The sequence below is a fragment of the Schistocerca americana genome, chromosome 6 (genome assembly GCF_021461395.2).
Source record: "Schistocerca americana isolate TAMUIC-IGC-003095 chromosome 6, iqSchAmer2.1, whole genome shotgun sequence".
Classification (NCBI taxonomy): Eukaryota; Metazoa; Arthropoda; class Insecta; order Orthoptera; family Acrididae; genus Schistocerca; species Schistocerca americana.
The window spans coordinates 185,609,334-185,731,229 of record NC_060124.1 but is presented as its reverse complement, the minus strand read 5'-3'; the positions used below and the strand labels follow the sequence as shown (position 1 = coordinate 185,731,229).

The window sequence follows — 121,896 nt, the reverse complement described above, 5'->3', positions numbered from 1 at the left end:
CGGGTCAAGATGTATTTTTTGAAAGATTACCGGTAGTAACACCTATTTACGAAAGTGGAGGAAAGCAGGTAAGCAAGTAATTTCTAATTAGAGACCCATCTCACTCACTCCCATGTTTCCAAACTGAGTTCTGGTCAATATGACCAATTATTTGAATTATTTTAGCCTGCTATCATGCAACATTGTTCCAGATACATTACCTGTCATAAAATCTGGAAGTGTAATAACTTACAGACATCATGTATTGATGTTAAATGCCTGCATGTAAAGAGTACTGTCGAGCAAATAAGATGTAGAGTTCTGCTCACCACACTGCCATTATCTAACATGCCTATCAGATTGATAGAAGAATAAAATAAGTTCTACAGATGAAACTATGATTATTAATGTGAAATGTGATCTTTTCCTTCAAGAAATAGTCCTATTGCATTAAAAATATATCTTACGCTGTTTCCTGTCTTCGCCAGAGCCATCGCTGTCATTCACCTCCTTCAAAAGTGCTATCATTCTCAAACAATCTGATATAGTTATGCTACCTCAAGACTGTAGTACCTATCTTACTATGTTAAACCTTTAAAATAAAATTATACCTCTTAATGAGCAGATTATGACAGTACATTTAATTTGCTCAGTACTTATATGAAATAATGAAAATTAAATTTTATTTCCCCTGGGCTATTAGATAGGCAACTTGCAACTGGGACTGAATGCCACAAACTCAGTCAGTCATTTAGTAATATTGATGGTTTGTTCATATTCTCATGTGTTTCTTTGATACGTCAATTACATATGTGTGACAATAACAACTGGCTCGAAACTTCAGTTGAAGTAAGATTTATTTCAGCTGAGTTACGTAAACTAATTGACATTAAACTGTCTGATCTCAACTGGAGATGTGTCACAAATCACACACAGTCTATGAAACCTCGATAAGGACATATTTTGTGTAGCTGCTCATTTCACATTTAGAACTACAATGTGGCTGTTTGTCAACTGCAGGGAATACATTAATACTAAAACAAAGAAAAAACATTGTTATATTTTGTATATATTTTATATCCATATCAATATCAGTATAAAAGTATAACTAAACAATATGCAAAAAATTTGTCAATGAGGCACAAAATCACTGCACATCTGTGAGCAGTGCATCAGAGTATACACCAACACAAGAGTAAAAAGGAGAAGTCTTATGACTAGAATTTCACAACTTTTAAAACACTCTCTCTCTTTCTCTCTCTCTGTGCTGACCTACTTGGAAAAAATCACAGATTGTACATCACTTAGACACTTCTTAGGAAAAGAAGAGGAAAAACTAGTTCCTTCTCCATACTGTTATTGTACTGCTTACAATACCATAACTCTGCATCAATGAAATTATAAAGCAAAACATGTAAATTATGCAAAACTGATCTGCTTCCGAATGGGCTCGCTACGAATAAAGCCCAAAACCTGAAAGTTCTCTCTTTTTCAAGCAACTGTGATATGTTTTCAAAATAATTTGAAGTAACACTAAAAGGAATTTTAAAACGCCTGTCTTTTAAAATTGAGTTAATTACACAGTTCAGTACATTTTCTGGTACATGTATATTAGATGGAACACTTGAAGCCAGTGATCATCTCTGTGCTTGTGATGGAGTGTGTTTTGTCCCAATAGTTCGGTTGAATAGTGCATTCGATATTGCTATAACAGGCGAGAAAAGCTGCAGAGGATAATCACTGAAAAGAAAGCATACAATGGATTTTATTTTTTGTAAAAAATGTCATGTTATACAATAATCATATAAAAAAGAGAATTTTCTCAATGTGTTTATCATTCTGAAAACTTCATTAGCTAGAAATATAGTTAAATGCTTATTAGATCTTTTCTAAAGGATTGTGGCAAAACTATCATGTAAAGTATCAATTTTTTTCGCTAGTATGCATCATCTGACAAGTACAGTGAGACAGTTCAGTTGCAACTACTGACATTTATGTCCAATGAAACAGTGAATGTGTTAAATGGAATTAGTGTGAACAATTTATTCATTCAGAAAACTCTTCAAAACATCAACTGGTATCAGCCTTCTCTAGCCAGCATCAAATGAGTGCCAGAGCAAGCCAGTACCGGTTTATGTTTAGTGATTGTGTCAAATGAAAAAGTGTTCAGAAGATATGTTTGTGCCACCATTTTTATCCTCAGTATTTATGCTTAATTAGCTTTCACATTTATTCTGAAAGACTGAGAGACCACAAATGTGAATGTGTAGTCCATTAATTGTTGCTGGTGTTTTCATGTCTTTAACCACTAATTCTAGTTCTTAGCTCATATATCAGTCAGTGCATGGGGATCTTTTGGAAGTGGAGTGTGGTGGTTAGCAACGATAAATAGCAAGATGATGCAGAATGCACTGCATTTAAGACACAGAGGTGTATTCAAAGAACAACCAATCTTTTAATGAGTTCTTCCTTTGCACAGAAGTCCATAGATAAGTATAATTCGGTTAGGATTACTTGACAGTTGATATCTGTCACTTGCCATTATAATGTTGCCTCATCAGCTGCCGGCTATTGCTAGGTTATAGGCAACACACAAACACAGTGAATCACTTCACAAATCAGGGTTGCCACAAGTTTCCCCAAGTGAATTGCCCTGACATTTCCCTGATTAGAATTTTCTCCTGGCAAATTTTGAGATATCAAGGGTAAGCAAAGGTATAAGTAGACAAAAAAATTTAAGGACTTTCATATTTCTAAACATGTGGGCAAAAATCTTAAGTACTAATATCAACATCTTTTGTAATTAGCTGTTTCTAGATGGAGAAAGCAAGCGAAATGGTATACGTGTTTCATTAAGACAACTGATGTTATTTTATTTCAATAAAACGAAACACATCTGGTAACGAAAATATGCATTTCGTTGGAGCCACAAGACAGATTTAAAATACTTTCACTGATTTCAGAAATAACCTGAGAAAAATGTAGGCCACTTGAAAGAAGTGTATACGACACGGTAGAGTTGTGTAAGCCAAAACTATATGTGACCACCAATAAAATGTTGGTTCTACTATATTCGTTATTGTCAGATATTACTCACTGTGTTATATCTATTATTTTAGAGGTATCGTGTGGTTTTTCATTCAAGAAAATGTGAGTGCATAGAGTACAAATTGCCAACAACTGCCACAATTTTCTTCTTCTTATCATCCATACTTTCTAATATACAAGCTACTTTTGAAGTGCCAAAATGTACTAGAATAAATGTCTGTAAAATGCCGCAATGTACTATATACTTGTGGTGAGACATTTGCAATTCCTGAAATCCACAGCCCACGGCCTCAGGCCTGCTGAGGAGCACCACAGTCCTGGGTCCACGGATAAAACATGAAAATCAGCTGCATTATGCCATACACAAACAGAACGCCATTCGGGTAGATTGGTGAGACTAGATCTGACAGGTAGGGCTTGCACATTATAGGGAAACAATCGGGTTCAAATCGGAAGGCCTGATCTGTTAGAGATACCTGCAGAAATGGCCTGAGGGTTTGGCCCGTCATGGAAATCCACTTGTGTGGCTAGCTATTCACAAGCTACAGACACCATGTTGATGAAATGAGACCACGTTGGTCTATCTACGTAACAGATAACTTGTTCAAATACTCTGAGAATCAATAATAATGAGGATAGGTAGCAACTCACAGTAAAGATGATCGCTGAGCCACACATAGGCACGTAGAAAAGATAATCACACTTTCAGAACTAAATGTTTGGTTACAACCTTTGTTAGAAAGTGAGAACACACACACATTCACTCAGACACAACTCATGCACACATGACCGCCATCTCCAGCCACCGCAACTGCAGTCTCTGAGAATCGGATCCAAACAAACTACTCCTCAAGCCTCCCTGCCTCTTGTCGGCAGCTGCTAGATTAGCGACAAGAATTGGTGGCAGTGCTGACTGCAAGCAGAAGGGAATGGTAGGAGTGCAGCCTGAGAGAAATGGCAGGAATTAGAAATGCAGTAGTCATGAGGGAGTAGGGAAGCGGCGCATGTACTCAACTGTGCAGTCAGTGACAATGCATGACACCTCAGTAAACAAACCATTTCATCTACTGAAACAAAAACAAGATTTTCCAGTCCCCCCCCCCCTTCTTCAATTTTCTCCGATATCTCCCTGACATGTTTGAAATTCCCCGATATTCCCTGATTTCCAGAACTTATGGCAACCATGCAAATGCTCTTAATGTGAAACACAGAGCAATGCTGGAAGAAGCCACCACAAGGAACGTAGAAACAGCGGCCAACAATCTGTGCCACAACTAAAATCACAATCACTTTCTTCACAGCGATTGAAGCTAAACTCTACAAACAAACTAAAGACAAAAAAATTTCAGTTTCAGCATTAAAAGCAAACTGTAATTTCTCACTATCCTTGGTTACCTTTAACTATCCTCATACTGGCTACATGAGCATTACCAACGTAGCTGAACAAAAATAATCACAGTCTTTGCTTATAGAAATAAAAAAATTCCATGTTTTTGATGAGAGAGAAACCTACGACTTTTATAATGTTGGGTTTACACATCAATCACTGTGCCATGCCACTAAATTGTGAGATGATGTTATATATTACATTGGTGCACAAGTTCATAGCATTTGTGTTTTGCATATTGGTGTTCAGGCTGTAAGGGTTTATTTATAAACTGCCATTTTTTATCTATAGTTCGCTGTTGCCATTTGAGTTTACATATTATCATTTGGAGATAGTGAGTGGAGCTGTGGATGGTAGAAAATGAAGTTGGAAGTGAAGAAATCTGAACATTTCTGACATATTCTTCTTGTTTTAAGTTCAGCAGAGGGGTGAGAGCAGCAGAGGCACCAGAAATATTTGCACTGTGTATGGGGGCAAAGTAACTGGCCTGAGCACAGCAAGAAAATGGTTCTCTCATTTTAAGGAGGATAATTTTGACATTAGTGATCCTTCATATTCAGCAAGATGTTTGGGGTTTGATGAAGGCTACTTAAGTGCATTAATCCACAATGATTCACAACCAGGGTTGCCACAAGTTTCCCCAAGTGAAATTCCCTGATTTCCAGACATATTTTAGCATTTTTCCCTGACAAATTTTGAGACTTATTGATTGATTAATTGAGAGGGTTTATGGGGCCAAATGGCGAGACCATCAGACCTGCAATTCCTAAGTTACTCACAGAAGAAAGAGGGTCAGCTAAAAGTGATAGATCCAGTCAGGGATGTCAAACACACACAGCAAAAGGCATAAAAGGTTATACCAAATCTAAAAGCTGGAAAAAAGAGTGATCTTTCCATGGGGGAGTGGTCACGGTGTCCCAGACTGAGAAAACGTGAAGAGAGGCCCCAACCACAATCACCCTGCATCTGCTCAAGGAGTAAAGCAAAATATTATATCTGGAAATAACCACTTTCACAGAGGAAACTGAGGACCAGTTCAATCACCCATGAATTCTCTACTAATATTAAAATTAAGGAAGACTATACTTAGCACGAAGGGGATAATCTACCAATATGTGGGATATTGTCAGTCTGGCTCCACACAATGGGTGAGCCTGGTATGACCAATGTGTAGACGGCATAAAGCAGTGGGCTCTGCTAAGGGAAGCGGAAGGTGGAGCATCACAGCACAGAAGTCGACTCCTTTCGAGAGGAGTGAAGTAAGAGCACCAAAGCACAGCACTCTCCTTGATTGTGTGGAGTTTACTAGTGAGAGCAATGGTGCACCAGATGTCATTCCACTTTCAGGCAAAGAGAGATTTGACATACACTCAGGCTCATAAATTAAGGATACATGGCGAAACAATGCACTGGTGGGCGCTTTGTGGGTTTAAATCACCTCAGGGTATGACCATGCGGTGCGTTTGACCTGCGGTCGTCGCATGGTGGCGCTGGCAGCAGTCCGCATATGCAGAGGTCTGTTGATGCATGTCAGAGTACAGTGCAACGAGTAAGTGTGTAGACATTTACATATGTGCTAATAGTGACTGTGTATTGAAAATGGCTCAAAGAACACATATTGATGATGTTATGAGGGGTAGAATACTAGGGCGACTGGAGGCTGGTCAAACACAGCAGGTCGTAGCACGGGCCCTCCATGTGCCACAATGAGATTCCAGCAGACAGGAAACATGTCCAGGTGCTACAGTACAAGACATCCACAGTGTACAACACCACACGAAGACCGATATCTCACCATCAGTGCCCGCAGACGGCCACAGAGTATTGCAGGTATCCTTGCTCAGGACCTTACCGCAGCCAAAGGAACAGTTGTCTCCAGATGCACAGTCTATATATGACTAAACAGACATGGTTCATTTGCCCGGACACATGCAAGGTGCATTCCACTGACCTCTGGTCACAGGAGAGCCTGTAAAACCTGGTGTCAAGAACACAGTACATGGTCATTGGAACAGTGGTCCCAGGTTATGTTCACGCGGACGAGTTCAGGTATAGTCTGAACAGCGATTCTCGCTGGGTTTTCATTTGGCGTGAACCAGGAACCAGATACCAACCCATTAAGTCCTTCAAAGGGACCCATATGGAGGTCGTGGTTTAATGGTGTGGGGTGGGATTATGATTGGTGCACATACACCATGTCTTTGACAGAGGAACTTTCACAGGTCAGTTGTATCAGAGAGTCATTTTGAACCAGTATGTCTGCCTTTTCAGGGGTGCAGTGGGTCCCACCTTCCTCCTGATGGATAACAACACACGGCCCCACCGAGCTGCCATCAAGGAGGAGTACCTTGAAACAGAAGATCTCAGGTGAAAGGAGTGGCCTTCCTGTTCTCCAGACATACCAATCGAGCACGTCTGGGATGCTCTCAGTCGATGTATCGCTCCATGTCTTCAAACCCCTACGACACTTAAGGAGCTCCGACAGACACTGGTGAAAGAATGGGAGGCTATACCCCAGCAGCTGCTCGACCACCTGATCCAGAGTATGCCAACGTGTTGTGTGGCCTGTGTACATGTGCACGCAGATCATATCCCATACTGATGACGCGGTACGTGCATGCGCAGGAAAAGTGGTGTTGTGTAATACATGTGTTTCGGGACGGTTTTCTCAATTTATCACCGATACCGCAGACTTACAGATCTGTGTCGTGTCTGTTCCCTATGTGCCTATGCTATTAGCGCCAGTTTTGTGTAGTGCCACATTGTGTGGCACCACATTCTGCAACTATCCTTAATTTATGAGCATGAGTGTAGATCTGCTTATCTGCAGCTGGAGTCACGAAAGGGAATGGAGCGTGAGTATCAGCTTATCTAGCCAAACAGTCAGCCCGTTCATTCCCTGGGATACGCACATGACTTGGGACTCAGAGAAAGACAACTGAGCAGGCGGCACAGACAAAGAAGGAGAGAAGGTCATGAGCAGCAGAGATCAAAGGATGACAAGAGTAGCAAGACGCTCAATGAGTTGTTACATATTAAAACACTCGAGGGAGGCCTGAGTAACAAAATGGGTGCCCTGGTAACGGCTAGCAGCTCTGCTGTGAACACACTACATGATTCCGGCAATAAATGGTGTTCTAAGCCAGTATTAGGCATGAAAGTGTATCCAGATATATCTATCGTCTTAGAACCATCAGTGTAGAAGATGGTAGCAACCTGGAACTCTGCAAGGATGGAATGCACAAGATGCCGGAAGACCAAAGGGGTGACAGATACCTTAGGACTCTGGAATAGATCGGTCCTAATCTGTGGTCTAGGCACCACCCAAGGTGGGTTGTGAGAGGAAATACACGGGGCACATTTCAGTGAATGGAGATGGATATCCTGACATAGGGAAGTGAGACGCATTCCAACCGGCAATCCCACACATAGGCAGCGATCAGGAGAGAGACATCCCTCGCTTGCAAAGAGGACAGGGTATACGGAATGGTCAGGGAATCTGCGAATGGCGATTATGTAAGAAACTACGAGTTGGTTTCATCCTGTTTGTGGCAGGGGAATCCTCGCTTCTGTCAGAAGACTGTAAGCGGGACTAGTGCAAAAGGCACCAACAGCCAGACGCACCCCACAATGGTGAACAGGATCAAGTATTTTCAGAGAGGAAGGAGCAGCTGAGCCGTAAACCTGACTTCCATAACCTAGTCCGGACAAGACCAGATCACTGTAAAGATGGAGAAGGGTAGCATGGTCTGCACCCCAAGATGTGTGGGCCAGGAGGTGGAGAGCATTAAGCTTCCACATGCATGTAGTCTTCAGGCAGCGAATATGGGGCAGCCACGTCAACTTCCTTATATATAAAATTCTCAGGTCACAGTGTTAGTTGCCATACTCCTCCAAAACGACTTGATCGATTCTGATGAAATTTTACATGTATATTCGGTAGGTCTGAGAATTGGTCGTAATCTATTTTTCATACCCCTAAGTGATAAGGCAAGGCCCACACCATAATTTTTTGGACAGAACTTTTTATTTTAATTTTTTTTTATGATGTGACATTACAAAATACATGCAACGCTAAATTTTCACCCTTCTACCACCAACCCCTATTTTTTAATAGCGATTTTAGAAATTTAATAATTTTCAACCCCAGTCAATAACTGATCAAATATCACTTGATCAGTTATCCGCGCCAGGTCTTTCACTAATCGATAGATAGGTAATTGAAGAAAACGTACCAAAAGCAACGACTCGAATATCCCCTCTCTGAATCAATGTAACTAGACCGAGAAGTTTAACTAGGTAGCACGCGTCATTCGCCAAACTGACATTTAGGCCTAGTGCACACACATCCATTTTTATCGTATGGAAATATATTCAATATATTTAAGCCCTGACATAATCAGTATTATTAAATCACGTAGGCTGCGATGGGCGGGTCACGTAGCTCAAATGGATGAGGGCAGGGCAGCGCGCAGCGTACTGCTAGGGCACTTGGAGGAAAAACGTCCTGTGGGGAGACCGAGGCGTAGATGGGAGGACAATGTGAAGGCTGATTTGAGGAGCCTAGGTATTGAAGGTGAATGGAAGGAAATAGCCCACGACAGGGACAGATCGCGAAAATACGTTGCTGCAGTAATAGACACTCGAGTCCGGTATGGCCAGTGAGTGAGTGAGTGGAAATGTATCGTATGATCAGATTCTTTTAGTGGAAAAAAAGAAGTTCCTATGCTCTCCTTTCTTCCTCTGAAAGAATTTAATCGTACAATATTTTTACATACAATAAAAATCGATGCGTGTGTGCTTGGCCTTATTCATAATGCTGGCGAACACGTTTCGACACAAAATTGCCGCTGTGTTTGTATGCTCATGGACGAGCCGTATATCGCCTGCAATTGTTAAATCTATGCGATCTACTATAGAAACGCTAGAACTAATAGTGGCCAATACTGCCGGACTTATCCCTAAGCCTTTTATCATCCCCTACACAGTTTTCGGCCATTACCATTGTTCGTGTCACGAGCTCCCGCCAACAACGGCTGTTGTGTTACACGTATACATTATTCTTATAGACTAGAGATAATATATATGGAAAAACAACGTTTGCCTGGTCAGCTATAACATATAAAGATTTTCAGAGGAGGAACAACGTTCGCCGGGTATTGCTAGTTTCATAAAGAAAAAGGCCCAAGAAACGGGATTGTGCATTAACACCTAGGAGCTGGTCGCCTAAATACAGTTCTGGATCAGGGTGTACTATGAACTGATGACAAAAATGCATAACCCACATTTTGGAGGGAGAAAACTGGAAGCCATGGGAGACAGTCCACTCAGAGGTCCGTCGGGTGGCCCCTTGGAGCTGGCACTCAGCAGATGCTATCGAGTGGGAGCTGCACCAGATGCAAAAATTGTCAACATACAATGCTGGGGAACCTGAGGACCAACAGAGATTACAAGCCCACTGATGGCTATGAGGAAGAGTGTGACACTTAATACAGAACCCTTGAGATACCATTCCCCTGAATCCAAGGACTGCTGAGTGAAGTGCCACTGGGACCAGGAAGAGCCAGTGGGGGGGGAAAAAAAAAAAAAAAAAAAAAAAAAAAAAAAAAAAAAAAAAAAAAAAAAAAAAAAAAAATGGAAGGGGGCCGCGAAGGCCCCAATCATAGAGGACAACTAAAATGCGATGGTGCCAAGCCATGTGGTACTCCTTACGTAGGTCAAAGAAGACCTGACAAGGTGCCAGTTTTGAATCTGAGTAAATCTGCAGTTTTGAATCTGAGTAAATGGTCAGTTCGATATCGTCCCTCCCGGAAGCCACACTGATACAGGAACAAAAGGCCCTGAGAGTCAAGTACACAACATAATTGGAAGCTAGCCATCCACTCAAGCGATTTACAAAGTACGTTTGTCAGGCTAATTGGGCAGTAGCTGTTGAGAGATGTGGGTTCTTCCCAGGCTTAAGGATGGGGATAACTACACTGTCTTGCCACTGTGAGGGGTGGACACCCATGAGCCAAATGTAGTTGAAGACAGAGTAATACTGCCTCAGTGTAAGGTCCAAGTGCTGCATCATCTGGTTGTGGATGGAATCTGGGCCTGGGGCCGTGTCACGTGAAGAGGTAAGAACCTGCAAAAATTCCCATTCAGTGAAGGGTTCATTATAGGGTTCAGCCTGGTGAGGGTTGAAACAGGAGGTGGGTCTGTTCAACTCTGTGTTTCTGCTGGAGAAAGGTGGCAGGATAGGAAAAGGACGTCAATGCTGTTGCAAAGTGTGTCGCGAGGTGTTCTGCAAGGACCAATGGATCAGTAGACAGAGCACCTTGGAGGATAAGCCCCTGGACAGTTGACTGTCACTGGTGGCCCAGAAGACTACAGAGCTTGAACCAAACCTGCGATGAAGAGCCATATGTCCCCAGGGAGGAAACATACCACCCCCAGCATTCCTTTATACTCTGCTTAATAAGGTAATGTGACTCAGCACGAAGATGCTTAAAAGCGAGGAGGTCGGTCTGTGAATGGTGTCATTTAAATTGTTGCAGTGCCCGTCAGTGCTCCTGGACAGTGACTGCTATGTCCTTGGTCCACCACGGTACTGGTTGACGAGAAGGGGGACCTGTGGATAGGGGGACAGCAGTGCCAGCAGCATGAAGAATGGTGGCAGAAATACCCTGCATGACAGCGTCAATGCAGTTCTAGAGACGGGTATCAAAGTGCACAGAGCAGACGTATATAAAGGCCAGTTGGCCCTGCAGAATGCTCAAGGAGGCAGCCTGTCTGCCTGGCAGCGGCAGGGGAATAACAGAATCTCTGCAAAATGGTCACTCTCACAAAGATCATCACAGCGTGACCACTGTAGGCAAGTCACGAGCAAAAAAGAAAACCCAAAAAGGAGGAGGAAACCCAACCAACCAGAACCGCAACATGAAGCAAAGTCATGAGGATAGCCAGGCCGACACAACGACACACAAAAGAACGCCAAGAGAAGGAATGGAAGGGGCAAAGGGAAAGGAAGAAGGCCAGGGAAGGAGAAGGGAAAGCAGCACAGAAAAGGATAAGGCTGCAATAGCTCAGGGACCCATGTGCACCACACATGTACCCACCAAAGAGCTGTTGGCCCCCTGGTGGGACAAATTTTGAGATCTCAAGGGTAAGTAAAGACATAAGTTAGCAAAAAAAAATGTAAGGACTTCTGTATTTCTAAACATGTGAGCAAAAATCTAAAGTACTAACATCAACATCTTTTGCAATGAACTGTATTTAGACGGAGAAAGCAAGTAAAATGTTATATATGTTTCATTAAGACCACAGATGTTATTTTATTTCGATAAAACTAAACACATGTGATGACAAAAATATGTATTTCATTGGAATCGCAAGACAGATTTAAAATATCTTCACTGATTTCAGAAATAATTTCAGAAAAAAGTAGACCTCTTGAAAGAAGTGTATTAGGCAGTGATGAGTTGTGTAAACCAACACTATAGGCGACTGCCAATAAAACGTTGGTTCTACTATGTTTGTTATGGTCGGTTACTGCCCACTGTGTTATGACTATTATTTCACTGGTATTTTGTGGTTTTTCTTTCACAATATATGTGAGTACACAGTGTACAAACTGCCAGTGACTGCCACTTTTTCCTCCTCTTATCAACCATACTTTCTAATATATTAACTACTTTCAAAGTGCCAAAATGTATTAGAATAAATAAAATGTCTATAAAATGCTGCACTGTACATTGTCCTTGCAATGAGACAGTCGTAATTCCTACTGATATCTGTTGCCCATGGCCTCTGGCCTGCTGAGGAGCACTGCAGTCCTAAGTCCATGGATAAACCACGAAAATCTGCTGCATTACACCACACACAAACGGACTGGACCTGCAGGCAGATCGGTGAAACTAGATCCGATGGGCAGGGCCTGCACATTAGTGGGAAATGATGGGCTTCAGATTGGCAGGTTCAATCTGTTAGAGATACGTACATAAATGGCCTGCGGTTTTGGCCCGTCATGGAAGTCTATCAGTGTGGCCAGCTAACTACACATGTCTCAGACACCAAGTTGGCGAAATGAGACCACAGTGATCAATCCATGCAACAGATAACTTGCGTGAATACTCTCACCATAAAGATGGTCACTGAGCTGCAGACAGGCACATAGAAAAGACAATCACACTCTCACAACTAAATTTTTGGCCTTAGCCTTTGTCAGCTGATTTCCCTGACAAGTTTGAAATTCCCTGATTTCCAGAACTCATGGCAACACTGACAACAGTATACTTGAGAACTGGCAAATGTGATGAACTGTAATCATTCCAATATTGTGCGACATTTGCACATGATGGAAGGTTCACAAATTGGGTTTGTGGGTACAGCAAGCCCTAAGACAAAATAAAAAAAAAGTTCAGTGGGTGGCCATATGTGCATTTCTGCTTGCTCATCATCAACTGACTCGTGAATGATACCAACCATTCGTACCTTTATCATTACGGGTGATGGGAAATTGTATCTTTATGCTAATGTAAGGAAAAGAAAGGAACGGGTGAGCCCCAAAAAAAAGCAACAACTTCCCACATGAATATCTACACACATCCACAAAAGAAAATGTTATACATCTGGTGGGACAGCAACGGTGTGGAATACTACAAATTGCTCCCCCACGACATAACCATCACTGCTGACGTTGAGGAGATGTCTTGCACACGCAATCCAAGAACAATAACCTGGAAGATTACATGAAGTGATGGTACTCCACAATGATGCCTGCCCACATTCTGCTAGTCCGACAAGAAACACTAAACAGGAATTGGGTTGTAAAGACATTCCACATTCACCTTATATGCCTGATCTTGTGCCCTCCAATTTTCACCTTTACTGTTCACTAATGAACAACATTCAAGGAACTTTCTTTCTACATCAAAATGTGCTCCGCACATGGCTTGATGAGTCCTTCACCTCAAAATCATGTGATTTCTACAGGTTGGAATCGAAAAGTTACTGCAGCTCGCAGCATTGCCAGGCTGTTGTTAATGGTGAAGGCCAATATTTACTAGTAATTAAAGTCTATTATGTGCAACTGTTACATTTATTAAGCTTGTGGAAAAAGCTATGAACTTATGCACCAACCTAATATATACTGATGGTAAAAAAAATACAGCAAAACACAATTAATGTAGACATAAGAATTTCAGATATATATTTGTCTACATAAAATATTTATGTTATCAATATAATGGAAGGAAACATTCCACGTGGGAAAAATTATATATAAAAACAAAGATGAGGTGACTTACCGAACAAAAGCGCTGGCAGGTCGATAGACACACAAACAAACACAAACATACACACAAAATTCAAGCTTTCGCAACAAACTGTTGCCTCATCAGGAAAGAGGGAAGGAGAGGGGAAGACGAAAGGAAGTGGGTTTTAAGGGAGAGGGTAAGGAGTCATTCCAATCCCGGGAGCGGAAAGACTTACCTTAGGGGGAAAAAAGGACAGGTATACACTCGCACACATGCACATATCCATCCACACATACAGACACAAGCAGACATATTTAAAGACAAAGAGTTTGGGCAAACTCTTTGTCTTTAAATATGTCTGCTTGTGTCTGTATGTGTGGATGGATATGTGCATGTGTGCGAGTGTATACCTGTCCTTTTTTCCCCCTAAGGTAAGTCTTTCCGCTCCCGGGATTGGAATGACTCCTTACCCTCTCCCTTAAAACCCACTTCCTTTCGTCTTCCCCTCTCCTTCCCTCTTTCCTGATGAGGCAACAGTTTGTTGCGAAAGCTTGAATTTTGTGTGTATGTTTGTGTTTGTTTGTGTGTCTATCGACCTGCCAGCGCTTTTGTTCGGTAAGTCACCTCATCTTTGTTTTTATATAAAATATTTATGTGATTAACATTGCAAGATCACAGGTTAATGTAAGAGTGAGATAACCCATTGCAAATGTGAAATGCTGGTACATTAATAACTGGTGTGATCACCGCACTGCTGAATGCAAGAATCTAAACATACATGCATTGTTGTACAGGTCCAGATGTCAGTTTGTGAGATGGAGGTCCATGCCTGTTGCACTTGGTCGGTCAATACAGGGATGGTTAATGCTGTTTGTGGATGATGCTGGAGTTCCCTTCCAATGATTTGCTTGACTGGAGACAGATCTGGTGATCAAGAAGACCAAGGTAATGTGTCTGAAGTCAGCAGAGTATGTTGAGTTACAACAGTGGTACGTGGGCGAGCATTATCCGGTTGGAAAACACCTCCTGGAATGCTGTTCATGAATGGCAACTCAGCAGGTCGAATCACCAAACTGACATACACATTTGCAGTCAGGGTCCACGCGATAACCACAAGAGTGCTCCTGTTGTCTCACAAAATCGCACCCAGACCATAACTCCAGGTGTAGGTCCAGTGTGTCTAGCACACAGACAGGTTGGTTACAGGCCCTCAACTGGCATTGTGCTAACCGACACAGGGCCATCAGTGGCACTGAGGCAGAACCAGCTTTCATCAGAAAACACAACAAACCTCTACCCTGCCCTCCAATGAGCTCTCTTTTGACACCCCGGAAGTCACAAGTGGGGGTGGTTTGGAGTCAGTGGAACGTACACTACAGGGCTTCTGACCCGGAGATGTGCTTGAAGTAACTGATTTGTAAAAGTTCACTGAGGTGCTCAAATTTCTGCTGCTGGCGTAGTATGATAATGCTAGAGCTACACGCCAAACATGGTCTTCCCTCTCAGTAGTGCCACTTGGCTGTCCAGAACCTGGTCTTCCTGCCAATGTGCTTTCTCATAACCAACACTGCCAACAATCGTTTACAGTGGCTACATTCCTGCCAAGTCCCTGCAATACTGCAGAAGGAACATCCAGCCTTTCATAGCACTATTACACAATCTCTTTCAAACTGGGTGAGATGTTGATAAAGATGTCTTTGTTGCCTTAAAAGCATCCCTGACTAACATCAACTCGTGATGTCCGATCAACAAGGTAACTAATGCTCACAAGCATTACAGCACATACTTAAAGCAAATGTGATTTGCCTCCTCATAGTGGCACTACTAGTGTCGCTGTTACGCTGGCGTGAAATTTGAACGGACATCATCTTCCAGACACAGAAACATGTCTAGCAACTTTCATTTATGCCACACAAATCCTCCCCAGTGTTACGATTTTTTCCCCTCAATGTACGACTCTGTTAACCCAGTCGCAATGATGAATTGCTGCGTGCTATAATTTAGCTTCACACGATGTCATGTGAAGCTCTCTAATGCAGGCCTATCTCTATGATTATAATAACTGTATATGTTAAGCTGCTGACAGGCACAATTAAAAAACACTTTCATAATGCTTTCAGTCACGGGCTTTGTCAGCAGAAGAGATAACACACCATTCACACACACAAGCAAGCACACATCATGCATACACGAACACCGAAAATAGCATCTCAAGTCAGAATGCATTCTGGCCCGAGATGCGGAGATGGCAGTCAAGTGTGCATCAGGTGCACTTGCTTGTGTGTACGAATGGTGTGTGGTGCTCTTTTGCTGATGAAGGCTGTGGCCAAAAGCTTCAGGTAAGTGTCTTAATTGTGTGCTTCTGCAAATTGTTGAGTTACGGTAAGTAGCAACTTGTCTTTTCCTATGTTGTTGATATTCCTACCTGGCGTTTCCATTGTTTAATAATGGAATATGTGATGCTGAATCATGTGGAAGGATCCAGTAGTATTCGGTTAGTGTGTGTGTGTGTGTGTGTGTGTGTGTGTGTGTGTGTGTGTGGTGATGAAATACAGAGTAAAAGGGCCGGACACATGATTGGGACTCAAACACATCAAGAAAGAAAGCCAGACAAGGACCTGAAAGTGAAGTGAACTGCCCAACCGATGTGGCAGTTTGGCAACTGCAAGCGGTTCAAGTGTGATGTTGAGCACTCCACCTAGAGGAAACCAGCTCCAACACGTGAAGCATCTACTTTCAATTAATTTTAACCGGACTGAAGTCACTTATGTACAAATCAAATCATAGAACTTTAGAAGTATCTGTGAAAGGAAAAAATCAGGGAGGGAGCGGGGGTTGGTGGTTCTGCCACACTGAAAGTATGAAAGAAGACTTAAGGGCTATTCAACTCAAAAGGTGACTTTTGATCAGGAAACTACTGGGTAATAATAGCATCAGCAACTGCCAGTTAACTCAGTGAGCAATAAAACTGGAACATCAATACCAACCACTGTTGTATTGGTTTATAAATCCATATCATGAGCTCACGGATGATGAAGTTGAGAGAATTCATGGAAAAAGTGTCAAGTTTGATGATAGGATGGATGTAACTGCTTGTGTCAAAGACACTCTCCAAAAATTTGAAAGACAAGCTTTCAACTGGATTGCTTCAATGTTATTACTGAGACACACAAATCTCCAACAAACTGGTCTACTGTGTATAAACTGAATCTGAACCTCCTACACATAGATTCCCAACAAAATGCTATTTCAGGCAACAGCAGGAAGCGAGGCTACTGGAAACAAACAGAAAGGAAACAGAAACTATAATTAAATGATAAATGTAATGCGTCATACAGTTATGATCAGACACCAAGTAGTATAGTGCTGATTTGTAGTTACAAATTTGTTCAGCCATGTATTTTCCAGATTGACTTCAACATGCATGGCTTGGACTTCACAAATAAGAATAGAGAATAATTAAGTAAGAATGTTGATAATTATAGGCCTCAGTCATTGCTACTGGGTGTTTTCAAAAAGGTCATGCCTAACAGAGGGTTGGCCTATTTCTTCAAGCAAAACTTATTGCTCAATTTTCCATTTCAGTTTTAAAAACAAGTCAAGTTGATAAGACAATAAATTTCGTTTTGCATGAAATAATGGAATATTGTTTTATAACAAATGCAACAGTATATCACTAAATAACATTTTTATGTCATTGTATGAACAAAAAAATCTCATCACCAAGCAGAGGCAGGAGAAAACACACAAAACTCATGGAAATGGCCAAGCTTTCAGAGCCAGTGACTGCTCCTCTTGGCAGGAGAGTTGAAAGGAAGAGGGCTGAAGAAAGAGGACTGGCAACTTTTCCATAACTCACACCATTTCCTAAACCTCACCAGTCCTATTCCTTCATCCTCACTCCTTTCCTTTTGGCCAGGAGGAGGAGCCACTGGCTCCGAGAGCTTGCACATTTCTATAACAATTGATCAATATGTTTTCTCCTAGTGCCAGCTGGTGAGTAAATTTTTTAGCTGTTCAATTACATTATCAAAAATTGATCATTTTCTTTGATAAATAACATTATTGTATTAGAGAAAGTATTCATTTTCTTTCAGACTTCTGTGAGCTGCAAGAAACAGGTTTACAGTTTCTTACAACAGAATATGAGGTAGTATCTGACTTGTGCAGTGTACTATGAAGTGTTCTCCAAGGTTCCACTCCCAACTTCTTTCAAAAACATTAATCAATTCTAAGGAAACTTTGTGCTGCAAATCACAGTTTATATTTACTCTTTAATTCATAATAGCCAGAATGATGTTCAGTTTTTTTTACTAGTAGTGCTGCTGAATTTAAGACTATGATCATATGAAAGAGCCATTTTCCATAGTCCGAAATATTAAAAACTGTGATTTGGTTTGGCCACAGATGAAGGGGGGAGAGGTCTGTCATATCTGTATAACAAAAATATTGCAATCATTTTTGTCCAACTGAGCTTTGAGATTCCAGGGTCAATTTCAATACAAATGTTATGAAACTAATAGCAAAAGCAGTCAGAACATCCAAGTAGCTTCATTTACAGCCGTGTCACTCAAAACTTCCTTTACTAAACAGTGTACTAAATAATTTAAAACATATATGAACAACATTTATAAAGCTTTAGATCAAAAGATATGAAATTAATAACTGTTTTATATTTATGTTCTCACATAAGTATGGAAAATACAGAAAGGGGTAGGTAGCTGCTTTCAACAACCTATTATCTTGAGTGGTACCGTACAATGACATCAAGCTCCCATGTGAAACTCTTGCCACATTCTGAAACTCATGACTGCACAGATTTGGTAGTACTAGAAGCATACATGCTGTAGGTATGTTATGCTGGGCTGACAGATTTCCAGACCAGTTCTCATTTTACAGGGGCTTCCCTGCTATAAATGTGAATGCAATGCAACACTGAATAGCAGGCAATCCTTCCCCATGGTTAACAGCAGTGCTAGTAAATATCAGTACTTATGTATTCGAAGCTACTGATATGAAATAAACTAAAAAGAAAAACTGTTTGCAAAACCAGTTTTATTTATGGACTTAGACTTTGACATCAAATTTTTGGCTACCTGACAGAATGATCCATGTGACATTTGAGAATGAGGTGGAGGTGGTGGTGGTGGTGGTCATGACGATGATGATGATGATGAAAATAATAATAATCCCAACAGCGGTTGTCGAAAGATTATTCACTGTCTCCTTGAAAATATATTTCTCTAAGTTAAACAAGATGTTGGCAGGGTCTACTGAGGGCCAGTAATATTTTTTGAAGAAAATCAGATGCTGCAGTTACTTATACTTGGAATATAATGTGAATCACTTTCTCTTACACGGTAATATTAAACAATGGAAAATTCACTAAAAAATAGGAAAACTCCACTGGGCTATGAGAGAAGAAAAGCCATTAGGCAAAATCAAACAATGGAAAATATTACATATTATCTTGAAAATTTCTCGGATATTCGGCCGGATAGAGTCGTCCAAAAGCCGCGATATTTCGGCAAGCCGACTTCTTGCCATCTTCAGGCGTTCTTGGTGTCTGATTGATCTCTGATGGATGTTGACTTTATATAATCTCCACCCCTTTCCCGCAGCCTCCATCTGGGCGCTTCCGAGCGGTCTGCGGCCTGTGGTGGGCGAAGGGCAGCGCTGGCTGGTGGGGGAAGCACGGCACCCTGTGACAGATCATTGGCCGCAGTCCTTCTGTGGCTATGGCCGCTTGTGGAACTCTTGTGGAACTCTGCCGTCGTGGTGACAATGCTTTTTCTTCTTCTTCTTCTTCTTCTTCTTCTTCAGGTGTCCTGACAGGAGTGGATTTCCGTGTAGACTGCCGTTGTGTTTTAATCACACTCAAAGCTGGATCCCAGGCTTTGCTTAACTGGAAACTGCTGTCTTTATTTATTAGTTCATCATGCAGCCGGATCTTCACTGCCTCTTTGACGAGACAATCCCAGAAGGTGTTCGATTGCTGTAACACCTTTGTGCCATCGTAGTTCATGTCATGTCCATGTGAGATGTAGTGCTCTGCCACGATGGACTTGGTGGGCTGTGAGTTGTCTGTGTGGCGTTTATGTTCACTACATCTCTCCTGTACCGTCCGGATGGTCTGGCCTATAAACATTTTCCCACACTGGCAAGGGATGCTGTTAACTCCCAGTTTCCGGAGTCCTAAGTCATCCTTGACTGATCCTAATAATGTTTTCGTTTTGGATGGAGGGCAAACACGCACTTGACATTATATTTCCTGAGTATTCTGCCGATGTGTTCCCGACATGTGGCATGAGCGCTGTCGCAACCGGTTTGTCTTCGTCCTCGGAAGGCTGTGGTCTTGGCCTCTGCATTTTATCTGCCCCGACATGTGGCATGAGCGCTGTCGCAACCAGTTTGTCTTTGTCTTCGGAAGGCTGTGGTCTTGGCCTCTGCGTTTTATCTGCCGGTTACAACAACCGTTCATGCGGAACACGGCCTTCAAGTGCTGCAATTCAGCTGCTAGGCTATCACAGTCCGAGATTTCGCGTGCTCTGTGTACCAGTGCGCTTAGAACACCCTCTTGCTGTGAAGGAGGATGACAGCTGGAGGCATGCAGGTACAAATCTGTATGTGTCGACTTACGGTAGACGCTGTGTCCTAGTGTGCCATCTGGTCTTCTCTTTACGAACACATCCAGAAATGGAAGCTGGTTGTTTTCTTCTACCTCCATCACAAACTTTATATTCTGGTGCAGCGAATTCAGATGCAGCAGAAAGTCTTTGAGGCGTTGTCGTCCATGCGGCCAGATTATGAATGTATCGTCTACATATCGAATAAAGCAAGAGAGCTTGTAGGCTGCAAACTCAAGTGCTTCTTCAAACGCCTCCATAAACATATTGGCCACTACTGGTGATAGCGGACAGCCCATCGCTACTCCATCTGTTTGTTCGTAGTAGTTCCCATCGAACAGAAAGTATGTTGACATAAGTACGAATTCGAAAACTTTCGTTACTGTTGGTCTGAATTTATCTCCTATGAGTCTTAGGGAGTCTCTTAGAGGTACCCTAGTAAAGAGGGATACCACGTCAACACTCACCATGAGGTCTTCTTGGCCCAATCAGAAGTTCTGGAGCTGCTGGACGAAATGCGCGGAGTTTCTGATGTGGTGCTGACATCTGTCCACAAACGGACTGAGCATCGACGTCAGATGTTTAGCTAATTCATACGTTGGTGCTCCAATGTTGCTTACAATTTGGCAGAGAGGCAATCCATCCTTATGGACTTTAGGTAGTCCGTAAAGTCTAGGAGGTGCAGCTGCTCGTGGACCAAGTTTCTTCACCATCGTATTATCTTCGAAGGTTTGCTGAAGAAGCTCAATAGTCTTACTTTTCACTCTATTGGTAGGATCGTCTTCGATTCTCCGGTAGGTGTCGTCTTCTAATAGGTTGTACAATTTTTGCTTGTATACATTACAAAGTAGTAGGACCGTGCAATTTCCTTTATCTGCTGGGAGGACGACAGTCTCGGCATCTTCTCGGAGTCGCTTCAGTGCTTTCCTCTCTTCCTTGGAGATGTTTGGCTTCGGGGGAGCCGCCCTGGTGAGTAGACAAAATGTTTCCCCATCGTATTTCCTCTGCAGCGTCACGTGGAAGTGCGAGAGCAGCCTGTTCCACCGCGCTGCTGAATTGTTCTGTTGGTAATGTTGTTGGTGTTGGTGCGAAATTCAGCACCTTTTTAAGTACGGATAAGGTAGCATCATCAATTACTTTCCCTGTACAGTTAATGACAATTCTCTGTGGTACTCCTTGCGGTGGTTTGGCTGCAAGGCGTTCGTATTTTGCAGTTTGTCTGCAGGTGGCCGATTGCCAAGCACTGTTGGCTTGAGACCAACTAACTGCATCTACCCACTCCCATGAGTCAGGGGAGAGTGTCGAGGCAAGCTGCAAGTGGAGTGAGAAGAGTTCTCTAGAGGTCTCGTCGAGTCTGTGTCGAGTGTACCAGATCCTCTCCCTGACCAGGGCCAGTCTAGCTCTTCTAGTGATCCAGTTGGCGGCTGCGATTCTGATATGATGAGTGACCTTCGCAAAATATGGTACGATTCGGTCCTCTCGGCATCTTAGTAGAAAGACAAGGGAGGCCAAAATGCCTCAAGTTCACGATGGAGCTAGAAGAAAACAACCAGTTTCCATTTCTGAATGTACTCGCCAAGCGAAGACGAGATGGCACACTCGGACACAGCGTCTACCGTAAGTCGACACATACGGATTTGTACCTGCATGCCTCCAGCTGTCATGCTCCTTCACAGCAAGAGGGTGTTCTAAGCACACTGATGAACACAGCATGCAAAATCTCTGACTGTGACAACCAAGCAGCTGAATTGCAGCACTTGCAGGCCATGTTCTGCATGAACGGTTACAACAACCGGCAGGTAAAACGCGCCTTAAGACCGAAGAGGCCGAGACCACAGCCTTCCGAGGACAAAGACAAACCGGTTGCGACGGCGATCATACCATATGTCGGGAACACATCGGCAAAGATCGGCAGAATACTCAGGAAATATAATGTCAAGTGCGTGTTTCGCCCTCCATCCAAAATTAAAACATTATTAGGATCAATCGCAGATGACTTAGGACTCAAGAAACCAGGAGTTTACAGCATCCTTTTCCAGTGTGGGAAAATGTTTATAGGCCAGACCATCAGGACGGTACAAGAGTGATGTTGTGAACATAAATGCCACAAAGACAACGCACAGCCCACCAAGTCCGCCATAGCAGAGCACTGCATCTCACATGGACATGACATGAACTACGGTGGCATAAAGGTGTTACAGCAATCTAACACCTTCTGGGATTGTCTCCTCAAAGAGGCAGTGGAGATCCGGCTGCATGACGAACTAATAAATAAAGACAGCAGTTTCCAGTTAAGCAAAGTCTGGCATCCAGCTTTGAGTATGATTAAAACACGACGACAGTCGACATGGAAATCCACTCCTGTCAAGACACCTGAAGAAGAAGAAGAAGAAGAAGAAGAAGAAGCAGCATTGTCACCACGACGGCAGAGTTCCGCAAGCGGCCGTAGCCGCAGAAGGACTGCGGCACATGACCTGTCGTGGGGTGCCGTGCTTCCCGCACCACCGGCTGCGGACCGCTCGGAAGCGCCCTGACGGAGGCTGCAGGAAAGGGGTGGAGATTATATAAAGTCGGCATCCATCAGAGATCAATCAGACACTAAGAATGCCTGAAGATGGCAAGAAGACGGCTTGCCGAAATGTGGCGCCTTTTGGACGCCTCTACCCGGCTGAATACCAGAGAAATTTTCAAGATTTCTGTACACCGGGAAAACCTCAGATTACACATTACATATTATAATATTAGAAGTATCTAATAAGAGGCAACAACTCAATATGTACTTTAGTAAGAAGACCCCTCTCACAAGGAAAGTTCTTACTAAACATTACATTAACTGAAAGAGGACACAAGGAAAATGATTGTACGTGATCACGCTAACACACTTGTGTACAGAGAATGGCTGTAGTAGTAGATGTTCACCACAGAACATGGAAACAGCCTGTGACTGTAACTGATTTTGTTGGAGAAATGACAGTAGACAATGCTGATTTTTCTTAGTGACTGGTCATTCAGAACTGTAAAATCTCAGAATATGATGCACAACTATTAGGAGATTATTGTGAAAAAATGGGATTGATTTAGTCAACAATTTAGGTATGGCTTATTACAGAGCCCTTTTTACTACCTCATTACAATAAAAAATGAGAACATTAACTATAACTTACCAGACTCCAGTTACTGGCACTGCTTCATTGCCACTTATTATGAACATAGGAAATACCATAGAAAATATACAGCCGCTGAAACAGAAGCACTCAAATTACAAAACCGCCACTTATTATGTACTTTGGAAACACTGTAGAATATATAAAGCTGCTGAAACTGAAGTACTCTAATCACAAAACAAAACTGTGGAATAACTAAATTAGGGACACTTACCTGGAATCTGGAGTACACAATGAAAGCACTAACGTGTGTACTTGCGAGATACTTTACAATAAGAAGGCATAATTATTTTCTCTCGGTCATACAAATGATGGAAATACATCAACAGTGGACAAGAGCTGAAAGTCACTTCTTGGTATAACTCATTCCCAGGCTATGGTTTATGAAGGGAGACACAGGGTACCATTTATTGGAACAACTGTGTGCTTCATGCAAAAAAAAGGTGATTTCCTCTCTCCCCTCCCCCCCCCCCCCCTTTCAACTTCATTGTGGTTGCTAATGTGCAATAACCATCCTCCACTGAAGATTTCTTCTCCATTGCAACAATCAGAGCAAACAAAGCTATATAAATGCACATCCAGTTACTTTAAGTAACAAAATGCTGTATGGCCAGAGACTCTGCAATCCACTGAAAATTATAACTACTCAAGATAACCAGCTAAAATAATTTAAACTTAATTTTAACTTAACTATTCTGATGGACAAGCTGAAGAAAAGGAGGATAAGGGAGGTGGGGTTGTCTTTCTGTGCATATCTCAGAAAAGCCTTTAGCGTGCTAGAGAATCCCTGAGCCCAATACAATACACAAATGAATCTCTCTCTCTCTCTCTCTCTCTCTCTCTCTCTCTCTCTCCTCTGTGTGTGTGTGTGTGTGGGGGGGGGCGGGGGGGGGGGGGGCTAATCTGTATGGATGTTGTGGAAACTCCTCTGTAGCACAAAGTATGAAAGAATATGTTCCAACAGCCAAATTTCATGATGCTAAATATGAAAATGTTTGGTCACCGGAACAAATGTACCGCATCAGAACACTCTGAGACCATTTGAAATATTTGGCTGGCACAAGTAACAGGATATTACAATGCAAATACAGATACAACAACACTCATTTTATATTTAAAAAAAAGTATTATGGAAAGTTGTTCCACTATACTGCTTTAGCACACTTCCAACTTCTCTGAAAAATCTATCAACCGGTTACTATATGTTGCACAGACATTGCAACTGTATTGTTCTATCACTGATCTGCTTCATTGTGCTGCACTTATCTATACCCAGAATACCTGTGGTATTTACTTCCAGTTTTTTTCACAGACGTAGCTTTGTAAGTTAATTTTTTAGCCGAATATTACCTATATCTAACAGTACAAAGAAAAGATGGATTACTTCTCACTGTAAAGATGACATGTTGCAGACAGGCACAACGAAAAGACACTTATACATTAGCTTTTGGCCAAAGCCTTCTTCAGGAAAGGAACCACCGCCCTCTCCACACATACACATACCCACGCACGCAAGCACACCTCGCACATGAATGCCATGTCATGTGTGCATGAGGTGTGCTTGCTTAAGTGAATGAATGTGTGTTTCCTTTTCTGCTGAAAGCTAATGTGTAAGTGTCTTTCCATTGTGCCTGTCTGCAACTCAATCTGTCATCTTCACAGTGAGTAGCAATCACTTTCTCTTATACTGTTGATAATCCAAGTTGGAGTTTCTACTGTTTGATTTTACCTATATTCCAACAACAAAATGACACAAAGAGCTTTAGTATATCTTTTTACAAGTAACTATACCTGGGCTTTGTTTCTAAATATACCCTTCACTGATCACCAGACGCTCCAGGTATTTACATCTCTAAGGCCAACTCTCCAAAATAAAACTTAGCACACTGCATCTCATTATTTTACCATTTCCATTCAGATTTTGATTTGAACAACATACCATTGCCCATGTAGTTGAACAGAGCCCACCAGGGAGCTGCATATTTCATTTATGACCCATTAATATCTCATCTGGTTTACTAGTTCACTTAAGATCAAAGCTGCATTTGTATCAGATTTCTGAACTGAAATATGTACTTTATATTTTAAGCAATGGAAAATCCATGATGAATAATAACAATATTATGAAAAGGATAGTTGCTTCTTGCCATATAGCAGAGATACTGAGTACCCGTACCCACAGATAGGCAAACAAAAAGATTGTCCGCAAGTAAGTTTTTGGTCAAAGAGGCCTTCATCAGAAATACACACACACACACACACACACACACACACACACACACACGACCACTTACTTGCTAACAATCTTTTTGTTGTGCCTATCTGCGGGTATTCAGCATCTCTGCTATATGGTGAGTAGCAACTATCCTTTTCATAATATTATTATACTCATATTTTGTCACTACTTCAGTGGCAACATTCCACCCAAGAAACATGCCTTCCACTGAAATTCACTTCACAATGTTAGCAAAAACAGGGACACAGAAATGATAAATGAATAACAAACACAGTTTCGAAGTTGAAAGCAGTATTAACAATGCGTAAAAAGTAATTAAAAGAAAATATGGGTTTGATCTCAATGATCCTGTTGTAGTATCACCTCTCCTCTGATCTGACAGTTCAGTATGTCTATGTCAAATTATTAACTGTGGTAATTATGTAGCCCCACTGGCAGTGTATCATATCATAACTGTAATATACAGTTATTCTTTGGTATTTTCACATATGCATGCATGGAACAGAGTTGTGGTTTTATATCTTCTCAGTATGCACATGCTGTGATGAGACTTGTTATCGAGTGATCACAAGTCTTTTGCCATTATGTTAATTGCATGAAAATGAATTGCCAAGAGAAAGAAGTCAAATAAATGATAGTTTGTGAGACTCAAATCAAATTATATCAGCTACTTATTAATCAGTCATCAAGATTTCGTTACAATAGTACAGCTTAATGAGAATGCTGGATGCTGTTGACAGGCAATGAGAATGCTGGATGTTGCGGACAGGCCTGCTAGACAGTCACCCTATTTCAAGCCTCATGCTTCCAGCTTCACTATTTGGGCCCACACTGCGCAATGTGGAGTCCCTCTGGCAGTTGACTAATCTTTGCTCACAGGAGTTGCTACCTCACCTGGATCTTCTGTATAGACTTGTGGACTAAATCAGACTAATTCTGAGAATTTAACATCAAAATGAATTTAATAATCAAAATAACAAAAAATTATCATATGAAATAATTAGATTTTTTTAAATAGGATTTTCTTGGTCATCCCCTCATTTTCTCCCCTACGATCTTGCCTCTGAAAATGTTTTGTATTAGAGTATCATGTCTAATTAATACTTTCAGTAGTTCTCTCTTTTCTTCAATTTCCATTAGAGCCATCTCATAATTTTTTTTATTTATTTATTTTTTTTTATTTTATTTTTTTTTTTCCCTGCCAGTCCAGCTATTTTGTCGTAAATCTCCTCCAGAGCCACATTTCTGCAGCTTTGAGGTCAGATCTCTCCTTCGCTAGTGTCCAGATTTCCTATCCGTATGTCAGGACACTACACACAAATCTTTTCTTAGTGTGGAAACTGATGTGCTTTTCAATACAAGGTTCTTCTTATTGTGAAAGCACTCTTGGAAGGCATTGTTCTTCTTCCTCACACATCTACTGTCTTCCTCCATATTGCTATTGAGATGGTAAAATTCAGTTACTTCTTTGGGTTGTTTACTACCTTTTTACGTCAGTCTTACCTCCACCACCTTTCTTGTCTATAACCATCAATCTACATTATACTATGCAAGCCACCTAATGGTGTGAGGCGGAGGGTACTTTCAGTACCACTATCTGATCCCTTCAACCCTGTTCCATTATTGAATAGTGGATAGGAAGAATGTGTGTCGGTAAACCTCTGTATTGGCTCTAATTTCTTGAAGTTTCTAGTCTTGGTCAGTACACGAGATGTATGTGGGGGGAAGTAATATGTTGTCCAACTCCTCCTGAAAAGAACTGTCCCGAAATTTCAATAGTAAATGTCTCCATGATGCACAATGCCTCTCTTGTAACATCTGCCAGTGGAGTTTGTTAAGTATCTCCGTAACACTCTCTCATCAGCGAAACGATCCCGTGACGGAACGCACCACTCTTTGTTGGATCTTCTCTATCTCCTCTATCAGTCCTACCTGATGGGGATCCCAGATAGATTAACAATAATCAAGAATTGGGCGAACAAGCGCCTTATAAGCCACTTCTTTTGTGGATGAGTTACATTTCCTTAAGGTGCTTCCGATGAATCAGAGTCTGGTGTCTGCTTTTCCCACTATCTGTTTTATATGGTCATTCCACTTCAGGTCGCTGTGGATAGATACGCCCAGATATTTTACGGTAAACGCTGTCTCCAGCTGTTTGTCATCAATAGTGCAGCTATACAGTAGTGGATTTCTTTTCCTACATATGTACAATATGTTATATTTATTTACGTTTAGGGTCAACTGCCAGAGCCTGCACCATTCATCAATTCTCTGCAGGTCTTTCTGCAAATTCTTACTATCTTCTGGCATTGCCACTTTGGTATAGACAACTGCATCATCTGCCAATAGCTTAAAGAGCATCTGACGCTTTCTACTAGATCATTTATATATATTGTAATCAGCAACGGTCCTATCACACTTCCCTGTGGTACTCTGGATATTACCTTTGCATCTGCTCATTTGGTTCTGTTAAGAGCGATGTGTTGAGTTCTACCTGCAATAAAGCCTTGAATCTAATCACAGGTCTGCTCCGATACTCCGTAAGCTCGTTTTTTTTCATTACACGCCAATGCAGAACAGTGTCAAATGCCTTACTGAAATCAAGGAACACAGTATCAACCTTAGCGTCATTGTCCACTGCGCTGTGGATCTCATGGAGGAACAGAGAGAGCCGAGTTTCGCAGGATCTCTGTTTGCAGAATCCATATGATTTTTATAGAGGACATGTTCATTCTCCAAAAACGTCATAATTCTTGAGCGTAAAACATGTTCCATAATTCTACAACAGACTGACGTCAATGTCATAGATCTATAATCCTGTGGATCTCTCTTATGGCCTTTCTGAAAAATGGGAATGACATGCGCTTCTTTCCAGTCATTAGATACCTTTCGTTGCTCAAGCGATCTACGATAAATTACTGCTAGAAGGGGAGCAAGTTCTTTCGCATAATCTTTAAAGAATCTTATAGGCATCTCATTTGGTCCTGAAGCCTTTCCGTTACTAAGCAATTGTAGCTGCTTTACAATTCCACAATCGGTTATCACAGTATCTGTCATTTTGATGTTCGTACGATCAGTGAAATGAGGGACAGTGTTATAATCTTCTGCGGTTAAACAACTTCGGAAGACCGAATTCAGTATTTCAGCCTTCTCTCTATTATCTTCCGTTTCGGAGCCAGTGTGGTCACTGAGAGAATGGATTTTGTCTTCTTGGTATTTATTTTTAGTTTTTTTTAATCTCCTGATTTAAGAACTTAAGCATTCTGCTGCCTGGCACCCGAAACAACTGCAATATGAACAAACCATAGTGGTTCTTTGGAGAGCAACAATTCATTGGTGTCATGCAAGAAGAATGTAGGGTAATGGACTGAGATTGTGACAGAGCAGTCACAATAAACTAAGCATTAAATGTACAAGATGCAACTGCTATTTCCATATGGTATTAATGAGGCATCAGGTTGCTATAGCACTGACCATGACAAACATTTGGGTGGGGGGGAAAGAGAAATATCATAGAAATGGGAAGTCATTAACAATCAGATACCAATACTATGATTTTCAGTGACAGATGTCAACTTCATCATGTAAAAATACTGGAGTTGCCAACATAGCAGCAAACTGTTTGATCATCACAGTTTCCTGCTACTCAGGTAAAGCCTTAACATTAGCCAGGACCATAAAGGAAGACTTGACTAAAAGAATTGAAAAAATACAGTGTGTTTCATTTAACAGCTCAGAAGTTTCTCACTGAAAATTACTGAATGTAAACTTTCATACAAGTTTTCATCTTTTGCAATGTGTTCCAATGATTTCCATTCAAAGACGGAAAACTGAGTACTTTTAGAAAATATTACAATTTTGCTGAACTTCTGCTCTGGCTTTTTTCTTCCTTTTGTCATGCGTTATTTATTTCTTAGGATTAAAAAATAATTTGCAAATATTTTCGTTGTCGTCAATCTTTAGTATTTTTGTCTGTTTTGATGCTGTATATTACTACAGCATTATTACAAACGTATAGATATTCCTTTCTGTTGCATTAACAACAGATGCTTACAAACTAAAAGTCATAAAAAATACTTTTTGTTTCAGCAGTGACACTGAAATTAATCACATACACTTTTTCTACTGAGGAAAAGAATAACAGAAGAAATTTGGAAATTTGTGGTAAGGTCTTATGGGACCAAACTGCTGAGGTCATAGGTCCGTAAGCTTACATACTACTTAATCTAACTTAAACTAATTTACGCTAAGGACAACACATGCACCCATGCCCGATGGAGGACTTGTAACCTCCGAGGGGGAGGGAGCTGCGTGGACCATGACAAGACGCCTCAGACCGCACGGCGTAACAGAAGAAACTCACCTTACAATGAATGATGAGGGCAATGCAGTGAGTACTGCGAGAGGCAGACCAAAACCTACAAAGTATGGCCAGTTGTTTTCCATGAAATTCAAACGCTGGTGTAGCTCCCAGCCCATGTTTAACCACTTATATTCAAATGAATATAGAGAATATAGCATACACATGTGAATTAGGCTCAGCAGTTCATTGAGAAACATTATTGGTAATAAGCTCACGAGCATGCTCTGAAATTAAAGAAAAAATTTAAAAATCAGTTAGCTGAGAAAAATTTATACGAACAAATGAGTAAAGAAATAAGAAAATACAGATAAAATCTGAACCATGGCAGCCTCCTGCACTTCAGGCAGCAAGATATGAAGTTTGTTGTGAAAGTTAAGCAAATGTTCCTTTTGATTCTTTGAGGCAATGTGGCATATTTTAAAGTTAGCAGTATACAAGTTTGTCTTGCACTGGAATTGTTTGAAAAACAGCATCAGAGGCCAAATAATTCAGTATATAAGTAACAAGTTTTGCATGTAATGTCAGGAGATTGCTCAATTCCTATAAGTTACAAAAACAAGTAAAAACTGTACGATTTAACGCTTAACTATAAATGACACTGTATTTAATGCCATATCTTCCACACCACATTGAAAGATTCAACCAAGAACTGACAGAATTTTATCCATTCAGATAAATGCACTTCATAGTGCCTTGAGTGTATAAAGCAGCAGTATGGGATACAGATTATGTACCTAAGTAAGCAAGTTCATTTTTTTATAATTTGCATTTTTGGGTCAACCGAACTTACTGATACTGGACGTCAGCTTCATCCTATAACTTAATTACATAGTGGCATATTATGTCATATGCATGAACAGGAAGAGAACAATACATTGGCAATATTTTTTTCTTATTTTTTGGAATGTAGGTTGTGGTGATGGACTCAACTGTACTGTAGCCCAAAGTATAGATTAAGTTGAAAGGTTACACGTCAGGTGTGAGCTGGTAAAGCCAACGAATGTGAATACAAAATCTTCGTTGTGGTAAAATACTGATCTGTAGTGTACCCCAAAGCCTAGGTAAGTTTGAAAAGTAACAATCTGATTGCGAGTTGGTGAAGCAATATCTAAGGCTAAGTCAGTCCACATACTCAACGAACCGTTAAGATGGATCTGTTTAAAACATGCAACTAACTAAGTTTTGGGAGATTTCAGTATTAAGAAAAATTAATTTGGATTTCTCTTTACAATATGCTAAATTGTAGTACACCAGCTACATTATAAGGGCACTGCAATATATATATAACAAAAGGAAATAACAGAAAATCATAGTAACATCAAATTATTTCTTATGATAACCATAGCATATTAACTTGAAGGTAAATCAAATCTTACCTGAACAAGGAACAATGCCTGTACTAATATGCTGAATAATAGGTCTGCAATCAATTTGCTGACACTACTCAACATTTGTGGACGCCCTCTGGTATGTCTGTACGCAGAATCTGCAATATCCTTAAGAAAAAAAATATTACGAGAGTAACAAAAATTTTCAACTTAAGTGTTATTAGTTCTAATAATATGTGACTGTCTAAATGATTCAGAAACACACATTTCTGCACAATATTTAAGATATAGAGCACAGAAATATCAAAATTATTGTCCATTATTTAATTTAGCTTCCATTAGAGTCACCAGGACAGTGGAAAATTCAGAACTGAAACAGATGTCAGGCAAGGACATTCTGTATCACCAAAATTACTCTCAGAAATCCTAAAGAAAGTTTTCAGGTGTTTAAACTGAGAAAATTACAGGAAATTTGGACCATATCTGAACTAACTACATTTTGTGTATGACATTCTACTGTTTGTCTACAGTGTAGATAGTTCAACAACTGGGTGAAAGTAAACAAAAGAGTAAAAATTGCCTGGAGTGATTTTGGTAAACTAAATAATGTTTTCAAAACCAAGCTTCTGATATGACTTCTACAAAGGAAGGCTTATATTAGGGTGCATTGCCAGTTTTGTAATACAGAAGTGAGACCTGGACTTGTAATGCAAACATTATTCAAAAACTGACTACTGAGATTTTAGGTATTACTGGGAGGGACAGGAAAACGAATAAATGCTATGATGGAACAGATTGAAGCAGAAGACAGTTATGATTGAAATGAGGGTGAGAAATGTACCTTGGCAAATGAATGTTAGATGGACCATGGAAGTTCCTTACTGGGTGCAAGGAAAGATAGAGGCAATGACCTCATGATAAGAAGGTAGAAGACAGCAGAGAAAACTTGTAGAAGCAACATGGATGAGTATATCTGAAGATCTTAATATTAAGAAAAGTCTACAGCAGTGGATATCAAATGGTGGCCACTGCTGTTGAAGATGTTAAATCTTCAACAGCAGCAGCCACTATCTGATATCCATTGCTGTAGACTTTTCTTCGTATTAAGATCTTCAGACATGTAAGTCTGTACTGATTATTAATTCTGCTCGAGACGGAAGTCCCGAGTCCACACACTTAGAATTATTTTCTTATTCTCAGCTAAGTTATTTGCTGTAATCACTGCGCGTAGCATTAAAATAGTTTGCAAGACTGAGATTCGATCACAGCATTTTATCAGCAGCATGCTACCAATTAGGTGTGCACCACTTGAGCAAATCTCACAGACTGTCTCAAAGTGACGACTTGTCCAGGTCCAACACACAGTTCTAACTTTTTTAACTTGTTACAAACTATCATCACAGCTACACTTTACTTAGAGTAAAACCATTAGTTCTCATTAACTTTCATGAGCCAACTCACTCACTCCCCCCCCCCCCCCTCCAGGTGTTATAGTCAGGCCACTACAAAATGTCCCTCCTGACACTTTACGCCACATGGACTGCATTGTGTGTGGAGTGGACACATTAGCAATTCGTAAATGTAACCATAGTGATGGTGCCAGGTTTTCCACCCCTATCACTCAAGATGTGGTGTCATGCTCTCTTAGTGGCTGCAAAGCATCTGTCTTGTGTTCATCAATTGTTGTGGACCGTGTGTTACTGATTCAGTTCGTGTTAACAGTGCAATGTAAAGTGTCATTTTTTCAAACATATGTCATGTAAACTCTTCCTCTAACTGTAGGAAAGTAGGCGAGGGCACTACCTTAAAGAGTGAATCTCATAATCCTTGTACCTAATGCATGACATTATTTTGAGTAAGACAGGGGTAATGCAGGACTCTTATACCATTGTCGTAAGTCACTGAACTATGCTCCACCAAAAATTGGTATGACTTCTGTGAAGAAAATAATTAGGGAGAAGTGTGCTGGACATCAACAAGAGTCAACTGCTGCTCTTTCAACTACAGGGAAGAGCAGAGTGCATGCCACTAAAATAACAGAGCTGTATACGTTCAGTGACATTTTTATTAATATTACATGTGGAAAAAGTATCCAACGCGGAAGGCGCTGCTTCTCTCTCTATGAGACAGTGAGTTGTTTTTCAGAGGAAAAAAAAACCAGTCTTTCTGTTGTACTGAAGAAGATAGCGTTTTGATGGAAAAATTTTACTGGAGCAAGAGTTTCTGCTTGAACAAGAGGATAATGTTGCCTGAACATGACTTTTCTTTTAGGGTAGTATCAAAGTATACCTAATGAAACCATTAGGTTGGAAGAAATGTGGGTGAATGTTGGTCATTCCAGACTGAGTGTGTGGACTGGTCACACAGCACAAGGGACAATGAAAGCTCCAGTCAGTTCATTATTTTACATGCTGGAAAAAATGGTGGGTTTGTACCAAACAGTTACGCCAGTAAAACTTGGCACTACCACAAGGAGATTACGGCAATGAATGTTAAAAAATGGTTTGTAAACATTTTGCTTCTGAACACATGTAAGAACTCCACACAACATTGGACAATGTACCATATCACTTTAATCAGTTAAACAAGTCCCCTATACGCAACAGCAGGAAGAGCGACATAGTGGACTGGCTATAGAAGAACGGCATAGATTCATTTGGGGGGGGGGGGGGGGGGGGACATAACTGTTGGAAATTGGGAAAGAGTACACATGATGTAATACCATTTATGCATTTATGATATTGACACCATTGCAGAAGAAAATCATCAAGAGTCTTATACCTGCCCCCATATCACTGCCACTTCAAGGTAACAGAACTCATGTGGGCTCAGGTGAAGTTATATTTTGTGTACAGAAGTAAAAGTCTTAATTTAAAAGAAGTCGATTTCTTAGTGCGTGAGGCACTGGACAGTATTACTTCCACAAAATGGACCAATATTTAAAAGAAGTCGATTTCTTAGTGCGTGAGGCACTGGACAGTATTACTTCCACAAAATGGACCAATATTTCAAAACATATGTGGCACATCTTTGAAGAGGCACGGTAACAAGGAGCTGAACTCTTAAGAAGGCATGAAAGATGATTAGGAGAGATAGCAGCAGCAGTGCCAGCAGCAATGGTGAAGATAGTGACAGTGATGTAGGAGATGTGAATAATGACAACACTCTCTTTGAAGCCTGTGGAGTCTACCCTCTTCCCAAAAATGTTGTTCGGTTCATGTAGATTTACGTGTTTCCGCATCCAACTATTGTAGATGGATCACATAAATTTACATTTTTTATCCTATGCGCATTTTCTGAGACCTGCTGCTCATGCCAGCAACTATTTCAATTTAACAAAAGGCTACATATAAATTGGAAGGTTCAGTGCAGTGAACAACACTGTGAACTTATTTTAATCGTTCGTTTCACAGCCAACAATCAGTATCACGAAATTGTAAGTACTGTAGTTGTTTCCTTGTGTGGTATGGCACGAAAAAAGTTGACAGAAAGCAAGGTTCTTTCTGAACTATTTGCGAACAATTGCACTGATGTTCCAAGTGATTCAGATGATGTTACTGAGAGTAGTAGTGGAAGTAAAGAAGAAAACAACGTGGCTATCATCAACTAGAGTGAGATAATTATGAACTATTTAGATGATGAAGCTTCTGAAAGTGAAAGTTGGCTGAAGAGGGGCAAGATGTTATTTTAGAAACATTTAGGAAATTCCAGGAGTAAAAACCCTTCCCACTGAGATCAATAGCATTATAAGCACTGTGGAATTATTTTTAGGGGATTAATTGTTTGATCAGATGTCGACTCAATCAAATTCATAGTACAAACAAAACAAAAACTATTACAACGAATCTCTGAAGTCTCCTAAATTTACAAATATCACTGCTGTTGAACGGAAAAAATTTCTGGGCCTGATTATCTTGATAGTGCAAATAAAAAAAGATTTTTAAAGGACTGTTGGTCAACAGATCCTCTAAAAGAGAGACCGATGATTGGCAAGCTAATGAGCAGAAATCGATTTGAGCAGATATCAAAATTTCATTTCAAGGACAATTCCTTCTAAAGCAGTCAGAAAAACAGACTTTACAAAATCAAACCTGTGCTAAAGTACCTCCTAGATAACTTTCAGACCATATACAAAGCAGAACAGGAGCTTTCTCTTGATGAAGCAATGATACCATGGAGAGGGTGGCTTCGTTTCAGACAGATAATCCTGGAAAACTTATCTGATATGATTTGCTTGTTCCTATGGTTTGCAAAAGTATAAGAGGACATATCTCCAATCTAGAAATATATGCTAGGGAAGGAAAAATGCTGCAAGACACTATTCTCTCTGTACTTTCACCTCACTTTACCTTGTGGCACCATATTTATCAAGACAATTGTCACAATATTACAGCTATTGCCAAAACAATTCTAGAAAGGAAAACAAGAGTTTGTGTCTACACAAAGAAGTGTGTGTGTGTGTGTGTGTGTGTGTGTGTGTGTGTGTGTGTGTGTGTGTGTGTATTTGGTTCTTCTCGGAATTTTTCTATTTCCAAGTCAAGACAAGAGGATGATCAAGCAACTCTGCTAACTGACCCCTGTGGCACTTTGCCACTAGTTAGAGTAAGGCCACGTGTGTTGTTCATTTTGAGAGTGCAACTTGGTTGTTTCCCCCTGTAGAGTGAAGCCAGGGAAAGCTGAGGTGTGTCCAGTTGCACCAATGTGGAGCCCTCTGCTGGTGTTTTACGTTTAGGAGCCAAGGTAGTTGATGGTCTCTGCCTCGAACAAGTGGGCAGACTAATTGTATGGCTTGGAAAAAAGAGGATGGAAGGCATATTGCACTGTTGTTTCTGTTTGCACTGTTGTTTCTGTTAGAGATATGTGAACAAAGTATTTGTCCAATGTGTATAGTTGTGCACAGACTACATTGTGCTGGGAGCATTAGACCTCTGTGAAATGGTATTCTATGGTTATTGATTGGCAACGAGATCTTGTGCATAGCCCACATGTAAAATGTGTTCATGTGTTAATAAAAGTGACTGTTAATATAAATACAACACAGATACCGCAAATAGAGTGACTTGTAGGTTGCGAGAATCATGTAACTTGGAAACCTGCCGTTGAGGTGTATTTGCCTTTGGATCATCTGTGGAATGTCGTAAATGGTACACTGAAATCTACAGAATCAAGTTTTTTTGCTAAGGATCAGAAGGCGAAATCAAAACTAATCCTACTGATAGGTCCAGTAAATTACATTCACACAGAAAAGGCTATGTCTGCATAGGAGGTATGGGACAAACTTAAAAATGCATTTGAAGATGGAGGTTCAACCAGAAAAGTAGGATAACTTTGTGAGCTGATAACTACAAGATTGAACAAATGCAAAAACATGGATGAATAAGCGAATAAAATAATGTCATTCTCAAATTGTCTGAAGAATACTGGTTGGTTGGTTTTGGGGAGGGAACCAAACAGCATGGTCATCAGTCCCATCGGATTGGGGACGGATGGGGAAGGAAATCACCCATGCCCTTTCAAAGGAACCATCCCAGAATTTGCCTGAAGCCATTTTGGGAAATCACAGAAAACCTATATCAGGATGAGCGGACATGGTTTTGAACCGCGGTCCTCCCAAATGCGAGTCCAATGTGCTATCCACTATGCCACCTCACTCTGTGGGAAAATTGATTTAGAAATTGCAGAAGAATGGATTGGCGTTTTATTGTTGTCTGGACTACCAGAGACATATTCACCTACGATTCTGGGTTTGGAAAGTTTGGGAATACCCATTACAGTGAAGAATGTGAAGGTAACCATTCTAGAGGACATGAAAAATGAACCAGATTCTTATGATCCAAAGAAAAAACAGCATCAGGTTTATACTGTAAATACAAGAAGAAAAAAGCCAATAAAATGTTTCAGAGGCCAGAAGACTGGATATTTTTCATCACAGTGTAACGGAACATTGAGTTATCAGTGAAAAGAAGCATGTTAATTCTAGTATTCCTGAGAAGGAAACTACCCATAAATGTAAGGCACTTTCTGCTTTTTATTCTTTTAGTGCAGCAAGTGAGGATCATGCAAAATGGTTTCTAGATTATGTGCATATCATTAAAGCTCCATCAGTTTTGTATGATGTTCACTCAATGCCCGACATTGGAATTTCCACAGTCAATAGGTCTAAAGTGTGACCTCGCAGGAAAAGTTGATCTTAATTTACTAGTGAATGGGGAAAAACAAACTGTACTGCCCATGATGTACCTTATGTGAAGGAAATTGTAACTAATATCCTGTCAGTAAGTGTAATAGTAAAGAAGGGTAACAAAGTTATCTTCGATACAGAGGGAGCCAAGATAATCGACTCTTGGGGTGGCATTGTAGCTACTACAACTACTTCAGAGGTATTTACAAATTAAATACAGTTCAGGATATTGCTGAAACTGGAAATCAACCTGTTTATGCTGCAAAGATTTCTTGTGGTTTATGAGACTTGGACATTTGAAAAGAAAAAAGTATGGCCTTATTGTAGAAGAACGTGAAGTGTGTCTGCAAGGGAAGCAGGCCAGCCTGCCATTTAAATCAAGTCAAAGAAGATCTACAGAAGTCCTACAACTCATTCACACATATGTCTGTGGACCTATGGAGAATAAATCCATATGAGGTAGCTACTGTTTTGTGGCATACATAGATGATTTTTCTTCATACAGTCATGTTTACTTTATAAGTACCACGGATCAACTGAGTGATTATTTGCTGATTATTGCAAAACTGTTGAAAGACAGATGGGGAAGAGAATTAAAATTATTAAATCAGACAATGGATCAGAATATGTAAACAGTTAGTTTAAGGAACAGTTGAATGAAATGGGTACCAGGCTTCAGACTACCATTCGCTATAGGCCCTCTCAGAATGGTGTTGAAGAACGTGCCGAAAGAACTAGCGTAGAGAAGGCAAGAAGTATGCTGAGTGATGCTGACTGAGCTACCTAACAGTTTCTGAGCAGAGGCAGTGTCAACTGTGATGTATTTAATTACCACATTACCTATCAAAGCTGTGAGAAACACAAATCTTAAGAAGTATGGACTGGGAAAATACTGGACCTAAGGCACTTGAAAGTCTTTGTATGTGATGGCATGGTTCAGATTCCAAAACCATGAAGTAGTAAATGCAAAATCTCAAAAATATGTTTCTACTGGCTACTGTGAGGATTCAGATTTTGAGTGGTGGGGACAAGGAGGAGGCTGGGGCGGGGAGGGAAGAGGATAGCAGATTAGAGATGGGGGACGGTAAAGTGCTGGGAGCATATAGGGACGAGTATGTAATAAACAGTAGAGATGCACTATTTTTGGAGAATCCTAAACAAAATGTTATAATTGAATTTTATATTGTTTGTTTTAGGATGATGCAGTGTTTCTTTATTGTTGCACATTTAGCTTGTCCCCAACCTAAGCCCCCAATTTTCCGTGGTTGTCCCGTTTGTTACATTTCATTTTTGAAGCGAGACATTACTGTCATTTTTATTTTTGTTTGCATTTGTTGCCATGTGTATGTAGGGATGTCATGATTGCCATATTGTATGCGCTGGAACTAGCCATTTCCACCATACTGATGATGTCACGGGTCAAAGCAAACGGGTGGAATGTGACGCTTCTGTAATGCCAGTATTTTTGATATGATAGCTCTTGGCTTCTACACTTCCAAAAAAGGCTGTAGAATTTGTATAGGAATTATGCCCGATGCCAAACAGCACGTGATTCATTTTTCTTGCACTCAACCATGTTTCAGCAAATAGTGTGCTATTTTCAGAGGGTTTGTAACTCATTTGCCTGTCTTACAGAAATCCAGACATTATTTTGTGTCATATAGAACAACTCTTCATAATTTTTGCAATTTCTTTTTATCTGTAGCCTATATATAACTGCTGTATTTTGAAACAAAATAAATAATTACAAGAGTGTCAAAGTGGGGTATCAGATACCCCCGTCCCAAAACTGAAAATCTTGTTGTGGTAGCAAACTGGCTGCTTGCAAAGCCTAATGTTCACATCCATGCCATATTGAAAACTGCAAGGGTGGGTCACAATATGTAACTTTTACCAATAACTGGTTTTGATTGTAATAACCATCATACCAAGATTACACACCACACGAGGGCTAGTGTTCAGAGAAGCTTAGGAACCCATCACCAAAACTTGTTTCTCCCAGTAGAATGAAGCTTACGTATGATTTGGTCTGTTTTTGTTTTTTTTTTATTTATTTTCATATGAAGTACAATCACTGACATTCTAATAGGCTGCCAAAATTTCTTTCCTGGACTAGTAGTAAATATGGATATATATTTGAGAGTATGATTCTAAGCTGTTAAACTTACTGTTACATACTGGAGGGCATACTGATGAGAATTCATTTCATTTCTCATACATGAATTACTAATGGCACATAAAATTGTACAAATATTTTATGATGCTCACCTGAAACCACAAGCTATTTACAATCTTGCTTAGCAAGAAAAGAGGCAACACCCACATGGTGCTGAACGTCCAAGTGAGTATTGGATGTATCCATGACCAGACAGTATTTTCTGTGTCTGGTGAATGGCCGAAGAGTATGGACAAGAAGAATCTCAAAAAAGGCAGCACCCCACATTCAAAAAGAAATATACTGAATAAAAACACAACACCATTTAGTGCACAACACTGTAGTGCACGAGATAACACGGAAACTGTCCTGGAAATTAGAATGTTTTAGAAAGCAAACATAATAGTATTTGACTGCCAACAGTGTTGCATGTGGATAAATTAAATACAGTGCTTACTCTGGCTCTTTGGAAGACACTTTCGATGTTTCATCTTTTCTAGAGGAATCCCTTCTCCTGGGCGTAGCGTCCTTCTTGGGTGTACTCTGAGATGCCTTTTCTTTTATCTGCTTATCCAGAATAAATATTCCTACAGTGCCTTTTATGCTATCTATACACCCGCGGAAAACAGCGTACATTATGCCCTAAAAGAAGATGCGTCGTTAGAACAGTGTCACTCAACACTGCAAAGTAAGTTCCTGCAATCCAAGGCAACAAAGTACATCGGGCAGCAAGATTTTGCACCTTTGTAACACTTTTAACAGTTTCTGGGAGATGTGCAAGAAAACGGGGCCATTCATAAAGTATTCTGTTACTCGAACTCCTGTAATAACTAAAATGACTTACATAAAAATGTTCCATTTTGTATATTCCGCGAGTCACATTCAAACAAACTCAACTACAACATTCAGAAAATATCATTGCAATAACAAATCACGATCGATTCTCGATACGAAGCGCATGGCTACATGTCGGGGGAAGGGCTTGCTTTGTCATTATTCTTTAGTGGAGAAACCATTCTGGTTTTAAATGCTAAACGAGAAAATAAAGATCAGTTATGTTAATATTTCGTCGTCTCCATTAAATGATAATGAAACGATAGATCGACACAGAATCTGATGTCAGGGGAGGAGCAGCTGCCACAATAACCTTGTCCAGTTGTCTGGTTTGTGATGCATTATGGTTGTGTACGGTGTTTACATCGTATCGAAGTCTGGTGGTCTGATATTTAATCATGATCACAATGTACCAAAAATTGAGACAGAAAAAACGTTCAGTTATCCCTTGGATATTAAGCTTATATATGAAAATAAAAAGATAGTAGTTGTTTTTGGTCAGAGGGATGGTATAATGGGTAAGTTTTTAAGTGTCAACACAATGCAAGATTCTGGGTTGAACCACAGAGGAACTACCTGAGAGTTACCTTACGTTGAAATAACATTTTTGAAGGGGTATTTTTGTACTTGTCTTCAGTTCGAAGACTGGTTTGATTAGATCTGCATGCTAGTCTATCGTGTGCCAATCTCTTCACATTTACCGCTACCAGCATTCATTTGAATTTGCACGTTTAGTCTGGAACATTACTATACGAATTCTTTTTCATTGCATTATTTATTATAAATACGTCTGATTTCACTAACAATTACTCGCCCACGTTTATCACAAAGTCAAAAGTACCTCCCCAGACCAATTATTCTACTGCTTGTGGCGTCTGAGTAAACCACACATTAGTTTTAATTCCTTCTAGTTTGAATTGCTACATTAAACTATTATTATTGTTACTAAGTAAGCATCGTTCGTTGGCCATGCCCTGCCAGATTACGTCCTATCTTACCGACTATATATTAAAACCACTACTAAAACTAAGATATCAGGCAAAAAACTTTACGCAATACTGATTTTATAAACAGTGTTTGTAAACAAAACAAACAACTCTGTACATGTCTTTAATGTTTCTAGTTTGTGGTTACAAATGTGGTGATATGATGTTGACCAGTCAACAGTTCAACTTATAGGGAAGAATCCATTTACAGAATGTAGTGGCTGTTGCTTGAAGATATTATTCTTACAGCATAGGCATGATTCTAGCTCTGAACGTCCTAAGTGGCAACGTTTTAACATCCAGTGGTAGGTGGTCGAACATCTTCAGGACTGCTGTGGGGAAAACTGTCCAGTGTCTCACTTCATGTGACAACTTGGAATATCAATGGCAGCCATATCAGATGTGTCATAGTTGTGAATGTCTTGTCTTGCAGGAGCCTTGATTTTCTTTTACATAGGCAACAGAGTCGAATACATTCAGGCTAAATATTGTAATTGTTCTTAGCTGCTTGAAAGTGGATCTACAGTGGTCAAATTACATGCTTGAAGATATTATTCTTACAGCTTTCTTTTGTAGGAGCAATATGTTTTTACTTCCGGTAGTGTCTCCCCAATGATATGGCTGTGGAACAGTGCACCTTCCTGTTATCACATATTTGAGCTACCTGAGGAGATAAATTACTCAAGAGCGTAGAACACATATGTTCATTGTGTTCGGTCCACATCAGCTGTGATTGCCAGGAGTTTGACACCACTAACATTTGCTATGCGTCCACAGTCGACAACGCTGCATAATATTTTCTGGGTTGTATCTTCATTTAAGTTCATTTTGTTTGATTTGATCAACTTTTTGGCTACTTAAAAAGTGACTAAATAAATAAAAACAAATAGGCCTAAATAAATTCAAAATCCTTTAGTGTCTCTGCTGAATTTGTGTGTCCTTAGTTATTAATGGTGTATCATCTGCAAAGAGCAGGGTATGACCACCACAGCATTAGTCATTGACAAATATTAAAAAGAGCACAGGGCCAAGTATGGAGTCTGCAGCACACCGTCAAGTGCCATTTCATAAGACATCACTCCCTGGATGTGAGCACTTTGCTGCCTGTATTTTAGGTAAGATGACTTAGCCTCAAAAACCACACCCTTTATACCATAGGATTGTAATTTTTGCAACAGTGTCTTATGAGAAATGCAATAGAATGACTCATTTAGATCAAAAGAATTAGTGCCGTGCAGTTCTTTTCTTCAACTGCTTCCATTATTTTTGTTGTTACATCAAGCATTGTAGTAAATGTAGATTTCCCTCTTCTAAAATCCCTGTTGGTTATTCAGTGAGAGGTTGTTAGTCTTTGAAATGAAGCAACAGTTGGTTATTCATTGCAGTTTCAGCACACGATATGCCGCATATATCTATGCTAATACAGTGTTTAAAACCTTTCACAGTTTTCACTATGTCCTCTGGAAGCACTTTCTTCCTCCTGGTCAAGATACAACTATTACTAATGCTGATACTGCTTGTAATATCAATTTCCAAGTCTGGTACTTCAGCTACATTACTCCCAACAACACCAATAAAACCATCAGGGCTGCAAGCATTTAATAGGGCAGTAGGTCTTTTTCTGTGTTCGCCAACCAGTTCACAGGCCACTTTGCATGGGTTGCAGGCTTCAGAAATTGGCTTAATATTGTAACCCTTCTTGGCTGCTTCTACTTCCTTCCTGTAGAATCCTTTACCTTTCAGATAAGAGCAATGAATCATATCTTTGGCTCTGGCATCTGCTGCTGTTTTGTTGTTGTTGTTGTTGTGGTGGTCTTCAGTCCTGAGACTGGTTTGATGCAGCCCTCCATGCTACTCTATCCTGTGCAAGCTTCTTCATCTCCCAGTACGTACTGCAGCCTACATCCTTCTGAATCTGCTTACTGTATTCATCTCTTGGTCTCCCTCTACGATTTTTACCATCCACGCTGCCCTCCAATACTAAACTGGTGATCCCTTGATGCCTCAAAACATGTCCTACCAACCGATCCCTTCTTCTAGTCAAGTTGTGCCACAAACTCCTCTTCTCCCCAATTCTATTCAATACTTCATCATTAGTTATGTGATCTACCCATCTAATCTTCAGCATTGTTCTGTAGCACCACATTTCGAAAGCTTCTATTCTCTTCTTGTCCAAACTATTTATCGTCCATGTTTCACTTTCATACATGGCTACACTCCATACAAATACTTTCAGAAACGACTTCCTGACACTTAAACCTATACTTGATGTTAAAAAATTTCTCTTCTTCAGAAATGCTTTCCTTGGCATTGCCAGTCTACATTTTATATCCTCTCTACTTCGACCATCATCAGTTATTTTGCTCCCCAAATAGCAAAACTCCTTTACTACTTCAAGTCTCTCATTTCCTAATCTAATTCCCTCAGCATCACTGCTGTTTTAACTTGGTCATTTAACAGCAAAATAACACACATTGTGTTTGAACTTGTAAGTACACCATCCTTGTCTTTGCCCTTTTTTTTCTTCCATTTTGTAGTTTACTTAAGGGATTCTTTATTGTTACTGATGGGAAACAGTTGTCAAAATTTGTTTTCAGGAGCTGGAAAATATATGTGAAACAATCATTTGGTCCCAGTCCTACATCTTCAGACTGCAGTCAAATCCAACAAGGGCATACTCCACTGCCAATCGATTTGTCTGCTCATTTAGTGTGTGTACATTTGTCACCTGTGTATGACCAAACATTATTTAAAATGCCAAGACTCATGTTAGGATGATGGTTAAAATTTGCATCGAGCCATTGACATTTGAATACTCCATGGTTTCCCCAAATCAGTTAAGGCAATTGGTTCCTTTGAAAATGACATGGCTGATTTCTCTCCTCATCCTCACCAAAACAATACCTGTTATATTTCTAGTGACCTATTAGTCAAAGGTACATTAAACTATAACCCTTGTGTTTCCACTTTAATGTGTTATTGATTTGGATATACTGGATGTTAGAAGAATGTGCCAGGGAAGGAATAAGTAATTGGAGTGACTTTAAAAAATTAGCTTAGGAAATTAGTGTTCACTCTCAACTCAAAATATCATTTACATGTTCCCTCACCCAGTATAGAGAAATTAAAGTACAATATGGTCCCTATTTCTGAGCAGTTAGCAGATCTGGCTGCTATTTGAAGGAGCTGGTTAAATTTCCAATATTGCCCAGGATTTTTATTTGCTGGTAGGGCCTCAACTAGATGAACTCAGCCTTGTGAAGGTTAGTTGAGGAGGAACTTAAAATGAATAGTGATTTTGAGACTGAAAATCTGATAACAGTTGGGAGAGTGGTGTGATCAATATACTGATCCACCAGAATATTATGACCGCTGACTTGCCATTGATATAAACCCATCCAGTTGATCAGTTGATAGCAGAAATGATTGCTAGTGCCTCTCTCTCTCTCTCTCTCTCTCTCTCTCTCTCTCTCTCTCACTCTCACACACACACACACACACACACACATGGTACACAGTGTATGTAGTATCAGTGAGCATGCTGTCTGTGTGTAGAATGGGGAAGGTGCGCCATTCTATCTGAGCTTTGACCAAGGGCAGATTGTGATGGCCTGGAGCAAGAGCATTTTGGAAACTGCATGACCCGTTGGGTGTTCAAGGAGTGCCGTGGTGAGCATCTTCAACACATGGTGGTGAAACCACATCCATATGGCATGGGGTTATGTGGCCACCCATCATTACAGATGTTGGACATCATAGGCAGGGCAGACTGGTAAAGCAGGACAGGTGACGAGCTGTGGCAGAACTAACATCCGACTTTAATGCTGGGCAGAGTACAAGTGTGTATGAACACACAGTGCACCGAAGACTCCTAATGATGTGCCTAAGGAGTCGACGACCCATGCATGTGCCAATGTTAACAACACGACATTGGCTACTACGACTGAAATAGGCACATGACCATTGGCGCTCGATGCTGGTACAATGTTGCATGATCTCATGAATCCCGATACCTTGTTCATCATACCGATGGGAGGGCACAAATCCATTGTCTTCCAGGGGAAGAGCTCCTTAACACCTGTACTGTGGGCCAGAGACGAGCTGGCAGTGTCTCCATTATGCTATGGGAAACATTCCTGTGTGCATCCATGGGTCCAGTGTTCATGAAGACACCATGATGGCCAAGGAGTATCATATCCTGGTTGCAGACCGCATACACTGCTTCATGACGATCATGTTTCCCAACAGCAGTGGCATTTTTCAACAACATAATACACTACATCACAAGGCTAGGAGTGTGATGGGAGTCGTTCGAGGAACACAGTGGTGAGTTCCAGTTGATGTGATGGCCCTCCAACTCTCCAGATTTGAACCTGATTCAACACATCTGAGATGTGATTGAACATGGCTTCAGAGCTCATTACCCCCCTCCCCAGAATTTATGGCCATTAGGTGAGCTGCGTGTGCAAATGTGGTGCCAACTCCCTCCAGCGACCTACCAAGGCCCATTGCTTCCATGCCATGACATGTTGCTACTGTTATCCTTGCCAGAGATGGGCATACTAGCTATTAGGTAGGTGGTCATAATGCTCTGGCTGATCAGTGTATATGCTCCTCCATACCAGCTTCAGTGATGCTGTTTTCTGAAGATGGCCATGGCTTCTGGTTAGTAAAATTTGATCCTTATGGCCTAATCACAGAACTTTAATACTATTTGGTATTTTGTGTAGCCTGTTCAAGATATTTGTCCAAGTAAATCGTACGAGGCCTCAGAAACTATCAGGCATTGTAAGTGTCAATACATCACTAGTGTTAACATATACAGTAGTCAATACAGTAGTGATAATAAATATAGAACTAACTTACAATGTCATACTTGGTCAGGTTATTGTTCTTGACACATATGACTTGGTACCCATGATCGTTCCCATTTAAATACACCCAATCTGTGTAGTAGTAGTAGTAGTAGTAGTAGTAGTGTCAGTGTCAAGGCTCCTGTTTTGGCCACTACCTCACTTTGGCCACTTTGATGCAGTTAGTGAATTTTGAAGCTTCTTTTGAATATCAGCCAATCTTGCAATAACTTATTATGGACAACATGAAATGTGCTATTCAATTAGATGTAGAAGCATTCCTTTATTATTGTTCAGAATCATGATTTTGTGAAAATATCTGTGTTGAAGTTGTTTCACCGAGTTTTTCTTTAAGCAACACATAATTTGTTTTTAATATTCTACACATTTAAATAAAACATCAGAACAAACTGTTGGAAGGTAAGGTTAAGTATTATAGTTTCATTTCTTACAAGTTCAGTATGGTACAACCCAACAACATATTATTAAACTTCTGTGGCCATTAACAAACCCATCTTTAGTCATGGTTCCCTGTTACGCCCATGCTTTTGGCCATAAGTAGAGATGTGTGTGTCCTGTAGTGGCCACTTTTAAAAATATGACACAACATCTATAATACAGTTTTGGTCTTCATTTCTAACTAGACTGATTTTATTTAAGTAGGCATATTTAAACAGTTTCCAGTATTTTTTTTATACAGAGATAGACCTAATTATTAGTCTTGTCTGAGCACCTCATATTAATTGATCTATCCTTGTAACTTAGTGAAATTTGTTACATGAATTAGCCGGCTGCGGTGGTCTCGCGGTTCTAGGCGCTCAGTCCGGAGCCACGCGACTGCTACGGTCGCAGGTTCGAATCCTGCCTCGGGCATGGATGTGTGTGATGTCCTTAGGTTAGTTAGGTTTAAGTAGTTCTAAGTTCTAGGGGACTGATGACCACAGATGTTAAGTCACATAGTGCTCAGAGCCATTTTTGTTACATGAATTTTGAAAATATAACACTTTTTAACCCAAAGTTTTGGAGTCAACCAAAAAATAAGAGATTTCAGTATCCTCTCAGTGGAGTTAAAAATGCGCTGGAGGCTATTCTTGGGGGAATGAAAGTTGTTACTGCAAGCAAATTGTATAATGCTCCAAGAACATTAAGGAATAAAATTTCTGGTCTGTCTCCACTACTGGGCACTGTGGCACATATTCTGTCTTGAGAGGGAGGGGGAGAAAAAATATTGATGGGCTTGGTTGTGGACTGTCCAACATGATGCTGCCAATTTGTGAGGACAATCTCTATTGATCTTTGCAAAAACTTATTGAAAAGGCAGATTTATGAAATTCTAATGCTGCATTGCAAACAATCAAACTGGAGAAAAGTGCTATCGTGGCTTTATTAAGAGCGAGAAAGTTTTTTTCACTAAAATATGCTGGATGTTAATGGGGCTAGAGGTTCCATTACAGGGAAGAAAAATATGAAATTGGTTCCAGGAAGTATCTGAAGCTCTTAATGATTAAGGATATGTTAAACAACCCTAACAGAGATATAGCTTTGCCACAGCCTCTGGGACATCTCCAGAATGAAATTTTCACTCTGCAGCAGAATATTTACTGATATGAAACTTCCTGGCACATTAAAACTGTGTGCTAGACTTAGACTTGAAGTTGAGACCTTTGCCTGTCGCTGGCAAGTTCTCCACCGATTGAGCTACCCGAGCATGACTCGTGATCATCCTCACAGCTTTACTTCTGCTAATACCTTCTATCCTACTATTCATACCAGCGCACATTCTGCTGCAAAGAGAATACTTCATTCTGGGAACACTGGCAGAGTTTCTAATATTGATAAAACATCTTTTTCCTTTCCCCTAAAGGGGAATTAGTCATAGGTTGTTTCTAGGCCAGTCATTACAATACATTTTGTTTAACTGTTTTCTATTCCACTCAATTGCTGCAACTTTTACCTGCTGTATGCCTGTTTGTTTTGTTATGTTCTTGTATAAAGAACAAATTACTTTCTAAAAAAATGATTCTATAATTATTTGAAGCCTGTTTTTACATGCTTGTAACATACAGCCTTTGAAACAATAGTTGATTTCTTTTTAAGATATTCTTATACTTTTTTCCTATAGCAAACATATAACCTGTTTTGAATTGTCCTTAAGAAGGCCATAAGTCGTGCCTAGATGCTAGTAGTAGTAGTGGTGGTGGTGATGGTGGTGGTGGTGGTGGTGGTGGAGTAGTGGATAACTTTTATGTAGCTATCAAATGTCATTTAAGGGAGAAAAAGCAATTCATATTGACAAAATCAAGCAATGTAAACAAAGGAAACTCCAGGTAGGAATATCGACAGTGTAGGAAAAGATAGATTGCTACTTACCGTAAAGAGGACATGTTACATGGGAGATGGGCGCAATTAAAAGACACTTACTTATTGCATGAGGCGTGCTTGCTTGTGTGTGTGAATGGTGTTTGTTTCTCTTTTGCTGATGAAGGCTGCGACCAAAACTTTTGTGTAAGTGTCTTTTAATTGTGCCTGTCTGCAACTTAACGTGTTTTCTTTACAGTAAGTAGCACTCTATCTTTTCCTATAATTCGTATAGTCAGATATTTGCATACATACAGATGGAACAGATAGTCAGCTGTAGCCTTATATCGTGGGCAGGGCCGGTTTAAGGCACAAGTGACATGAGCCACAGCTTGGGATGCAAAACTGAAAGGATTGTCAGAGGCGCCACAGGTGTAAGAATTCTGTATGTGACATTCCAAATTAGTAGTGGCTGCTTCAGGTGCCAAAGTGAGTGGAGCACCAGGGGCACCCACGTGGGATGTTTATAAAAAGTGCATATCACTGCAAATGGTGAAATCTGACACAGGTGAAAGAGTGTGAAACAAAAGAGGGTTGGGGTGGGCTCGAAAGTCACTTCTGTGGAAAAATGTTCTAGTACTCTTCCTGATAGTAGGAAACCATGGAAAACCTAAATCAGGATAACTAGTTGTCTCGGAGACTCCTCTCTCCTGAAAATATGACTAGTCTGCTTAAAATGGCTCAACCTCATTCATTTTACTCCTAGTATACAATACAGGTCAGCTGATCCTATTGAGAATAGATGTTGGCTTTGTTCCTTAATATGACATATTATGTCATATGTGTGCAGACAGAACACTGACATTATTTCTTTTGTGTCTATATCACTTTTTGTAATGTAGGTTGTGATGACACACTGCCCTGTTGTGTAGCCTGGGGTATAGATTAGATTGAAAGATGAGAGTTTCATAAATTCTTGCAAAGAAATTATCTAATAACATAAAAAGCTGGTGCTACATTGATAATTCATTTCTCAATACCAGTTGCTGAGTGCATTATGGTACACACACTGTCAGTTGACATCAGGATCCCATGATGATGTTTGCTTTCCATTTTATGTATCCTAACTTCTTATTTGCTTACATGAAAACTGTGCGTATATCCCTTCATAATTACTGGAGATGAGCTCAGAACAAGGATAAGATATCTAGTTGTATAAGTTGCAGAGCTTTGATGTAGGGCTCTGAAAGTGTAAGAAAAAAAGAAGTTTGTTGTGAAATGGAAGAGGTGCTTTATTATTTTAACTAATGTTACATATTTTTGCCAAACCCTTACACTGTGTCATTAAGTAAACCCTCTTTGTATAGAGCTTAACAGGTAGCCTTATTTTTTAACTGTGTCTGAAAGAGCTTATTTTATTAAAATATTCTTAATCTCATTAGGCAGTTTATTGTACAATTTGAAATATTGTTAGAAAATGTTTTGAGTGTTATATTTATTCTTTTATAGTAAATATAAGTTCAGTCTAGATCTTGTTCTATGGTCATGAACAGAGCTATTTATGCAATAGTTATCAAAGATGTTAGATGTGCTTAACTGATTGGCAGATTTACTTGCTTGATGTAGTTAAAATGCTCAGTGATTTGAACAGGTATTTACAATGAACTCAAGTACTATTTTTAGATAGTATATGGCTATTTTCTTTAGTTGGAAAACTGTTTGTATATTTTGTACACATGTTCCCCAGGAAAGAATTTCATATCTAAGATTTGAGTGTTTGTACAAATGTTATGTACTTACAAGGCACTGACTGTTACTCGCTGGTGACAGGACTCCAAGGGGATAACATACAGATGACACAGTAAATAATAAAGGTATAATTCGGAGTACTCGTAAACTAGCTCTACAATAAGTTCTGGGAGCCATGCTGCAAATTATCCTCAATGCATTTTTTTTGCAATTTAAAAATACTGGTAAAAAGTTTTGTTGGCTCCTTAGTATACTGCTGTGTGTTTTATGACTTACAGCATTATAAATTACTTTGAGCACAGTAATAGTAAAAAAGTGGCATAGGTTCCTCAGAGCAAATATACACTTCCTTATTTATTATACTAGATTTTCTATAATGTTTATCATGAAGACAGTTGGAAATCCTTTATTATCACAAGGAAAAATTGACAGCATTTTAGTCTGGTTCTATTAACATGCGTTGATGTCATGTAATATGTACATCATCATCTTTTCTTGACTGATGAGGAGGGAATTTGCATTACAGATTTCACCAGCTATTAGTTCTACTTCATATTTTAATATCTCTACTGTTCTTGTTATTACATAGGCCATGAGAACATTAGAAAAAACTACTGCACTTACATTGTTGCTTCATGTTAAACAAATTCTACATTGGAATATCAACAATAAAAAGAATAGATTTGCTACTCACTAGAAAGATGACATGTTGACTTGCAGACAGGCATAATGAAGAGACTATTACACACTGAGCTTTCAGCCAAAGCCTTTTTCAGAAAAGAAAGAAACACAAACACACATTTACACATGCAGGCACATTTGGCCACTACCTTCGGCCTCTCTGGCCAGACTACAGCTGTTGTGTCCAGAGTGGGGCAGGGAAAGGGGAGGAATAGCAGGGTATTTGTAGCAGGAGAGAAGAGTGCCATCTGGTGGAGCATGCCAGGGGCAAAGGTGGTAGGACAGTGTTGCCAGGTGCAGCATCAGGAGGCTATGTGTGATGGAGGAAGTGGGGGTGGGGGACAGGGCGCAGAAAAGGAGAGGAGCAGAGAGGGGAAAAGACTGTTGGTGCATTGTCAGTGAGCATTTCACAATGAGGGCAAGACGATATGAACTGGGAGGAGATTATAGGACAGAGGGGAGTTGAGACTGTTGAGTGAAAGGTATTCGGACAGTAGGTTATCATAGGTTAAGGCTGGGATAATTTCGGGAGCAGGAAATTTACAATACCATGAAGATATTGTCAGTGAACCTGAACCAGTCAAGAGTTCGAGGTTTTCGGAGGCTAGGAATGGGCCATAAACAGGTTGCCGTAGGATGGTGCCATGCAGATGCCTGTGGCTATGCTGTGGATTCATTTGTATACCTTCCCTTCGAAGGAGAAGTAGTTGTGTGTTAAGGTAAAATTAGTAAGATGTATGAGGAATGAGGTTTGTAGTCTGAAGGACACTGGGAGAGGTAGTGTTTAGTTGCAGCAAGACTGTGGCCATAAGGGATGTTAGCATATAGGGATGCTGCATCAACAGTGGGGAGTAGGGATTCAGGAAGTAAAGAAGCAGGCATGTGGGCTGGAAGAAAAGCCGTTACGCAAACAAACAGTGATATAATTATGAAAAGGAAAGATGGCTACTTGCCATAAAGATGACACATTGAGCTGCAGACCAGCATGACAAAAATACTGCTACACATGTTCCATCAGTTGTACAGAAACTCCCTAATATAAATAGTAAATACAATTTGAACTTGTACTTAGATTCATGTAGAATACCAGCATGCGTGGATAGTCACCCAGACTATATACCACTAAGTTCAACACGAAAAATTCTAGTAAACAGTGGAAAAGCCCTCTGGATTAATAACAATATGAATTAGGATAGGTTGCTACTCAACACACAGATGAGACATTGAGGGGCGGACAGGCTCATTTAAAAGCAGACTAAGCTATCATACAAAGTCCTACATCAGATTTAGAAAAAAATCTGGGAAGAGACTTCATCTGATAGCTTAGTCTACTTTCAATGGGAGTATGTGCTTTTTCTAAATCTGGCAAAGGAAGTTGTCCAATAGCTTAGTTTACTTTTAAATATGCTTGTTTGTTGCTCAGTGCTTCATTTATGTGGTGAGGCATGAAGTATTCTAATTCATGTTGTCAAAACATTCTGTAAATCATGTAAGATTTCACTTATTCAACCTGATTTTCTGTACCTTTGTAGAACTGCAGTTTGTTGTATAATGTTTCACATGATACTGTATCGAAAGCTTTTGATAAATCAAAATGTCTTCTCCGAACCACTGATCTGGTTTCCGTATGCATAACACACTGTGCAAACAAAGGCAAAGCAACTTAAATTGTATCTTAACCCAGCATTAGTTGTGATTAATTATCACTTAAGTCTGAGTGTATTTAAAGGTATTTTTCAATTGAACTGTCCAGTGTAGATTGTGTCACTTCTGACACAGGCCTGCAACTGTCACAACTTGAGAAGCCAGCTTCCTAATTGACTAGAATAACTATTCTATAATTTCTGTTAAAAAGAATATCACAGCCCAATCAATCCAAAGAGCAAGAAATACACTTAGCAGGCTTAAACAGTTTCACTAGCCTATCAATAGCATGACCTGAGTATCCCTGGGAGAGGAACTAGGTATGATATTAATGCTCTCAGGATTAATGTAATTCTCCAGACAAGCAAGGGTGAAGTTTCCCATACCATGTTAGAACATTTTGCCCAAATCATCACCATCATCGTCAACAACTACTATGATCCAGCCATCTACAGTAGTGAACATTCTCTGAGAGGAGCAATTGTGGCTTGAGTTCTTCCAGTGATAAAATCTAAAGCAGTCCTTAAAGGCAATGTCTGGTATCATTCTTACCCTATACCTCTACTATATTATAAAAATCTGTTACACTACTTCTAATGCGGTAATTTTACAATGCTTCCCAAGCAGAGTTCGGAGTTCAATTGCTCTTCATAACCCTTTGCAATTTGTAGTCATTCACTTGTCTCCTGACAAAGCTGAAACAACAGAATCATTTTGAATGTGAAAACGTTTACTTGTATTTTATTGTCAGGTGGAGGTAAGAGTCTGCTACTGTTCCTTCTTTCAATTTTGACATGAATACAGATATTGCGATAAGTAAATACAAAATACTCAACTACAAGTGCTCAACAATGGAAAGACTACTGAACTCAATGTGATCTCTGTATAATTCTACATATAGGACAAGAAGCAATGTATTCCATTGTAGCAGCACTTTATTGTAGGTTGCTGGAACAGAAAAGCATCAAAAAAGTTTAGAAAATGGTGCAAGTCATTCTTGTTTCCAGGAAGAGTTCTGAGACAAATGCACATGTCTGGAGACCTAATTCACTTAATTCACTGGCAATGTATTTTAGAACACATTTTATGCTCATGTATTATGACACAGACCAAAACCTCCTGTGCAGAAACCAATTCCACAAACATCAATTTTGTGAAACTGTGATCTCTCGATTTGTCCGTGAGATCTAGAAGAGAGTAGATTTGGGCACCTGAGTTGATGCTATGTTCCTTGACTTTCAAACTATGTTTAATAAATTTATACTTTGCCATCTTATGAATCAAACACGAACTCGACTAGCTTTTTGTGATTGGGTTGAGGGCTACTTGGCTGATAGAACTCTGTGTCATCTTAACAAATTGAAATAGTGAGGTATGAAAGTGAGGGAGTGTTATAGGGTTGCTACTCTTCAAGATATTTATAAATCATCTGGTGGGTATCTGTCAGTATATGAGCTTGTTTTATATGCCAGATTGTAATAAAATGCAGGAAACTTTCAAAGGATCAAAGTTTGGTACACAATTTGTTAGCTATAAGTATAAATAAATGGTCATTATTGCACACAAATAATCAGAGACCCCCTCCCCCCAATTGTTTGATTAAATGGTCTGTGATCAGTGACTGGATATACAGGGTGATTCAAAAATGCATGTAAATATTTCAAGGGTGTATTTGTGAGGTAAATATAAGACAAAAATGTTCTATACAATTTTTTCCATACTTGGCTTATTACAGAGTTATGAACAAAACAGGATAATACATTCAATACAACGTAAGGTATTTAATTCCCAGAGTTCACAGTTTAATTACAGTGCATTTGGACTAACAACGCAAACTGATAAATAAACGTGACGTAACAAACTGAAACAATTCCTCGCGAACACTGTATTAATTTAGGTCCTGTTGATTGAACTACAGCAATGCACAATAACTAAGGAAAATTGAAGCATTTTACAGACTGTACTGTACTGTACTGTATTTGCACAAATCTTAATGCAATGCATGTTCAAAATGCTGTCCCTGAACTTGCAGACAGACCCGTGCTCGTCGCATCAATGATCTCTGCACATTACACAGTCCGTTCAACTCTCCACGAATAATTTCACAACCACCTTCAATTCTTTGTTGTAGCACTTCTCTGTTCGGTACTGCAGAAGAATACACCAATGTCTTTAGTCGGCCCCATAAATAAAAGTCTAAAGGGTTCAGGTCAGGTGATCTGGCCAAGCAATTGGTCCTCCGCGACCTATCCATCGATGTGGATACGCAGAATTGAGGTACGCCCTTACGTTGCGGCTGTAATGGGCGGGAGCACCATCGTGCATAAACCACATGGTGGCTCGTGTTGCAAGAGGGACATCCTGTAACAATCCAGGCAATTCTCCCTCCAAAAATTCGCAGTACGCGTGCCCATTCAGCCTTGGAGGCAGAACATGAGGTCCGAGTAAGTAATTCCCCACAATACCACACCAAATGTTTATGGAGAATTGATGTTGATATCCACGCACAATTCTCGCGCCAGGATTCTCGACAGCCCACTGGTGCATATTATGCGAATTGATTACACCCGCACGAGTAAACATGGCCTCATCTGTAAATAATATCCGCCGAATGAACATTGGATCATTCAAATGACGCTCTTGTAACCACTGGCAGAATTGCTGACGGCGAGGATAGTCTTCAGGTGTCAATTCGTGCACTTTTTGCAGGTGAAATGGATGCAACTGTTGTCTCCGAAGCAGCCGCCATACAGTAGATTGTGGAAGTCGTACAGCTGCACTAATTTGTCTCGTACTGATAGATGGATCTTGGTCTACCAGGTCCAAAACATGTTCCTCGACGTTCACTGCATGCTCAAGTGGTCGACCTGAATGTGGCCCAGGACGAATGCCATACTCCCGCATACGTCTGTCCACAGATACAAACGTCTGATGACTTGGTAACCGTCTTCCTGGAAACAGCTCACTGTACCTTCGTCTTGCTGCAAGTGCATTTCCATCTGCTGCACCATACACAAGGTGCATATCAGCATACTCACTGTTTGAGTACATCATGTGCACGAAACCTTTAGCCTTCCGACGATGAATGAACGACAGGACGTACTTTTCCGTTACCAACAACATCAGCGCCATCTTCCGTACAGTAGGAGTAAACATCACGTGCAAACAAAAACAAACACTATTCATGCAGTTTCGAATCAACTGTTGGGAGATACGTATGTGAATTACGTACCAGAATATGGCATCCTGCTGCTTGCACTGCCGTCGTTTTGATACGGACATGACTTTCGTATTTAACGATAACTCTGGAATTAAACGTTTATGGAAAAACATTTATAGAACATTTTTGTCTTATATTTACCTCACAAATACACCCTTAAAATATTTACATGCATTTTTGAATCACCCTGTATAAAGAACCATAAAATATGCAGCAGTATTGATCTGGTCCAACCTATTGTGGAACAACACATTAAAGTAGTCATAGGAAAAGCAGACACCAAACAAATTCATTGGAAGCATCTTAAGGAAATTTTATTCACCCAATGAAGTGGTAAGTTGCATAATCCTCATTCAACTGATTCTTGAGCATTGCCTGTCAGTGTGGACACTTACCAGTAAATGTTGCAGCACATCACTGTGAATTTTCAACATTTTGGCTTCATATGGGGAGGAGAAACACTGACAAAGACTCACCAGTTTGTGGTGAATCTGATTTATACATTTCATTATGCTACATTTTGATGATTTCCCATTTATATTACCATGAAAGGACAGAAGAAAACACAGTTGAAATCTGTCCTTTCTTTTAGCTGATGACAGCCTGTTTTAAAATTTTGCAGGATACAAAGTAAATGTTTAGAGTTCATTGTATTGCAATTGGCTGGCTCATCTTTTTTTAGGACTAAATGTAGTACTTAGCCACTTCTCTTTCCACTTCCCTTCCGATTTTTATCTAGTGTTTGAAAATCTTAAATAACCCATGTTTCAACAGTTTATTATGGACACTACTGACCCAACCGTGTAACCCCCACAAAACCTTTCCTCCTCCTCCTCCTCCTCCTCATACACCACCACCACCACCACCACCACCACCACCACCACTGTTATTCGGAATGTTTGCTCTGTTGTTGTGGGACTTAAGAGTGGTATTTGTCAGGGTGACAAGTTTTTACTTCATTTTTTTTATTCCATTACACATTTCTTTTGCTGCCGTCCTTGTTTGAAAACAGACATTTTTTACTGGCACTAGTAGTCCAGGTTTTGCAAGTTTTATTTAACAAATAAATAAATATATCTTTCCTTATTTCAAACTGTTTGATGATTATGGGAAAAGTTGGTAAATATTTGTAACTTTTAAAACCACCATTAATCACCTGGGAAAAATTGTAGGTTTCTGTGTGGAAAGGAAATGTCAGCTGTGATCCATATAGTTCCAAGGGATAAATATTTATTCATAAATAATAAAAGGAAATTCTTGTTGAAATTTCTCATTTGCTGTATTTCAGACACAACATTTATTACATTTTTGTTATTTTTTTCCAGTTGGACATGTCTTAATCTCAGTGAATGGGATACCAGTCACAGGGAGACAACTGGATGATGGTAGAGATGTATTTGAGGTTTTAGAAAATGAAGAGAATTTTCCTCTTAACTTGAGATTTGGAAGATCTAAAATGACAACCAATGAAAAAATTTTCTTGGCCAGCATGTTCTATCCACTCTTTGCAATTGCAAGTCAGTTAAGTCCGGAGCCAAGAAGTTCTGGAATTGAAGTACTGGAAGCAGATACCTTTAAACTCCACTGTTTTCAGACACTTACAGGTGCAGTAACTTTGCACCTCACATAGTATCTGAGCATATAGTTCATGAAGCTGACAATTTTTTTTTCTTTTATAGGAGTAAAATTCATGGTGGTAGCAGAACCTCAACAACAAGGGATGGAGGTCCTGCTAAAGAAAATTTATGAACTGTATTCAGACTATGCACTGAAAAACCCATTTTACTCATTAGAGATGCCAATAAGATGTGAACTATTTGATACTCATCTCCAAAGTTTACTTGATACTATAGAAAAACAAGGAGTAAGTAATGTGTAGTTGGTAATACAGGAAGGAACATTTGAAAAATTGTTTCAGTTTGTTTGTATTATAAATATAAAGCTTACAAGAAATCTGTGATATATGACTAAAATGATTGTTCAATTCGCTATTGAAATGTAGTTGATAAGGAAAAAAAATAATTTTCATGCTGGTTCAGAAAAAAGAACAGCTTGTTATATTTCTGATTTCTGTATCTCTGATCCCCAAGATTTTATCTGATTCTGGTTTATCATTGATTTTTATGGTGCCTTTCTTGTCATCATTGTAAGACACATTTCTGTTGTTCTGTCTTTGTTTCTTCAACATTTGAAAAATCGAAAAAAAAAGTGATAGTGTTGCTGAAATCTTGGACTGAAGTAAGTCACATAATAGCACAGTTTGGGAGTAGTTCACATTTCTTTGATGTATTTGCAAAGCTTAATTGTGGATGCTGCAGGAACTATGAAGAGGGAAGCAAACAATGTCTTATGCTTTACTTAAATGACAACACAATTAGTCTTCTGTACTTTTAATTGCTCAGTCCCTCAACTAACACAGTGAATAGCTACATAATTGGATAGATAAAAAATCTTCCCACGAAGTGGCAGCAGAACACATACATAAAAGACTGATGTGATTGGCAATCTTTTGAGCCAGAGGCTCCTTCTTGAGGCAGAAGGGTTGAAAAGGAAGGAAGAAGAATGAAGGAAAAGGACTGGAGTGGTCTAAGAAAAGGGGTAGATTTTGGGAAAGTCACCCAGAACCACGCGTTAGGGCAGACTTACCATACAGGATGAGAAGGAAAGGCTGATTACGAAGCAAGCTGGGAGATTTTTACTTCCCCTCATGTTTTGCCATCTGCCTCCTTAAAATTCAGTTTTTCAATTTCAAGTAATTACCATTAACATACGTAAATATTATCTGCATTTCCATAGAAGAGAAAGGTTGGTCCTCAGTTTTAAAGAATATAACATCAGATCTAATTTTGTGCTTAGTTTTATGTGTGTAATTGATTTTCTATTTTATTTTGACTATTCCTACTTAGTATCTTTTGTTATAGGTTGAAATCAGTAATTTTTTGTAACTTAAATTCTATTGTTGACGTATAAACAAATATAAATTCTGTACTCATTATAAACATTTGGAAGACGAAATACTAGTAATCTTAAAGTATCTGTTTGGCTGTAGTTGGAAACATGTTAGCAAAGCCAGCCCTTAATTAATTCCAAACTAATTAACAGTTTGTCCAAAGTATTGTTTGTGTACTTATATTTATTAATTTCATGATTTAAACAAATAATATGGCTTAACCCTTGCAGTAGAAGAAACTGTTAAAAAGAACCAGTTTTTCAATGTTTTCAGTTAATTTAATGAGTTAAGTTTTTAATTATAATTTCTGTAAATTAAACTTCGAACAATGTGTAATTTCAGTACCTATTATTGTGATGATATATAAGGGCCCAAATTTTAGTCATGAGACAGTTAGTCTGTGGCTGAGTTTCAGTCGAGAAGCCTGTGTTGGTTAGAACATCATCAACAATGCTTCAACTTTTCTGTAAGTGCTACGCAATTAGACCGTGTGTAAAAACAATGACAGTGTCTGCTCCGTAGGTACCTTTCTAATCTTCAAGAACTGTGAACTTTGTTGCTAGGTTTTTACTGCTTGTAGACATTCAATAGTAAACTGTTTTAGCAGTATGTGGAGGTTTGTCTGCACACTATTAATGAGGCTTCGAAAGTTAAACAATAGTGCACTGGCCTGATAACTGTATATTATCAGGAGGTTGTGAACAGTGAAATTAAAGTACTGTGAAATGCAACTGTGCACCTGTCGGCTACATGATTTACAGTAGTCAGTGTTGGAATCCACAACCCATTTTTCAGCCAGTGTAGCAACGCAGTACGTCGACACTGAGGACATCAAACAAATGAAAGAAACAAAGAAGGTGAGCCACTACAAGTAGTTAACTTTACTACTGCATTATCAAATAATTTGTATCATATTGACAGTAAATATTGATACATGGGACACATCAACTGAACAAAAGTGTCACATGCATCTTAAAAAAGTACTTGCGTGGTTGTATATTGTCTATTTTCAGATTTTTAAATGCCAAGTCACACCGTAGTTAGAGGTCCACTTTAAACTGTCTTCCTCTGATTGGGAATTAACTACATGTGGTGTTCCTCAAGGTTCCATCTTGGGTCCATTGCTTTTTCTTGTGTACATTAATGACCTCTCGTTTGGTACATTGCCAGATGCTAAGTTTGCTTTGTTTGCAGAACATTGCAATAAATAGCCGGTCAAGTACAGGTTTAGAAATGGCTGCTAATAAGATTTTCACTGACATTAATAAATGATTTAAATTTGATTCTGTGTCATTAAACTTTGAAAAGACCCACCACATGCAGATCACAACCTGTAATAATTTCCGCCCAGCATGTGTATAACATATGAAGGCATGCAGATAAAAGAGGTTGACAGAGTTAAACTTCTGTGATTATAACTCTATAATAAATTCAGTGGGGAAGGGCATACCACAGAAGTACTGAAGCGCTTAAACAAGTCTGTACACTCAATGCGAATGTTGTCAAATGTAAGAGATATAAATATAACAAAACTTTGCATACTTTCATTCTATTATGTCATATGGAATCATATTTTGGGGTAACTTGCCAAACCAAGCAAAAGTATGTAATAAAATGTAAATGGATAGATAAAAAATCTACTCAACCAGTGGCAGCAGGAGCACACACACACATGCAAAGGTTTAACTTTTACAGGCTTTCAGAGCCAGTGGCTCCTCCTCCTGGCAGAAGAGTTGAAGGTAAGGAAGAGGGGTGAAGGAAACGGACTGGAAAGCCTTAAGAAAATGGGTACAGTTCAGAGACGTCACCCAGAACCCCAGGTTAGGGGAGACTTAACAGATGGGATGAGAAGGAAAGACTTCTCATCCCATCTGGTAAGTTTCTCCTGATCCAGGGTTCTGGGTGACTTTCCTGACCCGGATCCAGATTTTTTATCTATACGTTTACATTAAATTGTCAATAATTGATTATTTTCATAGCTAAAGCATGTTATAAGGCTCATTTTTGGTGTAAATTCAAGAACATCATGTAGAAACCTGTTCAAGGAACTGATTATTGTAACTGCTTCTTCTCAGTATATTTGTTCCTTAATGAAATTTGTTGCTTGTGGCTGTATGTGTGGATGGATATGTGCGTGTGTGCGAGTGTATACCTGTCCTTTTTTCCCCCAAAGGTAAGTCTTTCCGCTCCCGGGATTGGAATGACTCCTTACCCTCTCCCTTAAAACCCACTTCCTTTAGTCTTCCCCTCTCCTTCCCTCTTTCCTGATGAGGCAACAGTTTGTTGCGAAAGCTTGAATTTTGTGTGTATGTTTGTGTTTGTTTGTGTGTCTATCGACCTGCCAGCGCTTTCGTTCGGTAAGTCACCTCATCTTTGTTTTTATATATAATTTTTCCCACGTGGAATGTTTCCTTCTATTATATCACTATAAGATGTATTTGTTTACAGGTGATGCCTTCAAAGGTGAAGTATTTGTGGGTGAGGATGTAGTTGATCATGGTGACCAGAAAGGAGGTTGTAGGATTCCAAATGGACTCCAAACCTATACCCTCCTTCCTGGTCACCATGACCAACTACATCCTCACCCACTATTCTTTCTCGTTTGAAGGCATCACCTAAGAACAAATCCGGAGTATGGCAGTGAGCACTTGCATGGCGCCATTTTGTACCAAACTATTCATGGGCCATCTAGAGGATTCTTCCTTGTTGTTGTTGTAGTTGTTGCCGTCTTCAGTCCTGAGACTGGTTTGATGCAGCCCTCCATGCTAATCTATCCTGTGCAAGCTACTTCATCTCCCAGTACCTACTGCAACCTACATCCTTCTGTATCTGTTTAGTGTATTTATCTCTTGGGCTCCCTCTATGATTTTTACCCTCGACGCTGCCCTCCAATACTAAATTGTTGATCCCTTGATGCCCCAGAACATGTCCTACCAACCGATCCCTTCTTCTGGTCAAGTTGTGCCACAAATTCCTCTTCTCCCCATTTCTATTCAGTACTTCATCATTAGTTATGTGATCTACCCATCTAATCTTCAGCATTCTTCTGTAGCACCACATTTCGAAAGCTTCTATTCTCTTCTTGTCCAAACTATTTATCGTCCATGTTTCACTTCCATACATGGCTACACTCCATACAGATACTTTCACAAACGACTTCCTGACACTTAGATCTATACTCGATGTTAACAAATTTCTCTTCTTCAGAAACGCTTTCCTTGCCATTGCCAGTCTACATTTTATATCCTCTCTACTTCAACCATCATCAGTTATTTTGCTCCCCAAATAGCAAAACTCCTTTACTACTTTAAGTGTCTCATTTCCTAACCTAATTCCCTCAGCATCACCCGACTTAATTCGAATACATTCCATTATCCTCATTTTGCTTTTGTTGATGTTCATCTTATATCCTCCTTTCAAGACACTATCCATTCCATTCAATTGCTCTTCCAAGTCCTTTGCCGTCTCTGACAGAATTAGAATGTCATCGGCGAACCTCAAAGTTTTTATTTCTTCTCCATGGATTTTAATACCTACTCCGAATTTTTCTTTTGTTTCCTTCACTGCTTGCTGCACTTCCCAACCAAACAGAATCCCAAACACCTCACCTTCTTCGGATTCATTGTTGATATCTTTCGGATTTGGGGTGGGGACACCCAATTCACATTCCTCCAGGACCTCAGCACTTTCACCCCATTCACTTTACCTTCAACAAGCCACCTTCCTCGATGACAATGAAGATGGCTCATCAGTACCTCCATCCATATCAAACCTACCAACCACCAGCAATATCTCCACTTTGACAGCTGCAACCTGTGAAGTTCTACGAAGTACCTTCCATGTAGCCTTGTCACATGTGGTTATTGCATCAGTAGTGATGAGCTGTCCCTCTTGGAATATACCAAGGGTCTCACTGAGGCCTTCACAGACCTAAATTACACTCCCAACCTAATACAGAAACAGATCCTGTGCCTTATCTTTTCACTCACCCATTATCTCCCAAAGTCCCACTGTTCTACCACAAAGGAGCATTCGCCTCATGACTCAGTACCACCCAGAATTGGTGCAGTTGAATCACATTCTCTGCCATGGTTTCAATTACTTCTTGTCATATCCTGAAATGAGGACTGTACTACCCACTATCTTTCCCACCCCTCCCACAGTAGTATTCTGCCACCCACTGAACCTACAGAATATCCTCATCCATCCTTACTCCACCTTTGCTCCCACCCCAACCCATGCCTCATGGTTCATATCCGTGTAATACACCAGCTACTTCAGTCCAATCAAAAACATCACCTATCCCATTGAAGGCAGGGCTATGTGCAATAGCAGTCAGGATAACCACTGTGCTACATTCTGCATTGGCATGACAACCAACATCCTCATTAATGGCCACCGACAAACTGTCCCCAAGAACCAGTTGGACCACCCAGTTGCTGAGCATGCTACCCAAACACCATTCTTCACTTTAATGATCACATCACAGCATGTACAATCTGGACCCTTCCTACCAACATCAGCTTTTCTGAACTATACAGCTGAGAACTCTACCTATAATATATCCTACATTCCTGTAACCCCCCTCTCCCCAACCTTTATCAGTCACCGTCCTTCACCCACCTATCCCCTTCCTTGTTCCCACTCCAGCACTACACAACCAATGCACCCACGGCCTTTTTACTTGTCTTCTTTTCTGCTCCCTTCCACTCCCTCTCCCCACCCTCCGTCTAACCTCCCAACTGCACCTAGTTGCCCTACCCTCTCCCCACAAAGTCCGCCTGCATCTCTGTATGTTCCCACAAGCAGCACTTTACCATCTCCCACCCCGGCCTCCCCCTTCCCCCATTGCTTCTTCCATCATGAACAGTTGCCTGCAGTCTGGCCTCGGTGGCCAGAGAGAGTATAATCGTGTGTGTGTGTGTGTGTGTGTGTGTGTGTGTGTGTGTGTAGCAATATATTCGTTTCATAATGTTGTGTTTAGGGAGGGCATTCTCATGTTACTGAAGTTATTTGTAATGTTTGGTTTGAGGTATTCTGTGGCAGCACGTACTGAGGCTGACAACCTCATCTTTACAGTGACCGAAAATTCTTATTATAAAGTTACGCAACACTTCCCACATCTGTTACCAATGTATCATTTACTCTTAAAGCTATTTACTCCTCCCCATCTCTGATTCTACCAGTATTTTCCTTCACGATGTCCTATGTTGTTGTTGTTGTTGTTGTTGTTGTCGTTGTTGTTATCTTCTGTCTTGAGACTGGTTTGATGCAGGTCTCCATGCTACTCTATCCTGTGCAAGCTTCTTCATCTCCCAGTACTTACTGCAACCTACATCCTTCTGAATCTGCTTAGTGTATTCATCTCTTGGTCTCCCTTTACGATTTTTACCCTCCACGCTGCCCTCCAATGCTAAATTTGTGATCCCTTGATACCTTAGAACATGTCCTACCAACCGGTCCCTTCTTCTTGTCAAGTTTTGCCAAAAACTCCTCAATTCTATTCAATACCTCCTCATTAGTTATGTGATCTACCCATCTAATTTTCAGCATTCCTCTGTAGCACCACATTTTGAAAGCTTCTATTCTCTTCTTGTCCAAACTATTTATCATCCATGTTTCATTTCCATACATGGCTACACTCCATACAAATACTTTCAGAAACGACTTCCTCACGCTTAAATCTATACCTGATGTCAACAAATTTCTCTTCTTCAGAAACGCTTTCCTTGCCATTGCCAGTCTACATTTTATATCCTCTCTACTTCGACCATCATCAGTTATTTTGCTCCCCAAATAGCAAAACTCCTTTACTACTTTAAGTGTCTCATTTCCTAATCTAATTCCCTCAGCACCACCCGACTTAATTTGACTACATTCCATTATCCTCGTTTTGCTTTAGTTGATGTTCATCTTATATCCTCCTTTCAAGACACTATCCATTCCGTTCAACAGCTATTCCAAGTCCTTTGCTGTCTCTGACAGAATTACAATGTCATCGGCGAACCTCAACGTTTTTATTTCTTCTCCATGGACTTTAGTAACTACTCCGAATTTTTCTTTTGTTTCCTTTACTGCTTGCTTAATATGCAGATTGAATAACATCGGGGATAGGCTACAACCCTGTCTCACTCCCTTCCCAACCACTGCTTCCCTTTCATGCCCCTCGACTCTTATAACTACCATCTGGTTTCTGTACAAATTGTAAATAGCCTTTCGCTCCCTGTATTTTACCCCTGCCACCTTTAGAATTTGAAAGAGTGTATTCCAGTCAACATTGTCAAAAGTTTTCTCTAAGTCTACAAATGCCAGAAATGTACGTTTGCCTTTTCTTAATCTATTTTTTAAGATAAGTCACAGGGTCAGTATTGCCTCACGTGTTCCAACATTTCTGCGGAATCTAAACTGATCTTCGCCGAGGTCGGTTTCTACCAGTTTTTCCATTTGTCTGTAAAGAATTCGTGTTAGTATTTTGCAGCTGTGACTTATTAAAGTGATAGTTCAGTAATTTACACATCTGTTAACACCTGCTTTCTTTGGGATTGGAATTATTACATTCTTCTTGAAGACTGAGGGTATTTCACCTGTCTCATACATCTTGCTCACCAGATGGTAGAGTTTTGTCAGGACTGGCTCTCCCAAGGCCATCAGTAGTTCTAATGGAATGTTGTCTACTCCTGGGGCCTTGTTTCGACTCAGGTCTTTTAGTGCTCTGTCAAACTCTTCACGCAGTATCGTATCTCCCATTTCATCTTCATCTACATCCTCTTCCATTTCCATAATATTGTCCTCATGAACATCGCCCCTGTATAGACCCTCTATATACTCCTTCCACCTTTCTGCTTTCCCTTCTTTGCTTAGAACTGGGTGTCCATCAAAGCTCTTGATATTCATGCAAGTAGTTCTCCTTTCTCCAAAGGTCTCTTTGATTTTCCTGTAGGCAGTATCTATCTTACCCCTAGTGAGATAAGCCTCTACATCCTTACATTTGTGCTCTAGCCATCCCTGCTTAGCCATTTTACACTTCCTCTCGATCTCATTTTTGAGACGTTTGTATTCCTTTTTGCCTGCTTCATTTACTGTGTTTTTATATTTTCTCCTTTCATCAATTAAATTCAATATTTCTTCTGTTACCCAAGGATTTCTACTAGCCCTCGTCTTTTTACCTACTTGATCCTCTGCTGCCTTCACTACTTAATCCCTCAGAGCTACCCATTCTTCTTCTACCGTATTTCCTTCCCCCATTCTTGTCAATTGTTCCCTTATGCTCTCCCTGAAACTCTGCACAACCTCTGGTTTAGTCATTTTATCCAGGTCCCATCTCCTTTAATTCCCACCTTTTTGCAGTTTCTTCAGAAGTTCATAACCAATAGATTGTGGTCAGAGTCCACATCTGCCCCTGGAAATGTCTTACAATTTAAAACCTGGTTCCTAAATCTCTGTCTTACCATTATATAATGTGTATGACACCTTCTTGTATCTCAAGGATTCTTCCATGTATACAACCTTCTTTTATGATTCTTGAACCAAGTGTTAGCTATGATTAAGTTGTGTTCTGCGCAAAATTCTACCAGGCGGCTTCCTCTTTCATTTCTCTCCCCCAATCCGTATTCACCCACTATGTTTCCTTCTCTCCCTTTTCCTACTCTCGAATTCCAGTCACCCATGACTATTAAATTTTCGTCTCCCTTCACTACCTGAATAATTTCTTTCATCTCATCATACATTTAATCAATTTCTTCATCATCTGCGGAGCTAGTTGGCATATAAATTTGTACTACTGTAGTAGGCATGGGCTTCGTGTCTATCTTGGCCACAATAATGCGTTTACTATGCTGTTGGTAGTAGCTTACCTGCACTCCTATTTTTTTATTCATTATTAAACCTACTCCTGCATTACCCCTATTTGATTTTGTATTTATAACCCTGTATTCACCTGACCAGAAGTCTCGTTCCTCCTGCCACCGAACTTCACTAATTCCCACTATATCTAACTTCAACCTATCCATTTCCCTTTTTAAATTTTCTAACCTACCTGCCCGATTAAGGGATCTGACATTCCACGCTCTGATCCGTAGAACACCAGTTTTCTTCCTCCTGATAACGACGTCCTCTTGAGTAGTCCCCGCCCAGAGATCCGAATGGGGGACTATTTTACCTCCGGAATATTTTACCCAAGAGGACGCCATCATCATTTAACCATACAGTAAAGCTAGCTGCATGCCCTTGGGAAAAATTACGGCTGTAGTTTTCCCTTGCTTTCAGCTGTTCGCAGTACCAGCACAGCAAGGCCGTTTTGGTTAGTGTTGCAAGACCAGATCAGTCAATCCTCCAGACTGTTGCCCCTGCAACTACTGAAAAGGCTGCTGCCCCTCTTCAGGAACCACACGTTTGTCTGGCCTCTCAACAGATACCCCTCCGTAGTGGTTGCACCTACGGTACGGCCATCTGTATCGCTGAGGCAGACAAGCCTCCCCACCAACGGCAAGGTACATGGTTCATGGGGGTAGGACGATGTCCTAGAGTGTCTTTATTTTATTACCTGATTTGACTATCTTCCTATTGTAATTCATTTGCTTTGATATCTGTATTACCATCTTCAAAATTCTGCACTATGCCTAATAGTGAGCTATGGCATCAACAGAGAGCTGTTTCTGACAAGTGGATAATGTTTTCTTTTTGATTTCCCCAAAGAAGATAAGAATTTTATTAATAAATGTGTTGTATTTTTCATTCATGTTGTGAGTATAAATTACACCAAGTTTCTTGAAATAAGGTAGTGTTACTGACTACCGTCTTGAACTCATAATAGTTATTGGATTTTGTATCCTGGGCAGTATTGACATTTACAAAAAGGAACTGCATGTCACGGTCTGAGAGGCCATTGCTTAATGGTTTTGTGAAATATTTTTTTTTTAGTCCTCTTTATAAAGATATTATCAATGGCTGTTTTTGAGCAATTAATTGCCCTAGTTGAGAACAACACACATGAAGTTGAATGATAATGTTAATCTCTCTCTCTCTCTCTCTCTCTCTCTCTCTCTCTCTCTCTCTCTCTCTCTCTCTCTCTCTCTCTCTCTGTGTGTGTGTGTGTGTGTGTGTGTGTGTGTGTGTGTGTGTGTGTGTGTGTGTGTGTGTGTGTGTGTGATTCAGTAGACCAATAGACTTTCAAGGTGATTCATGAGCAAATTAAAATTACCTGCAGGTGCCATATAGAGACTTACAAACACATATTTTTGAGAATTTTTGGAAGTAACGCGTGTTGTTCATACCCTAGTTTATAGTAAATCCCATAGCACACATTATAACTAACACATGTAGTTTTCCCTTTCAGCAGGACTGTATACTATCTGAAGTTATCACAAATTAATGCTATTTTTGAGTTTGTTAGTGACTATAACCTCAAAAAATGTTCAGGGTATGTGTTAGTTTTATCCCAGTTTTTTCTGTTGCCTTAATAGAAATCTTGTTTTGCATACTAAGTGCTTCTGTTCTCAAAAGTAATTTGTAATACTTTTAGCTTACAGATCCAGAAATTAAAAGAGAATCAGTTAGCTTATTGTAAAGTTATTTCTTTACTGTTCTGTGAAACACTGCACTAGCCACAATGCAGCATCACTCTGACTGCTGTTCTCTAACACAGAACGAAGTAATTGACTTTAATGAGCAGTTGGAAATCGTGCTTGCTACTGCCAAATGACTGGAGGCTGCTGTGAATGGGTGTATTGAGAGAGCTGCTGAGAGTGATGTATCAGAGTTGCAAAAGATACCTCAAGTACTACTGGGGATCCTGTCTCCTCTACGGGAAGTACTGGCTATGGGAAGTACAGAATTTGTCAGTACTCGTCCTCCTGACTGTGAGTGGTGTATCAGTGGTACAACTAGGCCCCCTCTCATTGGAAGACGGGAACCAGGGAGGACCCGTGATGTTACACCGGTCTTCCTAACTAACATGTTTAAAGGTGCTGTCTTTCACTGAAACGAAACTGAGCCAGTGACATCCACTTCACTTGTTGGGAAACCTGCCATATCCTGTGTCAAGAGGAAGCAACTGCAAAAAGGTCGGGGTCTACTAATTGTAGGTAGCTCAAATGTACAGCCAATAATGGAACCCCTTATGGAAGAGGCAATAATGGATGGGAAGGAATGCCAGATGCACTCAGTGTGGACAACATTTTTGAGAAAAGTAATGAGACTAACAGAACTGTGTGAGCAATTTGGCAACACTGTGTCGTCGTACTTGGCTAGACCGGTGTGTTCGTCCCTTCCAGATGCTCAGTCAGAGTTTCAGCTCTGTACAGCCATCCCTGACTTTTGAGAGTGCCATCAGTGAAGTTGTGTTTTTGTTGTTGAAACAGGTCCATTTGGAACATTTATTATCAATTACTGTATATCAATTATTGACTAAAGTTTTGCCCATGCAACAGGTTTGTGCCAAGATGGTGCCCAAAAACCTCACAGCTAAGCAGAACTACAATCAAAGAAATGTGCATATTGATCTTCTTGAAAGGATTGCCAATGACCATGAATGGTTCATTTGTGTGGCCACTGGATTTTTGTGTACAATCCTGAGACAAAACGGAAAAGTGAGGAGTGGAACACTGAGACATCTCTTTGACTGGAAAGGGCTCAGTTGAGCAAATCAAGATAAAAACAATGCTGATTTGTGTTTTTGACAGCAGGGGTATCGTGCATTAAGAATTTGTTCTTCCAGGACAACTGTCAACCAAGTGTTTTACAAAATTGGTCTTGAAAGGCTCAGGAAAAGGGTGAATTGAGTAACACTGGAAATTGCAGACAAATGGATACTGCATCATGGAAACACCCCATGTCACAGGACCACTACCGTCACGGAATTTTTGACCTCAAAAGGCATTCCTGTTGTTCCACAACCCACCTGTTTGCCTGGTATGAATTCTCTTGACTTTTTTCTTTTCCTGAAATTGAGGAAGACTCTAAAGGATATCGTTTTGGGACTCTGGAGAACATTAAAAAGAATATGACCAACATGTTAAAGGCCCTACCAGGTGAAGTCTTTCAGCACTGCTGCCAAGACGGGGAATGATGACTCTGCCAGTGTATAGCTGCTGAAGGGAACTGCTTTGAAGGGGCTACTTTGCAGGACACAATATTTTTGTTTGAAAAAGAAAAAACTTTGTTAGATAAAAAATAAATACCATTACTTTTGTCACATATCTTGTATGCTTGTAGGCCCCATTCATCTTGTCCAAGTGGCTAATCTGACGACCATTGAGGGAACAGGGTGCAACCAACTGCAGATCGTGGTGCATGTTGGAACAAACTATCTTCGTCTGGGCTCCAAAATCATACTGGAACCATTCCAGCAACTGGCAGAGAAGGCTGAGAAGACCAGCTTTGCACACTGACTTTCAACAGAGCTCACAATTTGCAGTGTTTCCAGCCAGAACTGATGCTGGATCTCTGTTTCTGAGTCCAGAGACTTCAAAGGTTCCATGACAAGCTAAGCTTAGACTTTCTGGCCTTCAACAAGAAGGTTGAGAACAGTAGGGCTCCGCTAAATGTATCAGATGTGCACTACACATCAGAGGCTTCTACCCAGGCAGCTGACTTGATGTGTCTGTATGCGAGCATTAAAATCCTAATATTTAACTGCTGAAACATTTGCAACAAAGTGCCATGGTTTGAAGTACATCTAAAAATCTTTAGAGCACGCAGTATGCTAGGTACAGAAAGATGATTTAAACTCAAAATTGATAGCAGTGAGATATGTGGGGAAAATTTAAGTATATATTGAAGGGATGGATTAATAGTAAATAAAGGTGAAATACTTGTTGCAGTAGACCAGTATCTCAAATCCAGTGAAAAAGAAACTGGAACTCAAGGTGAGACTAGGAAAGGCTCAGTATCATAAGTGGGGAAATCATACTGTCATCATCAGAGGAGACTTTAATCATCCAACAATCAACTGAGAAAAATTTCTGTTGTGTAAGGGATGGGGTTGATAAGATGTCCTACATGTCACTAAATGCAGTCTCTGTCAAGTACCTCGAATGGACTGTTTGAAAGCCTGCTCGTGTTGGGGATATATTGGATCTAATAGTGACGAACAGACCTGACCTCTTTGAGGATATCAATATAGAGACTGGCATCGGTAACTGTGAGGCAATTGTAGCAAGAGATATTACAAAAATACAAATGGCAACTAAAAGGGGAAGATTTATACTTTCAGCAACCTAGGTAAAGAGGCAGTAGTGTCATATCTCAAGGATGATCTCAAAACATTTAGCATTTGGCAGGGACATGTATAAGAACTGTAGTTCAGGTGCTTGAGAGATATGTAGTAGAAAAGTTTATGATGAGAGAGAAATCACTGTAAAGAAACTTTTAAAGAAACAGAGACTACTGCATAGTAGGTGTGAAACAAAGCATGGGGCTAGAAATAGAAAAATGCTGAATGAAACAGTTTTGGCTGCCAAGTCAGTAATGCATGAAGACTTCGATGACTGCCAGAGCAGAACATTATTGAAGGATCTCTCACAAAACCCAAATAAATCCTGATTGTGCATAAAGGCTGTTAGTGGAACCAAAGTTAGTGTCCAGACACCCATGGACAAGATAGGGTCTAAAACTGAGGGTAGGAAAGCAAAAACGGAAATGCTGAAATCGGTTTTAAAATATTCCCTTACAAATGAAAATACAGGGGTATTGCCCTAATTTAAAAACACTGTAGGAAAAGACAGATTACTATTTACTGTAAACAAGACATGTCAAGTTGCAGACAGGCACAATTAGAGAGAGAGAGAGAGAGAGAGAGAGAGAGAGAGAGAGAGAGAGGGGGGGGGGGGGGGGGGGCAAGTACACCTCACACACACGACCGCTAACTCCGGCAGCTATATTTGATTGCTATAGCAATTTTTTGCCAGTATTGATAGTTGCACTGCAGCGAGGCCCATCACAGATACCACGGTGGAGGACAGAACGCTCTGTTGCACTGAGTACATACAAATGGCCACAGGGGGCAGTCTGCACAGAGTAGTGATTACAGCATGCCTCTCATTTTGTTTCATTCACTTAAATTAATTATGATAGGATTAGACATGTAAATTTTTATGTATCTAATTTTTGTATTTATTTCTGTATCTATGTTTCGTATAAATTCGATTAAACCGATCAAGGTAGCATATCTCACACGATTGGTTGTCAGTGTAGGTGATGGCTGGAACTTACAGTTAATAATCTTGACTAAAGCTGCCTTATTCAGCAGTGATATCCTTACTTCTACAGATCTCACTCCATCTGCCACCACCAGCAGCCATATTGGGTATAACATTCAATTTTTTAATTATTGTTGTTCATTTTTAGACATTGTTTAGCCATATTTGCATCCCTCTATACTGGATATGTATTTTTAGTGCCCTGCCGTGTGGAAAAGCCCGAAGATGGTCTGAGGAAAGGGCCAAATCTGGCTGCTAACAAATAAAAATCTGGAAACATAATCGAGACTGTTTTTATTTGATTTTTTAGGATTTTATACCGATCACTGCTTTGCTCCATTTACAGAGTGTTTTCTGAAATTTGAGACAGAAGTGGTACATTTTTAGTAAGGGTGACAAACACAGTCTCTGAAGTAAAATTCATGAGCAAAATCTGTGAATCTTTTGATCCAAAATTCTTGAAAAAGTAATGTATTCAAGAGTAGCATCACATATTTGTAAAAATGAAGTACTAACAAAATGTCAGTTTGGTTTTCAGAAAGGCTTTTCAATAGAAAATGCTATACATACAGGGTGTTTCAAAATGAATATACAGGTTTTAAGACTTTGTATCTCATATTACATTCACCTTACAATTATAAATAATACACCAAATGAAAGAGAAACACAAACATTTTTTGTACAATTATTCATTGTTAACACCGATCACACATCGAGCCCATAGGTGAAGTGTTCCGAAACCTTGATCAATGTGTCAGGAGTAACTGTTGCAATAGCACTGTTTCTAAAGTCGGATAGATCAGCTGGTATTGGAGGCACATACACAGGATCGCATCAGATCGTGTATGAACATGGAGGTTATGCATAAAATGCTGTGTCAACTGGCCCCTTGCGCACAATCCACCGGTCACATACAACGTCGTCTAACCAGTTTGTTATGCCAGTGAGGCGGCACACCATCTTGCTCCCAAATGAAGATGTGTTGTTCACCTTCTTCCCATTGAGGCACAGCCCATAGCTGTAGCACATCAAGATAAGAAACATGAGCTACAGTTGATTCACAAAAAAAGAAAGGTCCATAAACTTTCCGCAGGGATATTTCTTGGGGCTAAGTGTGAAAGACTCTCGCTCGTTCAACATATTTTTCAGTCACTCATTGTCATTCAATATTCTTCCTGTTGTGCACAGATATACAAACAAAACTGTTTGAGTTGCTCTTTCATTTGGTGTATTATTTACAATTTAAAGTTGAACATAATAAATGCTACAATGCCTTAAAACCGGTATGTTCATTTTGAAACACCCTGTACTTTTACTGATCAAGTATTATATGCATTGAATAATCGAACATCACCCATTGGGATATTTTGTGGTCTTTCAAAGGCTTTTGATTGTGTGAATCATGAAATTCTTCTCGATAAGCTTAAGTATTGTGGTATGAGTGTGACAGTGCACAAATGGTTTAATTCATATTTAACTGGAAGAATGCAGAAGGTTGAAATTAACAGTACAGATAGTCTGCAAAAATCAGCAGAGTCCTCTAACTGGGGAGATATCAAGAATGGTGTCCTGCAAAGTTCAGTCTTGGGTCCCTTATTGTTCTTAATATATATTAATGACTTGTCTCTCTATATTCATGTACATGCAAAGCTAGTTCTCTTTTGCTGATATTACAAGTATAGTAGTAACACCCAGCAAACAAGAATCAGCTGAGGAAATCGTAAATAATGTTTTTCAGAAAATTATTAAGTGGTTCTCTGCAAATGGACTCTCACTAAATTTTGAGAAAACACAGTATATACTGTTCTGTACAGTAAATGGCATAACACCATTGATAAATATAGACTATGAACAGAAGTCTGTTGCTTAGGCAGAATATTCAAAATTTCTGGATGTGTACCTTGATGAGAAAGTGAATTGGAAGAAACGCATCGATGACCTGCTGAAACGGTTACGTTTAGCTACTTACACTACTAGGGTTATTGCAAATTTTGGTGATAAACATATCAGTAAATTAGCCCATTATGCCTATTTTCATTCACTGCTTTCATATGGCATTCATCATTAAAAGGAAAAGGTACTCATTGCACTAAAGCATATAATCAGAATAATAGCTGGAGCCCACCCAAGATCACCTTGCAGACTTTTATTTAAGAAACTAAGGATATTCACAGTACCTTCGCAAGACGTATATTCACTTATGAAATTTGTTGTTAATAACCCATCCCAATTCAAAAATAACAGTGAAGTGCATAGCTCCAACACTAGAAGATATGATGATCTTCACTATTCTTTGGCACAGAAAGGGGTGAATTATGCTGTCACAAAAATCTTTGGTCATTTGCCAGGTAGCATTAAAAGTCTGACAGATAGCCAACCAACATTCAAAAACAAATTAAATGAATTTCTGAATGATAACTCCTCCTACTCAATAGATCAATTTTTAGATATGAAGTAGTAACTAGAAAAAAGTTATTTATTTTGTGTGAAGAAAACTTATGTTAAAGTGACACGTTCCACATCATTACGAAATGTCATATTCATGATCTATGGAACAAGTTTTAAAGTATGTATGTATGTATAAAAACAGGCATAAGGCAAGTGATGGACTGTCTCCACTTCACTTATTTTTGGTATAGTACTATGCAAGTTCTTCAGGATACCATAAATTAAACGAAAAAAAAGTAAAAGAAACAGTACCAAATGTCTCGGATTTGCTTGACTTGATATATCTCACCATGAAATACAGTGTCATCATCAGGTTCAACACATCAAATTATTGGGAACGCAGGCAATAGCAAAAGTGGAATAAGACTTATTCAGACACAATCCACTTGAATATTTCCACCAGACTCAGCTATGCTACTTCCAAACAGTTGTCAGTGCTCATGCAGTTGAATCTTCATCAACCGTGAACGTCATTATAATCGAGAAAGCGGAACTGCGTATATTGTGGAAAATATTCAGACCCAAGATCCTGGCTGGTCTCTAGCTATGCAGAAGTTCAGAAGTATTGTATTTCCTAACAGAAAAATTTAGTTTTATTGCATTGAAAAGATGTATGTAATTCGGAGGACACATGGCAAGAATGGTGACACACAATTGACCAAGAAAACCTTCAACATCAGACACAGGGTCCTAAAACGAAAAGTACAATGGCTATCTGGCACCCAGATGTATCTCCAGAAAGTCGCTGTTGACCCACTGTTACTGTTGTAGACAATATGAAGACAAAATTAACTCTCATAAGAGGATAAAAAAGTTTTGGGAAAATAAGAACAAGAAGACTAAAGGTAACTAGTGGTTCAGTTTGCTCTTAAAAAGGGCGAAACAGAGTAACACTAATAATCATATATAAAATGTGGTAAATCAAATTAGACAGTGTAAGTTATCTTGTAGTGGTCAAAAATATATAATAATAATTGACTGCTAAAGCATAAGACACAAATTGTAAATTGAAGATCATTAAGCCTGCTGAAGCAACAGCAATGTAACTGTTCTACTGTGTGTTGTCTACATATATTATTGCAAGGACTCATAGCTGATCTTTTCAGATTAAGAATTGCATTCAGTCTTACCTTTGCTGTAGATTCTTCCAGTAACAGGCCACCAAAGTGGTCAGTAATAGATTGTTTATCAGTGAGTCAATTTACTGCCATTTAACAGTGATTGCTATGAAATTTCGAAATTCTTTATATGGAAAATGCGAGGCCACAAACATTTTAAAGGTTACATCAGTGATGTGCTCTTAAAATCTATTTCATTGCCTTAATATCATATTTCATAAGCAGAGTTATGTGGAAATGAAGTTTAAGAGTGCAGTGTGTTAAGAAATTGTGTAGAATTTGTTCTGTGATATTCATTCACAATATGATTAATTTTTTGTGATCCTGTCAGTGGTAGCTATCTATCTCCCAGCATATTAATCAAACATTTACAGGTAAGTGTGGGTAGCAGTACCAAGTGAGATAAATATGCTGCACAAATCTAATCACGGGAAAAGTTATTGACCGATTTCAGTTCTGATAAAAATCTCCTTGAGTGAAGCCAGTACATGAAGAGGAGTTTGAGCAGAGATGTCTGGCATTTCTGCCTTCGGTCATGTTGCGGCATGTGGAATTCTGTCAGTTTTGACTGACAAGGAGATATCTAATGTATTCAAAGTTTTGTCATTGAAATAATGACTGTGTAGTTTATCAATACAGAAAGTAATTCAAATGTTTAATAATGTAAAATGCTGGGGGGGTGAAGTCTTTCATCCTAAATAGCCTTTTGAAAATTTGTTCTCTAAGTAAAATTAAGTTGTATGGCATGATTGGGTGGGTGATCCTGAAGGGCAGGTACACATGCCAGAATTGGAAAGGTGTCTTCTGTCTCTTGTATCCGTAGGCACCTTTCTTTAATGGAGTGTGAGCTTAGGGTTTGTACAGGGTCCCTGCATCTGTTTAATAAGTTTAGCTCCCTCTCTACCATAGGTTTGATACCGGCCTGTGTCACTGAATGTCCGAGAATGCCACTGACCTCTAGTGTAACTAACATTTGTCCTTGTCCACAACAATATCTAACTTTCCCTTTGCCCAAAAGACGAGATGCAGATGCTCCTCATGTTGGTGAGCTGAAGAGGAAAAAATCAGTAAGTAATTCAGGTAAGGGGAACAGAAAATAAGTTTGCCAAGAGCTGAATCAATAAAGCACTGCAAGATCTGTGCAGCAGTTTTTAAACCGAAGAACACGTACAAGAAATCAACAAACCGAAAGGAGCAATCATGGCTGCCTTTGAAATGCCCTCCTTAGCCATAGGTATCTGCAAAATAAGTTTTTTCACAGCCTATCATACTCAAGACCGAAGTTTTACCCAAAGAGTAACCGAAGTCCCTGGGTACTGAGTATGAGATATCTGTATGGTACAGTTTGTGCGTTCATCCCCATGCAGTCGCCACACATTCTATATGTACTGTCTTTTCTTGTACTAAATGGATCAGGGAAGCCTGGCATTGTCTGCCCTTCTTTAAAACCGTAATTAATCTTTGGCTGTTTTTGCGATGTGTAATTTGGCAGGGGTTAGTCACTGCACTTTATGGAAGACGGGGGGTCCCTCAGTAGTGATTATCCTGTGCAGTAAATTTCCCTTAATGTCATGGTGGATATGATCTGGAGAAGCACTGATCACTCTTGAGTTGGGGGGGGGGGGCTGCAGTTCTGGTTGAATGCTGTTGTACAGAAGAGATGCTGTAGCCATGCTGTTGTACAGAAGAGATGCTGTAGCCATTGATAATTCTAGTTCTTTGAGGCACTTGTGGGTGGTGTGTACTGGCTTTCTGCGCATCATCCTCATTGCCTCTAGTATTCACCACATCCGAGTCCAGTAGAGACTGGGCAAACATCCCATCTGTGTATTTGAGTGCTGTATTGTCCTTGGAACTGTGTTCAGAGTTGTTTATCCTACTCCATGAACTCTACACTGTTTGCGGTATGCTGTTGAAATTGGAATTGGAGAATGAATGAAAATTAATGATGATAACTGAGGAGATTCTTAATTATAGCAGACTTTTTGGCTCAGTAAGTTTGTTGCATCAGTCATGCAAAATCTTGTGCAACTTCAAATTCTCTTTCTGTAATGCCAGATGATATTTTCCAATTTCTATGTACAGTTGATGCTTCGTAGTCAGCTGCTCAACTAGTGTCGACCTTAGTTTTTGAAGTTTGTTTACCAAAGGTGTTACAGACTCTGTTTGCCATGGAGAAACAAAAGCCAGAGGTCTGCCAAGAATACCTGAAATGGAATCACTAGTCTCTTTTGAAAAGAAGTTCTTTTGATTTGCGGCACAAGTGATAACGATACAAAAAAACTACTCCCTAATAGCCACCATAAAAGTCCACATACATGTTTTGCTGAGACCTAAGTCGACAATGCAGGTAGTGGAACCATACAGAGCTGTAACACAGATCCTGAGATGTAAAAGCTGTCAGATCTCCTTAGGATCAAAGCTCAAGTCCACTAGAGAATGCTGGTCAGTACTGTTGTCAAGAACACAGAAGTGGCTATTGTTTTTCGAAGCGTGAGGCAGACTAGTTCAATTTGTATTTTTAGGACTTTCTCAGTTCTGTGATCTGTGATGTCTACTGGAGACTGTGACTGGTGTTTGGGTGCTCGCACGGTGTGGTGCACTCGAGTGAGGTGGCAATGAAATGCGAAGAAAACTAACAGCAATGCTTGTTCTGTTGGTTGTTGTTGGAACTCTGACTGGTGGTAGGCCAGTCCATTATGTGCTTTATAAAACTGATAGATTAAGTGAACTGATGAAGCCTATTGCACATAATAAGCTGAATGATGAATAAATAATCTGAATATGCAGCTGTTCGCATTGAGTCTTGGGAGCCAGGAGTTGTTGACCTGTGGGGTGTGTGTCATGTTTCACTGGATGCATTCAGTGCTGCTCAGCTACCGAATGCCATACCATAAGTGTGGCTCAATTATGCCCTCTGGGTAGTAACTGCGTTCACCTTGCAGTGCGAAAGCATGGTTTGTGATCTGTAGTTTGACATCTTGCGTGAGTCTTTCATTCATAATTAAGGACTCTCAAATAATATGAAGCAATTTGCATGTCTATATTCCCCATAATGTATTGTCCACATTAACTTTAAATCCACTAAGTTTCATAAATGACACCAGAACTGTGAAGGTACCTGTCCACTTAGTGGTTCTGAGTAAATCGCCCGACAAACTTGTTGTTCAGGTGATAAGTGTAACCTTTGCGATAGAGCCACCTTAGCTGTTTACAACTAGCAAAAGGTGGGTGGCGGTAGAATTACATCATGATCTTCAATTTTACACAATAATGCAGAATATTTTGCATACCATCAATGACATTGTGAGTTGAACGCACAGATTCTACACTGGTGACCGATGTTTGTGGCTGTTCCGGCAGAAATTGTGGTAATTTAGGTAACTGTATGAACATTGATGGAAATGTGTTTGTATGGCACCAAGTAATTCAGTCCAGAGTTGTTGTCAAACGTAGCCCCATTGATGAGTCACAATGTGGAAAATAACCTGAAAATCTCTGTGTGTCCCGCAATTGGCCAGGTTCCACAAGGGGGAAGAAACAGGTGTGTCACCCCAATTACTGGTGTGGGAGCACAGCTGGAGGTGTGAGGAGCTTGGTCACAATGATGTACTCACACGTGAAAGTCTGATGCAGGTTCATGAACACTTGTTGTACTGGTCTCTTTTGCTCATTTTCCATAAAGAAGCCCACAAGATCTAAGGAAGGTAACAAAGAACAGCAATATGCATAATCCACATGTTGTTGTGCATGAGTGGGAGGAGAAAGGTAGTCATTTTCAAACATAGCTTCGTATTTGTACTGTCCCATATTATTCACTGCAGTGCCCAATCTACCAGAAACACAATCAGTATAGGAAAAGGTCCGAATAACGTTTGTCAGATATCACTGTTCATTGTTCGGTGAGAATGTATATTTATTTATTGGTCCTGTGAATCATACACTGTACAGGGGTACATAATGATATAGGACAAGTCAAATAATTTGCAATAAAGTTTAACAGAAAAACTGTTGTATGGTTTTCGGTATATAGCAATATAACTCTAATATATGGAAATAACATTTCACAAATACACAAATAAATTTTACACGCACATGTTTCATACTTTCAGCCTTTTGATTATACAGACACACTCATATCTGTAATAGACCACATATAATACACAGATAAATCTACATGTACACATTTCTTATTTGGGCCTTAATTGTATAAACTATTTAAATTTTTCACATATTTACATTGTAGATAAAAATTCATCAACATTATAGTAGCAATTCTGTAGCAAGTAGTCACTCACTGCAGTTTTGAATTTCTGCATGCCAGTTATTGCCTCAATTTTTTTTAGGTAGTTTGTTATACAGTTTTTTTCCTGCTTGCAATGGTCCTTTTTGTTTTAGTGTTGTATGTGAAAACTGCATATGTGAGTCTTGATTATTCCTTGTGTTGTATGAATGGATATTTTGGTTTTCTGGAGCAATCTTGCTATTTTCATCTACGATTTTCCTTATAAACATTATTGTTCCTAGGATGTATAGGCATGGTAATGGAAGAATATGAAGCTTTTTAAATGAGGGTTTGCACGAAGATCGAGGTGCTGAGACTTCCATGGCTCTGATAATTCTTTTTTGTGCAATAAAACAGCTTTTGCTGGGTGGTGAATTTTTACCAGCAAATTAAACCATATCTTAGTAGTGATTCTGCTTGGGCATAGTACACATTTTTTATGGCTTGCATTGATGTGCATCCAGCAAGAATTTTTATACTATAACAAATGGTATTTAATTCACTACATAGGTGTTGTGTGTGTTTCTGCCATCTTAGGTCATCTTGGATCCAAACTCCTAAAAATTTGGTGCTATTTACAATTTCAAGTCTTTTATGGTTGCAATTAAAGGCTGTTTATTCTGTACTGTGTGTAAATGCATAGTGTTTGTTTTATGTGTGTTTATTATTAAGTTGTTCATTGCGAACCATTCTGATACATGTGAAGTGCTCTTTCTTATTTCATTTTGGAGCTCTTCTGGGGTCTTTCCTTTGATAAGTATATTTGTATCATTGGCATATTTAATGTACTTATAGTTAGGGCTGGATGGTTCCAGGTCATTAACAAACAGCAAGAACAAGATTGTTCCCAGTATGGAACCCTGCGGCACCCCGTATTTAACACACTGTTTTTCTGATTGATAGGAAGTTAAATTTTTTCCTTCTTTGTACAAGATTTAAACTATTTGGTGTCTGTTTTGTAGATATGATGTTACCCACTCATAGGCTGGGCCTCTGACACCAACATTTTCTAGCTTTCTAAGCAATAGACCATGGTTAATGATGTCAAATGCTGTTGAAAGATCTAGGAATATTACTGCTATGTGTTCTTTTTTATCTAATGCATTTAAAGTTTCATTTAAGAAAGCAGTAATAGCTGTCTCAGTGGATTTACATTTTCGGAAACCATGCTATATAGCTGAGAAGAGTTTATTTTTTTAAATGAAATCTATGAGTCTTTTATAAAATATTTTTTCAATTATTTTAGAAAAAACAGATAGTAGAGAGACTGGCCTATAATTTCTTATATCTGTTTTTTCACCCTTTTTGTACAATGACTTCACTTTAGCAATTTTTAACCTTTCTGGGAAGATTCCCTGAGAAAGTGAACTATTGCATATGTCTACCATGGGCCTAACTGCTAAGGGTGCACATTTTTTAATGATATGGTCTGGTATGTTGTCAGTACCAGAGGAAAATTTTAATTTTAGCTCCCCTATTGTTTTTAGCATTTCCTGTTCATCTGTTGGGTATAGTAAGAGAGACTTGTTACTAGGGATAGTTTTAATCTGATTTGCAGTGACAGTGAAAGTTTTGCTTCACCAGAATCTCAGCTGCCTCAGAGAAATATGAGTTAAAATTACTTGCTATCTGCTGGGGATCAGATATTACAGAAGTGTTTTCATTCAGTTTGATATTATGGTATTCTCTCCGTTTTACTCCTGTTTAATGCCTTACAGTGTCCCATATGGCTTTCATTTTATTTTGTGCATTTGCTATGAAGGAACTATTTGCCATTCTTTACCTTCTTTTATGACTTTAGTTAAAATCTTTTTGTAATTCTTAAAATAGGAATCAAATTCTGAGGATGTGGTGTGCTGTCTAGATATTTCACGAACTAATCTCTTTTTCTTCACAGATATTTGTATCCCTGTTGTGACCCATTTTATTTACAGATCTTTTTTGTGACTGTCTTTTTATGGAGTGGAAAGCAAAGTTCAAAATAATAGCTAAAACTATTTAGGAATTTGTTCATAGATGTCTTCCCAAGTTTCTTTACACAGATAGTTAAGGAAATGTTGTATATTCTGGTCATTATACTTCCTAGATGTAGTAATTAGACATTCAGTTGAACTAAATGGTTTTCCTAATCTTATACTAATTTCTTGGGCTGTGTGGTCCCCAATGCCTGTATTGTGGGTTTGTGTTGTATGTTTCAAGGGCACATTTGTAAATATTTGATCAAGGATTGTGACTGAGGTTTTTGTGATGTGTGTTGGCACTTCTATAGTAGCCTTTAAATGGAAAGTTGCTAAGAGGTTAAGTAAAGCAGTTTTTTGATTGGACTCACTTGCCAAGTCAATGTTGAAATCCCCACATATAATTAGTTTTCTGTGTTTTTGTGTAGTCTTGTGTAAGATATTTTCAAGGTTCTTTAACATGATGTTAATATTGCCAGTTGGCGCCCTGTATAGACAAATTATAGCAATTTTTTCGTCCGTGATTTCAATTCCATATACCTCAATATCTTTCTCTATGGATAATTTTTCTACGTATTTCTCTATGGATAATTTTTCTACATATGGCATACATTTAAAATTTATGCTATTTTTAACATAAATGCAACTACCTACCACACTGTGCATTTCCTGAATCAATAGAAATTGATTGGTTGTCGCTGGTCTCCAGTGTGGGTTTTTCTGCGGTGGTGACTATATCACACACACACACACACACACACACACACACACACAAAAAAAAAGCACATCTCACACGCTCACGACCGCCAATTCCAGCATCTCAGCTGTGGCCAAAAGCTATAAGTGAGTGTCTTTTAATTGTGCCTGTCTGCAACTTGAAGTGTCTTTTTACAGTAAGTAGCTGTCTATCTTTTCCTATATCAGGGGTATCCCTACCATATTCCTACCTGGAGTTTCCATTATTTGACAGTTCAAAATGGACTAGACATAGACAAAGAATAAAATAAAAGGCATTACACACATATAATGTTCTTAGGGGTCTATTTTACTTGCTTATATCACCTCAGCAGGTTGACTTCGCCACATATACACAGGTATTTCAAACGAAATGGGGCTGTTTGTACATGTGCAAACTTCCAAACAAAATCGAAATGATATTGTTTTTGATCAGTCCGTAGTGAGCCTGTATTTTATTAAGGCACGTGACTGTAGCACTGTTGAGAAGAGAACTAGGAAACAGGGGAGAGAGTGAGAGGAAAGCATTAGACAATTGCCCTGCAATTAGTGTCGTAGGTAGACAGTTTGCACCCAATATGGAGTTTTACTGATTTTACAAATAATAACATATATTATTATTATGATTTTATTATTATTATTATTATTATTATTATTGTTGTTGTTGTATTAAAATATTTTATATAATTTTCTTACATTATTGCTTAGTACATCACTACTGCAAACTTTGAAGGGTTGCAATTCATATAAATACAAAATCTGAAAAGCATTTGTCACAAAATCTGGGAAGTACCATGGTGTGCACTTGTTTTAAGAATTATAATAGCAATAAGCTTTCACAACATTGACAACTTCATAGTTTATATGATGTAAAATTGAAGTTAGTGCTCACCATTATTTGTATTTCACTTAGTTTTTAGATTTTGAATACAGGTCTGCCTCAGCTATGTAAGCATACCATTCCATATCATACCATACCTGAACGATTAGCATGGGCAATGCTGGTTTGTTAGAGTTGTCCAAGGTAATGTCCTAGGTTGCAAAAAATGCCCATGGTTTGAGAATTTTGTAACTGGCAGAGTTTTTTTTAAACTTTTTATTTTAGACCTGTACCAGCTTTACTGTATGGTTTAATGATGATGGCCTCCTCTGGGGTAAAATATTCCAGAGGTAAAATAGTCCCCCATTTGAATCTCCGGGTGGGGACTACTCAGGAGGATGTTGTTATCAGGAGAAAGAAAACTGGCGTTCTATGGATCAGAGTGTGGAATGTCAGATCCCTTAATCGGGCAGGTAGGTTAGAAAATTTAAAAAGAGAAATCAATAGGTTAAAGTTAGATATAGTGGGAATAAGTGAAGTTCAGTGGCAGGAGGAACAAAATCAAATAGGGGTAATGCAGGAGTAGGTTTAATAATGAAAAGGAAAATAGGAATGCAGGTAAGCTACTTCAAACAGCATAATGAATGCATTATTGTGGCTAAGATAGATATGAAGTCCATGTCTACCACAGTAGTACAAGTTTATATGCCAACTAGCTCCGCAGATGATGAAGAGATTGATGAAATGTATGATGAGATAAAAGAAATTATTCAAATAGTTAAGGGAGGCGAAAATTTAATTGTCATGGGTGACTGGAACTCAATAGTAGGAAAAGGAAGAGAAGGGAACGTATTAGCTGAATATGGAATTGGGTTAAGGAATGAAAGAGGAAGCCGCCTGGTAGAATTTTGCACAGAGCATAACTTAATCATAGCTAACACTTGGTTCAAGAATCATAAACGAAGGTTGTATACATGTAAGAAGCCTAGAGATACTGGAAGGACTCAGATAGATTGTATAATTGTAAGACAGAGATTCAGGAACCACGTTTTAAATTGTAAGACATTTCCAGGGGCAGATGTGGACTCTGAGCACAATCTATTGGTTATGAACTGTAGATTAAAACTGAAGAAACTGCAAAAAGACAGGAATTTGAGGAGGTGGAACCTGGATAAACTGAAAGAACCAGAGGTTGTAGAGAGCTTCAGGGAGAGCATTAAGGAATGATTGAAAAGAATGGGGGACAGAAATACAGTAGAAGAAGAATGGGTAGCTTTGAGAGATGAAATAGTGAAGGTAGCAGAGGATGAAGTAGGTGAAAAGACAAGGGCTAGTAGAAATCCTTGGGTAACAGAAGAGATATTGAATTTAATTGATGAAAGGAGAAAATATAAAAATGCCTTAAATGAAGCAGGCAAAAAGGAATACAAATGTCCCAAAAATGAGATCGACAGGAAGTGCAGGGCTAGGGATGGCTAGGAGACAAATGTAAGGATGTAGAGGTGCATATCACTGGGGGTAAGATAGATACTGCCTACAGGAAAATTAAAGAGACCTTTGCAGAAAAGAGAAGCACTTGCATGAATATCAAGAGCTCAGATGGAAACCTAGTTCTAAGCAAAGAAGGGAAAGCAGAAAGGTGGAAGGAGTTTATAGAGGGTCTATACAAGGGTGATGTTCTGGAGGACAATATTATAGAAATGGAAGAGAATGTAGATGAAGATGAAATAGGAGATATGATACTGCGTGAAGAGTTTGACAGAGCACTGAAAGACCTAAGTCGAAACAAGGCCCTGGTAGTAGACAACATTCCATTAGAACTACTGACAGCCTTGGGAGAGCCGGGCCTAACAAAACTGTACCATCTAGTGAGCAAGATGTATCAGAGAGGCGAAATACCGTCAGACTTCAAGAAGAATATAATAATTCCAATCCCAAAGAAAGCAGGTGTTGACAGATGTGAAAATTACCGAACTATCAGTGTAATAAGCCATGGCTGCAAAATACTAATACGAATTCTTTACAGACAAATGGAAAAACTGGTAGAAGCCGACCTCGGGTAAGATCAGTTTGGATTCCGCAGAAATGTTGGAACATGTGAGGCAATACTGACCCCACAACTTATCTTAGAACATAGACTAAGGAAAGGCAAACATACGTTTCTAGCATTTGTAGACTTAGAGAAAGCTTTTGACAATCTTGACTGGAATTCTCTCTTTCAAATTCTGAAGGTGGCAGGGGTAAAATACAGGGAGCGAAAGGCTATTTACAATTTTTACAGAAAGCAGATGGCAGTTATAAGAGTCGAGGGACATGAAAGGGAAGCAGTGGTTGGGAAGGGAATGAGACAGGGTTGTAGCCTATCTCCAATGTTATTCAATCTGTATATTGAGCAAGCAGTAAAGGAAACAAAAGAAAAATTCGGAGTAGGAACTAAAATCCATGGAGAAGAAATTAAAACTTTGAGGTTTGCCAATGACATTGTAATTCTGTCAGAGACACCAAAGGACCTGGAAGTGCAGCTTAATGGAATGGACACTGTCTTGAAAGGAGGATATAAGATGAACATCAACAAAAGCAAAATGAGGATAATGGAATGTAGTCGAATTAAATCGGGTGATGCTGTGGGAATTACATTAGAAAATGAGAGGCTTAAAGTAGTAAATGAGTTTTGCTATTTGGGGAGCAAAGTAACTGATGATGGTCGAAGTAGAGAGGATATAAAATGTAGACTTGCAATGGCAAGGAAAGCGTTTCTGAAGAAGAGAAATTTGTTAACATCGAGTAGAGATTTAAGTGTCAGGAAGTCATTTCTGAAAGTATTTGTATGGAGTGTAGTCATGTATGGGAGTGAAACGTGCATGATAAATAGTTTAGACAAGAAGAGAATAGAAGCTTTTGAAATGTGGTGCTACAGAAGAATGCTGGAGATAGATGGGTAGATCACATAACTAATGAGGAGGTATTGAATAGAATTGGAGAGAAGAGGAGTTTGTGGCACAACTTGACTAGAAGAAGGGATTGGTTGGTAGGGCATATTCTGAGGCATCAAGGAATCACCAATTTAGTATCGGAGGGCAGCGTGGAGGGTAAAAATCATAGAGGGAGACCAAGAGATGAATACACTAAACAGATTCAGAAGGATGTAGGTTGCAGTAGGTACTGGGAGATGAAGAAGCTTGTACAGGATAGAGTAGCATGGAGAGCTGCATCAAACCAGTCTCTGGACTGAAGACACCCCCCCCCCCCCCCCACACACACACACATATTTTAGACCTATATGTTCAGCACCACATTTTTAATGTGTTGACTGCCATGAGACCTCTGGTGGCCACAGCACAGAATTATACTTGACACTGTGCTCTGGCAGTGAAGCATCCATCACTGTCCAAGTGGCATCTGACGTGTTAAACAATTCAATTGCTGCCATGGCTCTCTCAGCTGACTCTGGAGCAAATGCTGACATTGAGGGGCAGGCATGATGGCCAGTTCCACCACAAATATTGTCATTTTGCAACACAACAGGAGCGATATGTGTATGTTGCTTTTGTGTGTGAGATAACTTGTGTATATGTTTTTGATATTTTTATCTCTTTTCTTGTTTTGTCTCATTTTGTAGCAGTGGGCAAAAGAAGGTATGTGTTTAATGTTTTATACCATCTTCTTTCAATGAATTGGTATTCGTGATAAAATAATCTAATGAGGTACAGGGACAAAGGTTCAAGCATAGAAAATTTTTATAAACCTAGTATACAGTACTTACAGTTGCAGAGAACCAGTTCTGAGAAAGTTAGTAAGTTTCTGTAGACAAATTTAAACTGCCTGGTCTGATTTAGAAGCAAGTACACAAGTTGTTGATAAAACTGTAAAAAATTCCACACATGTTGATGATCTATTTAATGGACATAAACTGCTGAATGAGGCAATTGAAAACCAAAGGGTAGGATGTGGTTCAAGCTCTGAAAAAGTACCAGATACTATTCAAGAGTAGTGGAAAGTGATTTTTAAAGTGTTTCAAAATACTTGTACTTCATGTTGCAATCTACATCTACATCCATACTCCGCAAGCCACCTGACAGTGTGTGGCGGAGGGTACCCTGAGTACCTCTATCGGTTCTCCCATCTATTTCAGTCTCGTATTGTTCGTGGAAAGAAGGATTGTCGGTATGCTTCTGTGTGGGCTCTAATCTCTCTGATTTTATCCTCATGGTCTCTTCACAAGATATACGTAGGAGGGAGTAAAATACTGCTTGACTCTTCGGTGAAGGTATGTTCTCGAAACTTTAACAAAAGCCTGTACTGAGCTGCTGAGCGTCTTTCCATTGGAGTTTATCTATCATCTCCGTAACACTTTTGCGATTACTAAATGATCCTGTAGCGAAGCGTGCTGCTCTCCGTTAGATCTTCTCTATCTTTTCTATCAACCCTATCTGGTACGGATCCAACACTGCTGAGCAGTATTCAAGCAGTGGGCGAACAAGCGCACTGTAACTACTTCCTTTGTTTTCGGATTGCATTTCCTTAGGATTCTTCCAACGAATCTCAGTCTGGCATCTGCTTTACCGACGATCAACTTTATATGATAATTCCATTTTAAATCACTCCTAATGCGTACTCCCAGATAATTTATGGAATTAACTGCTTCCAGTTGCAATATTTCTAAAATGGTTGAGTTTGCAATGTCTCTGTTCTCAGCTCCGGTTGAGAGAGCATTTACAGTTATGGGGAACATTTGGCCTGCAGAAAGTGTGTGACCTTTCACTATCTACTGTTAAACATCTACTCAATGTTAAAATTAATTCGGAACTTTCTTGTTGTGAACTGTCATAAGTTTGTAGTGGGTTGGATCCTCCAAAGAAATAAAGTCTATGGGTATGTGAACACATAAATGGGATAAATGGGGGGGGGGGGGGGGGTGCTATATATATATATATATATATGTTTCTGTCATCTCCACTTACATTCGGGTAAGTCAATGTTTATGTTATTTTGTTCCTAGTGGAGCATATTTTCCCTTGTGTCCTACCTTTCATCAGCTTCCTGTGGTTCCTAAACTCCACCAGTGAACTCCTGGTCCGGGTTTGTTGCTGGCAGCAGGTATCTTTCAGAGATCAGAAATGAACTCCATATAGGGATACTAACTTCAAACTCACCAGAGAGTCCTGTGATGTCATCTCCAAACTCACCATCTCCATGTGCCCATGGACTTAACTCATGAGTCTTTGTCACAGTCCACTCAGCACCTGAGTCTGTTTTCAGGTACAAGTGGACACAACTCAGTCAGAAAGGAGAGCACAAGTATAACTGGAGTCTCACAATGTTCCCACTACATATGCAACTGCTCAAAGAGCTTTCCAACGTTAAAATGGAAATTACTATTCATTCAGTTCACACAATCATTATTTCAGCTTTATAGCCATTCTCAAGTGCAAGCTGAAATGTCACAAAATGACTGACCTACATAAATGAGATAAGTAAATTATGGGGATGAGGTTGTTTAACGTAGGTTCAGTCCAGGGGGATGGCGGGATGAAAGGATATGTTGGAGTGCAAGTTCCCATCTCCGCAGTTCAGAGGGACTGGTGTTGGGTGGGAGGAGCCAAATGGCACATACGGTGTAGCAGGTTCCTAGGTCCCTAGAATTATGCTGGAGGGCATGCTCCGCTACTGGGTATTGGGCATCTCCTAGGCGGACAGTTCGTCTGTGTCCGTTCATGCGCTCAGCCAGTTTAGTTGTTGTCATGCCGATGTAGAAGGCTGTGCAGTGCAGGCATGTCAGTTGATAAATAACATGTGTAGTTTCACACGTGGCCCTGCCTTGAATTGTGTGTGTTTTACCAGTAGCGGGACTGGAGTAGGTGGTTGTGGGGGGATGCATGGGGCAGGTTTTGCAGCGGGGTCGGTTACAGGGGTAGGAACCGCTGGGTAGAGAAGGTAGTCTGGGAATATTGTAGGGTTTAACAAGGATGTTACGGAGGTTAGGGGGGCGACGAAAGGCAATTCTGGGTGGTGTGGGGAGAATTTTGTCAAGGGATGATCTCATTTCAGGGGTTGACTTGAGAAAGTCATATCCCTGGCGGAGTAATTTGTTTTCGAGGCCAGGATAATATTGGGTGACAAGGGGGATGCTTCTGTGTGGTCTGGGGGTAGGAACATTGTTGTTGGATGGGGAGGAATGTATTGCTCGGGAAATCTGCATGTGGACAAGGTCTGCAGGATAGTTGCGGGAGAGGAAAGCATTGGTCAGGTTATTGGTGTGATTGTTGAGGGATTCGTCACTGGAGCAGATACATTTGCCACGAATACCTAGGCTGTAGGGAAGGGAGCGTTTGATGTGGAAAGGATGGCAGCTATCAAAGTGAAGGTACTGTTGTTTGTTTGTGGGTTTGATATGGACAGAGGTGTGGATGTGAGCTTCAACAAGATGAAGGTCAACATCCAGGAAGGTGGCTTGGGTTTTGGAGAAGGACCAGGTGAAATTCAGATTCGAAAAGGAGTTGAGGTTATGGAGGAAATTAAGGAGTGTTTCTTCACCATGAGTCCAGACCACAAAGATGTCATCTATAAACCTATACCAGGCCAGGGGAAGCAGCTGTTGGGTCTTCAGGAAAGCCTCCTCCATGCGGCCCATGAAGAGGTTGGCATAGGACGGAGCCATCCTGGTTCCCATGGCCGTTCCCCTGATTTGTTTGTAGGTCTGGCCTTCAAAAGTGAAGTAATTATGGGTGAGGATGAAGTTGGTAAGTGTGATAAGGAACGAGGTTTTTGGAAGATCTTCGGGTGGACGTTGGGAGAGGTAGTGCTCAAGGGCAGAGAGACCATGGGTATGTGGAATGTTTGTGTAAAGAGATGTAGCATCTATGGTGACAAGAAAGGTTTCAGGTGGGAGAGGAGTGGGAATGGATTTGAGGCGTTCTAGGAAGTGGTTTGTGTCTTTGATGTAGGATGGGAGTCTGCGGGTGATAGGTTGGAGGTGCTGGTCTACCAGAGCTGAGATACGTTCGGTTGGGGCTTTGAAGCCTGCTACAATGGGACGGCCAGGATGGTTCTCTTTGTGGATTTTGGGTAATAGGTAGAAGGTAGGGGTACGTGGCTCAGGTGGAGTGAGTAAGTCTATGGAAGCCGTTGTGAGGCCTTGTGAGGGACCTTGGATTTTTAGGAGTTTTTGCAGCTCAGTCTGGATGGAGGGAATGGGATCCTGGGCAACAGCTTTGTAGGTTGAGGTGTCGGAGAGTTGACGCAGTCCTTCTGCCACATACTCCACACAGTCAAGTACGACAGTTGTCCCATTCCCTCCATCCAGACTGAGCTGCAAAAGATCCTAAAAATCCAAGGTCCTTCACAAGGCCTCACAACGGCTTCCATAGACTAACTCACTCCACCTGAGCCTCGTACCCGTACCTTCTACCTATTACCCAAAATTCACAAAGAGAACCATCCTGGCCGTCCCATTGTAGCAGGCTTCAAAGCCCCAACCGAACGTATCTCAGCTCTGGTAGACCAGCACCTCCAACCTATCACCCGCAGACTCTCATCCTACATCAAGACACAAACCACTTCCTAGCACGCCTCAAATCCATTCCCACTCCTCTCCCACCTGAAACCTTTCTTGTCACCATAGATGCTGCATCTCTTTACACAAACATCCCACATACCCATGGTCTCTCTGCCCTTGAGCACTACCTCTCCCAACGTCCACCCGAAGATCTTCCAAAAACCTCGTTCCTTATCACACTTACCAACTTCATCCTCACCCATAATTACTTCACTTTTGAAGGCCAGACCTACAAACAAATCAGGGGAACGGCCATGGGAACCAGGATGGCTCCGTCCTATGCCAACCTCTTCATGGGCCGCATGGAGGAGGCTTTCCTGAAGATCCAGCAGCTGCTTCCCCTGGCCTGGTATAGGTTTATAGATGACATCTTTGTGGTCTGGACTCATGGTGAAGAAACACTCCTTAATTTCCTCCATACCCTCAACTCCTTTTCGAATCTGAATTTCACCTGGTCCTTCTCCAAAACCCAAGCCACCTTCCTGGATGTTGACCTTCATCTTGTTGAAGCTCACATCCACACCTCTGTCCATATCAAACCCACAAACAAACAACAGTACCTTCACTTTGATAGCTGCCATCCTTTCCACATCAAACGCTCCCTTCCCTACAGCCTAGGTATTCGTGGCAAACGTATCTGCTCCAGTGACGAAGCCCTCAACAATTACACCAATAACCTGACCAATGCTTTCCTCTCCCGCAACTATCCTGCAGACCTTGTCCACATGCAGATTTCCCGAGCAATACATTCCTCCCCATCCAACAACAATGTTCCTACCCCCAGACCACACAGAAGCATCCCCCTTGTCACCCAATATTATCCTGGCCTCGAAAACAAATTACTCCGCCAGGGATATGACTTTCTCAAGTCAACCCCTGAAATGAGATCATCCCTTGACAAAATTCTCCCCACACCACCCAGAATTGCCTTTCGTCGCCCCCCTAACCTCCGTAACATCCTTGTTAAACCCTACAATATTCCCAGACTACCTTCTCTACCCAGCGGTTCCTACCCCTGTAACCGACCCCGCTGCAAAACCTGCCCCATGCATCCCCCCACAACCACCTACTCCAGTCCCGCTACTGGTAAAACATACACAATTCAAGGCAGGGCCACGTGTGAAACTACACATGTTATTTATCAACTGACATGCCTGCACTGCACAGCCTTCTACATCGGCATGACAACAACTAAACTGGCTGAGCGCATGAACGGACACAGACAAACTGTCCGCCTAGGAGATGCCCAATACCCAGTAGCGGAGCATGCCCTCCAGCATAATTCTAGGGACCTAGGAACCTGCTACACCGTATGTGCCATTTGGCTCCTCCCACCCAACACCAGTCCCTTTGAACTGCGGAGATGGGAACTTGCACTCCAACATATCCTTTCATCCCGCCATCCCCCTGGACTGAACCTACGTTAAACCACCTCATCCCCATTTACTCTTCAGTCTTCTCCTCTTTCCCTTTCCTCTTTAGCTATTCACGCATCTTTTCATCCTACATAGTTGTGTTTACCTTTATACTATATACCTCTTTACTTCTGTATGCATTGTCTTTGTTTTGAAGCTGGCACAGTACTTACAGTAGAATATCTTTGGCTTCCCTCTGACAACCATGCTCCATCCTTGCTACCCTCCCTATTTTCCTTTCCCTGTTGCTTCATAACCTGGGTTGTGAGTAACTGAATCTCCTTTCCCTTCTTCCCTTTCTTTCCCCTCTCTCCTCCCCGATGAAGGGACATTTGTTCCGAAAGCTAGGAACGTAAATTTTCAGTTCTGTTTTATGTGTATCTATCGGCTGTACTGAGCTGAGGTATGTACTGGCCAGCCCCTCTATCTCTTTGTTAGTATTTGTTTCACATCTTTGTATGAGATTTTCCATTAATCATATAAGTAAATTATATACCAATAAAGTGACTGATTGCTAACCAGTGAATATTATTATGTTTATACATACACTTATCTATATAAAAGTTTTTTTAATATTTGATATCCATTCAGAGAATGTCTAACTGTTATGTTAACTTATATACACTGTTCAGGCATTACTGAATGTGTAAAGACAGTACCAGAAAATGTGACATTAGGATGAAGTGCAATCTCTAAATGGTGATTAATTATTAAAATAAATTACAGATAGGAATGATAAGCTACACAACTCGCTTTTAGCCCAAAAAACACAAGTTGCCATGACCAAATGAACACAGAAATAGTGCACTTTTTTGTCAAAGAAGATATAACAGTGACGTTGCTCTGTGCCCAGTTTTCATTTGACGCAGGACGTTTTGTCATGGTGGAGATGGAATATGCAAGAATACAACAAATCTGTTTGCACTGGATGAAATTTGTATGTTTTATGTCTGCAGCATGGATTATGACTTGAGACTTATTCCAGGTACCACTGTTCCTTAATGGAACACATTTGCATTTGTCTGCTTTGCATCAGTTAAATTTATTTTTGTCTTACACCCTCCACAGTCTCACAAAACACATAAAGGCCATCTGACCCAGACAGTCAGTCATTTCACCTTGTCAGGGTTACTTTTCAGGAGCAAGATGGTGTACTCACCTTCCATACTAACAATAATTCAAGACTAGCTTTACTCTCTTGCATGCTTCAGTAAGAGGGAACAAGTTAATGAGTATGAAGTGACTACAGTGCCACAGTTCCTAGTCTCATCATACTCAAGGAACTACGCTGATGTAACAGTGGCCTTTGATTTGTGAAGTATGCACCCTGAACATTAGACTCATTCTAACTCCGTTTCTGCTCTCTAGTATGTTTAGCCTGTGAGTGCATGCCTTCTGCTGGCCGGAATGCTTTCTACAGCATGTCAAGCCACAAAACGGTCGATGTGGGGTACTAATGCTCGGATATGTAGGGTTACTATATGTCTGCTATTATGTATGAAGATCCACATTTTCAAGGTTTAATGCAGCATCTGCATAAATTTTTATGATTTCTGCTAATGTCTGTGTAGATGTTTTTCTCCGTGTAGTGGAATGGAATACAACAATAAAATCTGTACACGAGTATTATGTATTAAACATTTATTAATGACCACACAATACAATAAGCCACCTACCTCACTGTTCAGTGTGAATGGTCTGTCCAAAGTGTAGATGCTCTGCACCTTCATTCAGCTGTGTTGGTCCATGATGATTCTGTCTGTTTGATATGGAGAAAATCATGGTGGAAGGTGATGTGGTTGGTCATAATGGTTGGTGGCAGTTATTGGTGTTGGTTGTTGCACTGCTAACAGTGATGGTGAATTGTCTACAGGTGGTGACTGATGGGGAGATGAAACTGATGTTGGTGAGCTGCTCAGTGTTTTAACTGGCAGGCTCATGATGAGATTTCCTGCCAGGGAGATTTGTGAAGACACTGCCCAAACTCCACTGTAGTCACAGAAGCGCCCATCGAAGGACCTAGGTCCGTGCACCCCTATGGCGTGTGAGTGCTGTCTTTATCATACGGTGCCATTGTTCCACCAGGCCATTACTCTGCGTGTCATACACCATGGTGCAATGGTGGGAGATTCTGCAGAAGTTGCAGAGGGCAGTGAAGAGTGCAGATTTGAATTGCCACCACTGTCTGTGGTGATGGTATCTGGGCAGCCAAAGCGTGATATCCAAGCCGTTACGAAAGCCTCGACAGTGGAGTCCGCCACAATATCTATCAGATGAACTGCTCCTATCCAGTGTGAAACTCAGTCAACAGGGGACAGAAGGTATATTTACCCATTAGATGCTGGTAGAAGTGCCACGAGGTGTAGATGCACACGGCGAAAGTACCTGCGTGGTATTCGAAACTGCTGAGGGGCATCTGCAAGTTAGGCCCACCTTTCTGTGTTGACAATTGAGACACAGGTGTGTCTATGCACGTCATGGCAGTTGCGTCTGATACCCAGCTTAATGAAGCACTTAGTGACGAGTCAGATTATCGGTCAGATGCCTGGGTGCACGAGATTGTGCCACTTATTTTGGCCCCTTTCCACAATTTAGACTACCTGTCCTGTCCTGTCCTGAGGGTTTAGCAGGTCATCCCACTGGTAGCAGAGTGTGGTTATGCTTGTGCTTGCCATTCCAGTTGCTGTCAGTTTCACTCTTGTTCTGTTTTGGTGTTCTGTGGCACCATACGGTTTTGGCTGTTACTTGCTTCAGGTGCTTATTGTAATGGTAGTCAGACAGTGTCCAGGGATCAGCCTGCTCAGAAAGGACCACCTAGTTTACGAGTTGGCAGTAAGGTGCCAGCCGATTGAGGGCAGTGTTCCAGAATTAGTAGCCCATTTGCATGCTGCTGTTCTTCATCCGGTTGACGTCACGTCAGTGGCGGTGGGTGAGACAGGAGCAGTAATTGAATTTTTGTTTGAGGCTGTTAGAGACCTTGAGGACACTGTTTGTGTTTCGGTAGAAACCCAACCTAGTGACAGTTAGCCACCCTCCAGTGGAGTTTAACTGTACTTGGTTATTTTGAATTGAAGTGCACCAGTGGAATCTTCTGTCTTGTGGCTGTTAACGTTCCAGTTACCTGTCCTGGCCGTTGACATAAATTCAGGCAGTGTATATTCCTCATTGTGTTGTCGTTGTCCAGAACAGTGTGTAGTTTGACAGCTCAGTGTATAATTGTTTGTCGGCGCCAATACCTTCTATGTTGTTTCATTGAACTCCCTGTTGTGTACTGGTCGGGTGGAGCGCAAGTTATCTTGTTGGTGGGTCCGTTGACTGTCTGTTGGTTGGGTTGTCGTCGGATCAAGAATGGTTGGGCCCACTGCCTGTCTCACCTAAGCGAGTGTTAGTGTTTGAATTCCAGGCCGACCCTTGGAAACTTCTGAGTGCTGTTGGATGTACTGCCTTTTCTTATTTGTTCTTGTTGTTTGTATTTGTATGGCTTCTAGCCGATTTTTAAATTAAGGTTGTTTTGCCCTTAAGCCGTAAGACTGTTTGGGCCTTCAGCCTAATTTAAAGAACTGTATTAAGGTAAGGCCTATGGCCTTTTAAAAAAATTATTTTTGTTTCAGTCTTAAGTGATGGGCCTTCAGCCAATTTTTAAATAATGTTGTTTTGCTCTTAAGGTGTCAGATTGTTTGGGCCTTCAGCCTAATTGAAAGAACTGATTTGAGATAAGGCCTTCTGCCTTTTACATTTCTGATTTTGGTTTGAGTCTTAAAGTTATTGGATTTTAGCTGATTTTAAATTAAAGTGGTCTTGCCTTTAAGGCATGAGATTGTATGGTGCTTTCAGCTGGTAATTAAGTTCCAAAAATTAATGCTGTTTTTTTTTTTTTTAATTTTCTTGGCTCTTGTAATGTTTGATCAAATAAATAAAGTTGTATGTTCGAGTGTAACTGACAGCCGCTTATTTTGGCCTCTTCCCACAATTTAAACTACCTGTCCTGTCCTGCAGGTTTAGCAGGTCATTCACATATAATGGAATAGGAGAGGGCTCAAAATTGAACCCTGCGGGACTCTGTGATTTCTCCTGAGTCACTAGAATTTTCCGTCAGTAAAATGGTGCCACATCTGTGCTGTGTTTTTCAGTCCATATGGCGTTATCAAGAACTTGAATAAACTGAAGGGTGTTACAATGCCTGTTTACTTATATCATCAGGATATATGGGGATTTGATAATAAGCTTTGCAGCAGTCAATCAAAGTAAAAATAGTAACTCCTGTGAGTGAACGTGTGAAATCTCAAATGTTTGGTGGGGAGGTAGCTGTCATGAATCATGCAAGAATTGAGAGACTTGTAGTCCCTGCAGAGTTTCATGGAAATGTCTTTGTGGATCCAGATTTTATGGGTAATACCTGAGTGCTGTCTAAGGGTTATAATATGCCCGCTTGCAACTTTTCGTCTATTGTTAACTGACTCGAGAAGAAATGATGCAATATACTGTGCCTTGTGGCAAATGGGAGGACACGGGGTCATGTTCATGTGGTGTATTATGCCATTCCTAATAGCACATTGCTAGAGGGACCGATGACCTTTGCAGTCTGGTCCCTTCAACCCCCCCACAAACCTACCAACCACATTGCTAGAGCTAACTCATTGTATGTCATGCGAGGAGTTGGAATACTATTGTCAAAGAGGAGTTAGCAAGGCAGATAGTGCTTTAAACCAGTTTAGTTTGTTGACAAAAGGCATTGTGTGTTGTTGTGTTGACAGGCTGCGGCTGTAAGGTGTGGCTGTCTGGTGGAGCCTTGGCTGTGTGCGCCAGTGCCACTGTGGTGTGTGACATTCATCAGAGCTGGTTGGGCACAAGTGTGAGTACGAGGGGCATCTCGTGTATTCGCTGAGGCAAGAATTGATGCAGGTCTCATGCAATCATTCTCAGATTGTGTTGATGGATTGTATGGTTGGAAGACAAACATTTAGGAGTGGACTGCTATTGGCCAAGGTCATGTCGTAGGTCAAAGGCAGGCAGGAGCATTGGTTTATGGCCCATGCCAATGTTGGGGCAGAGAGACCTGTCGTGTGTGACAGTGGAATAGAGCACTATGGTATAGGTCAAGTGAGAGGCTGAATTTGTGTCAACTACATAATGTAGTACATCCGTAAGTTGTACCGTCAGATCCACAGTGCCACGTATGCAGATACTGGCATCATTAGCCATGTCTAGTTGCAGACTATGCTGATAAGGATGAATATGTCTGTGGAATGGTCCTGGATATGTAGATGTCCTTCATGAGAAGTTGCTGTGGTAGAAGAGAGGCAACTTGGTATTGCAGTGCGAGTTGGTGCACCTGTCACGGCTTGTGATAGTCATTTTGGTATGAGGAGGGCTGCTGACAGTTGCAGGAGGCTGCCCTGTGCTGCACGTGATACCAGCAGTTTTGTAGCTGGGGGGGGGGGGGGGGAGGCGAGATCAGTTGGCGTGGTGTTTGCTGTGGCTGATGTGGTGCAATGTGCAATCTGTGATTCGGCACTTGGAGAGGGATCCTTGACATCAGTTCCATCTGAGGTCAGGCAGCATTGAGATTTTTTGGATCGTGTGCTGGCATACCAGGAGGGTACCAGGTGTGCCGTATCATTTAATACAATCTGACCACTAGGGGAAGTCATGTATCTAATGGTTCTGCCTCATGCACAGTCATTTCAAGCTGTAGCTGAGACAGAAGTTTGACAGCCCATAATGTCCAAGGGGTTGGGTCCTGCATTAATATGAGGTCCACTAGCAAATGTAAACAGTGCCATAATTGTGAAGGAGATCCCTCGGTGAGTCACTCATCGTAGATCACCTGTTGCATCTTTTTCTTAGGGGTGTGAGCAATCTGTTGTAGAAACACTGTTTTTGCTGCAGCATACTAATTGTGTGTGGGCAGGGACAAAATAGTGGTGTTCTGTGAGATGGCAGATCAACATTACAAATTTTGAGTTGTCACTTACAGTGCCTAATAAAGTGAATATGAGCCAAACCGTAACATCACCCATGCTGGAATTGATAGTGGAAGGAAATATACCAATAACATGCGAACACAAATATTATGGATTTAAACATTTAGTCGTAACTACACGACACCATTCAGTGCAAACTGCCTGTCCAAAGTGCAGACACTTCACACCTTGTCTTGGCCATGCTGGTCAGTGATGTTCTTTGCCTCGGTGTTCCCACACCCATATTTTTTTTTGCTTTGGGAATTAAGATCTTTTGATTTTGTTTTCATCTTGTGTCATCAACAACCATATATTTTTAGTTCAATTACTGAAATACATTATTTGCCATTGGGTTGTCCGATCTCTTATGCTAGTAGAACCAGTGATAATGAATTTTATTGCTTACAATAGGTGTTTTGATCTTCTTAGCTCAGAGGTACAAAATCTGATTTGGAGTATAGCCACAACTGAGGATCAGTGTAATTCAATTAAAAATTATTAATTGAAGTCCACAACACTTGTGTTGAGAGGTTGTTCTCCTCAATACAGGCACCATGGACAAAAGAGGGGAGTAGACTGGCTCAACAGCCAGCTGTAAAAAGGATTGCTATGGTAAAATTAATTTTAGATCTTTGAACTGCAAAATTTTTTTAAAAATATTTGTGTCAACAAAAGGAACTTTTAAACAAGATTCAGTCCAGTAAAAACTCCTCGTGGGACATTGGCTGTGAAGCAATGTAGGTATGTGTGATGTTTGTAATATCTGTTTTATTTTGTTTGTTTCATATGTACTATAGCCATCTGACAGCATAAAATTGAACTGATAATGTTTCATTCTGCAGTCCTAAAGAGATTAGTCAGGTGCTCGAAAGGAATATGAAGTCACTGTTTGACAGCAATCATACTATCTTATTTAAAACCAAAACACATCCCAATCTAGTACTGATTACCTCGCCTATGCTAGATGTAAGGGGTACGGCATTCATACATTTTTATTAAAAAAAAATTCTACCACCGCTATATATTTACATCAACATCTATACTCTGCGAACCACTGTGAAGTGCATGGTAGGGGATACGTCCTCCTGTACCAGATATTAGGGCTTTTTCTAGTTCTGTTCACATATGTGGTGTGGGAAAAATGATTGTTTAAATGCCTCTGTAATATATATGTAGAGTCATCACTTAAAGCCGTATCTTGAAACATTGTCAGTAGACTTTCTCGGGGTAGTTTATGTTTATCTTCAAAAGACTGCCAGCTCACTCCTTTCAACATCTCAGTGACTATCTCCTGTGGGTCCAATGAACCAATGACCATTAGTGCTGCCCTTCTCTGTATATGTCCAATATCTCTGCTAGTCCCATTTGGTGTGGGTCCCACATGCTTGAGCAATATTCTAGGAAGGGTCGCATGAGTGATATGTAAGCAATCCCTTTTATAGACTTACTGCGTTTCCCTAGTATTCTACCAATAAACTGAAGTTTGCTACCTGCTAATCCACAACTGAGTATATGTGATCGTTCCACTTCATGTCCCTTCTAAGTGTTGCACCCAAATATTTGTATAAGTTTACAGGTTCCAAATGTGGCTCACTAACATTTAATTCATAGGATATGATGTTAGTAAAGTTTACCTTATCGTACCCTTTTATTGAACTATCCTAAAAGGATGTTGATCAATCCCATTAATGATGTCAGAATATCATAACCCCATAGGCATGAAACTGAAAGATAGTCTGTCACAGAAAGCTTGTATTTTTTAACACTTCTGAGTTTATTGGTTGTCATGCTACAGTATTCTCTGAAAATTAGCTGAATAAATTGGAGAGTAATATGCGCAAAAGTGTAAATGGTTTTAGGAAAACATCGCGTGTGTGTGTGTGTGTGTGTGTGTGTGTGTGTGTGTGTGTGTGTGTGTGTGGAGGAGGACTGTGCCTTTGTAACTGTATGAAGAAGGGAAAGTTCAGTATGTCTTTTGCGTGGAATGAACATTTATGCAACATTCAGGTTGCTCACTGAAACGTTATGTGTCTATCACAAAGAGTACAGGATGGGGCAGAGTAAGAGGTGATTTTGGAAAGGTTCTAACCAAGTTAATCATTTTTTTCTGATGTGTCAGCTCCTGACTCCTAATTTCCTGCCCCCCTTCAGTCCATAAATTCATTCCCTTAGCATGCACAGCTGTTGCCCATGGATATAGCGTGGGCAGTAGCGGATCCAGGATTTTGTTTTGGGAGCAGCTTGACTCAACTGAGCGTAGGCTCTCTCAAGGTAAACATTAATATACTAAAAAGCATACATAATTTTATTTTTCTCGTTTAACACATAGCAAATTCTTCAGTGACTTTGACAGGTTGTAGGCTGCCAAATATATCTCGGTGAATATACGGTACTTAACTGTTCAAGTAAGTGCACAAGAAAAAGTCTGATGTTGTTTGCTCCAGAGAATGGGGAGGCAATGCTATAGCAAAGTTACGAGACATGACGTGATGTGGAAATAAAGTACAAACAATATTGGTGCCCTTTCTTGTCGTGTGGGAGAGTGCTGCATCTAGCTGAAACAGTGTCTCCTCGTTTGTTTCGTACTATAGAATTTGTGGAGTATAAAAGATTTCCAACCTGTCTGCAAATCTCTATGGAGTCACTGTCACAGCATCATCTTCAAAAAAGTAGAGACCTGTGATTTCTGATGAAGACTTACTGCACCACACAGTAATTTTTGTGGAATGGAGAGGCTGCTGATGTTATTGGCCAAGATTCGCGTCTACAAAACCTTAAGTTCTGCTTGGTGTTGTAACCTTAAAATGGAGATAGGCTTGTTGATCATGTTGTTTATAGTGTCTTTGTCTTCTTTATTGGAATTTGACATTTCTTCACGGAACCGCCATCGACTCATGTAATGTGTTTCTTTAAGAGTCTGAACAATTTCTACATCTATATGTACATGGATACTCTGCAAATCACATTCAAGTGCCTGGCAGAGGGTTCATCGAACCACCTTCACAATTCTCTATTATTCCAATCTCGTACAGCGCGCGGAAAGAATGAACACCTATATCTTTTCGTACGAGCTCTGATTTCCCTTATTTTATCGTGGTGATCGTTCCTCCCTATGTAGGTCGGTGTCAACAAAATATTTTCGCATTCGGAGGAGATAGTTGGTGATTGGAATTTCGTGAGAAGATTCCGTCGCAACGAGAAACGCCTTTCTTTTAATGATTTCCAGCCCAAATCCTGTATCATTCCTGTGACACTCTCTCCCATATTTCGGGATAATACAAACCGTGCTGCCTTTCTTTGAACTTTTTCGATGTACTCCGTCAGTCCTATCTGGTAAGAATCCCACACCGCGCAGCAGTATTCTAAAAGAGGACGGACAAGCGTAGTGGAGGCAGTCTCCTTAGTAGGTCTGTTACATTTTTTAAGTGTCCTGCCAATAAAACGCAGTCTTTGGTTAGCCTTCCCAACAACATTTTCTGTGTGTTTCTTCCAATTTAAGTTGTTCATAATTTCAGTATTTTAAACATATCTGCACAACAGCAACGGTTCCACGTAATAAAATTATAAACAGCCGACCAGTTGCAATGGATAAAGAATTCTTTACCTAGGTTTCAACAAATTTAAATATGTCTTCTTCAGAAGGTGGCCTAAGGACAATGAACATCATTGCTTACATGAGAAAGGTATGAAACTTAAGTCAAGAATAGATTTTAACATAGATTTTACATTAGTAAGGACTAATGTACCATCGCCGTTTTTACAAATGTCGGCATAGATCCATTTGTCAAAATTGAAATATAGCCCTAGAAATAGGGTTTGTCACATAAATATAAATTAGTACATGGATCTTGCAGAGCTCAGAACCGACTGAGTGTAATCGACCAGCGTAGTTACTCTGCAAACAGGGCAGGTGGCGCTCATGGCGCGAACCATGTGCCAATTGGCGTACAAAAGCAACGTGTAAATTATCAGTGTTAATAACGTCCTTAGATAAAGTAACAATAAAAAGAAGGAAAGCGTTTAACACTCCCGTTATAACAGTATGGGAGCCTTGGTACAATTAATGTAGTTATACATCAAAAAGGCAGGTGGCACTTACGCCGAGAGAGTTACGCACAGTGGCATATACAACCAAAATATAAAAATGACATCACTATATTAGTGAAGCCCACAAACAGTATATATGTCAGAACTTCAAAATTGACAATAATGGCTCATAAGACAGAATTACGAACCCTGGTCCACAATCCAGTTAATACGCATTCGCAGGGAGTCAACGTTTTAGAGCCAGACAAAATCACATAAGGGCCGATGTAGTGGCAGCCATACATCATGAGAAAACCACATTACATAAAGGGTAGTGAGCTTAATGCATTAAAAATCTCGACCGGTTCACCGAACTTGGTGCAACCAGTGGTTGCTGAAGGTCAATCCCTCCAAAACCCAGGCGATCATTGTAGGCAAAACCACCCCTTCCTTCCGCCTCCTTGATTTCCATCTCACCATCTATGGCCGTCCTATCGCCCTCACCCCCACCCTTAAGTACCTTGGCGTCACCCTCGACTGTTGACTCTCCTGGACCCCCCATCTCCGGACAATCCAAACCAAGGCACGCTCCCGACTCTGTCTCCTCAAGCTCCTTTCCGGCCGTACGTAGGGTCTGGACCCCTCCACCATACTCCACACCTATAAATCCCTCATGCGCCCTGTCCTTTGTTATGCCCATCCGGCCTGGATCTCCGCCCCCCCCCCGCCTACCTTTTATAAATCCCTTCAAATCCTGGAACGCCATGCTCTCCGCCTCGCCTATCGCATCCGTCTCCCCTCCCCCACGCGGATCCTGTACGATCTCATTCCATTCCCCCACCTCCTCCTTTTCCTTGAAAGGATACGGATCCTGTACACCTCCCGCAAACTCGATCCTCCTCACCCGCTTGTCTCGCCCATCCTCTCCCACCCCCGCCCGCTGCCGCGCCTGTATTCCCACGTCCCACCCAGTCTCCATCTCTCCACCCTCCTTACCCTCTCCCAAGGTGGCATCCGCCAGCTCCCCCTCCCTGATGATGTCCCCCTCCCCTCCATATACCCCTCCTACCAACTTTGATCCTCCCTCCCTCTTCCTGTGTCTGTTCCTTTGGGTACCCTCCCTCCCTCCTCCCTTTCTCCCCACTCCTCCCCTGGGCCTCCCCTCCCTGGTCACTATACTCCTCCTCCCATCTCCTCAGCCATTGGCATCTTTGTTCTCCCCTCTCCACCCCCACCCCCTCACTCTTCTTCCCCTCTTAGCAGGTCCCCGGACTCGCACACGCTACGTGGACTTTCGCGCGCCGGAGATCATCGCCATCAGTGTCTCGTGTGTGTGATGTCGTTTTGTGTTTTTAGTGTCCACCGTCACGCTTCTACGTTCACTTGTGCCGTCGGATTCATCAGTGCTATGTGCGCCGTGTCAACGTGTTTTCAGTGTCGTTATCGTCGAGTGTGAACGGCTCCATGTTTTTTGTGTATCTGTGACAACTATTTTTTGCCCGTCACTATGTTCATTCTGATTCTCCATTCTGTGTTCTGTTATTGTCAACACTATGGCTGAAGAGCGGCGTAGCATGCCACTGACAGCCTACCTGATTGTTCAGATATTAAAATAACAATAAATGCATTGAAAGTGCATCATAGCTTCCTGAGAAAATAGACCACTAAGGTTACCAGCATTAATGTTATACCATAAACAGTACAGGTTTAAAGCCTTCGAAAAGTTGTCTACAAGCAAGGTTCAACTGGTCGTTCAGTATATTACCGTCCTCGAGATCTAGATGTTTAAAAATTTGTAACTCTTCCCACAGATCTAGTCTACGCCCTTTGACTTCTCTGTGTAGGATAACAGTGTCTTCTAACTGTTTAGGCGTATGGCCGGCTATCAAGAGGTGTTCAGCAAAAGTAGAGGTGTGTATATTCGCTCCTTTTTTACCTAATAGGTGTTCTTTATATCTTGTTTTCACAGCTCTGTCTGTTTGACCAATATAATATGAAGGACAGTTATTACAGGTTAGTTTGTAAACACCTGAATTAGAAAACCAATCGCTGGCAATCTCTACTGAATGTACAAGATTTCTTTTTAAACTGTTATCTGTAGAGAAGGAGACGTTACAGTTATTTTCTTTCCTTAGAAGACGTTTAATCCTATACGATATATTACCCAAGAAAGGAATGGAAATAAATTTTTTAGCTTCTTTGCTATCAGTGGGGAGGTATGACTGCCACTACATCGGCCCTTATGTGATTTTGTCTGGCTCTAAAACGTTGGTTCCCTGCGAATGTGTATTAACTGGATTGTGGACCAGGGTTCGTAATTCTGTCTTAAGAGCCATTATTGTCAATTTTGAAGTTCTGACATATATACTGTTTGTGGGCTTCACTAATATAGTAATTTTTGTATTTTGGCTGTATACGCCACTGTGCGTAACTCTCTCGGCGTAAGCGCCACCTGCCTTTTTGATGTATAACTACATTAATTGTACCAAGGCTCCCATACTGTTATAACGGGAGTGTTAAACGCTTTCCTTCTTTTTATTGTTACTTTATCTAAGGACGTTATTAATACTGATAATTTACACGTTGCTTTTGTACGCCAATTGGCACATGGTTCGCGCCATGAGCGCCACCTGCCCCGTTCGCAGAGTAACTATGCTGGCCGATTACACTCAGTCGATTGTGAGCTCTGCAAGATCCATGTACTAATTTATATTTACGTGACAAACCCTATTTCTAGGGCTATATTTTAATTTTGACAAATGGATCTATGCCGACATTTGTAAAAACGGCGATGGTACATTAGTCCTTACTAATGTAAAATTGTAAGTACCAGTCGTCGTTCTCATATTTATGTAATGCAAGAGCTCTCTAATTTATGTTAAAATCTATTCTTGACTTAAGTTTCATACCTTTCTAATGTAAGCAATGATGTTCATTGTCCTTAGGCCACCTTCTGAAGAAGACAAATTTAAATTTGTTGAAACCTAGGTAAAGAATTCTTTATCCATTGCAACTGGTCGGCTGTTTATAATTTTATTATATTTTTCGTAATTGAAATTTCTAGGTATTTAGTTAAATTTACGGCTTATAGATTAGACTGATTTATCGTGTAAGCGAAGTTAACGAGTTCCTTTTAGCACTCATGTGGATGATCTTACACTTTTCGTTCTTTAGATATCTTTTCTAAATCGTTTTGCAGTTTGTTTTGATCTTCTGATGACTTTATTAGTCGATGAATGACAGCGTCATCTACAAACAACCGAAGACAGCTGCTTAGATTGTCCCCAAAATCGTTTATATAGATAAGGAACAGCAAAGGGCCTATAACACTACCTTGGGGAACGCCAGAAATCACTTCTGTTGTACTCGATGACTTTCCGTCAATTACTACGAACTGCGACCTCTCTGACAGGAAATCAAAAATCCAGTCACATAACTGAGACGATATTCCATAAGCACGCAATTTCACTAAGAGCCGCTTGTGTGGTACGGTGTCAAAAACCTTCTGGAAATCCAGAAATACGGAATCGATCTGAAATCCCTTGTCAATAGCACTCAACACTTCATGTGAATAAAGAGCTAGTTGTGTTTCTCAGGAACGATGTTTCCTAAATCCATATTGACTGTGTGTCAATAGACCGTTTTCTTCGAGGTAATGCATAATGTTCGAACGCAATATATGTTCTGAAATCCTGCTGCATATCGACGTTAACGATATGGGCCTGTAATTTAGTGGATTACTCGTACTACCTTTCTTGAATATTGGTGTGTCCTGTGCAACTTTCCAGTCTTTGGGTCTTTGGATCTTGTAAGGCTGATAGTGTAAACTGTTATGTAAAACCCGTCTAATGGTTCTGTTGGAAATCCCAAGTGTAGGCGCTACAGTCTGGAACCGAGCGACCGCTACGGTCGCAGGTTCGAATACTGCCTCGGGCGTGGATGTGTGTGATGTCCTTAGGTTAGTTAGGTTTAATTAGTCTAAGTTCTAGGCGACTGATGACCTCAGAAGTTAAGTCGCATAGTGCTCAGAGCCATTTGAACCGTTTGAACCGAAGTGTAGTGCTGTGCCGGTAAGCTGAGCGACGTGCGTGTCTTTCAGATGCATCTCCCTTATATGATCAGTGTTTTTTTGAGTACACATAGTCTTTGGTTTCCCAGGCTTCTTTATCGCTGTTGAGGAAAGTATCTTCTAAGTTATTAACCCACGTTTTAATCACACAGACAGACGGCACCGGCCAGTTCTAATTAATCTAGAAACGTGGGCGAAAAGCACGACTTGTGTGCACTTAAGAACTACCGTTTTCGCAGGAAGCTTTGACAGCTTAGCGCGATGCCGAGGTTTCCACCGATCCATAGCTGCTGAATGCTGACGTGTTCCGAGCACGGGCAGTTGCATTCCCACCATCTTCTTGCGCTTTCTAAAATTACTCTCCACTCTTTGTCTCGCCCTGTCTTTAGGAGTGATATTAAGAAGTGATGTGAAACTGAGGGTTTACGTAAAATCAGTGTATGGTGTGGTTTAGGTTGTTCAGCCAAGATGTTGATTCTATCCTATAAAACTGAATCAACGACTTGGCAGATCACCCGAGAGCACCCCATTATTCAGTTACGCCTAGAAAACTAGGGTGATCATGTAAAATCAGTAGTATGGAAGGCGAATGGAAAAACTTCATTTTCTTGGGAGGTTTCTGGTTCTTATTGTGGAATGCATCTGTCAAGGAAATCGCATACGATATGCAAATGCGACCAATTCTGGAGTACTGTTCTAATGTTTGGCTTACGTATCATGTAGGTATGACAACAGACATTACCACTCTACTCCACGACGTATACGTTTTCATGTAGATGCTCAGGGTTAATGTTTTACTGCCTTATTGACGTTTAGATCATTAGACGTAGAGTACTACCTCACTTTAAGGAAGTTGGATGGAGTCCCAAATGACATTTCTGAATAAAAGTATAAAAAATAAACACCTTTGTGAGCTGTTGTCTGTTGGCTCTCGTATCGGGATCAGCGGCCAACAGTCGTCGAGTGGTTTTCCTGACGTCTCACCAGCACGAGTGGCTAGCATTTCCAAAGATGCATCTATGAAGGTTATGTTCTGGCGCCAGCGGCCGCCACCTTGAATTTCCGCCGAGTGGCGCCTTCGCAGTGAGCACGACATTACGCAAACTAGCTATCACCACCCTCTCGAAAAGGTTTAGTTTGAGAAATACGGACCCTAAAGATTCGCTTAGGCAGTGGGTTTTTAACGAGGGAGGAGAGAGATGCCCGGTGTCGCTGAAATGCGGGAAGAAGGGGAGCTTGCCTCGCCTGCGAGTTGTCTGTCGGGGATGGGGGTTGAGGCGACGCTGCCAGGGCCGCGGCGGTGGCTGAAGGAGGCAGTCGATCGCCCCTGCACCCCATCCCACTGGACTCGCAGCCGGCCGAGGTAACTGACGCCTTCGCTGGCGTTCAGTGTGCGTTAGCGGAGCTTAGCTCGTTAGTGTCCTCTTTTGAAACTGGTGAGCCTTCACGCTCGCAGATTAGTAGAGTTAGAGCTTGTGTGGTGCACTATGCTAACGGAGTTCAGGATTTGCACAACGTCCTGCCCGCAGATGTGCGCTGTGGACAGTTGCAGGACTCAGTCAAGGAAATAGTAGCGAGAGTGCAGGGGCTAAATAGTTGTGATAGTGATGCTGAGACAGCTAGGGTAGCTGTGGCAACATAGCTCGGGAGTGGTGACCTTATTAGCAAGGAACCCTGGGCGCTCTGTTGTCAGTTGTTTACTAAACTACCCAACTACCTAGAAGGGATGCTGCGGCAAGGGGAAGTATTGTCAGTAGTGAGTAGCGAGGATGTTGAACGGTGCCTGTACTTTTTGTTAGAATTGCAGGATTGTGGGGAGATGTTTGGTTTAAGTGAGGCGCAACGACAACAGCTATTGTGTACGAGGTGCATTCAAGTTCTAAGGCCTCCGATTTTTTTTCTCCGGACTGGAAAGAGATAGAAACATGTGTATTGTTTTAAAATGAGGCCGCATACATTGTCAATACGTCCCAGAGATGGCAGCACCGTACGGCAGATGGAATTTTACCGCCAGTGGCGAGAATGAGAACTGTTTTAAATACTTAAAATGGCGACGTTTTCCTTACTTGAACAGCGTGCAATCATTCGTTTTCTGAATTTGCGTGGTGTGAAACCAATTGAAATTCATCGACAGTTGAAGGAGACATGTGGTGATGGAGTTATGGATGTGTCGAAAGTGCGTTCGTGGGTGTGACAGTTTAATGAAGGCAGAATATCATGTGACAACAAACTGAAACAACCTCGGGCTTGCACAAGCCAGTCTGACGACATGATCGAGAAAGTGGAGAGAATTGTTTTGGGGGATTGCCGAATGACTGTTGAACAGATCGCCTCCAGAGTTGGCATTTCTGTGGGTTCTGTGCACACAATCCAGCATGACGACCTGAAAATGCGAAAAGTGTCGTCCAGGTGGGTGCCACGAATGCTGACGGACGACCACATGGCTGCCCGTGTGGCATGTTGCCAAGCAATGTTGACGTGCAACGACAGCATGAATGGGACTTTCTTTTCGTCGGTTGTGACAATGGATGAGACGTGGATGCCATTTTTCAATCCAGAAACAAAGCGCCAGTCAGCTCAATGGAAGCACACAGATTCACCGCCACCAAAAAAATTTCGGGTAACCGCCAGTGCTGAAAAAATGATGGTGACCATGTTCTGGGACAGCGAGGGCGTAATCCTTACCCATTGCGTTCCAAAGGGCACTACGGTAACAGGTGCATCCTACGAAAATGTTTTGAAGAACAAATTCCTTCCTGCACTGCAACAAAAACGGCCGGGAAGGGCTGCGCGTGTGCTGTTTCACCAAGACAACGCACCCGCACATCGAGCTAACGTTACGCAACAGTTTCTTCGTGATAACAACTTTGAAGTGATTCCTCATGCTCCCTATTCACCTGACCTGGCTCCTAGTAACGTTTGGCTTTTTCCAACAATGAAAGACACTCTCCGTGGCCGCACACTCACCAGCCGTGCTGCTATTGCCTCAGCGATTTTCCAGTCGTCAAAACAGACTCCTAAAGAAGCCTTCGCCGCTGCCATGGAATCATGGCGTCAGCGTTGTGAAAAATGTGTACGTTTGCAGGGCGATTACGTCGAGAAGTAACGCCAGTTTCATCGATTTCGGGTAAGTAGTTAATTAGAAAAAAAATCGGAGGCCTTAGAACTTGAATGCACCTCGTACTACGGTTGAGGGCCGTTTGGAGCAAACCTTGGGAGGACGCGATGCGCGGCGCCCTGCCGCTGTCAGAGTTCAGACGAAAAATCCGTATAGACTATTTGTCTGCACGTGCCCGTCATCAGTTCACAGAGAAAGATACCTTTGGATGCGGGCCCACGACGATTTATTGCAAAGGTATGTGAAAAGGGCCAGGGGTGCCGTTAGAAGCTTGTCTACAGATTTTCAGGAACACGAAATAGTCGGTAACATCTTGCGAAGGGGGCGGCCTAGTGATGGATCTGGAGTCACATTTAGCCACAGAGCGAGGAAATTCCTGCAGCTGGATACGTTAATCTCGCAGATGGAGGCCGTGGGACATGCTGATAGCGCTCGAGTCATGAGCGAGGAAAAAATTGGGCGGCCGCCCGAGAGAGCGGCGCCAGAGAGGAAATCACGTTTTTCAGATATGCGATGTTACAGGTGCGAGGTTAAAGGGCATTTGGCGAGGAAATGTTCGCTGCCGAGGATCATCCCTGGTAGATGATATACAGTTAGTGGAAAGTGGGCCTCACCTCGACTTCGGACGTTTTGTGGAAACATCGTGGCCACCCCATCTTCAAGTGTTCCGTTTGTGTGTGCGAGTTTTAATGGTGAAACTGTTTGTGCGCTTTTGGATTCGTGCAGTTCTTTGAGTGTGATTAACGAACATTGGTATTTTGCACACACTGCCTTATGGAAGTTTCTCCAGCTTGCCGGCGCGGGAGAGAGGTGTAGTGTATGTAATTCTGAGGAGATGCTGTTGTTAGGGGAAGCTACGGTTAAGGTCCGGATTGAAAATGTTGCGTGGAGGGTTAAGGTGAAGGAAGCTCGGAATTTTTCAGTTTCTGCTATTTTGAGCGTGCATCATTACAAGTTTTGGTATCACATGGTCGGCAAGGGATACGGAGAATCAGTCTAGAGTGGTTACAATGCAGGGATGGTTAGGATTTTAGTCATCTATTCCAGGAACAGGCAAGGGGGGTTACGCCAGTTGTCCAGTGACTTTGCTAACGTATTGGCCGATCGCTTGGGTGTAGTGAAATTAGAAGAATACAAGACCGAGCTTACTGACAACGTACAAGGACGGTACCCAACGTATCGTCTCTCTTAACCTCGTATTAAGCAGCTCAAGCTGTTCACGGACGAGATGTTGAGGGGTTGTTAGGACGTTTAGATCAGCCTTTGCCCCCCCCCCTCCCCCCCCAACCCGATATTTGCGGTGCCCGAGGGACAGGACGGGGTACGCCCAGCAGTGGATTATAGAGCCTTGAATAAGAAGGTAGTTCTGCAGTATATACCTTTACCTGATCTGTGTAAGTGTTTTGGTTGGTTTAAGAATGCCAGGATTTTTACAGTTCTCGACCTTAATCAGGCCTACTATCAGGTTACATTAGCAGAAGAATCAAAACCCGTCACAGCTTTCATTACCGACTGGAATCGTTATGCGTACACCAGAGTGCCGCTTGGAATTTCTGCAGGTGACGCAATCCTGTCCAGAATTTTAGATAATGTTTTTCCGGGTTAAAGTTTAGATGCCACTTCTTTTGTCCCTGGAAGAGTAAGCATTGTTCCTCAGAAAGGATTCCAGGTCTTGTATCTCGTTTCCAGGGTGTGCTGCTGACATATTTGTCCCGCATGTATTACCAGCTCATTAATCATACCTCTCTTCCGGCTCGGGTGATGATCTGAAGGTTTATGCAGATGTCGATCCGTCTGTGTTCGGTTTTCGATATGTGCTGTAGCCCAAGTTGTCACCGTTACTCGTAAGCATCACATCTAGAAATAGTAGCTGCTGATCCGTTTCTACCTGCGTAGTAAATTTAATTCTGCCATGGACACCGTTAACATGTCTCAGGAAGTTAGCAAGTCGATCCTCACCACAGCTCCACACGACACAAATGACGAAGGTGTCTTGTCGTTCTTGTGCCACACCTTAGGTTTACAAGCTGCCAAGTCCAATGGGTTTCTTTCGAAATGCTCTGTGAAGGGACTGGCAGCCATGAGGTCACCCATAACGACACCTCGCAGCCGTTTGTGGAAATCATCTTTCCACGCAAAGTAGCTCGTGGGAAGACGCGTATGAAACAGCTTGATGATGTCCTGTGGGGAAATAGAATTGATGTGCTTCAGGAAAACTTTAATGGCAGTTTGGTGAACAAAGAAACGACATCAAATCTGATCAGGATGTAGATGGGTCCCAGTTTCTGTTTCTTAAACTTGTCTATGAAATATCCTGAGTCTTTTCCGCGTGCTGCTGAAGCAGAGAGGCCAAACGTTTTTAAAATTTGTACGTCGGTGAGCCAGGAGCACTTTACAGACGGCCTTATTATTGCACAGTCATTATGGACTTAATGGTCACACATACAGCCGACGTCGTGGGCCTTCCGTGTTACACTCGGGTTCTTCGATACGTCCATCGAAAGGTAAAACGCCTGATTAAGCGATTCAGATTCCATACGATCCACAGTTAGCTTTTTAGCTTTCGGTAAGTCGTCGGATCTCGTCGAGTAGGTCACGTTTGTTCTTCTAATAACACCCTGTATTTGCTACGACTGTCGTTGGCGGAGAAAATATGTTCTTGTCGATGTAGAGGATCTTGGTAGCTGATATCTCTTCATTTCCCAGGTATCAAGCTGGTGCCTTTCCTCGACTCGGTATCCTGGGCGACACAATGTGCATTTCCTCGGCTTTTTCAGTAGGAAGGGCCCAAATGGCCACTTCTATATTAGTGATGATATCCTCTGAGGGTAAAAGTCTGAGGATGATGGCGAAGATAGCTCCTTTTTGAAGCACAGAAAGTTCCTGTTGAGGTCAGTGGTCGCTCATGTATGTTGACAACAGTACACGATACATCAGCAATCAACTTGTAGGTATGCTTTTTGCATTTTTGAAACCACTTCTTCTGCCACTGGGTGTAGCAATCGAGTTAATACTGCATACTCCTACGATTGCTGCAGTCGACCCGTGTCTTAATCACTGCGGACTCATACTGCCATTGAGTTTGCAGAAAATGACCATAAGTTTCGCACCAGTTCTTTACAAGTCTCTCTGTGTTGTGTGAATTCGATAGTGTAGAAAAGCTCGTTTCATCCTACTGCAGAGACGATGCACCTGAACAGTGGTGAACGAACTCGACAGTGTGTTCCTACATTTCTCTGCAACCCAAACCGCGGTCTCTAGCACGGCTCGCGACGATGGCGTGTGCCGACACTGGACGCTCGACAGCAGCAGCGCGTACTGGCCCAGGATGACAACCGGCGACAGCGTGTTTGCTCGGGCAGTGGTGGGTGTGCAGCTAGATGGCCCAGACTCGAACTCGTGGTCCACCAGGAAGACAGCCACCAGCAGACGGTAGTCACCCGGCGGGTGGCTCGGCAGTGCGAAGGCTCCGAGTCGACAGCATTCAGGCTCAGTTCAGGCAGTGGCCTACAGCTATTGACGATAGCGACTGGCTACTCCATCTCACCCCATGATCGGACTTGTTCTCGTGAGAAGCGACTTGTATCGACTGCGTAACTGAGGATATCGAGAACAGCTGAGTCTGAGAGTCTAAATTAGGTGGTATTTGTACGATCCGTAGCAGTACTGGGCACTAAGTTGTAACATACCAGAGCTGCTAGGAGTAATAATTGGGAAGTCTTGACATCATTTACCCTGGTTTTTCCTTTCTTCTCAGCCCCTCCAGAAATCCTGTCGGCACTGTAATGTGTCACTATTCTGACTTTATGAAGAGCTGGCCAGCGTCTTCTGCAGTGATAGCGTACTGAATACGTCTTCTTGCGTATTGGACGTGTGTTCCCGTGCTATGGCGCCTAGTTACTGAACTGACTTGAGATGCCCTCCGTATAATATCGTTCTGCTGAATAGACACAAGAGTTGTGCTCTTCGCCAGATAGAAGGATGGCGCAACACACTGCTAGTCATTCCCCCTTTCCTGCTTCCCTCGCAAATGAAGCGAGGGCAATGCGACTGTTAATACTCCTATGCTTCCATACGATCACAGATTTCTCTTACCTTGACTTCGCGGTCCTTATGTGAGACGTACATTGGTAGCAGTCTATCTCAAACGCTGGTTCTTTAAACATTCGCTGCTGCTACGGTCGCAGGTTCGAATCCTGCCTCGGGCATGGATGTGTTTGATGTCCTTAGGTTAGTTAGGTTTAAGTAGTTCTAAGCCTAGGGGACTGATGACCTCAGATGTTAAGTCTCATAGTGCTTAGAGCCATTTGAACCATTTATTATATTTTTTTCTTTAAACTTTCTACATCTATGTCTACACTCTGCGAACCACTATGGAGTGTGTAGCAGAGGCTACATCCCACTGTACTAGTTATTGGGGCTTTCTCCCGTTCCATTCACGTATGTAATGTGGGAAAAATGACTGTTTAAGTGCCTCTATGCGTGCTGTAATTAATCTAATCTTGTCGTCACGTTTGCTATGGGAGCTATATGAAGGGGTTGTAGTATATTCCTTGAGTCATCATCTAAAGCCTTTTCTTGAAACTTGGTCAGTAAACTTTTACGGCACAGTTTACACTTATCTTCACCAGTCTGCCAGTTCAGTTCTTTCACCAACTCTGTGACACTGTCCTAGGCTCGAATAACCTGTGACCATTCGTGCAGCCCTTCTCTGTATGCGTTCAATATCCCCTGCTAGTTGTATTTGGTACGGGTCACACACACTTGCACAGTGTTCTAGGATTTGTCACATGTGTGGCTTTACGCAATCTGCTTTGTAGACTACTTGCATTTCCCCAGTGTTATTCTACCAGTAAACTGACGTCTACTGCCTCCTTTACCCACGACTGAACCTATATGATCGGTCCATTTCATGGTCCTTACTACTGCGTATTTGTGTGAGTTTACAAATTCCAGCTGTTGCTAGCTGATATTATATTCGTAGGATATTATGTGCTTTCGGTTTGTAAAGTGCACAATTTTACATTTTTGAATATTAAAGCAAGTTGCCAATCTATGGACAACTTTGAGAACTTACAAAGTCTGACTGAATATTTACAGAGCTTCGTTCAGACTGTACTTCGTTGTAGATAACTGCGTCATTTTGGAAAATTCTGAGGTTACTTTCAATACTATCCGCAAGGTCATTAATATATGTCATGAACTGAAGTGATTCAAGACACTTCCATAGGGTACACCCGAAGTTACTTCTACATCTCTCGATAACATGCTGCGTCCTCCTTACCAAGAAATCTTCAGTCCAGTGACATTTCGTCTGATACCTCATATGATCGCTCTTTTGATAATAAACATAGGTGTGGTACGGAGACAAATGCTTTTCGGAAATCGAGAAAGACTGCATCTACCTGATTGTCTTCACCCATGGTTTCCTGGTTGTCATATCAGAAAATTGCAAGTTGTCTCAGTAATGTTTCACAAAAGAATGTATTCTTCCCCTCAAGGATACCCATTTTAGTTCGCAGAGCATTTCCGTGACACTTGAGTGTTCATCAAACCTATCGGTAATAAATCTCGCCGCGCGTGGTAGCCGCGCCGTCAGAGGCGCCTTGCCACGGTTCTCACGGCTTCCCCCGTCGGAGGTTCGAGTCCTCCCTCGGGCATGGGTGTGTGTGTTGTCCTTAGCGCAAGTTAGTTTATGTTAGATTAAGTACAGCGTAAGCGTAGGGACCGATGACCTCCGCAGTTTGGTCCCATTGCAGCTTACCACAAATTCCAAATTCCAATAAATCTCGCAGTACGCCTCTGAACTGCTTCAATGTCTTCCTGTAATCCTAGCAGTACTCAAGAGCTGATCGCACAAGTATTCTATACGCTGCCTCCTTTGTAGATGAGCTGTGCCTTCCGAGAATTCTCCCAATAAACTCAAGTCGCCCTTTTCCCTCGCCTAAAAATCACCTTACATACTTGTTCCATTTCATGTATTTTTCCAACGTTACGTGAGTGTGTCAAACAGCACACAACTAGTACTGTATTTGGACGCTGTGCAATTGTTTTCCTACTCATCTTGATTGACCTACATTAGCCCACATTTAGCACAAGCTGCCATTCAGCATACCGAACAGAAAATGTGTTGAAGTCATCCAGTGTCCTCCCACAGTCCCCAGCATGGCTTCTACCACTTGTTCCGTTCTTCTTCATATAATTGATATTGGTATTTGAGACTAATTTGCATTAGCAAGTGATTTGACCTCTGAAATAAAAACTTGCGTGCGCTACCCACTCGTCAACACAATAAACAGCTTTGCACGTTATACAGCACTCCATTAATAATTTTGCTACTGTGCACAACGAAAACATCTTCAGACTGAAAAACGCCTCAATGTATTCCTGATTATATTTGTTAAATAATGGTCGTCTGATCATGGGAAGTTGTAGAAAGGACAGTTCATACATAGAAGTCCGTTTCATATTACTATATTTTTATTCAGATTTAATAACCATATGGAATCTTACTCCAATGTTACTCTTGTAAAAGAAAAACACAGTAAAATAAAGTGAAAAACTTAAGCTAATAGTGTGGGACTTTGATTGACATCGTCAGGAAGGCTGAAAGAAGAACAAATCAGAGCTTCTCATCTGTGCAACTCGCATTTTCAGATAAAAAAGCGAAATAACCCAATGAACCCTCCATCCAAGATGCACATACAGCAAGAAAAATGCGAGCTGCACAGAGTACGAACTCTGAGATATGAAACTAACACCTCTTGCCACAGAAAAACGTGACACATCTTCAGAAGGACAGTCAGCATGGGACGACAGCCAGGAAGTGAATGACCATCGCTGCAGGTCGACCCACAGGAGGCGAATGATCAGAATGCCAGGTTGTTTGTGCACAGCCCAAACTGGCTGCTGCTTCCGTCCCTGCAGCAGTACAGGCGAGAACAGCGTTCGTTTCTGAATTATTATTATGGAATCCATACAGGAGCAGCTTATTGTCAGTTACCAATGTGCTTAGTAGTTTAATTCTTAACAATCTTGTCCGTTTTTGTGCTGACAAGGTACACCCAAGGCGTTTCAATAGCTGTGCACTTTAGAGTTCCTCAATTCTTAGTATGGAAAAGGACTGTGATTTCTGGGTACGGATGCAGGCTGAGTTGGTGACCCTCCACTCATTGCTCCAGGTGGTACTGGCTTCAGTCATGCAGCTTGAGGTTGTTGTCCCTGGGTATCCCTCTGTGTGTGGGGGGGGGGGGGGGGAGGGGGGAGCTGGATGTTGGAATCTGAGGGATGTCCAGCACAAATGCCACCTGATCATTTCACTACTTGGGCTGCCCCCATTACAGCCCACACTGAGGTTGACCCTTCACCAGTGGGAGGTTGTCCTGCGGTGTAGCAGGCAGTGAAAGATTTCCTGGGCAGCCACTCGAAAGGACTGTCTGGTTTGTCTGATAAACTGGTTTGAGGTGTTGTATATGGCTGATAATGATCCTGAAACAAATGCATTTTCTTGTTCTGCTTCAGAGGAATCTTCTTGGCCTGCAAAATCTGGGCAGCCAAAAAGGGTGAGATTAATGCGAATTGGGAGCTTCAGTGTTAGGCACATAATGGGGCTCCTTACGGACATGGCTGCTAAGAGTCATCCCAGATATAGAAGGCGTCCTTCTGGATGCCAAAAAGAGCACAGGGTGGAGGCAACTGCAGGCAGTAACTCATGCCAGAGCTTATGATGTGTGCCACTTTGGATCAGAAGAGATTCTCTCTGGTCTGAATTGATAAACACTACCAGTCTTTCTTGCGAAACGAAGGTAGAGCACACCATCTATAGCATTGTCGAAAGGAGCGACTGCAGACTTTTGGTACAGAGCCAAGTGAAATGTCTGAATCATAGGCTCAAGCAGTTCCGCAGTAGTATAGGCTGCAGATTCGACTTGGGCCATAGGGCGATGGGGTTTTGGGTTTGGCTAAATAGGTCATGAGTCCATTACAAGCTGAAGGCGGCTACACCTGTAGCAGGGGCTGTATGGCATGGACTGGGCGATTCTCTAGATTAGGTCCCGAGAAACAACAAAAAGGATTTCAGTCTCAAAGGGTGCAGAGGACAAGGGTAGATCTAGTAACCATAAGTATTGTAGTAGTAAACTGTCGTAGCTGTTTTGACAAGAAAGTTATGACGAAATTGTTACGTATGACTTAACGGCGTTCAGAAAGGATAGACGTGTTTGTTGTTGTTAGAAGTAGTCCATCTTATAGCGAAATTCAAGTAGATGGTTCCTGTGAGTGGGTGTGGGTGGGGGCTGCACTTGAGAACCGAAAGCAGTTGATGATTGGTTCTTTTTACCGAAATCCCGATTCAGATGATACAGTTACCGAACTTTTCAAAGAAGACTTGAATCTCAAGTAGGTACCCCATAAATACAATTATATTTGGGGGTGACTTCAATCTACCATTGATATGTTGACGAAAATACATTTTTTAAAGTTGGTGGTAGGCACAAAACATCGTCCGAAATCGTAATAAATGCTTTCTCCGAAAATTATTTTGAGCAATTAGTTCAGACCCCATTCGAAGTGTAAATCGTTGCGAAAACATAGTTACCTCTTAGTAAAAATTAGTCCTGACCAAATAAGGCGCATCATGACAGGTGCAAGGATTAGTGACTAAAGGTCGTTTTAGCGAGACTGAATACTGTAATATCCAAACCTATCAAAAATAAACGAAAAATATATCTCTTTAAAAAAATGGATAAAAATTCGCTTGACGCCTTCCTACGACACAGCCTTTATTCATTCCCAAGCAATTACGTAACTTAAATTCAAAGAAATAGTATCGGCAGCAATGGAGAGATACAAAATAAATTAATAATGGAGAGAACTGATTCCCCATTGTACACAAAACAGGTCAGAACACCTTTGCAGAGCAACTAAAAAAGCTGCCAAGTTTAAAAGCACGCAAAATCCTCAAGATTGGCGAAGTTTTACAGAAGTTCAAAGTTTAGCGCGAACTTCAATGCGAGATGATTTTAGTAACTTCCACAGTGAAAATCTGACTCGAAATCTGACAGAAAATCCAAAGCGATTCTTGTCGTATGTGAAGTAAACCAATGGCAAGACGCAATCAATGCCTTCACTGCACTATATCCACGGTAATGTTACCGATGACAGCGCCACTAAAGCGGAGTTACTAAACACACTTTTCTGAAATTCAGTCACCAAAGAAGAAGAAGAAGTAGTAGTAGTAGATATTTCAGAACTCTAATAAAGAAATTCTGCCCACATGGGTAACTTTTTTCCGGCCAACTTCGGTTGTGTGACATCCCACATCACCGCCTGGTGAAGTTGCGGGCACGTGACACGGCAGCAAAAGTACGTAAGCGAAGCAGATACGGACGAGGGATCACTCTAGCGATGATATGGGTTGCAAATGGGGGAAATCCATTAAGACAGGACAGATTACTATTATACAGAGCCTATGAACGAATATCTCGAAAACGGCGAATCTGGTCGAATGTTCACGTGCTACCGTCGTGAGCATCTGCGGTAAGATGTAGGACAGTGAAATTTCCACTAGGTGCTAAATGGTTGCACGTCCACGACTCTTCACCAAACGTGGGGTTCGGAGGCTTGTCTGGTCTGTAACTACGGTAGATGGCGGTCTGTGGCATCTCTGGCAAAAGAGGACAATTCTGGTGCACGCGCAAGTGTTTCGGAGCACGCCGTTCATCGTACATTGTTGAACATGGAGCTCTGCAGCAGACTACTCCTATTTGTTCACATGTTGATCCAACGACATCGTCAGTTACGATTGCAATGGGCGCAGGAACAATGGGATTCGACCGTCGTCGATCAGTGGAAACGTTTCGTTTCGACTCTTCAGGTGGATCTCATTTTTGCTATACTACGTCAATGGTCGTCTCCACAAACACTGTCATCGAGGTGAAAGGTGGCTCGAAACGTGCAGCGCCACGAACAGGCTGGTGGAAGCAGTGTTATGCTATGGGAGACATTCTCCCGCGCCTGCGTGGGACCTGTGTGTGGTAGTAATCGAAGACATGTTGACAGCTGCAGACCACCTGCATCCCTTCATGCTTGATGTCTTCCCCGACGGCGATGTCATCGTTCAGCAGTATAATTGTCCCTGTCTTGGAGCCAGAAGTGTGCAACAGTGGCTTGAGGAGCATTAGAGTGAACTCTCGTGATGTCTCGGCAACCAATTTCTCCTGATGTAACTCCTATGGAACGCATCTGGGTCGCTGCGAGGCGCCATTACCGCGTATGCAAATCAGCGCCCCGTTATTTACGCGAATTACATGACCTGTGCGTAGACAATTAATGTCACATTCCTCCACAAACCTACCAACGAACTGTCCTATCCCTAATATGTAGATTCAGTGATGTATTTGGTTCCAGAGACGGACAAACAAGCCATTAGGCAGGTGGTCATAACGTTTAGGCTCATCAGTGTAGTTTCATGATTTGCGATAGATGGCGGTGCTATACATAGCCTTCCAAATGGGGTCCATAACGGAGGTGTGTTCAAAATGGTTCAAATGGCTCTGAACACTATGGGACTCAACATTTGAGGTCATCAGTCCGCTAGAACTAGAACTACTTAAACCTAACTAACCTAAGGACATCACACACACCCAAGCCCGAGGCAGGATCCGAACCTGCGACCGTAACGGTCACGTGGTTCTAGACTGAAGCGCCTAGAACAGCTCGGCCACTCCGGCCGCCACGGAGGTGTGTTCCAAGCACAGAGCTGTCTCTGAGTTTCTTTTGGCAGAAAATCAGAACATCGCGGATGTTCTTCATAAGCGCTTTTAGAATGTCTACAGAGACCAGGCAGTGGGCAAAAGCACGACGAGTCGTTTGGCAAGGCGCCTGTCATCATCGCTACAAGATCGTGCAAACATGTCCCAGCTTGTCATGCCAGTTAGAGTACAAAGCTGAGACTCCTGCAATGCGTTAGTCGCCACAAAAATGCAAACGAACTTATTCCTCTCCACGACAACACAAGGTCTCATAAGAGTCTGCGCACCTGAGAGGAGCCCACAAAATTTCAATGGACTTTTCTTCATCATCCACACTGCCGCGCCGGCCGGAGTGGCCGAGCAGTTCTAGGCGCTACAGTCTGGAAACACGCGACCACTACGGTCGCAGGTTCGAATCCTGCCGCTGGCATGGATGTGTGTGATGTCCTTAGGTTAGTTAGGTTTAAGTAGTTCTAAGTTCTAGGGGACTGATGACCTCAGAAGTTAAGTCCCATAGTGCTCAGAGCCATTTGAACCACACTGCCGCCTGGATCGCACACCTACCGAACTCCGTCTTTTTGGCCCAATAAAGGAGGCACTGCGCAAGAAACAGTACATGCCTGATGGGGAGGTTATTGATGAGGCAAGATGTTGGTTCCGATGTCGACCAGTTCAGTGGTAGCATTTGCGCATACAGGTTCTGCCAGTAAGGTGGCGTAATGCCGTCGCATTGAACGGAGATTGTTGATAAATATGGTTTTGTAGCCAAAAGAGTGGAGAATAATATGGTATACTGAAAACCTGAAGAAAACCAATCTGCTTTCAGAAAAAAATGTGTTGCATTAGTTATTGAACATCGATGCGCAAGTCGCCGAAGTGGCGTCAAATCGAAAGACTTGCACTCGGCGAACGGTCTACCCGACGGGAGGCCCTAGTCACACGACATTTACATTTTAGTTAATGAACACCCCTCGTAGATATCCTCCGTGTAGCGAAGCATCTTAAATCACTTAATAAAGCAAAGACTGTACACCAGATTCCTTTCAGAGTATGGAAGGGAAGTAAGTAGGGGTAATCTGACGAATTTTGGGCCTTTTATCACTGGCGTCGATTTGCAGTCGGCACTAGGAACTTGTACTGTGTCCGAACATTACGAATTACCTCGAGGAAAACAACCTGTTGACACAGTCAGAACGCATTCAGAAAATATCGTTCTTGTGAAACATAAATAGCTATTCTGAATGCTATCAACAATCTCAGATGGTTGTTTCTCGATTTCCAAAATGGCTTTTAATACCATTTCTCACAAGCGGTTTGTAATCAGATAGCGGGCCTATGGAGTATCGTCTCAGTTGTGTTTACAGACGATGCTGTCATTTACCGTCTAGTAAAGACATAAGAAAATCAAAACCAATTGCAAAATGATTTAGGCGAGACGCCTGTGTGGTGCGAAAAGTGACAATTGATCCTAAATAATGAAAAGTGTGAGGTCATCCACATGATTACCAAAAGGAACCC

At 41.0% G+C, this 121,896-nt stretch overlaps 2 protein-coding genes across 3 annotated transcripts; one reads left to right on the top strand and one right to left on the bottom strand.

Annotated features, from left to right (window-relative positions):
* Positions 1-1,035: 1,035 nt before the first annotated feature.
* On the bottom strand, positions 1,036-40,864 carry LOC124619891 (etoposide-induced protein 2.4 homolog). Of its 2 annotated transcripts, none has more exons than XM_047146520.1 (7): positions 40,449-40,864; positions 40,164-40,348; positions 39,820-40,075; positions 31,419-31,538; positions 30,043-30,266; positions 23,444-23,518; positions 1,036-1,719 (listed from the first exon to the last, which is right to left on the bottom strand). In XM_047146520.1, the coding sequence occupies exons 1-7, from the start codon at positions 40,563-40,565 to the stop codon at positions 1,617-1,619; spliced, it is 1,080 nt and encodes a 359-aa protein (XP_047002476.1). In that variant the 5' UTR covers positions 40,566-40,864; the 3' UTR covers positions 1,036-1,616. The 2 variants fall into 2 exon arrangements, with proteins under 2 accessions (XP_047002476.1, XP_047002477.1); XM_047146521.1 differs by having other exon boundaries at positions 40,551-40,864.
* Positions 40,719-58,805, top strand: LOC124619892 (trafficking protein particle complex subunit 4). The gene is made up of 3 exons (XM_047146522.1): positions 40,719-41,058; positions 57,297-57,575; positions 57,651-58,805. Exons 1-3 carry the CDS (start codon positions 40,884-40,886, stop codon positions 57,848-57,850), a joined length of 654 nt encoding a protein of 217 aa, XP_047002478.1. The 5' UTR covers positions 40,719-40,883; the 3' UTR covers positions 57,851-58,805.
* The last annotated feature ends 63,091 nt before the right edge of the window (positions 58,806-121,896 follow it).

Bases quoted from the DNA above. Each gene is read 5' to 3' on its own strand.
- LOC124619891 (XM_047146520.1), bottom strand. From the start codon at position 40,565: ATGGAACATTTTTATGTAAGTCATTTTAGTTATTACAGGAGTTCGAGT. The intron at 31,539-39,819 runs GTGAGCATCATA...TTTTTTCTTAAG, and splicing joins TAAATAGCTTGTGGTTTCAG to GATATTGCAGATTCTGCGTA. The intron at 1,720-23,443 runs GTAAGTTATAGT...CTTTCTTTTCAG, and splicing joins GTGCCAGTAACTGGAGTCTG to TGATTATCCTCTGCAGCTTT.
- LOC124619892 (XM_047146522.1), top strand. From the start codon at position 40,884: ATGGTTGTGTACGGTGTTTACATCGTATCGAAGTCTGGTGGTCTGATA. The intron at 41,059-57,296 runs GTAAGTTTTTAA...ATTTTTTTCCAG, and splicing joins TCAGAGGGATGGTATAATGG to TTGGACATGTCTTAATCTCA. The intron at 57,576-57,650 runs GTGCAGTAACTT...TTTCTTTTATAG, and splicing joins CTGTTTTCAGACACTTACAG to GAGTAAAATTCATGGTGGTA.